The sequence below is a fragment of the Psittacula echo genome (genome assembly GCF_963264785.1).
Source record: "Psittacula echo genome assembly, chromosome: 3".
NCBI lineage: Eukaryota > Metazoa > Chordata > Aves > Psittaciformes > Psittacidae > Psittacula > Psittacula echo.
This window is the reverse complement of record NC_137736.1, coordinates 37,101,032-37,245,210: the sequence shown is the minus strand read 5'-3', so window position 1 is coordinate 37,245,210 and position 144,179 is coordinate 37,101,032.

The window sequence follows — 144,179 nt, the reverse complement described above, 5'->3', positions numbered from 1 at the left end:
TAATACAGGCAGGACAAATTGCATTTGCTACTGTTACAGACTGTGCCGAGGGAGATGGTCTTTTATTATGTTTCTTACCACTACATACCTGTGGAGCATCAAGCTCTCCAGGTGCTCTCTTGTTGATCATGCTAGAGTTTGAACCAGGGCTCTTAGGAGATGAAAGGTATGTGAGGACCAAGGGCAGCACTGCTCTCTGCCTTCTCAGAGAAAGTCACCTGTTTTACATGGACAGAGAAGACCATGTAAGGGGTACTCACAGCTGAGTTGTGTGCCTTCTCCTGAAATGAGGTTTGGAGAGAGCAGGTCCCACAAGGCCATGTCAGGGAACTTGAGAGTTGCATTCTCCGTGCAAGGAGATTTGATATTATCACACATCTCACAACATCCCTTCTCTGGGGGGCTTTGCTGTATTTTCTATTTGCATTCTACAGGTTTTTCTACTGTAGGGCTGCCTTTAGGCAGGTGATTACTGTGCACCTGGAACCACAAGTGGGGAAACTGGAGAGCCAAGCTTATCCTATACCAGAGAAAAAAAATGCGTCTTCTCTGGCAGCAGGGCCTTCAAGAAAAATTGGCATTGAAGAACTTTTCCCTTTTCTGCAATACTGAAATACTAGAAGGAAAGAGGGAGGGCAGGCAATCTCATTATAATCCATTCTTTCCTCAGAAATAAGGAGTCAGGGGACATCTGCAGGCAGTTCCTCTGGGAGCTGTATAAGATGGTCTGTGCACTGACTATAGAGGCCTAAAGAACTGATTAAAATGGAGATACAGATGTTCAGGATTACCAGATTTTCAGAGGTGCTGAGGACTCACAAATGCATTGGAACAGGCTGATCTGGTAAGGAAGGCATTGGAACAGGCTTTGCGAGGAAGTGATCAAATCACCATCCATAGAAGTGTTCAAAAACTGTGTAGATGAGGTCCTTGGTGACATGGTTTAGTGGTGGACTTCGCAGTGCTGGAGGAATGGTTGGACTTGACGATCTTAAAGGTCTTTTCCAACCTAGATGATTCTATGATTCTATACCTTTGAAGGCAGTGGTATATTTGAGAATGTGGTACCTTTGGAAGCTGAGCTTAACAAAACTGAGCTATGCCTTAATACAGATCCAAAAATATGTAAAAATGGCCACCACATAACATCGTGTACCAAGCAATTTCGAATGCAAGATTCTAAGAAAAGATAAGAATGAACACAGTGTAATAACTTAACAATATTTAGTGAAAATATTAATATTTCTTTCCTTAACACTGCATCTTTAATGAGAACACAAAACTGTGAGAAATTTACACTCAAATCAACACATTGACTAGACAACAAATCTTCAAGTTACTCAACAACTCAAAGTTAGTGTATTTCTCCATGTAACCTTTCATATAATTATCAGCAAACAGAGTCCTAGTTACTCATGTGAATGCAACAACCAACCAGTAAATAGCTAAATATACCTATAGGTCTCCCTGTGCTGTTACAATATGTCTGACTGATAATCCTGCTAAACTTCCTCAGTTTAAAAAGGCAATACTTGAAGAAACCCATGTCTGTTTAAGGCCTGTATGTCAGCTTTTCCCAGTGCCTGCACGCTGTGTCCCTGTGTCCTGTAAACGGGGCTGCTGTGAGCAGCAGCCGTTCTCTTTTCTGGTGACTCCCCTGGCTCTAACCTAACTTCTTATCACCGTAAGTTCCCAAAATGAACATGGGTCCTTCTCTCTGGGGGTGCTTCCCTCTCCACAGCTAGGATAGCAGGGGCCCAAACTGGAAGGGAGCGTGCTGTTTTCTACTGGGTGGATTTTCAGAGGGCCCCAAGGATATCTGCAGCAGGACATGCCTGTCATTCATTTCCCATGCATTACTGACAAGTCCTATTTTCACCTTCTGTGTGGCCACCACATACCTGTTTTGTCCTCGAATTATGCACCAAGAAGGAAGTCCTCAGTCAGTCAGTCAGCCAAGTGGCTAAATGGTGAACCACCAAGTGAAGCGACTGTATGTTTATGCATCCACTTCTTCCACAATTACTACTGAATGTGTCAGCCAGTGCCCTTTTGACAGATTTTGGTACAGGACAGGCACATTTCCAGTGTGAGTTGAGTTGACACAACTAGCAGTGAAACAGATGCTTTGTTTTTTCCTTCCTCTTCTTCAGGAACAGTTCCAAGCCACTGTTGTCATATGGTGCAGCATAGGCCTGACCACAGGGCTGAGTGAATAACTCATCTGGACACGACCCTAGCATGACTCACTTTATGTATGACATATATATGACATGGGAAGGAAAGGATCAGAAAGCTTACCCTCCTGACTCTAGGCATTGAAGGAAAGGGAACCATTTACTGGTTCCCAGAATTACCTTTTTAATACATGAATATTGAGTTTTCTCTGAAAAATTAACTTTTCCCATGCTGTGGACACTAAAGATGGCGAAAGTGCAGCCCTAACCATTTTATTTGAAAGAGATCACAGGAAGCATCAGGTGGCAGGGACTTTTGATGACTAGTGATCTGAGTTACACTTTTCAGTAATGTAACTTGTGGAAACAACTAACCTCAAATCATTCTGCAGAGAGTACAGGGGATTACACAGTGTTAACATGGGGAAAACAAAACAAACTCAATCTTTATCCAGCTAAAATCCTGCTGCAGTTCAGCTGCAGATTTCATCATTCTTACTAATAGGATAAGACATGCACCAAGGAGCTCCTGTGGTATCACTACCTTATCTATTTAAGTGCTGGCCAGTTTCAGAGCCAGGGAGATCCTGAAAGGGTGCAAGTACCAAGAGACAAATATTTTCCATTTTTGATTAATGACTCTGAAGAAGTGTGACTTGGACACTTGCGGTTAAAGAGGTGAAGTCATCTACTACGGACGTAAATTCTCTGGGAAGCTCGTAGATGATATCTATGTTTGGCAGCATTCCTCTTTTTAGTTTGAGTTTTTGGCTTTTTTTCACTCTCTAGTTAAAGTTTCTGCTAGACTTCATTCAACCCCAAAAGCAATTAATTCTGATTTCTTTACTAGCTAAGAAAATACTGGAGCTTTGTTTCTGAAAGTGATGATACTGGTGTGCAGCAAGGGCCAGCAGCTCCCTGGGAGCAGAAAGCCACAGAGGTCTCCACAGGAGCCTGCAGGGTCTCACCAGTCAGGGCCCATCCCACCTTCCCCTTCAAGGAAGCAAAGGAGGCTACTAGATCACAGACAGGCTTTAATGAGTTTTCAGATCACCATGCAAGTTCACGCTTGCAGGTGATGCCCAGGTCAAGCCAGGAAGTCAATCCACAGATCAGATCCAGTGAGTGCCAGGTAAGTTCACAAAGACAAGGGAGGTCCAAGGCCAACTTGGAAAGTCAGTCCTTTGAGGAGGTCCTTCCAGGCAAAGACATGGTTGTGGCTACATGTTAGAGTTTTTAAGAACTGTAGATTTCAAAATTGTAGAAACCAATAGCCAGTACTGTTTGAAAAGTTAATTCTTCCCCATTCGTCTGTCCAGCTTAAACCATGGCATTGCTTGAGAGTCCTGGGCCAATTTTACTGCTCCAGTCACAATGACAACATGGCTCAAAGAGATGATTCTTGCCCGAGAGACCTTAGATAGGAATGAATGTTTATAACTGTAGGCTTATGGAGCAGACACAAGGGTACCGGTGCTTTGATTTCCCCGAAACACTTCACAGTACATGGTACTACAAAGAAGAAAAATGAGAAAGGTAGAAAATTGTCCTATATAATTTGGCTGTGCAATCACTCCCAAGAAGAGATTTAGCCTACTAGACTCATTTGTAGTTTTGCCTCCGCCACTCAGTTGTAAGGGGGTTAAGCTGGAGGCAGTGATTCAATTTTGTGACGAGGCTGAAAATATGAATATATCTACTGCTCCTGTGTGCTAACTGTAATGCATGCCCAAGTGCAGGATGCTTTAATTGGGTATAATAGCTCCAGGTCTGGACTTATGTACATGCATATCAAATCACTCCTTTTAAGCTATAAAATGCTATTCAAATAATAATTTTATTAGCATCATCATCTTTCTATATGGAAATGTGGAGCATATGGTAAGCTCAACAGATGTGTATAGCCACCATCCAGATAATGTTATTAAAAACAAAAAAAGAAAAGCTATTGTATTTTTGGCATATTGGCTGAGAACACTCAGGAGGCTGAACTGGAGAATGCTGTCGTATTTGTCATCCTGCTGATTGCCTAATGTGAAACACAGAAGGCCAGTGAAGTGTGAGGAAAGCGAGACATTGTGGAGGACCAAAGCCTGAGCACTGGGACTAAGAAATTACAAGCAGTGACCTACAGTAAATATGTAACAAATGTGCAGAAACCCAGCTTCTTTCTGCCAGCGGACAGGCTGCTGACTGAGAACAAAGCTTCAGATTTCTCTGAGTGATTAGAAATTCGCAGTGTTCTGCGTGCCATGTCCTAAAAGTCCTGGAGGAAGAATATGGGCAATGCGGCTGCCAACTGATTCATGGGGAGCAGCTGCAGAGAAAATGCCTCTTCCTGCCCTCCCAGATGGATGAAAATCTCATGAGAGGCCCTTACAAAGGAGGGTTGGGCTTCGGCCTCCAAGCAGAATTGTGCAGGGATACTGTAAGTCCCCAGATAAAAAAAAAAAACTTTCTAAACTTCCTGAATATCCTGTTCAAAGGAAAAGCTGCTTCTCCCTGTAAGAAGTGTTCAGGGTAATATAGGGCACTGGGGAATGATGCTTTCTGCTCTCTTTGAGCAGAAGCTGCTGCCTGCATCTGCTGGTTTAGAATTCCTGTGAAGCTAGGCTTTTCTGAGTGGGCAAGTTTCCTTCTATTCCAAAGAAGGGGAGAGAGGAATGGAAAAGGAACTGCAAATAGAAGCTCAAGATAGGGAATCACGTGTGAATGAATGCGCTTGAAAGAGAAGAGCAGATGCTTGAGCTGGGTGCTTATTTATTTATTCATTTTTTTGTGAAGGCTCTAGAATGAGGACACTCTTGATTAGTTTTGCTTCTTTCTAATATCTCTAAGCAGCGCTTTCTCACAAGCAGAGTAACTATAAGGAAATACTTTTTTTTGCTATGGAAACACCGTGGTGATTTACATCAGCTTAAGGAGCCCTGCCTCTGCAAGTCCTTCTTTGATTTCTAAGCAGGAATAAGATATTTTTTCTTTTTTTCTTTTTTTTTAAATAGGCAATGCTCCTGGTACACAACTTGGTGCTTCTGACACTGCCCCATCCCAGAATTTTTGGGTAGCTTGCTGGGCATTCAGTGGCAATATACAGGTAGCTGGGACTGAGATGGGGCAGCTGGCTTCAGATTTGAAATGTGCATGGGTTTTGTGTATTTGAGTCAGCATTCGTTGCAAACAACCAAAATCAGGGCGAGTTATGAAGGAGGGTCTTAATTTCTCTTTCTTAGGAGAGCCACGTGAGTAAGAGAAAGGAGCATGTGTTCTGTGAGAGAAAACATATTCCTCTTCTAGTCCATCTATTTCTGCCCAAAATCTGTAGAGAGCTATTATGTTCTTTCTCCATGACTGCTTTTAGGAGACATACACAGGAGGTAAGGAAACAGAATGTTTCAGATAATTGACTTTACTGAGCAAACACTCACACACGGGGGTGGAGAGTTTATACAGCTTGTGTGGAACTGTAGGCAAGTGGGCCTGCTGGAGCATGAAGCAGGACTGACCAGGAGTGCCATCTTCATCACAGATCACATCGGGCACACCTGCACTTGCAGATACGCTCTGTAACTCATTGGGCCATGGTAAGTGACTGGTGAAAGAGATTGATTCATTGTTAATCTGCCTTTTCTCTGTCTAATAGCCTGTGTAACGTGTAGGTTAAAGATATACACAAGCTAATTAGAAGACATTTTCTGGATAGGAGTCAGAGCTGCTCAATGTGAAATGCCTGCAATCAGTGAAAAAAACTTAAGGATCTTGTTTACACACTTCAGATGTCCAGCTTCAGCTACACTGCCACGAATGGCTGAACTTGTAATATTCCTTTCTTCCTGCATAGTAAGTATTCTCTGAGAACTGGTAATGCTGCCTATAATACTAGTCATTAGGCTGCTCTTGAAGCATGGTTTGTGTGCACAAAAGCTTGACCATGTATTTCCAACAGGAGCTGTTGCTTGAATAAAACATGTTGTTACACATCCCCTGCAAAATTTGTTGCTTGTCCTTAATATTTTCTTCCAGTGATATTGCTAGTGTGATTTCTAGAGCTCCTTCAGGTTTCCATAGTTTTTTTTCACCCTTAGATAAGGAATGATTTATTCTCCACTACCTCAAATCTATCATTGTTTTTGATGCATGCTCCCCTCCTCCCTTACAATACTTCAATGATTTGAAGACTCTTTTAAGGAAATCTCTAGATGTTTACCTGTCTGGCATTCATTATTAGCAATTTATCATTTTACTGCACTTTTTCCTTAGTTAGATGTGTAAAATACACAAAGAACTCATTTTAAGTGTACAATAAATACATATTACAGTGACAAATATAAAATAGAATTACTCATACAGCATATATTCATTATTTCATGCTGTATAATGTTAGTGTATGCAATAATATGTATTATACACACTATGCAGTTGACTGTATTCTGTGCAGCATACAGGACTTTGAATGTAACAAAACCAGAAAATAGCTTAAATGGACTATAAGAAAGCCCTACTTTCAACTTAATTTTTCCTTTTTTGTGGTTGAATTTTTGAGGTTGAGATACTAGAAAGCCATGAAGAAATCTTCATCATGAAAGATGACCTTTTTCAATGTATCAGATCTTGCATGGTATATACTTCATCCATGGCTAAGTGGCTTATGTATCTACTAGGACCCTTAGATACAGAGCCTGCCCACTTGGTGTTAGCAGGGGTATATTCTGCCTTGCCTGCTGCCAATGAGTGCTATAGCACTTTCCAGAAAAATCTAGAAAACCTGTGGAGAAAATGTATCATAGGTTTAAGACTCATGAACCTTATATGGTTTGGAAAACCTTTAGATAAAGTTTGAGAAAGACACAGGCTTACTCATTGCAAATATTGACTAGCTAAAGGACAAGGCTCAGCAAATAAGACTTGATAAAGTCAATGGAACTCTTCCTATTACGTGTAGATTAAGTGCTGCCTTCCCACTTTAAAGGGTTTTATTTTGTACCCACTGACTTTTTAAAGAGGGTTCCTGTGATCCTCTAGGATACTGACAGAGTTAAATTTGCAGCAGGGAGATAATAATTTTCAGGCTGTCACAGAAAAGCAAACTCTGGTAGAAAGAGATTAGGCCCAAAGGATACAGTAAACCTCCACCAACAGATCAGAAGCTGTCCTGGAAATCTGAAGGGTCACACCAAACTTCCTTACTTGAATTATCAATTTTATCAGGAAGTAATTAGAGGTGTGATGATAGATACTCCACTAATGGTGATACAAAACTAAGCTCTGAAACAGAAATGTTGGAGAGCTATGTGAGTCTTTAGAGTGAGCTATTTAAGAAACAGAAGGTGGATCTTAATATCCATATTTAAAGATTAATCATCTGCAGTTTGTGCGAAATATTCACAAGTGAGAATAAAAGGAATCCTTCAGTCCTTCTGGTAAGGAGATAATCAGGTGGTTATAACATTGCACTGACAGCAACAGTTTCATGCTTTTCAGGGCCTTGATACATGGCATATCCTTCTCAGCAGGCCACTCCTATGCATGTTCTGTAGGTGGTTATGTGATTTTTATGTGATTTCCAGGCTATGCAGTGTAACTGCTTTTTCACAGGCATGTTTTTACTGAGACAGTTTCTAAGAAAATAGCTCATTTTTTACCTAACAACAGGAGTCAGAAGACAATTGCTGCTTAGTCAATAACAGAATATAGTTCGTCTAATTATAATAATGTCAATTAAAAAAAGAAAGAGCAAACAAGATTCTGTATACCAGTGATTCCACAAAATATGAAAGTGGGCAGAAAAGCATGTGCGGATACCACCGTGATCACTTTCTCAGGCCCTGGGCTGGTCAGTGAATCCACCCTGATTTACACCATGTGAGAACCTTGCCCTTGATAGGCAGTGGTTGCTGCTAGCTCTGTGAGTAAAGCTGAAGTTCAGCTCAAGTTGAGCAGGAAAAACTTGTTTATGTCAGTAAAACAAATGGTCATGGAAATCAACATAATTTTAGAAATAACTGAACAATTGTACAGATCTAACAATATTCTTCATCTCTTTCCATTGCCTTTGTGCTGTGAGGCAATCAGCTCTGGGAATTCTTTTAGTTCATCTTGACATTTTTTTTATTATATGGTGTATGTAGAGGAATGTAAACATATTTTGGCTCAGAAGAGTGTATTTTTGCTTGGTAAAAAAACTGGGCTTGATGGCTAAGCTCTGGTGAATACGGTTAAATCCAGTTGGTGGCCGTAAGTGGTGTTCCCCAAGGCTTACTATTCAGGCCATTTTGTTTAATGTCTTTATCAATGATCTGGACGAGAGGATTGAGTGCACCTTCATTAAGTTTGAAGATTACATCAAACTGGGCAGGAGTGTCAATCTGCTGGAGGGTAGGAAGGCTTCACAGAGGGATCTGGACAGGCTCATTGACAGGCCAAGGCCACTTGTATGAGGTTCAACAAGACTCAGTGCTGTCTCTTGTACTTGGGTCACAACTCCATGAAACATTAAAGGCTTGGGGAAGAGTGGATGGAAAGTTGCCTGGTAGAAAAGGAACTGGGGGTGTTGACCAGCAGTCAGCTGAATGTGAGCCAGCAGTGGCCAAGTAGTCAAGAAGGCCAACAGTATCATGGCTATATCAGAAATAGTGTGGCCAGCAGGGCCAGGGCAGTGATCGTCCCCTGTACTTGGGACTAGTGAAGCTGCACCTTGAAACTGAGTTCAGTTTTGGGCCTCCCACTACAAGAAAGACGTCGAAGTGCTGAAACAGGTCCAAGGAAGGGCAACAGAGCTGGCGAAGGGTCTGGAGTACAAGTCTTATCAGGATTGGCCGAGGGAACTGGGGTTATTTAGCCTGAAGAAAAAGAGGCTCCAGGGGGGACTTTGTCACTCTCTACAGCTACCTGAAAGGAAGTTTTAACAACGTGGGTGTCAGTCTCTTCTGCCAAGTAACAAGTGATAGGACAAGAGGAAATGGCCTCAAGCTGTGCCAGGAGAGGTTTAGATTGGATATTAGCACAAATTTCTTCATGGAAAGGGTTGTCAAGCATTGGAATAGGCTTCCCAGGGAAGTGGTGGAGTCACCATCTCTGGAGGTATTTAAAAGATGTGTAGAGGTGGGTATGGTTTAGTGGTGGACTTGGCAGTGCTATGTTAATGGTTGTCCTTGATGATCTTAAAGGTACTTTATGATTCTATATACAGTTATCAGCAAATAACACCACAGAATGGGAAGAAAATTGCAACTCTATGATAAAGACTAGAGCTGGCCCTATCTCAGATGCAAGGTCTCACTAGAGCCTCCAAGGCACCTCTTCCATCACTGTAAATGGCCTATTTTCTGGAGAGCAGCTGGAATGTGTATGTGTGTGGGATCGTTTGGCACAGGCAAGTCTTTTCCCACATGATTCTATGATTCTAGGATTCATACTTGTCAAATTGCAACATAATATTCATCAGAAAAAGAAGGTAACTATAATACTTCTAAAATCTGCCTGTCTTTGTGAACACATTTATGTGCATGTAAGTAAGGCCCAGACCTGAGCTCACTATAGGTTCTCCAGTGTCTAATAAAGGTTGACTTCATGCTGTCCCCTCCTTTGATAGAAGGAACAGCAAGCATGGTTACACAAGCTTAAAAATGAGACTGAAAATAATTTATTGCTACAATAGTATGTAACCCTTTAACATCACAGAGCCACATTCTACACACAGGAGAGGTCCTAGAGAAAGACAAGGATGAGATCCAAAAGGAATTACAAAACCTTTCAGAAGTACTAATGAGCTAAGGCAAATCGGGTGAAGCCTGGAGGGCTTATCTCTTTGTCCCCCTTCCCATCTTGTTTTGGTTTTGTTCTTTTATCTGAGCATCAGCTTTAAGAAAAATGATGTTTTAACAAATTGTGTTACTTTGAAAAAAAAAAAAAATTGCAGGAATACAGTACATATGGACAATAGGCTCTAAAACTCAAATTAGTAAGTTATCAAATCGTAAAAGTAGAGTTTTGTTAAAAAGAAAATACACAGGTACCTGGTATGTAGGTGGCTTATACTAGAATAATAGTTTGTTTGCTCTTCTTGCTCATAAACCATGTGTTCTAAGTAGAAAAATTTAATGCTTTATTCCTGGATGACTTTTGACATTTTTTCTGACTGAGTACTCAGATGACTTGTACCAAACACCTCTGATGAAAAAATACACTGAATACTCCAGGGAAATACAATTTTCTGTGTTACTTGCACACAGTGCTGGTAGGAAAAACCATGCAGAAATCTTACCCTCCAACCATACTTAGTGTCAGGGCCCCGAGGGCACTAATAGGTCTTAATTGCCAGACCAGCTTCACCTGTGGCATTCACACATACCACCTGCCCATAAGCCTAGGAGCATATTTAAGCCAGGTCCTGGGCCCTTGCGACCTGTTTGTGTAATGCTGTTAGAGGACTGGTCTTTGTGTTAGCTAATAGCTGTGCTTCTGCCTAATTATAGGTCCTCCTGATCCAAACCAGGACCTACAGGCTTATGTCTTAGCTGGGCAATTTTGAGACCTGACCTGTGGATTGACTTTCTCTGTTAATTTTCAACTTTTTGCATTGCCATGAACTTTCCTGATGTTTTGGACTCTTAGATAGGCCTGGCTACCTTCCTCAGGTATGCCTTGTGATGGGATGTGACTTGGCTGGTAAGGGCCTCTGGACATCCCGTGTGGCTACCTGCTTCCTGTCCTGGAATCTGTCTTGCTGTGTCATTCTAGTGTAGATTGTAGGTGGGCAGGGGACTGGCCCACTATTTGCTTGAGTAGCGAATTGTCACAGCTACAGAAAATATGGTCTCTTCTCCGGGAACACACCTAGACCTTGCTGTCCTTATGCAGGCTGCCAGCAGCTGCAGTTATGAGCTCTCTGCAGCCCCAAGGCACTTCTTCTGCAAGAAACAGTGAAAGAGGGTGCAATGTGTGCTACCTTCCTCTTATCTTTCTGGCAGTGGGCTCTTTAGGCTTGCTTTATGAAACGTTCATCTTTTCCTTTCATGGTACAGGGTTATACACTATGGGAAACCCTTTGACCTTAACTATGTGAGCTGATATCTTCGGTTGCTGCAGTTCTAAACTTTGAATGTAGCTTTTGCACCTTGGTTAAAAATATCTAGCTTGGATTGGATCCTAGATGCTTGATTGAAAAAGAGTAACTTTTTTATTTGTTGTCCTACAATTCCATTTAGGTTGACTCAAAATGGATATTCCATTTGGTAACAGCTATTTTTTTTTTTTTTTTTTTTTTTTTAGCATAACATGACCAGTACTTGGAATAATAAATATTTTGCTTTGGTCCTGGAGCTACGGCTAAGAGCTGTACAGTATAGGTCAAAAATATGCATTCTGGGGCTAATCAGCTGCTGATGTGCTTTCTAGAGGAAGTTGACAGCCACTGGACACTGTCTGCCTTCATCATTTATCTGACAGTGTTCTGCAGTTGTTGCTCATTTTCAACAGAAAATTTGGGGGAGGACTCATTTTCCTCTTTGAAATGTCCAGGGCTCTCGCATGCTCTGTATAAACAGAGAACCAGTCTTTCTTCCCAGATTTCAGTAGCCACAGAGCATTTCTGGGTAGGCGGTGATGTTTGCAGCTTCTTTTGACAAATAGAAATTATAGTGGGGGAGTTGTTAGAGGAATGTTATGGTTAGGTCTTGCTTTAACATCCTGCATGACAAAGCTGTTTCAAAGCTACTGCTCAGGCTGCCTCCAGATTCTGGAAGGCACCGTGACATCTACTACTTTTGCTGCCATTGTCATGCTCTACTTAAATATACAAAAGAACAGCCAAGCTTGGAATGACTCTTAATTCTTCATGCAGGGGTCTGTGATGGCTGGGTTTGCAATGGGTATGCTTACGTAGCCTGTCTAGGAGCTGGTTCCATTTCCCTTTTGGTTCACCCCAGGTTTTCAATTTTCAACTGACTTAAATGGGCTCACTACTTAGAATTTGTGAGAGATGGTCTTGAAATTGCTTAGGTTATTACTATAGTTCACTGACTTGAAAGTTGATGTGGTTGCTATGGTTTTACACAAAGGGCAGAGTGATCTCATTGCTATCTCTTTTCAAGCGATCAGCACTATTTGATCAGTACTATACTTACAATATGAATATTTGGGAATGGCAGGAAAGAGACACAATCATAATCATGCAGAGCAAAATGACAAAGCAGTCCCACCATGTTCTTCAATACAACTGAGCATCTGCTGAGAACTCAAGCCTTTACAGAGTGTCTTCTTCCTTGAATAAAGTAATTGCAAGGGGTCATGATGCACAGCAAAGATGAAAACAGCTGCAAGCCACAGTGGCACATCAAGTATCTCCATAATCTTAGGAATTTCTTCATCAGATCATCATGTAATGAGGCAGGAGAAGCAGTACCATCTGCAGCTTTCAAAGTGATGGAGAAAAATATTAATGTCACTGCTTTGCACTGGAAAGACAGATGGGCAATCGTTGTGACAGGCTAAGACAACATTACCAAAGCAAGTGAATGTACGGCCTCTAACATTGCTGACAAGTGTATGGGGTCCCTTCAAATCTGTGCAAGGGACTAACACACACTGAAGGCTCACTGCAATTATAAGTTATTGGTAGGTGAGCTGATGGGTGGGTTACACATTACAATTGTGAGAAATGGGGCTTCTTGTGAAATTTTGGGCTAAGAAAGGAATGTGCAAGGTATGTGATTAAACTTTTAGGAACTTTCAAACTTTAAATGAAGTTCCATGGCAGTGGTCACTGTTATGTGGAGACTGAATTACACAGTAAAATCTCTTCTTTTTGACCAGTTCTGAATACCATAGATTCTTGTATGTCCTGGATCCAGCTCTGAACAGTGGCTTGCAGAGTTGCAGGGGACTTCCTCTGCATGATGTGCTATGGCAGATGCTTTCCATTTCCTACCTCAAACATAGTAATTTCACTAAGATGTTATGTGGTCTATATATTGATGAAGGAGTTGTATTGCACACCCAGCACCCAAATTACTTTTTGGAAGGGTTAAGTACAGACCTGTATTTCCAGATAAACACAAGTGTTTCAGGACAGAAGACCGTATGGTCCACTAAAGCCCACTCCTGTAAGGCTTTAAAAATTGTTAGCCACTTTTCTATCCAAATCCGATTACTGACAGCACCTTTCCAACCTCTTCTCTTGGAAAAGTGTGTCCAGTCATCTTGTAGGCACTCTTTTTATATATTTAGTGCTGATTTAAAAAAAATTAAGTCGTTGTAGTCAGAACAAATGGTCAAACTGTTTGTCTACACAATGTAACGTGTTTGCTATCGGGGAAGGGAGTGTCAGGCTCTGACCCCTTGTTCACAAACTGGATATTATCTTAAACAGCTTACTGCATTAATCTGTTAACCTTTTTCTCTTACAGTCTCTTTATTCACTAAGCCAGAGGCCACCTTAGGCAAATGGTTCTCCTTGAGTCATGCTCTCTGAGCCCAGCCTTAGCAGGGGTTTCCACCCTACCAATCCTTCCCTAATGAATAAAGGTGAGGAGCTAAACACCACTTAGTTAATATGCTTTGTGATCTTGTAGAATCTTGTGATAGTTAGCTAACACTGTGTTATTTTGCACATCTATATTATATATTGCATGTCAAAAATAAAGTTTAAATAGCTTGAAAAGTCTAATCTGAATCTCCCAAAACTCTAATTTCAATCTTCATCTTCATCATGAAGACTAAATGCTATCCTTTAATGAGTATATTAAATTCTGATTCTGCATCCTTAGGTTTCAAAATGTGTGTAGAAACATCCAAAAGACCTTATCACATTGACAATGAAGACAGGTGAAATTGTGCCCCAATTGAAGGTGCTAAAGGCAGATTTGGTGGATATAAAATCATACAGTTTTGGCAAGACTGCCTGCTAATAATTCCTAGGAATCAGAGAATGAGAACTTATTAGTAAAGGGTTGGGGTTTTGTTTTTTCCTTTTGTTTTAACTCATTTAAATTCACCGTATTATAAAAAAGAGATTTGAGTTTCTTCATGACATTAATTAAAAATCTTAGTAACTTCACAGAGACTGAAGTTCAGAAAGCTCACTGCTTTGAAAGAATCTATCAGTGTAAAAATTAATTCTTTATACTTAAAATGGAGAGCATAATAAAATCCATAAGGATATTGCCTTGCCTAAGGCAATCGTGAGTAGTAATCTTCTGTTGATTCAGTTGGTGCCAGTATTTCTCTTGGGGCCTCAATGATAGGGAGTAAGAATGAAATTATTTATTTTATCCCAGAGGAGGTTTTGAGATTTTTTTTTTTCCCCTTGCTGAGTAGGGAAAGAAAACTGATATCCTGAAAGTTTTCAAGGCCTGGTAATCCAAAAATTATGGATAATCTAATTTTCAAGCACCTTTTTAGAGGAAATTATTAGGAATTATTGAACAGAAGTATTACAAACTGGAAAAACTTTCAAAGTTCACATTTTAAACTTTTGTGTTCTGAGTTCTGTGAAAGAGAAATTACCTATTGAAAAAGCTGATTTATGAAACATTCTCAATCAAAATCAAGGATCAAATAATTTTTCACAGAATCACAGAATGATTGAGGTTGGAGGGTACCTCTGGTGGTCATCTGGTCCAACTCACCTGCTCAAGCAGGGCCACATACAGTGTGTTGCCCAGGACCATCTCCAGGCAGCTTTTGATTACCTCCAAGGATGGAGACTCTGCAACTTCTTTGGGTGACCTGTACCAGGGCTTGGCCAACCTTGCAATAAAAAAAATCATTTTGTGGTGTTACACAAAGCTGCCTGTGTTTCAGTTCGTGTGTGTCCAGTGCCTCTGGTCCTGCCACAGAGCACCACTGAAAAGAGCCTGACTCCATGTTCTCTGCACATTCCCTTCAGATATCTGCACAGATCAGTGAGATCCCTCCTGAGCTTTCCCCACTCTGGCTGAGCAGTCCCAGTTGTCTCAGCCTTTGCTCGCAGAAGAGATGCCCCAGTTCCTTCATTATCTTAGTGGTGGCCTTTTGCTGAAATTTATCAAGTGTGTCCATGTCTCTTTTGCACTGGGGAACCCAGAATTGGTGCTGTGACCTCACCAGTACTAGAGGGGGAAGGATCACCTCCCTTCATCTGCTGGTAATGCTCCTCCTAATGCAGCCCAGGATACTGTTGGCCCTTTGTAGGAAAGGTACATTGCTGGCTCATGTTCCAATTTGAGCCCCCAACCAAGACCCCACAGGGCCTTTTTTGCAAAGGTGCTTTCCAGTTGAGATGTGTTTCAGAGAGAAGCTCTGTGTGTAAGGTATTTCTGAAATACAACAGTAGCCTTTAATATGCTTCTGTGTACATACGATATATTTTGTAAATATATATGTGAAGTTAATATGCTAACTTAGCAGTCTTGTCTGAGTACTGATCCTGATTAAATAAACAACACAAATGAAATAGGCTTCAGGCTGTTATTACCATTACCTGTTTTCTCCATTGGATTCCTATCCCCTATATAAGCCTTCATGCAGATCATTCAGTCCAGTTATGCAGCAGCTGGCCATCTGTAAAGCAGAGGTGATGCTTCTTTCTTTGCCTGTCCCTGCTATCCAGACTGTAAACTGTGTGTAGGCCTGCTACTTCAGGTATAATTCAGGTCCTCCTGGTTTTTCCTTCTGCAAGCTCAGTGTTAAATCTGAGTGCATCTCCATCAAATGCATGAAAGTTTCAGATTGATCTGAAGCCTGATAAAGCAGAGGAAAGACCTGTCAGAGCAGCTATGAAGGAGGAAGCCCATGTAAAAGCCTGCCTCAGGGCATGTAACTGTTGTCCATCATTGTCTTTCACAGAGGCAGTTACAGCTGTTGCTTGTTATGTAGGCTGAATTGTTTTTTCTCCATTTTTGGCCTTCAAAATGACATGAAAACTGCTTACGAAACACACCTCTTAGTTAACATTGCAAACAGGTAACTTTGTCGTTTTTCTTAGTAAATATGCTTTGTAGTTGTATTCGATAGCAGTAATTCCAAACTCCTCTATGTAATGATTCAACAGATTTAGTATATGTAGCACAAACCCACTTCCTTCACTGCCATGCTGCACAACCCCACTTTCAAGAACTTCTTATGTTTAAAGTTGAATGTGCTTTCTGCCACAGAGAAAACAAGACTATTTCTTGCCTACACTCTTCCTCCGTGGGTTGATGCACTTAAGTCTGCTGATTCCGAAGTTCACTGAGGAAACCCAAATGTTAACCTTAAGCCCTATAAAGATACAGTTGTTGTTGCTTTATAAGGACATATGGGTCTTTGTTGGTGTTATAGAGGGTTTTATAATAAACCCTGCCTACCACAGGAGCCCGTTTGTCTCTTCAAAAATAGGTATGTCCATTTTCATGAATCTGGTATGTATGTCCTTCTGTCTTTCTGTTTGGAAGCAGATCTTGATAGCTGATCAAACCTGAGAGAATGAAATCAACCAAAGTGCTTCCAGCCTGATATCACAGCTGCTGTGGTTGCAGGCACTATATAGAAAAAAATTAATTCCTTTTTGTATTCTGTCAATCGCAGCGTGATTTATTTGCCTAAATATAAACATGGAAGGTAGTTTCATATAACCCTCTTGTGTGGTTTCCAGGAGACGGAGAGACATGACACAGGGTTTCATCTAAGCCATACCTCCTGGAGCTGGTTGGGGTATCCGAACAGTAAATAAAATCTCAAACACATTTACACATCTGAATCCTCCCCTTAGAAGCAAAGAGAAACAAGAATAGGAAAAAAACCTCAACCCTGGTGTGCTAAGTAGCAGCAGCAAATCACTCCAAAGTATAGCAGAAGATGGCTGCATCTGACCTGCTGGCATGAGAAAAGGCTGCAGTCTTGTACCTTCTCTGACCTTCCCCATTTTCAGAAAGGCAATAAAGTCTAATGTTCACTCTGTCAGTCTGGCCAATAAGCCTCAGCGTTGTAGAATACTAGTAATGAAAAAAAAAGTGCTGGTTTAAGTATATCAGTCATTTTTATAGGATTTGTCACACAGGTACCCACCAGTGAGAACAGAGGCTGGATTATATGTTCCTACATTTGTTCTTGTGCCCAGGTACTGAAATGACTGTGCAAAAAAGATCACACTGGAAATAGCTTCTGGTTTGGGTTTCAGCAACATGAATTCAATTTTTTTCTCATCAAAGTGAGACCCAAGGAGATGGCAAAACTCCCAGAGACTCTAGTAAAGGCAGTTACAGACCCCTTGACTTTGCTAAGAGAAACAAATAAAGTGATAAGAGCAGTAAGGGGGATCAGTCACTGTCCAAGCAGGTGTCACTCTGGAAATCACCATACATACTGAAAAAATGTTAAAGTTACTGTGGGACTGCAAGAAAGATGAATAGGGTTTATAATTACAGGAGGGGTTGCATATTTTTTCTATGTATTTGCTTAAATTTCTGTTTATACAGTGTTCCTACTTCAACCCCTAGGTGAACAAGGGCAATTTTTTGAGTCCACAAGCTCATTAACTTCACAAAAAGTCAATCCAAAAGGGAAAAAGTAGACTTCCAAATCTTTTTTAATAAGCAATGTCAATTTTTGCTTGTATTTTTTTCTTTTTATGTTTCTGTTGAGTTAAAGATGGCTTCTGAGAATGTTGACAGTTCTTCCTGACAGAAGCTTTTATGTTTGGTTCTCTTATAATGTCATTTGATTCTCTGTTGTGTTTCTTACAATGCAAGAGGAACCACTAATTCATCCATTATTTATTTCCTTTTTTTGCTTTGCTATGTTTCGTTTTGTTCTTTTTAGTCACTATGTTTTAACACATTTTTGCCAGGAGTTTCAATTTTTTTTTCTCATGTCTTTGACACTGTCGTAAATGAGGTTCTTATTAATATTTAAATTTCCTTTTTTTTTAATGTAACACTTAAAAGTCTCAGTGTATGTAATAATATATCCCTGTAATAATTATGCAATTATGTGATAATGCTCCATCCCTGGCAGTGTTCCAAGGCCAGGTTGGACAGAGCCTTGGGCAGCATGGTCTAGTGTGAGGCATCCCTGCCCATGGCAGGGGGGTTGGAACTGGATGATCTTAAGGTCCTTTCCAACTCTAACCATTCTATGATTCTATGAATACCACATGTTCTCCATAATATACTGTCATGGTTTTGTCTGGAATAGAGTTAATTTTCTTCCTACTGGCTGGTACAATGCTTTGTTTTGGCTTTAGTCTGAAATGACCTATGAGCTTGGGATTGTACCTTACAAAAGTCTCATTTCAAGGAGCTCTGCTCATTGTAGTCTTATTGTCAGTTCCATTGCACGTGTGTTTGCTCTTTCTGGCACATATGGATCAAAATTCTCTACATTAGAAATGCCAGATCATGGATGTGAGGTTGCATAAAGAATCATTGTTATAAAATAAATGTCATTTCCATTTATCTAAAGTATTTGTTATGCCTTTCAGTCAGCACCTTTGTTATAATCTTTTTCTTTCATTTGAATCTTTGGGAGCAGTGGGTCAGGCTTGCAGTCCTTATCCCAGGAATCATAAATATTTCTTGTACTTCCTCCTGAATTTTCTGATACTTTTCCAAATCTCTAGCCAGATCCTAGAATTACCAACAAGACGAAACCAAAAAAGTATGCAAAGAAACAGGACAAAAATGTTTATGTGTATTCAAATCAGTCTTTGGTTTGAATAGATCTGACCTCTATCTTTTGACCCAATCCAGTTCTGACCCTGACTGTAACGTACCAAAGTATTTAATATTTAAGATCCATTTTCAGAGAGTATTCAGAGACTTCATCAAGGACTTAGGAGCAGAAGCTATGAATTTATGTGCAAGGAAGATAATTTTTATATATACTTTGATACGATATATCAGCTGATTTTAATGAACAAATACAATTTAGTACCTTAATAGTGAAAGATGAAATTACTGCTGTGATTATTCCCCAAATTAATATTCTAATATTCTGATTTGTTAATTAAGAGTTTAGAAAACTTTTATAGAAAATGAAACATATTCTGGTATGTCTGGTCAGTGTGTCAAATAACTTTAATTCTAAAATTAAAATAACTAATAAAATAACTAAAATAAAAACTGCAGCTCTGCTGTAAAAAAACTTTGCTTTTAAGTATATATTTACTCCAATGTTTACCTACAAACACTAGTTGTTTGTACATCACAGAACTGGAGCACTATATATTTAAAAGAAGGCTATCTTGAAGGCAGATAAGCCATCTGATTCAGTGCCCATGAACAGGAAAAGGACAAACAAGTTTTTGGAAAGAACTTTACTCCAGCAGTTACTGCAAGCTCAGTTCTAGTTCACAGCACATCTATTTCAAAGTTTTAAAAGGTTACACTTTCTGAAAGGTATTTTGAAAAGAATTGTCATAGAATCATAGAATAGTCTGGGTTCAAAGGGACCTTTAGGATCATACAGTTCTAATTCCTCCTGCCATGGGCAGGGACATCTTCCACTAGACAGTATTGCCCAAGGCTGTGTCGTACCTGGCTTTGAACACTACCAGGGTTGGGGCAGCCACAGCTTCTCTGGCAAACTGTTCCAGTGTCTCACCACTCTCACAGTATAGAATTTCTTCCTAACATCAAGTCTAAATCCACCCTCTTTCAGTTTAAAGCCATTACCCCTACATGCACTTGTAAAAAAGTCCCTCTCCAGATTTCTTGTAGGCCATGTTTAGGCACTGGAAAGCTCCAGGTTCTCCTTCTTGACAGCAGGAGTGACTCTTGCTTTCCTCTGGTCCTGGAGGAATTTCCCCTGGTTGCCCCAACCTTTCAAAAATAATTGACAGTGGCCTTGCAATGGCATGGGCCAACTTTTCCAGCAGGCTTTCTTCCAGCTGCCTGAGCAAAGCCTCATCTACTACTTCTTCCTGATCAGGCAGCTTAACAATAGTGATGATGTGAAGGTGTGGATGCCGGCTTTGAAGACGTGCTGAGAAACTACTTGGAGACCCTGTCCAATGGGGGACATCTCACCTTCTGCAATGTGCAGATGCAGTTCACAGCTGCAGCTGTTAAACATCCTATATTATTTTAATGAAGTCCCTCTCTTTACTTCTACTTTCAGTAGAAGATTTCTCTGTATTTTTCCCCTGCTCTCTCATGACGTATTACACCTCTCACACATGTAGAGCACTTAGAAAGACCTGCTGAGCCATAACAGTTCTATCCTTGTAGTAGAGATGTGGTGTCACTTCATCCCTTTTGTGTCTGCAGCTATTTGTATTTTGCATCTGGGTGCTGTACATGGAGGGTCTCCCTGAGGGAAGGACAGCACCACCTCACATCTCATAAAGCTCAGGTACAATGCTTCTATAGGAAATTAAAATCACAAACACAATTCCTTAACCTTTGAGCAAGTAATTGAAGGAGTAGAAGTAAACAGCTCCCAGCAAAACCGCATTTCCACAGCAGCCAAGGCAGTCATCAGTTGCTCTGTTTCAGCTTCCTTTGAGCTGGGACAATTAAAATATTTCTACAGCATCTGGAAAGACTGTTTTCCATAAAAATCAATACACACAATTTTTGGCTATTTAAAATTATCTTAACTTTAGCAACAATGTCATCAGCTAGCAGCCTTTATCTAGGGACAAAAAGAAGGCTTTAGCCCTATTAATTTTGTAGGTTGCAATTTTTTCCAGTCAGCTGACAAGCCCTTTGAATGTTGTTTGTTTGTTTGTTTGTTTGTTTGTGATACAGATGAACCCCTTAGATATGTGTATCACAGGTTACCACATGCTATACATTTTTCATACAGCAACCCACATCAATAAGATGCTGTTTGGCATTTAAAAATACATTTAGCATTGCCAATTAGTCAGTCACGCCTCTGGTAACCTTATTCAATGTTATGGTGCTAATCACTTCTGGTAGGCTTGACATATTTTATAATTGAACTGCCAGGTTTGCACTTTGCTGCAATTCGTTCATATCTAAATGTGACTTGTTAACCACGTTAAGTTGATTTCTTTTGAAGGCTTGTGGGAACCATGGATTCCCGATTCCCCTGTTTGTATGTGATTACAGCATTCCACTGGAGGAGGTGAAGGATTTTGCTATCATTCTGTGAGGTAAATGAAAGGTTGAGGATGGCTCACCTCACTGCTTACTGACTGACTGGTATTAGTTGTTTGTTTCATTTTACTTTCATAGAATGGCTTGAGCTGGAATCGTAGAACCATATAATCAGCAAGGTTGGAAAAGACCTTTAAGATCATTAAGTCCAACTGTTACCACAGGATTGCTAAGACCACCACTAAACCATATAACTGAGGACCTCATCTACATGGTTTTTGAACACTTTCAGGGATGGTGATTCTACCACTTCCCTGAGCAGCCTCTTCCAGTGCCTGACCACAGTCTCTGTGAAGAAATTTTTACTAATATCTAATCTAAACCTTCCCGGGTGAAGGAACTATTGAAAGTCATTTAGTCCAACCCTTCTGCCAAGAGCAGAGACATCTTCAACTGGATCAGGCTGCTCGGAGCCCCATCCAATCTGATCTTGAGTGTTTTCAGGGATGGGACATCTAACACCTTTCTAAGCAATCTGTTCCAGTGTTTCACCACCCTCAACACAAAAGATTTATTCCTGGCTGTCTACCACCATGTGTGTGTTCCTTCTTGTCTAAAACTTTCGTCATAACTTTTGGGATTAGGAATCCTATTCAATTTTATTTTCACAGGCCTTAATAGAGTGCCATGACTTTGAGTTCTAAGTCACACAGAAAATAAACCACTGCCCTAGTATCTTCCCTTTTTTCCCCCATATTTTCCCTACCTATTCATTAGGTTAAAGGACTTGGCAGCCACAAGAAAGGGACATAATTCCTAGTGTAGATTACTGAGTAGCATTAAGCCTACTTCAACAAACCTTTGCATCAGTAGCACTGTAGTACATATTCGCATGAAGCACAATCTTCATGTGAAATTGCATGTCATTGGATAAGCTTATATCAAAATGCAAAGACAAGTATCCACACGTCCAGCAACAAACTGCTATGCCTGCCTAGATTTACTTTCCAAAATAAGATTAAGTTGCTTGAACTGAAATCTCCATATCATGCATGGCACTGAATGAAGTTACAAAGAGGGTCTATATGTGGCTGAGACCTGAAACAAAACAGTTTAAGGAGACACTGTTTCCATGGGCCTTTATGTCCAGAACCCTTAGGTACCTAAAGCAGCAATGTCTGTAATCTTTGTAGGGAATTAGAAAAGGGGGAAAAATAACAATTCCATTGTGTGACTATTTAAACAATACCATCAGGCTGGGAGGTACCTGTTCTTCATGTATTGCTTAGTACAGCTCCAGCTCTCAGCAGAAACAATCTGTTGTATATTCTTGCTGGACACATTCAAAATCTGGCATGTTTAGAGTTTTTAATGCTTTGAATTTCAAGAAACCACGTAGCATTACTTCCATTTCTCTGTGTAGGTCTTGTGAGCTGTAAAGAAACTGTAACTTCTTCAACCGGTCCGCTGCTAATTCCCATCCCTTTCAATACATCAAACTGAATTCTTACTGATCCATGGGCTTCAGAAAAGTGGCATGTAGGTTGAATTTGACCTCTTGCACCTTTCTACCATATAGTATTGGACATACTACTTTCTCCTATAGGCCTATTTAAATTTAAATTCCTGATGCTTGGTAATTACTTTAAACGATGATGGTCAACAGTTCTCTGAAACAAAGAGAATAAGTCTGTTCTTATTTCAGTCCACTGGAATAAGTGTCCACTTTGTGAGGAGGAAATTGACTACTAATGTTGGAGCACTAGCATATAAAAATGTAATAAAATCTGAGATAGCTATTTCTTGAAAAAGGTGAGAAATTTATTGTCCAAAGTGAATTCTCAGATTTGATCTTTGGTAGACCGAAATTAATCCCTGAGTCTTGATAAACCCTTATTCTGCTGGAAAAGATCCTTGTTTATGGCTGGTCAGTGATACGCCTTTCAAAAGCACCACAACAACAGTAAAGCTGATAATACTCTAACCAGTTTAAACCGTATTCATCAAAAGCCACCTGGAAATAGATTTTTTTCCTACAGACAGGTAGCTGTTTGTTAAAACTATGGTGTTCTTTTTCAGCTTTCAGAACATCTGTCCTGTATTTCATTTGCCACTTTTGCAGGGTGCAAATAACAGCAGGCACACAGACAGAGCTATTAAAAATGTAAGAGCTATTCCAGTAAATCAGTTAGTTTGCAGTAAATCAGTTAGTTTACCATTATTGAAGTTCTGTATGAAGTGAGTCTCGCTGTTGGCAGAACAGGATTACGTAATAAATAATACAAAATATTCTCTGTTTTTAAAAGGGATTTTGTAGAGAGACTTGAACAATAAATGATTTAATGGGATACATGACGATCAATGGAGCTGCCTCATTGCATCTCAGAACATTGAAAATCCTGGTGTACACAGAATCCTTGGAGGACCTCTGCCTGCCTTTTAAAAGATTGTTCCTAGCAGCTGACACTTACTCTTTTCTGGTTTTGAAAAGGTAAAAATCTGAAATTTTAAGTCTCTTAAAGAGTTCAGAAGAATGAATTATCTCTCCCTACTGGAGGCTGCAGTAGCAAGTGAGATACTTTATGGTCAGCAGAGGCATCTACCTTGATGGGCAGAGATTCTTCAGAGGTTAGAGAGTGCAGAGGAAATGATTCTCTGCTGAAAAGGAAGACCACTACAGAGAATTAGATGGACACAGAGTAGAAAGTATCTCAGAAATAGATGGGTTCCATCAAGCAGATTTCCTGCTTTGCAGAGAAGGATAGAGGCAGAAGTACATTAAAATTTGGGGAAGCTGGACAAGATAGAAGGAAGACCAGCCCACCCTCTGTCATAGCCTGTTGTCATCACCAGATATACTGGTATGCCAAAATCTCACAGATGTGGCTCTGTTCTCCTCTCACATATTGAAGCTACATGTGTCCCATAGGTTGGCTCTACCCTAAACCATTCACAATCAAGAAAAATTTCTAGTCCCTCATCATTCTTGAAAATCTCAATTCTCACATCCATTATATTGTCTAACACAACTGGATTGAACAGCATTTTCATCATTAAATATAAATTTAATACAAAATCCCTATATTTATTCTGCTTATACATTTAAGGACCACACAAATTCTAGTAGGTTCTTCTTTGTTTGTTGCTCCTTTATTTTCCTGTTATCTGTATATTTTGAAGATAAAGATGTTCTTTCATTCCAAACTGAAAAAACTACTCAAAAACCTAAGGCCAGGTCCATGCAGATATTCATGAGGAACACCTCCACTCAACTGTTTACAGAAGCATTTACAACCCATGTTTACAGAAATGAAAAAAACAAAACCCAAATAAATGAACTTGCATGCTAAGCAAAGGCAAAAATCGAGTAGGTCTTGGAAGCTCATGGATGGGTAATCACAGCAGAAAGGTCTGTAGGGAAAAACCTGTAGAAATAGAGGAAAGGAGTGATCAACGAAGAAAAGTACATCTCAATGATCACGAAGTATCAGAATAGCCAAACAGCATCTGGGATTATGAAAACCAATCAAGGTAAAAATCAGTGGGGCCATTTTTCCAGGACAATGTCATGGTCTTATGTTTAAATTAATACTTCATCTTTCAGAAAAGGTCTCCATTCTAGTAAGGTAGAACACAGATGTTGGTTAGTGGAATGAGTGTAAGGAAATGCAAGTTACTGCTCACCAGGTGGAAGTGAAACTCGTGGAGGTTAATGCACCTGGATCAGATGACCTGGCCAGTGTTCATCCTATACACTGAATGAAGTAGCATGGAAATTTTGGAGCTTTTAAAATGAAACTAGCAAGGTGAGAACTTGTGCCCTATGATTAGCAAATAGGAAATGTACTGTCTACACTATCAGAAGGAGAAAAGCAACTTAAGCAACAACAGGCCCATTAGTCTGAATTCGTGGCATATAAAATTAGAGAACAAATCTTAAAAGATTTGCTCTTTAAAGAACAAATAAGAAAATAATAGAAATACTAGAATTGTAGAATCTTTTAGGTTGGAAAAACCTTTAAGGTCATCAAGTGCAACCATTAACCTAACACAGCCCAGTCCATTACTAAACCATGCCCCTAAGTGCTGCATCTACACATCTTTTAAATACCTCCAGGGATGGTGACTCCACCACTTCCCAGGGCAGCTTGTTCCAGTGCTTGACAAGCCTTTCCATGAAGAAATTTTTCCTAATATCCAATCTAATTCTCCCCTGGCACAAGTTGAGGCCATTCTTCTTGTCCTGACATTTGTTACTTGGGAGAAGAGACCAACACCTACCTTGCTACAACCTCCTTTCAGGTAGTTGTGGAGAGTGATAAGGTCCCCACCTTGAGCCTCCTCTTTTCCAGGCTAAACAACCTCAGTTCCCTCAGACATTCCTCATCATGCTTGTGCTCCAGACCGTTCAGCAGCTTCATTGCCCTTTTCTGGACCTGCTCCAGCACCTCAGGGTCTTTCTTGTAGTGAGGGGCCCAGAACTGGGCACAGGATTTGAGGTGCAGTGTAGTTTCTTGCTACTCGTGTGATGAGGGACAGAAGCACTAGTTCCCTCCGAACTAGGGCTGAGACATAGAGCATTCACGGAATGCGGGTCATCAACGATTTATTGTGCAGTTAGAATTCCTTATATCTGCTGCCTAAGCACCTCCCCAGGGTCAGCTGGTTCCTGTCCCTCCTGGCAACCTCCCGTCCATGCACCAATCCCTACAGTGCAGCATCGCCAGTGCCGAGTACACGGGGATGATCAATGCCCAAGCCCTGCTGGTCTGCAAGCCACGATGCTGTTGGCCTTTTTGGCCACCTGAGCAATACTTAAATATATGAAGATAAACTGATAAAACGCGACTTGGTTTCACCAAAAATAATTTCCATCTGGCTTGCCTCACATTTTTCTTTATAACTGAATTTTTAAGCAAGAAAAAGTAAATATAATTTATCTAGATTTCTTTTTTTGATATGGTACACACAAGAAGTTATTAGTTATACTGATGATGTATAATGCTTATAAAGGGATAAGGCACAGAGCAGAGAGCAGATAACAATCTTGTAATGAAAGGGGAATCATCCAAGTTGAATGGAATTATTAGTGCATTCTTCTAAGGCTGCTCTTGTGACTGATAATCAATTTATTCAGTATTGATAGCCAGAATAATCAGTCCCATATCCCTTGCATTTTGATGTTGTATGATTTTCCTTTAGCTAATCAAATAAATTATTGGAAAATTTTGGGCTGAGGGGAGGTCAGTCCTCAAGGATTGTTTTGGGAAACAATGTTCAATGTCTTTTATAGACTACCTTGACACCAAAAAAAAGGATATTAGGAAGCTTTACCAATGCAGAGACATATAAAGTTTTTTACAGAAGAACAAGGCAACCTTGAAGACTAGAGTGATGAAAATAAAACAAAACATAATAAGACACTAGGAAATGCCATGACTTCAGGGATTCATATGCAGTCTGCTTCCTGTACAAAGGGGTGTCCTCAGTAGGAAACAGGTGAGGAGCAGAAAAACCCAGATTATAACCTCAAAATAAATCTTATTGACTATATATGGCCTAAACTGATTTGAGAAAAAAACCTGTAAGTCTTTAACCTGAGTTAGCTGTTTTTCCAGATTATCCTCTTAGGTCAACTCCTCTGAATTACGGCCTACCCTTTCACGGAGACATTAATCTCTTACCTTACCAAGATCCTTCCACTCTGACTTGAGGTTCTGTCATGAAAATGTCAAGAAACCAGCTGCTCTGAGTTGGAAGGAAAACCCCACACCTGACAACCCTGTGGCAGAAGATTGCAATATATGCCACTATGGATTACTCAAAGGAGTGATAAACTGCCATCAAATTATAAAACACTGGAGATTGCAAAAGCAGCATCGCTGAGGAGTTTACTCAGACAGCAGGAAACTGTGCTGGAGGCAAAAAGGAAAATATGAGTATCCACGAAATATTAGTAAAAGTCCCAGGTGCACAGCATGCCTCTGAATGTTCAGAGTATTGGCAAATACTGACTCCGGCTCTAGCTGCTTATTATGATTGCTTTGCCAAGTCATAATGATGGAGGGTGATTGTTTGCCTTTATTTATTTTTTTTAACATCTTTCCTTGTTACAGATGGTTAATTTTACGTGGAAAAAAAAAAAAAGAAATAGCTCTAGAAATAAAGCTCAACTATTCAGTAGGCTACAGTGAGCAAAGAATAGTCTGGGGGTAAATTCTCTCTAGCAAGACTTCAAAAAAGGACCCATTGGTTAGAAATTAACATTATATCATACTTTCCAGACTATTCACAGGATTAAACCAACTGTGCTTTCTTTACAGATCTGAGAGCAGCAGCACAGGCACCAAGACTCATTTGTTTTGGATGGTTTTCAAGGCACAGCTATTGTTTATATTGCGCGGTGGCCCTGGGCTGCAGAAGAGGAAACTGTAAATTGTAACAGCAAGCCAGAGTGTGCACAGAGCAGTGCTCTAGGAAACATCAGCTCTCCAGCTGGAAATTGAGGCATTGGGAGCAACTGCAACTGTTGATGTTGGAAGTGAGCTTTTATGTTATAAGGAAAAGCACCAAAGAATAAAGAAAATGCTTCAAGGGGATATGGCCAGCTAAGCATGGCATTGACTTGGCTTCCAGGTGTGTTATTTGGCATAGTTATGTTGACAGTAGAAAAACTTGTGAAAGCAAGATAATCAGAAGCAGATTTTGACTGAAGTTTTTGGTAGTTTGTTGGGTTTTTTGGTGTGGGTTGTTTTTGGGTTTTTTCTCATTAAGGGTTGAATTTTTGTTCAGAAAGTTACCGTCCGGGGCCTTGGTAAAATTCAGTATATTGCAGGATCAATATGTAAGTATTAAGGAGGCCTGTTCAGAGTTTGCCTGCTGGCTGTGGGCATTTTGTTGCAGAGGGAACCATGAGTTTACAGAAGCTGTGACAAACGCTTGCTCTTGCACCCCACCAGATAAATGCAGGACAGATGTATTAGTTGCTTTCCACCTAAGCATCTTAACTATATTGTCCTGAGGTAGCCTAATTATCAAGTGAGGAGCAGGAGAGAGGAAAGGCCTGAAGGAAATAGTACTTCTGTGGAACACTTGAGAAAGGTCAGTAGTGAGGAGGAATGAGTGCTGGAGATAGTCTGGCATGTGTCTGGTGTTACTAGAAGGCATCTGTTTAGCCTCAGCTTAAAAGAAATCTATGATAAACTCAAAAGTGGAGTTACGAAGTGGAGATACATGGTATTTGTCTAGACGAGTAAAATCCTTAGTAAATATGTAGTGTGCTAACCAAAAGAAGACAGAGAATAAAACACATGTGCCACATGAGCTGTGGGTTGACTTGATGGTGAGGTTGGAGTCAGAAGGCAGAGGTGAAGGCAGGCAGACCAGGCTGAGCCCCAGCCCCAGCTGCAGCCCCCTCCCCAAGCGGACATCAAGGCTGGGTGCCAGGAGAAGGCTGATGCAAGCTCGGGTCTGAGCTTTGCTTGCTCCTCCTGCAACAGATAATATCCTTTTCTAAAATGTTTTTATTTTCCATTATTAAACAAAGTGGTCAGGTTTCTGTGTGTTTGCTGGTTGGGGGTGACTTTCGTAAGGCAATGGTGTGGTCAGCCTGGCTGGCTGGCTCAGTCCGTAGCTCTCTGTCCTGGCCTCCTGAAACCCCAGATCTCACCTTTGCAGCTGCTACCACGCTATCAAAATGCACCAAGCAGTAGGATGGTTTTGTATTAGGAACTATTTTAAACAGAAACTGATTGTAGGACACTACGATGAGATAGCTGAGCTCTATTTTAATCATATTTCTGTCCTTGCTGGCAGGCAGAGTTGTGCTAAACCTCCACTCCTCCCAGTCTCGGTTGAACAAGACTAATATCTGAACATTGCCATGCAATACTTCAAGAGGAAAAAATACAAAGACAGGAACCAGTGGGGAACTGAGCATTATGAACAGTTGTTTAGCTGAGGCTCTTGGGAATAGAGAAGGTTTAGAGACTGTCACCTGATGTAGCTCCTCCAGCAAAACCCAGAAGGCTCAGTGATTTCAGTTTAGAAGATTGAGAAAATGGATACTGAAAAATTAAAACAAAGCAATATGAAGAAGCAACGACGCGACTGGACCCAGACAGGCAGCTGGAGGGATGCCCAGTCTCTACAGAAGAATTTAAGTGGAGAGATTTCAGGTCTGCGTGAATATTGCTTTTATCCCCATGTAAAACATCACTTGTTTTAGTGAGCTTAAAAGATGGACTCTGCAGATACCATTTTTCACCTGGCTTTTTGGAAAGACATTTAATAGCACTTCTGACCAAGCTTAAATGAAGCTTAACAGGGGTGTTCTTACTGCCTGATGAACAAGGTGTATGTTTCCCTTCCCTCACCCTGCAGGGAAGAAGACTTTACGTATTCTCCTGAAAGCAATTAGTGTTCGGAAAATCAAGTCGTGTGAATCAGGGCACCTCTGTAGGCTGTAATGGAACAACTTCTGTTCATTCAACTGATTCGTCTGGCCTCTTACCCTCTGAAACTTAGAAGGCAGGGATTGTTTATACATAACTGCTGACCTTCACCTCTGCTTATGTTCTCAGTCACCTCTAAAGAAAACAAAAGTAAGTACTTGGGTGATTGGTTATTAGACAGGTGTGGCAAGTCTGAGATTTTGAGCATGAGAGCTGCCTTTTTGTGCTCCTATTTTGTGCTCTGCTGCCTTCTCCCTCATCTGAGATCCCACCAAGCCCTTTCCCTAGACCTTCTTCCATACAGAGATTACCCCTTGTATGCCCTCAACCCATGTAGACCATTGCCTCCACCACGCAGCTCAGTATGGGAATTGCACGTGCTGGGAGTTGAAGTAAGCCAAATGGCTTACTGAAGTGTTTTCTTGATAGCATTCCTGGAGCATGTCATTACCAAATTCACACACAGATTGCTAATAAACACCCACACTCATCTCCTCAAAGAGAAGATGTCATAACTTATTTTATCGTTTTCACTCTTGTCAGTGAATGTTACCTATTTATGGGGAGTAGCTCAGGTTGGCACAGTGTAGGCACCAGTCTGAAGGCTGATTATATTAAGAACACTGAAAACCATGTTATATCAAAACAGGACTGGGTGAACACCTTCATTTTATAAAACCTTCTGATTCCAAATTGTTTGTTTTGGTTTGTTTTTTTTTTTTTTTTTCAAAACTGCCAAGAATATTCCTTTGTGGAGAATTAAGAGGAAAATATGCGTGGATACTCCTATTTCAAAATGGGAATTTCTGTCTGAAAGCAGAAAACCAAAGTGCTGTAATGACTTTGTGAATTATAGGGTATTCGTCATACACTTGGAACTGTGCTGCCATGGTCAGTTTGTCTCTCATCATGTCATTCTAGAATTAGTAATTCTCAATACACTTTGTCTCATCTCCATAAAGTTGGGATCTGGTACATTAAAGGAAAGCCACCCTGGCCCAAAACCCTGTCCCACAAAATTGAACGAGGGTGAAGTCCTGGCTGTACAGCTCTTATGAGACATTGTGGCAACTATTCTCATCTCAGGTTCTGAGCGCTTGAAAAGAAATACATAGATTTTTATTTGATGGTTTCTGAAACTCCTCTAGAATTTCCATAAAAATTCAATAAGATTTTATAATCTTCAATTACTTCTGAGTTACTCATGAAAATCAATGATTTTTGTTAGAGTGGAAATCTCTTTTTTGTGCTAGATCCACAGTTCACATGTAATCAAATTCATGTTTCCTTTTAAGAAAAGGCAACTTCGAGTCTGTAGCTTTTGCTGTTTCCTGTACAGCAGAGACTGCACAGTTTCACTTTTCAGCAGTCAGCTGTGCCAGAAATAATGTATGCCTATTAAAATGGTTTTTTTTGCTAAACAATAACTTTCAGCTAAAAACACTTTAGAGAATAAGATTTAGGGTCAGGATTTAAAATTCTTGAATGCCTCTGGGAGAGCCTCCTGTGTAGCTCTGTGCTGGCAATCACTGAGACTTTTCATTAGATTGATTGGGAATTTTCCATTAAATGTTTGTCCTTTTGCTGTCAGAAAAAAAAGATTTTCCAGAAATGTGAAAGTATCCAAAGGGAATTTTCTACTTAGACCAAAATGTTTGCTTTTTCCTTAAGCCATCAAAGTGAAATATTGCACTGCTATTCAGACCAAATCATAGTGTTTCACTTTTTTTATATAAAAAGGGAGCCATTTTGTTTTGTGCTCAGCACCAAAGTGCAGATGCCTCAAAGGAGATGTAATTCATGTTTCCAGCTTTCCTCCTAGGTGTACTACAACTTCCCTGAGACCCCTGGCTCTCTCTTAATATTACACTGCCTGATATTTCCTAGAAATGGAATAATTCAGCTGAGCTCTCTGAAATTATGTTAGAATTTGGAGCATTTCTGTCCTGCAGAAAATTCTGTTAATTGCATCCCCCTTTGGTCTGGGATTAAAGAAAAGTAAAAATATTGGAATTTCTCAAAGAACAGAAATTAATGGTCCTTTGCTCAGCTCAGTGACCTCTCTGGCTATAGCTCAGTCACTCACTCTCATAAAGAGGAAAGAGAAATTACCCCAAACAAAGTGCTTTAGTATGGTTACTTCTTCAATTTGAATTCAACTGTACTTAGAATATGCCTGGGAGAGAGTTTGGCAAATGTGTAATGTGTTAAATGACACAAAAATGTACTTATTATGATATGGCATGCATTAACTGAGAATTTCTGATGTAGGTGAAAAATACTGCAGTCCTTAGAAATGGATATCTCTGAAGAATAAATGGTGGGCAAGTGGCAGGGAAATGAGACATATCTTTTAAATTTCTTTTAATGGTTAACTTTGGCTCTAAAAATAAAAATGCTGATTAATTACCTTTTTTAAGCACTTTAATAATGCAACTATTTAACCTTTACAGCAACCTGGTGGAGCAGCTGATTTTTAGTACTGCCAATTTAGAGATAATTGAAGAACAGATCTGTTAAAACATCTTCGTTTTGGATGCCTGCTATAGTTTTAATGCCCACCCTGAGACACGCAGCAGCTGAAGAGACTGTACCTTCTCCTGGTTTCAGGCTGAGTTGTGGTACCTCAAAACATTTTGCCCCTGTGGCCCCACTGTGAGAACCTGCATCCGTGGGCATTCTTAGTGATAAACTGCCCTTGAATACACACTCTTGTGACTGTGATGCTTGGCACAGTTAGGTGGACAGTTGTCAGATCACTAACAGATGCAGGGTACAGACATTTATCCTGGGTTTCCACCTCAAGTGTTGTCCAAGTGTTTCCAGTGGCATGTTAAAATTATTCCCATAGCAAGATTGAGAGGTAAGGTTTGAAGCTTGGAGCAAGAATCATTTTGATGTACACCTGCGGAAGAGCAGGGAAGGTCAAACACCTACCTCCAGCCTGAGCTGCCTTTGGCAACTGTCACAGAGGGGCTTGCATCCCGTCAAATCAGGTAGCACATAGCCTCAGGTAGCACTCCTGAAGTCCTAAGCTGTAATTGTTAGGGTACATTTTATCAGCTTGAGATGTCTGAAATAACATCAGGGCTGTCTTATGACACAGGATTGGAGAGAAGGTTTTTGCAGGCACCTAGAGGCATGTGTTTCATATACCAGAGTGGGGCATAAGGCTTTTTGAGATTGAAAACCTTTTGAGATAGTGCTGGACAACCATATGAGGTAGAGACAGATAGTCAGCTGCATCTGTATTTCCTTCTGGGAGCTGCTGGTGTTTTCACAGCCCAGATAGATAGACTTTGCTGAGGACAACGAAGTCCAAAGTGTTGTGTTAGGTCATTCCTCAGCTTGCTTTCAAGGGATGCAAACCTTATGACTATCATCAGTAGGAATCTGTGTTCTTCTCTCCTGCAGGTTTTGGGACAGTTGCTGGTACCAAAGCAGCAAAAAAGGAAGAGGAAGGAGGGGAGGTAGGGCCAAAGAGGATACTAGTGTTTAAAAATACTTTATCAGGGTTTCTGTTCTTACAGAAAAGCCAGCAGGGATGGAGAAAACTTGAAAGCACAGAGGCAAAGGAGCAAGTATGGGAAAACATGTGCACTTCCCTGCCACAGATTAATAAGAGAAGGAACGCATTTTAAGGCAATGTATAAAATGCTTGTCTGAATGGCAGAAGTTTAGTTCTGGAAGGAAACCAACCATTTGCCAAATCTGCATATTTTTTTCAGTTAATAACTAAAATTAACTGTTGGAACAGGAACACAGAAACTTTCCTGTTTAAGATCTATGCAATCTGGCCTCCTGCTTCTGATGATGACCAGCACCAAATGCCTCAAATAAAACTGCAAGAAGCAGGTCAGTACTGGGTTATGAAAGAAATCGCAAGGCCAGTTTCTTTCTAAATTTCACCATTTGGCTTATGCCTTAATGTAAAAAGTTTGTTCCCCATTTCTAGTGTTTCCAGATCTCACAATATATGGTGCCTTTGAAGCCCTGTTATCTCAAATTTCCTTAAAACAATTGAGCAAATGAACCAAACATAAAGAAGAAAAAGAAGAAAAAGAAAGAAACTGACAAAAATCCTTCCCATTTGTGAAGGATAACTTGACAAAAGATTTAAAAGGCTAACATAGGTTCAAGGCAAGACTGAACAAATAAATAAGAAACCAATGTGCTGTGTGTTACTAATTACACAGAAACCACTTCTACCACAGCAACTGTCTTTTCTTGAAGACAGTTAGAGGCTGGAAGAATATGAGAGGAGAATTATGACCTGTCCTTGTCCTGCTCTTAAGCTTCCCTTGGGAAAAGCAGCTATTGGAGACAGGACTAAACAGATTTTTAGTTTGAGGTCTTTCATACAGTAAACATAATTTACATTTTGAAAAGTCCTTACCAAATTCATAAGCCTAAACCAAAAATCTCAGATTATTTATGTTTCATTCACAAGCAATCTTTGGTATATTATCTGTAAAAATTGTGGATTTTTTTCCCCAATGTTTAGGATGAAACACGTCTTAGAATCTCCAGGTATTATAACAGTCAGTGTTGAAATACTGGATATGGTAGTTTTAGAACAGTAGCATGTTGTATTCTTTATATTTTTTTCTGTAAGAATATTAAGAATATATTGAACCTTCATAGAAACTCCCCCAGGAAACCACTTTCTCACATGGTTTCAGTGGAACAAGAACTTCTCGGAGTTGAGCGAGTGCTCAGTGCTTTGCCACAACAAGGTCCTGGCTAAGGGGAACCACAGTGTCTTAAATAAGCGGCATCAAGCCAGAGCCCCTGGGCTTCCACAGGGATGCAAATGCGGAGGGAGGAGAAAACTCTGAGAGAGGAAATGAGCCCGTTGGCTACTCATGATAGAAAAAGACAGGCGGAATTTGTGCATGCCAGCACAAATAGTGTTTTTAAGGGCGTAGAGAGCATCTTCAGGGATGTTTTATTTTTAGCTTGAAAACTTTAATACGGCTAATTAACTTCAAATGGGATGTAAGCACAAACAGGCAGAAGCCTTCTGGTGAAATTAATTATTCACCCTAGGAAGGGACAATGTGTATATGAGGATGCTCAAAATGGGAAAGAGGAATTTCCTGCCTGCAAATAGCTAAAAGTAAGGCATAACCTGAGTTCAGTGTGGAGTGCTAGAAGTTTATATTTGTGATGATTATATGGGACTAAAGTTAAGAAGGCAGCAAACTGCAGGTTGTGAGGGTTTCATTGAACAGCATTTCTGTGTGAGGGTAGAGAAATTACAGCACCTGAGAAGGTCTCAGTTTATGGAGTCTGCACTGGATGAAGAAGTCTGTGTGTGGTGTTATCTAGGGTAGCGCATTACAGCAGGGACAGAACCCTGTAGAAACAATGGTATAAAATGTTAACTAGAAAGGAAAAGGCAAACTCCTTAAAAACCTCTGTAGGATCATCTGACCAGCCTGAACTCTGTAATCTACTGACATGAGGGAGGCATCCAAAAACCCTGAGTCTGGCCCACTTTGGTTGGCACAGATGTAGCTCTCCTTGGCTGGAAGTTAAACAAAAAACCCAGCCCCTTCAGTGGTGAAGCCTATGGTTGCTTTCCACCCAAGCTTTGATTAAGTAATTTGCAGGTGAAGCAACAGGACATTACACAGGCAAGATGAAAATTTCACAGCTTGATACTCCCTCATTGTCACAAGTCTGTCTAATGCAGTCCTGTGGAAAACAGCCTTTCCAGTCCTGCTGGTACAGTCAGAAACACAAAATGGTTTGCACTGAAAGGGACCTTAAAGATCACCTGGTTCCAACCTGCCTGCCACGGGCAGGGACACCTTCCGCTAGACCAGGTTGCTCAAAGCCCCATCCAGCCTGGCCTTAAACACTGCCAGGGATGGGGCAGCCACAGCTTCTCTGGGCAACCTCTGCCAATGCTTCAGCACCTGCGTAGTGAATATTTTTTTCCTAATATCTATTGTAAATCTAACCTCTTTCAGTTTAAAGCCATTCCCCCTTGCCCTGTCTCTACATGCTCTTATAAAATATTCCTCTTCAGCTTTCCTGTAGGCCCTCCTTAGGTACTAGGAAGCTGCTATAATGTCTCTGCAGAACCTTCTCTTCTCCAGGCTGAACAGCCCCAGCTCTCTCAGTCACATGGCTCCAGGAACCCTACAGACACTGCAGCAGGGAAAAAGCTGGACATGGCCCAGATATATGACCTCCCTCTCTAGAGGTAGCTTCAAGTAAGGAGTGCTGCAACATTTATTTTGGGGCTGCCTGTGTGCACATGTGCATATGAAAGAGGGAGGGGGAGGCTGCTCTTTTTTTTGTGTCCCTTAATTAAAAGCATTGTTACCATGGCTCTTCAAAGAATTCTGCCATCATGGAGATGGCTGTCATCACTCCCCCATCATACAGCTTGCAGTCAACTTTCTGACTGAAGTAGAGGTCAGAGTGGAAAGCAGAGGACCTACATATCAGCTCTGCCCACTACAGAAGATGAAACAAAGTGCTTGTGAATCACTGCTCAGCATGTGGCTGTGAACATTTTTCTGGGCTCTCCATCCTGGACCCCCCAGACAGAATTCAAGGGCACTGTCACTGACTGTGTTGGACTCCCAGGGCTGCATCATTCCTCCAGGCAATTGGGCATGCAACCCTTCATTTCATGGCTGGGCTGTTTCTTGACTGAGGAAAAAGGAGAGGGAGAGAGTCTTCTCCCAGCTAGACCTGCCTTCTGCATCAGCATGATGTGGTGCTCACACCTCGATGAGCAGTGCAGGCACTATTGCTAATAAGTCACTTCCACAGCTTCCTGACATGACCAGAGAGCTCAAGCTTCACAGGTCTGTTTGTGCTGCCTATGTAGATATCCATCCCTGCACCCCATGACCCACTGGTACCCTCTGTCCAGTTTTCTTTGCTTACATCTCATTTACATTGTAAGAGATGCAGAGAGATGGGCAGAAAGCAAGGTAAGTTGCCATGAAGGTATAGTCTCTGTGAAACTTACACAGCTGTTATTCTTGAAGACACAAAGAGAGGGAGGGAGGGACAGCAGAAACTTACTGACTTTTCCATGAGCCAGCAATCTTCCTCAGTGAATGAGTGTATGTGAGCACCTGTGACTGCAGTTTATAAACGCCAATAATAAATTCTGAGCTAGACCACCCAGCAGCCTTCCCTTCCCTGTAGGTGACTCAGTTCAGCATGGACTGCTTGTACATTCTGGCTGTACATCTTAGCAAATACATGATGCACAGCCTGTTTGTGTACTGTCACTTTACTTACCATCTGTGAAGATGCTGTTGTCCATAGTCTGATCCCATCTCTTCCTCCTTGCAGACTGGATATGATCAGAGGACCCCATTGCCACTGACGTTAGGGAAGAAAAAGGCACATAACTGACATTGTTTTGCATAATTTTGTTAATAGACCAGCTGTACAGGGAAACGTCACTTAGGCCTCGATTTGAGACAAAAGATTTTTTCGTGTCTAATTTGAAGCATTAAAGTCTGCTAAATCTAGCTATTGAAAATTTACATGTAAATTGAAGCCATAAAGTTATCCAAACACTTACAGTTTAAGTAAATTTGCTGTAAGATGTACATAGATTTATTCCACATATGGCTCCCCTATGGGAATTTCACAGCTAAATCCCTGTGCATCTTACATCTTCTTATAAATATGTACAGCAGTGATGCACAGAAGTGGCTTTTGCAGTTGTGTCTCACAAGTAATTTTTGTTTGCATTACATTTTTTATAGTATGATAAAAAATTAGTGAAGATTTAGTATTAAGGAATTCCTACCACTTTGGTATAACCCTCTGTCAAGCAGGAACTAGCACAGAGGTCTTCAAACAGTGGTTTAAATTGCCCAGCCACTCTATTTCACCTACTTGCATATCAGTAATAGTCCATCTGCTGCTGACAGTCTGTTCCAAACATAGTAATATAACAAGTAATAGTACTATAGTAATGTAACACATTACAGCAAATCATCCCATAAAGAACACAAAGTGTTTGCCAGGGTAGGTTTGAAAATATTTTGTTTGTGTGTTATCTTTTTTTTTTTGCCAGTATCATTATGTTAGGAATGAGGCTTATGTGAATAATTGCTTGATGCTTGAGCAGAAAAGTTAATATTTATTCACAGAAATTGTCTGTATGGAGAAAGATGAATGCAGCTGGACACAAGTCTGTCATTAAAAGAGCTTTTTAATATTTTGATGGTGATAAATTTTTCCTGAGTGTTGTGACTTACAATTTTGCTCCTTTTTTTTTTTTTTTTTCTGAAACCAAGGGTAAAAACCAGTGCTATACAAGTGGACTTAGCAGTGGGGTACCTACTGGTGTGATGAGAAGGGGCATGACTGCGTCTTCCTAATCCACACTACTGAACATTTAATTCCAAGATGCACAGAGAAACCTTTTCTTCTCAGTCATGTTTGAAATGTCATTTCCTTTGATGGGGAGTGAGCCAGAAAGAGCAGTGATAACTGGCAGAGAGAAAAGTACCAGTGCCACCTAAGAGGGAAGGACTGCAGGAACCCTAAAGAAGATGAGGAGATCAGCTGAACCCTCTTCAGACCTGTATCAACTCTGCAGTTAAACAGTTCAACAGGAGCATGAAGTCTTTAGCACAGTTATGCTTCCATATTAGTGCTCAAGCTTTTCTTTTTAATTGTACAAAGGTTTGCATCTGAAGAAGTATGCATATCTTAAGATTTGTTTACAGTCTGGGTTTTCTTTTTCTTTTTATTAGTGCTAGTAGGTTTATTCCTTCAAGGAACTATACCAACGGCATTCTGGATATAAGGCAGTTTTGTTGCTAAAATGAAAGCACTGAACTATCTGCCTGACAGATACTCACATTTACATGTATCAGTCAAAACTTCTGTGTAAGTAAGTGATAAATCATTAAATATTTGTAAGTGCCCTCCAGTTACTATACCATTCCAGTGATCCCTCATGTCTGTGTTTTAGTCCAAGCAAAAATAATCAGAAGCATCTGATTTTTTTTTTTTTCTTCTTCCTTATGGATGTCCTTCAGGCAGTGTGAGAGGTGGTCAGATAAACAGCAGTCCCAAAACATCTCATTGGGAAACAGGGGCTTGTGTCAAATAAATACAGACAGGCAGAAACAAAATGGAAATTAAAATGAGAAGAAAAGAAGGGAAGGGTCTGGAGCACAAGCCTGATGAGGAACAGCTGAGGGAACTGGGGGTGTTTAGTCTGGAGAAGAGAAAGCTCAGGGGGGATCTTAACTCTTTATAGCTGCCTGCAAGGAGGTTGTAACGTGGTGGTGTCAGTCTCTTCTCCCAAGTAACAAGCAATAGGACAAGAGGTAATGGCCTCAGGCTGCTCCAGAGGAGGTTTAGATTGGATACTAGCGAAAATTTCTTTACAGAGTGGGTGGTGAGACGTTGGAACAGGTTGCCCAGGGAAGTGGAGGAATCCACTTCCAGTCCCTGGAAGTGTTCAAAAATTGTGTAGATGAGGCCCTCAGTAATATGCTTTAGTCATGATCTTGGCAGTCCTGGATTAATGGTTGGACTTGATGAACTTAAAGGTCTTTTCCAACCTAGCTGACTCTATGATTCTATGACTGATGATACCTGTTCACGAGCCCAGCATGGTGTGAATACATGGTATGGTATGAAGCCTGCCTGTACAAACATAACCTCTTGATGTTGTTTCAGCAGATTTGAGCTGGCAGATTGAATTTATACCGGATCAGTGCTTTGCATTATGTGGCCACAGCATTTCTGCTTCTTTGTTAATAGCCCTGGAGTCGAATTTGCTCTACAGTCAAACCATGGCTTGAATTGGCATTAAAAGAAAAGCTATTTAAGGTCATGGCTGTGACAGACTGCTGGGTCTGTCTTGTGCAGCTTGTGTAACTGCTCCACAAGCTCTATTGGCTGCAAGAATTGTGGTGTCTGAGTCTGTCACAATTTTTATTTCCGCAAGGGGGAAAATAGCTAGAGAAGTACAAAGGGAACATGCTTCCACAGGTTACCCTTGTTATACTGAAACTTGATCCAGCTGCAGCATGTGGTGAGGTTGTGGTTGAAGTGGGTTCTGCTCTCCAAGGCCACATTTTATAAAGCCAAGACCTCTATTGTAGACACACTTGTGTCTTTAAAGAGAAAGCATTATTCATTAAAATCAAACACTCTGCTGTTGAGATCAAGCTTTCCTGGGACTTAATTATATCAGGTTTGAAAGGACAGCAGCCAAGGATGGTAAGCTTTTTCTCCCATGACAAGTTCCATTTCCATAATTTTAAACTCCCTTTAAAAATAAGAGCTGTGAGAAAGACTTTAAAATAATTCTTTCTTTGGTTGGGACTTAGAAATGAATGTATCTGAATCCTTGCATGAATACTGGTGAAAAATGGGTCACAAATTTTAGAAGTCTGTCTAGTAAGAACAGAGGACAGCAGCTCCCTAGATTTCACCTAAATGCTTCAGGGCAGAGGTCATTCAGTCTAGACAGACATTAGCCATTCTTTGAAGGATGGAAAACTTCAGGGTGACTAGGAAAAATAATTACTGAAATATTTAAAGTTAGGCTAATATCTTGGACATGCCATCATAGATATGTTTCTGATAACATCTTTTTCACACAGAGATTTTTTTTTTTCACAGTATCACAGTAGGTTAGAGATTGGAAGGGACCTCAAAAGATCATCTAGTCCAATCCCCCTGCCAGAGCAGGAACACCTAGATAAGGTTACACAGGAATGTGTCCAGGCGGGTTTTGAATGTCTCCAGAGAAGGAGACTCCACAACCTCCCTGGGCAGCCTGTTCCAGTGTTCTGTCACCCTCACTGAGAAGAAGTTTCTTCTCAAGTTTAAGTGGAACCTCTTGTATTCCAGTTTATACCCATTACCCCTTGTCTTATCATTGTTTGCCATTGAGAAGAGCCTGGCTCCATCCTCATGACACTCCCCCTTTATATATTTATATACACTAATAAGGTCACCCCTCAGTCTCCTCTTCTCCAAACTATAGAGACCCAGCTCCCTCAGCCTTTCCTCATAAGGGAGATGCTCCACTCCCTTAATCATCTTAGTTGGCCTGCGCTGGACCCTCTCCAGCAGTTCCCTGTCCTTCTTGAACTGAGGGGCCCAGAACTGGACACAATATTCCAGATGCGGTCTCACCAGGGCAGAGTAGAGGGGAAGGAGGACCTCTCTCGACCTACTGACCACCCCCCTTCTAATACACCCCAGGATGCCCTTGGCCTTCTTGGCCACAAGGGCACAGTGTTGGCTCATGGTCATCCTGCCATCCACTAGGACCCCAGGTCCCTCTCCCCTACACTGCTCTCTAACAGGTCGTTCCCCAACCTATACTGGAACCTGGGGTTGTTCCTGCCCAGATGCAGGACTCTACACTTTCCCTTGTTATATTTCATCAAGTTTCTCCCTGCCCAACTCTCCAGCCTGTCCAGGTCTCGCTGGATGGCAGCACAGCCTTCTGGCGTGTCAGCCACTCCTCCCAGCTTAGTGTCATCAGCAAACTTGCTGACAGTACACTCAATTCCCTCATCTAAATCATTGATGAATATATTAAATAATACTGGTCCCAATACTGACCCTTGAGGCACTCCACTAGATACAGGCCTCCAACTGGACTCCGCCCCATAGACTACAACTCTCTGGCTTCTGTCCTTCAGCCAGTTTGCAGTCCACCTCACTACCTGATCATCCAGGCCACACTTCCTCAATTTAGCTATGAGGATGCTGTGGGAGACTGTGTCAAATGCTTTGCTGAAGTCAAGGTAGACCACATCCACTGCTCTGCCATCATCCATCCACCGTGTTATTTCCTCATAAAAGGCTATGAGGTTGGTCAAGCACGACTTCCCCTTGGTAAAGCCATGTTGACTGCCCCTCATAACCCTCTTATCCTTGACATGCCTTAAGATGGCATCAAGGATAAGGTGTTCCATCACTTTCCCAGGGATGGAGGTGAGGCTGACCGGTCTATAGTTACCCGGGTCCTCCTTCTTGCCCTTTTTGAAGACTGGAGTGACATTTGCTTTCCTCCAGTCCTCAGGCACCTCTCCCGTTTCCCAAGACTTGGTAAAGATGATGGAGAGTGGTCTAGCAATGACTTCCGCCAGTTCCCTCAGCACCCGCGGGTGCATCCCATCTGGACCCATGGATTTATGGATGTCCAGATTGCTCAGCTGGTCTCTAACCCATTCCTCATTGACTAAGGCAAACTGCTCCAGTGACCTGACTTCATCTGAGGTCTCAGGAGTACAGGGCTCTTCAGGACTGCCTCCGGCAGAGTAGACTGAGACAAAGAAGGCATTCAGCAACTCTGCCATCTCTGTATCTTCTGTCACCAGGGCACCCATCCCGTTCATCAGTGAGCCAACCTTGCCTCTGGTGTTAGTTTTATCAGCTATGTATTTGAAAAAGCTCTTTCTGCTGTCCTTGACCCCTCTCGCCAGATTTAATTCTAAGGAGGCCTTAGCCATCCTAGCTGCCTTCCTACATCCTCTAGCAGCAGCCTTATATTCCTCCCGAGTGGCCAGCCCCTCCTTCCATGACCTGTAAACTCTCCTCTTCCACTTGAGCATACCCAGCAGTTCCTTATGTAGCCACGCAGGTCGCCTGGCCCTCTTCCTTGACTTCTTACATGTCGGGATGCTCTGCTCTTGAGCTTGGAATAAGCAATTCTTGAATGTCAACCAACTATCTTGGGCCCCTTTACCTTCAAGCAGCCTTGCCCATGGGATTTCTCCTAGCAATTGCTTGAAAAGGCCAAACTTTGCCCTGCTAAAGTCCAGGGTTGCAATTCTACTTGCTATTGTACTGGTCCTACCACACAAGATCCTGAATTCCACCATCAAATTAGTATCAGTGGCTTGATTTTCCTCCCTCTGTCTGGACATAACATCTGCCAAAGATCCAAGGTTCAGATAGAGTTGCCTGACAGATAGAGTTGTTTTCCAGTACCTAAAGAGGGCCTACAATAAAACTGAAGAGGGAATTCTTTCAAGGGTATGTAGTGGCAGGACAAGGGGCTTTAAACTGAAAGAGGTTAGATTTAGATGAGATATTAGGAAAAAAATCTTCACTATGAGGATTGTGAGGCACTGCACAGATTGCTCAGGAAAGCTGTAGCTACCACATCCCTGGAATTGTTCAAGGCCAGGCTGAATGGGGCTTTGAGCAACCTGGTCTAGTGGAAGGTATCCCTGCCCATGACAGGGGGTTTGGAAATGGATAGTTTAAGATTCCTTTGAACTTGAAGCATTCTGTGATTCTATGATTTTCTTTCTCCCTCAAGCACAGCATGAAAGTAGGCTCCTATTTTTAGAAGTAGCTTGCATGTATACCACTGCAGAATAGTTGCATATTTAGTGTAAAAAACATCTGAAGGATCGGAAAAGTTCTCTATTATTATGGCAGAAAGCCACTAAAATGATTTTTTGGAAGTCTAGTGGGACCAGTCTAACAGATCTCTTCAAGTCATGCAACGGTGTCTAAGTTCAGGTGCTTGTACCACATGGAAGGAGTGGGTGGGAAGTGCTTGTGGCAGAAAGAAAAGGCTGGGACAAGATGGTAAGATAGATCTTCTCCGAATGTGTGCTGGAGCTGTAATTCAGGTTGGAGAGCCTCTGATCAGACTGGATATATTGCCTGCAGGAGAATCAAACACCTAGTCCTGCAAGGGGTCATGCTCTTACTTTGTTGAAAAGACTATATATCTTTGGGAATCCTTCCAGGATGCCATAAAACTCCTCATCTTTTACCTAGCTATCAGTCCTATACCTACACCAACAATCAATCCTATACCATTTTAAAATGTAGCAAGGTCTTAGGACTAAGGAATTCTAATATAAGACTCACGAATTAAACCAGCTTCCTTTAATGTAGGCTGGGCCACTTTTAGTAATTTTTAGTAATTTTTAAATCAACTGACTTAGGAACAAAAATCTGTATACAAAATTGCACAGCCGTCCTTTGTCACTTTATGGAATAAAATGACAGCAAAGGCTGAGACTGTTGGTTTAAAATGCAAATAAGAAATGTGCTCTGCAGGACTTATAATGACCTCTGCGTAGACACAGGTGGAACTTAGGGAGAGAGTTCTCCCTCTTTTAAAGTTGACATTTAAAGAAAATTACCTTAATTGGCCACTTTTTGTCTTGATGTTTATTTTTTTTTAAAGGGGCAGAGAAATAAAAAAAAAACCCAAACAAAAACCACAAACCCAAAACCCATCATCAAACATGTCTGAAACATTTGTAGTTCCATAATATCTGGCGTTACACATGTGTTTCACTCCAGCATTTAGCACAGTAATAGCATTATGGCGTGAGAAAAAAATGATTGTTTTTATGTAGTGGGATGTTATGCCTTGACAGGATCACATTTTAAAAAACCCAACTATTTCACTTGGCCTATAGACAGACACTGTCTTCCATGTTGAATTCCGCTAGTGGAAAAAGATGCTCACCTCAGTCTGTCCTCAGTTTCTTGACACTACCTTGCTGCTAGAGCCTATTGCTCTGTCTGTGTGAGCACAGGCACTCTTGTGAACACTCCCTAGCTTGCTTCAGGCCGAAAGGGACTGGCTAGTTAAAGAAATCAAGTGGCAGGTGTTTGCTCATAGAGGTCATTTTCACTAGATTGCTTAGGGATCAATCAGAGGAGCAGCTCTGCATTTGTGAGCTGGGGTGATAACCTTACCACCAGCACAAGTGCTGGAAAACAAATGTTTGTCTGTCTTGTGTGGGGGCAGATGGCAAGTTACGTTACCTGACTACAATGTCAATTGGATGTAAAATTGTGTGAATGGGAAAAGGAGAAAACCTTGTGGTTATGGATTAAGTAATATAAATTATCTGCAAGTAGTCACTCAAGTATTTGTTTTAAGAACCTTTACATATTTATCTTTTTTTACGGAAAACTTTTGATTAAGAATTTATCATGATGAAGCATGTTTTAGTGGTTTCAGGTAGGTACGGTTAAATACCTCTTCCGACATTTTAATGGCAAATGCATTCTTAATAAAGAGTATTCCTGATTAGATGTAGTGGGTAAACTTCTGATTCACCAAAATCCCCTTCAACGAAACTTAGCTGAAGTCAAAGATGAGGCAACAAAAAATATGCTGTGTTTTACAGCAGAAGTAAGCAAAGATAAAACCAGAATGTCAGTAGGTACATTTGACTGATTCAGACACTGGTGCAGGAGAAACAGAAATGTGTGTGGAGAATTTAAACAGTTGCTTCAACTTTTGGATCTCAGATTGCCCCTGTGCTGCATCTCTGTCTAGGAAGCTGAATGAAGCTGTTGGTGCTAAGACTAGCCAGTACAGGACAGCCCATGTCCATGATGTTGTATCTTCTAAATCTGCTTTTTTTGGAGTGGTCCCTGGCTCTTCCCTCAGGACTATTTGGGAAAGTGCTGGCTGGTCCAAGCTTGAACTGTACTGGGGATTGTTCTGCCCCAGCCTGGTAGAGGTGATTGAGTTTCAGTTTTGCACTGCTTAATAACCTAGCACAGATTTAGCCTGAGCATTTCACTGATCCAGCCATCACTTATGGCAGTGGTTCATTGCAGATTATTCAGTATCACATAGCGGATGATGTTTGTGATCTTGTCAGTTGAGTGATACAAGTCCATAAGCAAAACCTGGAAGCAAAACATTATAATGTTTCCTGGAAGTGAGGCAGGGCTGGTTTTCAGAGCTATAGCTACAACTGATATTTATGCATACCTGTATGGAATCTCAGCACTCCACGAACTCCTAAAGGGGAATATTTTGCATCCTTGTTCCTTTTCTCTAGAGGAAGAGTCAGAAACCCCCTAGGACTGTTCATAGAATCATAGAATAGTTAGGGTTGGAAAAGACCTTAAGATCATCTAGTTCCAACCCCCCTGCCATGGGCAGGGACACCTCACACTAAACCATGCCACCAAAGGCCTCATCCAACCTGACCTTGAACACCGCCAAGGATGGAGCATTCACAACCTCCCTGGGCAACCCATTCCACTGCCTCACCACCCTTATAGTAAAGAACTTCTTCCTTATATCCAATCTAAACTTCCCCTGTTCAAGTTTGAACCCGTTGCCCCTTGTCCTGTCACTACAGTCCCTGATGAATAGTCCCTCCCCAGCATTCTTGTAGGCCCCCTTCAGATACTGGAAGGCTGCTATGAGGTCTTCACGCAGCCTTCTCTTCTCCAGGCTGAACAGCCCAACTTTCTCAGCCTATCTTCATACAGGAGGTGCCCCAGTCCCCTGATCATCCTTGTAGCCTCCTCTGGACTTGTTCCAACAGTTCCATGTCCTTTTTATGTTGAGGACACCAGAACTGCCCACAATACTCCAAGTGAAGTCTCACGAGAGCAGAGGGGCAGGACCACCTCCTTCGATCTGCTGGTCACGCTCCTCTTGATGCAACCGTGGATGCGGTTGGCTTTCTGGGCTGCGAGAGCACACTGAAGCCGGCTCATGTTCATTTTCTCATTGACCAACACCCCCAAGTCCTTCTCTGCAGGGCTGCTCTGAATCTCTTCTCTGCCCAACCTGTAGCTGTGTTCCTGTGATACTGGCAGTACTTTCTATTGTCCTTTTGTTGTTGATAGTCGAAAGGAATTAGGAACTACAGCCCAAAATTAACATCTTTTTGAAGTAAATAGTAATGAGGCATTTTAGTTATTTCTACCCCTAAGAACCTCTCTGACCCCTGCTAAAGCCTGGTACCACCTCCCGTGACACTGCACTTCCCAATAATTTTGATTTACCAGAATAGATAGGCAACTACTAAATGACAGGAGTGAAAAAACCTTAGAGTGATAACTGCTGACAGGGGATCCACCCAGGAGGGTGGTCTATAGATTGCTGTCAGGGTTTCCCCTCCTGTTGATCCAGAAACACTGAAGGAAATGGCATGGATCAGTTCTGCCATCATTTGTCTTAATTTTTGAGGCTGTGATTTCTGTTATCTCAAACATGCTGAAGGAGATGATAGCAAGTGCTCAGTTCCATTTTATCCCTCAGCTTGGAAAATCAAAAGATAAAGAAGATGTAGCTCTGACGCTTAAATAGGATCCAGTACTTCAAAGACAAAACTATTTTTCTACTTCGGTGTTCAATAAATTTTCCCACCCCCTACTTTGTTCCTGTGATTTAGAATATAGAAAACATGAGGTAGTAAGGCTTGCCCCAACTTTTCTCACAATTTCGTTCTTGCTAGAAATCAAAGTACTTCAGAGGAGGTGGAAGTTTAAAACTATCTATTCTCCTACCATTAAAAGATGTATTTTGTATTCAGTTTCAACAGATTTGAATGTGTAAAACAAAAGAATCTATTTCTAAAAAATTACTCCCTATCAAATGTAATTATAAACCAATTAAACTCTCCAGAACCTTGATTTTTAACTGTAAGAACAACCCACAAAAATCTTCTCAAAGAAAAACTTTAGAAACCTTTATATATATTTATTTATATACACACACATACACTTCAAACTTTAAATGATACTGCCCACTTAACTAATCCACTAGATGCATTAAGTGTGATTTTGATTGCAGCCACAACTTTAGTGAGACAATAAAAGTAGAACAGCTCACTGAACTGAACAACAAAATCCTAAAACATGCCTGGGACAAAAGTAATTTATGTTACAACAGTTTCTGAGTGTAAGTGTTAGTGCCAAAATGATCCGTCTTCAATTTTTTATCAGTGTCTTCCTCCTCCTGGGTCCATTTTGAAAACTATTCATAAAGTAAAAATGAATGTATTTTTAATGAAAACAAACAAAGCATCAGTTCTGGTTATTAAAAAAAAAAAAAAAGCATTTTGGTCAGTAATATTTTGGTCTGTAATTCTGAAGGAAGTTTACGCAAAGCATAGAAAAGCATCCTGTGTATCATGTTGGTGAAGTATCAGGTAGTTTTTCTGAACAGCTTTAAGTACCAACAGGATCTAAGCTAAGGAAACGGAGCCGAGGAATATCTTAGGAATCATGAGCATGCACAGCACTTCATGCCCATTCTGATTTAGAAAGCTTCTCCAACTGCTTATCTTCACAGTTAAATTAAATACATTTTTCTGGGGGTGGTGTTGTCCTTTAACATACTCAGTTACCTGTTTATTTGTGTTTAGCCTCTGCAAAGAAGTTGGAGGGGAATTCCCAAGTTCTCTGGATGTTTACACTCTGCTAATATTAAGTAACTGCCACCACCAGCTATTCCCAGCCTTCAAACTACTGCTCAAAAAATGGAGCAGCAAAGCATTTCTCATGGGTACACATACAGGTTTGCAGCTGATTGTGATGGGACTTGCATGGGCACATACAGATGGCATTTGCATGGTACCTCAGGGATCCAAATCTTCAGTTTCTGTCTGAACTTGTAAAGGGGTAAGCACCTTTCTAGCTATCGCTCCGTGAAAGTGTGACCAGTTATAAAGGAAACACTGACAATGAGTAAAGGATTTCTATGCAGTGGTTAATGTAAATACCTCTCTGCGTTTGCATTACGTCAGATAGGCAATCCAATTAAAGGAGGGCTGAATTAAAGGTGTCAGACACCCCCAGATACTATGCGTATTATACAGTTCTGCTATACATGCATGTAAAAGCCAGTTTCATTGTGCTTGCTGCACATGCACCAGAAAGCTGACACTGAATTTATGGGACTTCTGCCTTAAGCAAGGTTCAAAGTGTCAGCATAAACCACATGCATAGCATCAAAGGCACTGACCCAAGAAAAGGATTGTACTGCAAGTCTGGACTTGATTCTAGATCCATGCTGTTGCTTGCATGTCAGGTATCCCACAAGCTTGGTGATGAATGAGGAGGGGAAGCTGAAAAATTTGCATACCAAGAGCTTTTTGTGTTATTCTGATCCTGACTTTTAAAAAGTGGAGAATGTTTCATGTTTGAGGATGATCCTGATTAAGCAAGATCCTCCTGAAACTGCTTTGCAGATCTGCAGCAGGAAATGTACATGCAGGTGAAACATTTTAAAAGGTTTTATCCCAGCTTGAAGGAATAATATGAACAATCACACAGCTGATTGTACATCAGAATGTCTGCCAGCCATCCCTTCACACTAGTGTACTGACTGCACTTTCCATTCAAGGAGATCTATTGAGAGAACTGCCAGTGGGACACTTCGCATCCTCTCCTCTCTTCTCCTTCTCCCTCTCTGATACTCTGTAATGCCAGCAGTCTGCTGCATTGCTCTAAGTTATTTTCTGCAGGGCTGTCTACAACAGATGTTATGAGCATTTTGTTTTCACTGACATTTTTCTCTAAAGGCCAAGCTGCACTGATGAGGGTTGCCTCTTCATCTAGCTAGGGGAGGAAAACCCCTCACACCAAAAACATCACCCAGTTGCCCCCAGACATGGTGTTTTAAGCACTAAGAGAGCTGATGGATTTATACTGTGCTCATTTTTACCCTTATACCCTCTATGTAGTAATGGCCAATAGCTATTGCCTGTTTGTTATTTTCGTTGTTTGCAAAAGTTGTCTTCCCCTGTACAGCTGCATTGAACCTTACCTCCACCTCAGTCAACATCAAATCCAGCTGATGATTCATTTTGTCAAGTAAGTTCGAGGTTTTCCACAGCTGCTGGCTTTCTCCAGGAGATAATACAGTAAAAAGACCTGTAGGATTTTTTTAACAGAATAAATCTTTGGGGAATTATTACCATTCATGCTTGTCCCTTTTCTTCCTCTGTGAATTATTTGCATTACTGGGAATATAGTTAGAGGGCAGTTCAAGACATAATAAAGTTTATAGTACCATACCTGTTTATCACCCATGGTTCTTCTTCAGTTATGGAACACTGTATGGGAAGTTGTTACTAACAGATTTCTTCCTTGTACCTTGAGTTATTGTTTTTCCCTTTCTCTTGGCTTGTTTTTTCTTTTTATTCCTCTGTGGGATATTTTTTTTTTTTGCTTTTTGTGCTAGCCTGCATGCATTTTTGGCCAACAGTCTTTCTTTTGTGAGAGCTCCAACTGATCCTGCTTCTCCACACCTTCCTCTCCCCTTGGAGAGAAACCAGGTGAGATTACACTTCCACAGATTCAGATTAGGTGCAAACATTTTCTCAAAGATTATGTACTAGATAAACCTCTCTATTTCAGCACATGGTTTATTACTGAATATATTGTCTGCCTACACATGTAGGAACAGATGACCAGTGATTTATATTTCCATAATGACTATTGCAGTGATTCATTTACTCTGTGGTATATTGGTGTCAGGGCAAATAATTTATATGAAAGGGGAGAGAGATCAAGAAATGAATGGCAATATAAAGTGAGTCAAAAAGGAACAGAGGATAAAAAAAAGCCTGGACAGACATGACAACTTTTGATGGCCTGAGGCATCGTTGTAGCAATTGAGTTTTGGCAGAAGTTGTGGCAGAAGAGTTTTGCTGTTCCTGCTGCATTTTTTCACCTTCCCCCTGTTTTGCTTTCTGGATTTGCTGCTCTACAAAAGTACGTTGTTCATGCCCAGAAGAACCAAACCTTTCTTCCTCAGGAGTTTAACTTGAGTGTCAGCATGGCATGGAGTTTGGAGTCATATAATGTGCTCACTAATGTTCCTGCTTCAAACCTCACACTGCTCAGGGCAACTCCTGACCCCTGAGCAGAAAGCTGGAGGGACTTAGGAAAGCACTTAACTGCAGGCATGTGGCTTGTCAAATTGGCTTAGCTCAGAGCTCTGCTACAGGTTGCTTCAGAACAGGTTGTTGGTAATGTTTCCACAGATGTGAAGAACATGCTCTAAAATTTAACTGTCCGTAAGAATTCTTCCTTGGTGTGGAAAATTTGCTATATATTTACAAGTGCATTTTGCATGGCATCAGGTGCTGCTTACTCTTGCACTAGATCATAGAATCATAGAATAGTTAGGGTTGGAAAGGACCTTAAGATCATCTAGTTCCAACCCCCCCCCGCCATGGGCAGGGACACCTCACACTAAACCATGCCACCCAAGGCCTCATCCAACCTGGCCTTGAACGCCGCCAAGGATGGAGCATTCACAACCTCCCTGGGCAACCCATTCCACTGCCTCACCACCCTCACAGTAAAGAATTTCTTCCTTATATCCAATCTAAACTTCCCCTGTTTAAGTTTTAACTCGTTTCTTTACAGCCTGGACATACGTTTATCATTACTTGGGATTTCTTTCTATTCCTGAAGAAACCATGATGAGTTTAATCTTTTCACATGCCTTGCTCGGGCATAGTCCTCTAGCTAGTTACTTTGAAAGACCTTTAAAAAATCTGCCCCAGAAAGGCACAGGGAAGGTGCTTAGGACATTCCAAAGAAGAGGAAGTTCACAATCTCCTGTACCAGGAAAACCTTAACTGAAGCTGTTAAGAACAGCTATAGCCAAAATTTTGTAAGTGCTGCTTACAAGAGTGCCTACTTTGGTGTTGATCAGCTGTTGGCTGATAACTACATCCCTGGGAATCTTTGTTTACATGTTTATTCACACAAAGAAATGATGCTGTAAACAGTTGTGCAAGGGTGTGCACAAGTGTGTGCATCTGGAATGGGAAGTCCTGCATGGGTTAGGGAGTCAGAAGATAGTGACTTACCCAAATAAAGAAAAATGCATAGCAAATGCTCAAATTATAATCCTATGGATACTTGCTATGCATACTGAATGATTAATTGAAAAACTCTTGGCAATAACCACATTTGTGAGCACTAAACGTATTCACCAGTACTTTGTAAATAAAAAGGAGGCTAAGGTTATGAATAAATTGTTCAGTGTTTCTGCTTTTAACTCTGGAATATTTGCTGACAGCATTGTTGAAATCAGAGAAGGAATTTATGTGATAATACTGAATAAATTAAAGAAGAGATGACATCGAGGCAGAGTACATTCTGAAAGAATCTCATATCATTAGGAAAAATAGTGATTTTCTCTCCATAAATTCTTTCACAACTACCTTTCAGCAGTGTCAAGAAAATCAGCTTTTTTTGTTGGCTACATGTGAGCTGAGACTTACTACATCTTCTGATTCAGAAATATTTAGTGGCAGAAAGCATGTCACAGCCAGACTTCAGCAATTTTTATTTCAAAGAAAAAAGCAGCTCTTATTTAACCCAAAGCTCTTCATGAATTAATGGAAAACCTTGGTGAGTAATTTCTGGTCAAAGTGAAATATTTCACTTAAACATTTTCGTTTTCTTGGGTTTTCTCATTTACTATGGCTATTTGAAATGGATTTTACTTACATCTTATTAAGCTTTTTTGAAAGTAAAATTAAAGAAACAGACTAGGGTTTGTGTGCACGTAAGAAAAAATTATAAAGCATAATTCCTCCTCAGCTGCCTAGTCTCCCAACACATTGACCAAAGCCAATGTTTTTTGGCTATCAAACCTCTTTTCTGTTATTCATCTGTCTTTAGTTACCTCAGTCATACAATGAGGAGACTGCTGTTTGCTTTCCAAATTACTGGTTTGTTTTACACCCACTGCCGAAGAGGTGGGGGCAGGTTTTACATTCTGCAACTTGCTGGGCAGCACAATGGCAGATGTATTCTGGATGGTAGGTTGGGGAAGGCTTTTCACAAGAAATCAGGAAGGTTTTGCATCGCTAACTCATCCTGGAGGAATTTCTTGAGGAAGAGATGTGTTTCACTCTGTCATCAAAGCTTCTGCTAATGAAGTCAGCATACTCCCCTGGCTTGCATCAGAAAGGCCTCCGGACAGGGCTGTTCCAGGTCTCTGGCAGGAAAGTTTGCTCTTGCCTGCATCCAGTTGTTTTCAGGCTTTCCATTGCTGAGCTCTGAATCTCGATACCTACTCAGAGGACATATTACATGAATTCAGGCAACTGTATAAAATGTAGGCAACTGTGAATTTTTCTGCTGCACCTGGACAACCACTCTTATTTCCTGTGCTAAAACCAGAAAACTTTCCTTGTCTTTATCCCATCTGATGTGCTACAGGACACAGGTAAGAGGAGGAGGGTATGTACTGTTAGTCAGTGAGCTGTGAGAACTGGAAGGCACTGGAAAGAAGAGCTGTGACATTCAGCCTTCCAGAAAACAAAGCAGCAATTGCTCATCCCGAACTAAACCACTGGAAATAGTATGGATATTTTTAAAACCTGCAGATTGTCTCCACAGATACCCAAGTATGTTTTCACTTGAGCAGTAAGAACTAAGCGTGGTGTTGTGTCTGTCAGACAGTGGGTTAAATGTGGTGTAAATGGCTTACAGGCAAGTGCAAATAAAGTAAAGGGCCTCCCGAGGAACCACCTATGCATGGAATTGGAATCATTTGAATCACCCTTTGCTCACACTTCTCACGATGTCAGCTCTTTCAGTAATTGGAGTACAGGGAGAGGAAGGCACAGAGGAATCTGATTCAGTACTGAAGGAGAAATGTATTGGTGGAACTGGATAATGCTGCAAGCAAACCCAAATCTCAAAGCACGAAATGGGACCCCTCTAATATACTTGTCTCTTGAACATTACCTCCTTCCTCCTCCAATCAGCAGCTGATGAGGACCAATAAATGGCAGCATAACAGCTCTTTGGAGAGATATATTGGCATCATTTTGCCTGTGGGAACTAGACAGAATTGCAGTATATCTGGATTGGGTTTTTTTTCCTACTTTTAAATATTCATATGAATACTTCTGAAGTTTTCTTTTGCCCATTGCCTTGAATGAAAGATAGCAACAGTAATTTGGTGTTAATATTTCTGCCAAGAAAAAGGAGTTTCATTTTAGCCAGGATGCTGCTGTTTATAAACTGTCTGATGGAGAAGCACAGTGGCTTATGAAATTCTACAGGGTATTTTCCCCTCCCTGAAATAAGCATTGTACCACATGCAGGAAAACAGCAGCTGCAGACAAAATGAGGCGGATCTAAGTCAAAACAGTACTATCCTCTTCATCTGCCCTGAAACAGAGAAGATGCTGTATGTAGGCACTGCGTATTTTTGTTTCTCCTTGTTTGTCAATGTTTTCCAACCCCAGCTTTCACTACTCACTCTCTACTTTGTTTCACTGAATCATTCTTCCTCCTGCTTCCTCTTCCTTTTCTCTCTCCAGTGTCTCTGGATTCTGGACTGGAAAGCAAATGCTTCCCCTTCATGTCCTTACAATTCATAGACCTGGAGAGTTTCACATGAGATCGCTGTTTCTTTATCCTCCCAATTACTTTCCTTCTTCCATCAGACAAGCCATGATCCATATCCACACCTACTTAGTTTGTGCCTGGTTTTGCATATTTCTCCCACCTTTGGCCTCCTTCCAGTACATCTTCTGCATGTCTCCTCTGCCTGTCCTTCTAGTGCTGCATGCCGTTGCACCCTCCTTTAACTTCCACTACTCACTCAGTCTTGTTTCTTCTTACCTCTGCTTTGTCATACATGTCATAGAATCATAGAATCATAGGATAGTTAGGGCTGGAAAGGACCTTGAGATCATCTAGTTCCAACCCCCCTGCCATGGGCAGGGACACCTCACACTAACCCATGCTACCCTAGGCTCTGTCCAGGCTGGCCTTGAACACTGCCAGGGATGGGGCATTCACAACTTTCTTGGCCAACACATTCCATGTCTCAAAAGAGTATAGAAAGCAAAAAAAGCTGAGTGGTTTGTTTGATATTTTGTGTTTAGAGACCTATTTCCCTTTTCCTAACACTTTTTCCAAGGAAGTCTTCTACTTCTCTCACATTCCCCACGTTGGTGGTAAGTGTGGCGGCCTATGCTCTCCTCTCTGTTCTTTTCATTTTTTAAAATAAAAAGCTCTTTTTCTCTCCTGCATATTGATGCTACATATCACTGTCCTTGGACCTATCTCCTCCAATTTAATCTTATTGCCAAAATATAACTTCTGGCTCTGTCCCTTCTCCTTATTATCTCCTTTCATGCTCACGTTAACATAACTTCAGTGGAGAGCTTGAGGACTCTTCTGACCCTTTACCTGTGCTTAGCTGGCTTCTATTTGGAGTTTAAATCTCTTTTCAAAGAAAGGATAAATCTCTTTTCGAATAAAGAACTTCACCCACTGTTACCTATTTCTGATCACACTGACCATAACTTGTCCTTTTCTCTAACCGTGTAAAATTCAAGCTAAATTCATTTTGTTGCCTCAGGATTACTGGAGTTGTCATGACTTTTACAGTCCTGCCTCAAACCAGTCAGCACACGTTTGGAATTGTATAGTAAGTTTGCATGCCAACCACATTGCTGTGCCAGGTTTTGTTGTCCTCCTGACACCTCTTCTCTGTTGTCCATTTTACCTCAGAGGAGTTCTAGGAATTTCAGAGACCTTGTTGGAAATCTCCTTGTCTGTGGTGCCCTTTAAACAGAACACCACTGAAGCTGCACTGCTTATTAGTGTTTCATTATCATTTTGTGTTCACCCATCTGTTTGCATCTAACCAGTGTCACTCCTATTGAGGCAGCCTCTCTTTTGTTCAGTCTGCACAGTACCTTAGTCCATAAGGTCTTGGTCTATGGCAGGTGATACTTGATGTATTGCCAGTGCAAACACTGAGGAGAGTAAAATATGACCAGAAATAATGGAATAATGGCAGCAATTATTTGAATTTTTCTCTTATATCACTCGGTTCTACATTTCTTGAAAGGAGTTTAAGATATTCGCAAACATGTCACGAACAGGATCTATCATGCAGCTTTTTTTGCTTGAAGGGTGTGCTAATTTCTGCTGTACTTTTTGTTGAGACTCAAACTTCATCTGAAGCTTTTAGGTCATTATTATTACTCAGCATCTTTATTGTCCAACTCCAACTGTTCTTGAGAAGAAGTTATAAATCCTAAAACAACAGTTATTTTAAAAACGTTTGAAACATCAGGAATTATCAACAGGGATTTCTGCTATCAATACTGCTAAAATCAGATTAAATTCAAGTATGGCTGGTCAGAAAAAAGTAATTTTAACTGGCTGCTTGCATTAAAAATATCCAAAAGAATTAAATATTAATCAGCACTGAGGAGAACTTTGATAAGTTTTCTTTTTTACAGACTATCAGGTACAATGCATAATTGTTCCCTTAGATTTAAAACAAACACCACCAACCCCACTGTAAAAGTGAAGCTTCATATTTTTTTCTGAAGCATTTATCTACCTCATGGTTTTATTTACTATTAATCAGAAGTGTTTCAGCGATTTCTAGTCTGATTTAAAAATAGCTGAAACGATGAAGAAGAAATTCTAACTTTGATCATTTTTTGACAGAAAAATCTTAAAATCTAGTTACTTTCACACTTCTATCACTTACTTCCTATGCAGTCAGATCATGGCTTCAAATGTGGTATTAGCAAAAGGAATGGAAGGACACCTAAAGGAAACGACTTGTCTAAATGGCTCCACAGTGAAGAACTTAATAGAGAAAAACAGGAAATATGGAAATGCTTCACTGTGTATCTCTAATGCTTCCTTTTAGCTATAAGGAACCCAGCAGGTTTGGTAGCCTTGGAAGCCTTTAACTGAGCCCCATCTGCCTGCCAATTGTGACTGCTACGTGCCTCACATGGAAAGCTGCTCTCAGACGATGGTTCTTGGCGCATGTGGAACAAACAGCCCTCAGATTTCACTTCTGTGCAAGAGCCTCAAGTGGCGAAAATTTTGCCACAGTGACAAATATTTCCTAAGTGCAATCACTGAACAGCACCAGGTCTGGTTTTCTGTTCCCTTTTTCACCTTGCAAAGACTTAATCCTGTCTTGTCTGAAGTTTCAGAGAGATTATGTAGTATAATTATCATTCAGGTAATATTGAAGTATTTATGGAAGGAATCTAAAGGAAGGCAGCAATATGCACTCTCTTTCTTTGTTAATCCATATGATTAACTATGCTTAGTTTCCAAATCTGTGTTACTATCCAAGGAAATGTCTAGATAATCCATTCAAAATTGAATATTGATGGATGTTTCCTCAGATTGCCAAGCACACTCACATACACTAGATAATGTCTCCCTTTCTCCTCTTCAGTGATGTCTTTCCTTATAGCAAAGAGAAAGCTCAGAAACGTGGCCACTCACTTTCAAGTACTGCTGCCATGTTGGGTTAAACAGTCATAGCCAGATGGTGTGAAAGTTTAAAGGATGCTCGGGGCTCAGACGCAGAACTCAGTCAGGGTTCCCTAGGCAGATCTCTACCTCTGCAGGGGAAGAAAACCTCATCTCATCTGACCATCACTGGGCATGGCAGTTTGAAGGGAGGGCCTCAAAGAGCTCAGTGGGCTTATAAAATGAGGTAGATGATGGGACTTGGTAATCATCATTCAAGCTGTGGGTCACATTATCAGTATCTGTAAGTAAAAGACAGGAGGGAGGCTTGGGGAGATCCATAAAGGCTTCCAGATGTCTCAGCTCAATGTTCTTTTATGCAGTAGTGTCACTTCAAAATTGAGGTTTTGGGCACCAATGGCTTAATTTGCCATTTTCTTGGGAAGTAGATGCTGTGATTTGACCAGACACTCCATAGTCATACATGTGAATAATTCAGTATAGCATACTTAAGAGAGCAAGTAAGATATTTTGGGGACAGCTGCAGAGAAAAAAGCAAAAAGAGAAAAACCATTTTTTATAGCTATCTATACTTTTTCTAGTTTGAGATAGTCTATATAAATACCATTCTACTGAAAAGCTATCTGACAGTTTCCGTATCATCAGATGGGAACTGATTCTCTGACAAGATCTGTCTACAGAATTTCTTTTTTCCTGAAAAGGATACTAAGCTGGAAAGAAGTACTTTCTCCCATACTCTTTTTCTCCCCCAGCTTCCATTCAGACTCAGATGAACCACTGAGGGTTTATTACAGTTCATAGAGTTGATACTTAATAAAGATCTCGTGTTTTAATACCTCCCACAAAGGATCACTGATTTCTAAAGATGCTCTGGAAATGCTCATGTCCCTTGGGCACAGTGACATGGAGTTACTACCTGGGTAGTAAACAAGCTATTTACCTGGATGAAAGCAACACTTAGTGAAAGACCTGAAACCTGAGTGCAATATGAACATATCCTTCATCCATTATGAATTAAGTTCTCCTTGAAGCCAAATAAGGAAGATTTTAGACTTCCGTAGTAATTTACGCACCTTTATAACATACACAATGGAAAACAGAGACATATAAGAGAACTAGAAATATTACGCCTTGATAAGTCATGGTGGAGACCAGACATGACATTAAATAAGTAAAATCTTGCTTGAAAGCCTGCCTGAGTCATATGACTTTTACAACATTTTTTCAGACAGAAGACAACCAAGGTGAGCTGCATTAACATATCCTGAAGGTTTTCACACAAAGGCAACAATTTCAAATGAGTAACATAGATCTGAAATAGCAGTATTAGGAACCTTTTAAAAATAATAGTCTCGTTTCAGTTGTTCAGTAGATCTTCAGAACTTACACAATTTTTTAATGGCTAGTAGTATTGTCCGTATTTTTTAGAAGTTGCTGAGATCATGAGATCAATCAACAAATCAGTTTGCAATCTTAGTGCTTATTGATTCAGTTGCTTTTCCCCAGCAAAACCAATTATCGCTGTGCTACAAAATCCTACTATTCACTGCTTACTATGTGCACAATTTTTTACTATTCACAAAATAATTGATTCAATCTAGAACTTAACACCTCCTTTCATCACTCTGGGTATCACTTTTTAAACAAATATGTGTAGCTATACTTTCTTGTCACTTTTGTGCAGATGGTTAGGGATGGAGTCCCAAAAGCAAAGATAGCTTTGAAACAAAGGTATGGGGAATGTTAAATGGATACTGATATTATATGCCTGTGGAAAAATCTGGAAAATTTAGAATACAGTGATGGTGTAATGTATTGTCAAGAGGTCAGAAAGCTCTCTCTGTTAATGGCTGAAATGAAATAAAAAAATACAATACTTACTTATATTGGTACAGATGTTTTTTTAACTCCTGAGAAACAGGAAAGAAGTAGCAAGGAGACGACTAGGACAACATATTCTCCATGAACAGAAAACAAGGAACAGCAGCAGCCCAAGACAGCAGCACTCAGGTGTGCTAAGTTCAGCCTTAGTTTTCTATTCCCCCACTGCTTCTTCAGAAATCAGTAAACAGCAACTAAACTGCCAAGAAAACATAAGATATGTTACTGAGACTCTGAATTAACCCAACACAGACTATGATTTGGACTCTTTTAGGACATAGCACTACATTGGTCCTCATGGTACTGACTCTGGCTACCAATTTTCTTCCCCTCTCCTCCTCTTCCTTCCCCTCCCTCACTGCAGCCTACTTTCAACAGCTTAGTCACTGATAAGCTGGCAAGAAGTGCAATACTCATGATGGAGCTAGGTGGTTGTGAAGCAAATAGTTTTTCTGAGCATATCCCAAATTTAGGAGTCCTGAGAAGGACTCAGGATGACAGTAAACTCATCAACTTCAGAACAAAATGCAAAGCTCATTTGATCTGATTCAGGTTTCCCATGAAAAAGTGTTCAAAGCAAAATTAGATGGAAAATAGAAGGGAAAATAGAGACCAAAAATGCAAGTGGAAAATAATTGCTTTTCAAGTTGGAAGGTATTAAGCATGAACTGCGAAATCTGGGTGTATGCATTCCTGCCAGGAGACAGACAGACAGAGCCCTAAAGCTTTAAGCGAAGTGGCTGGGAGATACTGTACATAAAATGCAGCCGTGCATGATTGCAGTACTTGGATAAATCAGCATGTTTTACACATCCTTCAGCTATGACATTGTTTAAGTCAAAAAATAAGAGGAAGCAAAAAATCTGCTGCTGTGGCATCCTTTTGCTGTCAGATGCAGGAGATGGCATACCTGGGGAGAGACAAATGACTCCAGTGCCTTCTTTCAGGTACAGTATCCCAGAAAATGGCAGTACAACCCTTCCTGAGCAACACCCAGGGATATTTGCATGTGTATTCCCCTCCTTCAGTGGAAGGTGGAGGTGGAGGAGAGTGGTCCATGACACAGCACTTGCTGTTCTCTTTCTCCCTGTGGAGCAGCAAGCTGAGCATTGGTCCTAACTGGAGGAATAAGGGGTAAGAGTGCTCATTGTGCCATTGCAACCTCACAGTCACATGCTGTAGAGCTGCCAGTCTATTGAAAGGAAAGCAATCAAACATGTGTTCATTAAATGCATGTTCTGCCCTCTCTTTTTTATTTCTTGCCATGCTAAAAGAAGTCTATGTTCTCAGCCTGAAGCCCAGAGCCTTTTGTTTTGAAGATTTCTGGTTTCAACAGTTCAACTGTACTTCCAGGTTCTAATTCGTATTCCTGGTACCAGCTTCTAAGAAGCAAGTTAAATGATTCGAATTCACACTGATTTAACATTACTATCTGCACTGTCAATTGCTTTCTAGCCTGGTATTTTTTAAGAGACTTCAAAACATGTGATAAATTTAAGATCCTCAATACTTAAGGGAAAGAAGGAAAGCAAATAAGCCAATAAACCAAAGTGGAACAAATTAGCGATTACAATCAGTTTACTGTGTTATCTAGCACAGTGCCTGCCACAAAGAAGAAAATCAGCCTTTTCATTCTCTGTAGGTGGCTATACATGTATTGCAGTAAAAGTATACGATGCTGTCTTACCAGATCAAAGAATGGCATGGAGTGGCCTTGCAGTGAACACAGTTAAAGGAATAACCCAGGGGAGAAAGGAAAGCCCTCGTTCCCATAGTAACCAGCGAGGCATTAAGAAGATGCACACCTCCAAATGCTGAATTTTTAAAGTGCTTTTAACTCAACTCAGTAAAACAATTTTATTTAATTTCAGCATTTGTTCCCTAACCAGTATAATGCTGGGTGGGTTGCATTGACTGCTGCTACAGCTGCCTCAGAGAAATCAAGAACACGCTTTTGAGTTAATATGCAGCTTATCAGTAGAACCAAGTCTCCAGATGCTCTACATCTAGTCTTTGTACTAGGCTGACTACATGTATGAGGGGTGCAAGTGTTTAAGCCAAAATAATAGTAAGAGTATCATGGATGCAAGGTGCATGCAGGTCTAGTAGCCGTCATAGCTTTTTCCTCTCTCATAAAATAAGCTATGCTCATATACACACTAATGTAGTTGTATTTATTTTGTGTATTGGCATGTGTGTGTGGGATTTGTCCTTCTGTAATTATAATAGTGCATGTAGCAGTCTGTGTAAAAATAAGTTCTTAAAATTATTTTCAGGAGACACATTTTCCCCTTGAAACCTCCCGCCTTTGTTTGCTGTTATATAACCACATTTTGCTTTGAAATATTTTCTCTTCTCTGTTGCTGTTGGAAATGCCCACGCAAACCAAGAGTGGAAATGGGCTATAAAGGGAACAAAACGAAACTGAGTATTGACTTAAATTGGTTTTGATCTAGTTCCAAATGTTGCCAAATACGCAAGATAAATACATAGAGAGTGGAGAAAAACCCTCCTCCTCTCTTGCTTGTTTATGGTGCTAGTAAGTGTAGGTGCCAGTTACAAATACTGTAAGTAAAAACAAAGGTTAGCACTGCTCCCCATAATGCTAACATATGCAGACTGCTTATAATTACAACTGGGATTTTCAAAAGTATTTAATATGAACATATTTGAGGACCTGGAGAGAGTCAAAAGTACCTGCAGGTAAAGAGAAGGCAACACTGTCTTCATTACATTTATCTCAAAGATACCCTCTATTTCTCTATTTTTATCATCTATTATTCAGTTTTTTACTGTTGACAGTCATTCAGGCCTACAATTTTCGTGTCGTTCAGCCCTACAATTTTACAATCATGCTTTATTGATAAACTGAAGCTTGTTTTACAGTATTTTCTAGAGGCTCAGCTGAAAAATGGACTCTGCTATAAAAACCTACACCCACACACGCATATACACCCATGTATAAAGGCTATCCTCCAAGCAAATTTACAGCTGGATACTTGAAACCAAGACAAGCATTAGAAATTAAATATGACTAATAATTCATAAATGGAGAACTGGGAGAGAGAATGGAACATCTAATATCACATAGAAGACCTGTTGGCAGAGCTTGGAAACAAACAATTCCCTTATCTTGGGCATGCCCCCTTCTTGGCACCACAGCTATGTGTTAGCTTTTCAATTTTCTCTTAGGGTGTTTTCTTTTAGGGTAATCTATTTTGTGGTATTTCAAGCATCTCATCTTTTAATTCCACCCCGAACTCTCATTTAAGCTTTTCTTGCCTCAGTCTTTGAGTAACACAAGTTTCCTTGGCTGTGCCTTTTTTTGCCCCAAGTTGTCCTTTGCAGAAAGCAGATGCCAGAAGCAGCTTTCCTGCTCCTCCTTTCACAGCATCATTCCCTTCTCACAGAGCCCCAAACCACTGCTTGTAACTTAAAGTCACCACCTTCATCACTAACACTCTTAAAACTAAGACGTCTTATTATTCCTTGCATCACTACATTGCGTCCTGCCACTTCTGCTTTGCTACCAACACCACAGCTGACTGCATGTGTGCTTCCTTTATCCTATGCTGCCTGCAGTGTATATGTAGGCAATAGGCTTGAGGCACATAAATCAGGTGTTGCTACTGTGAAGACATTTAAGTTTAAGAGAGAAAGGAGCAAATTACGGCACCAACATTGTTTCCAGGCTTCACGATCACTGGAGAGAAGGGGCTACGATGAGCAGATTTCACTTGATAGTAGGCAATCTGAATACAGCCTTTTATACTTTCTTCAACCTTGACTTTATGGATGGATTGGCTAACAAAAACTGAATCACAAGGTCATTTCCTCTCTCATGATCCTTCTCAAAAACCATTTTTAACTGAAGTATCTGGAGGAAATTAGCCATGGAAAGGGCAGAAGGGTCACTAGGTCAAGCTTGGTCCAAAGGGAGAATTTTTTTATGTAGACTTCCTATATTGTGTCTATAAATTGTGAGATTTCAAGGCAGGTATGTCCATAGTTCTGTTGGAGAACACTCCCCATGAGTGTTACTGGAATACTTACCAATAACTGACAGTGGTAATATTCAGGACTACTTTCTAAAAGAGCCATACGAATGACGTTTGCTAAATAGGCAATTGATGCCATCCTACACTATGTGGGTCAGACTCATAATGTACTTCAGAGCCTAAGAATGCCTGAATGCCTAAATGCATTGGTGATTTTGGAACCCAGTTTACAATTTTGCATTTGATGTGCATGCAAGAAATATTTCCCTACTATGTTAAATGGCTCTAGGAGCAAATTAATTCAGAAAAATAAATTCAAATAGATTTTTCTGAATCAATATTGCAGCATTTCACATTCTTGATAACTTGAGCGATAGTGCTGGGGCAATATTCAGCTGCTGTAAATTGCCGTATATTTCCATAGCTCCACTGAAGCCAATAACGTTACAGTAATTTATGTCATCTGGGCATGTGATTTTTACAGAATAGCCCTGACCTTATTTAATTGTGGGGGTTGTTTGTTTCTTTTAATAAATGGGGTAAAAAGGGCAGACTCTTGTATTTGTAGATAGAACAAAGGGAATATTTTTGCAAAATGGAGGTATCAGTAACAAAGCTAGGAATGTCAACAACCAGTATTTTATGAGTAAAAGAGATCAATCACAGAACTGAATCAGGGAAGCTGTGTATCTTCGTGTTTCTTTCCTTCTCTAAGAGACAATGTTGAGTTATGGAAACACATTGGAGACATTTAAAAAATGTGTATACTGTAACTTCATTAGAATATACTAAGCCTGCAAATGCATACATGTCCCAGTGAATTTTTCTTGTGGCCTCTAGAACCTGGCTTTAGTGCTGGTTAGAAACAGAATTTCAGCGGAGGGACAAATGCACAAGGATTTGGGAACTGCTCATTGAAGAATGGGCTGGATGCTTTTAGGTCAGTGGTGCCATCAGCCCTGCATTCAGGAACTTTCAATGACACCTGGGAGAAAATTTATGCTGTTGCTCTCACAGCTTCCTGTGAGAATTAATTCACTGGCCTTGTATGAAAAAATTTTTTTTCCTCTGCTTTGAAACTGCTGGTTGATAATTTCATTATCAGTATACCTGTTGTTGTATTGTGAGAAACAGTGAATAAATAATTTCCTATTTATCATATCTACCTCAGCCATACTTCATCTTCGTCATGTATTTTCTAGCCTATTATTATCTATTATCTGTCACCTAGTCTATCCACTCCCTTGTAACAAAACTGTTCCGTAAGTTTGCTCTTCCCTTCTCTATATTAGTTCCAGTACATCTTTCTGAGATGGGTTGAAGTGAATAATAAACGCATAATGTACAGTGACAATATACAGTAGCATAATGCTATTTGATTTTTTCTTTTCTCCTTTCCTAATAACTCATAATATCCTTTTTTGTTTCTTAAATAGTTCCTGAGCATTGATATATTGTGTATTCAAAGTATTTAAAAAATCTTGAAGGACTCCAACTATTCTTCTTAAATGACATAAGGAAATTTACCATCTACCTATATACAATAACCTATGCATACATGCGTACACGTACATACACATGTATATCTCCATTGCCTGTCTATATTTAAACAGAATGTTGCTCTTCAGCATCACTGTTGGATCAGCATTTACAGTTGGAGTGCGACCAGCAGGTCCAAGTTGGTGATCCTGCCCCTCTACTCTGCTCTCCTGAGACCTCGCTTGGAGTATTGTGTACAGTTCTGGTGTCCTCAACATAAAAAGGACATGGAACTGTTGGAACAAGTCCAGAGGAGGGCCACGAGGATGATCAGAGGACTGGAGCACCTCCCACATGAAGACAGGCTGATAAAGTTGGGGCTGTTCAGCCTGGAGAAGAGAAGGCTGCGTGAAGACCTCATAGCAGCCTTCCAGTACCTAAAGGGTGCCTATAAGGATGCTGGGGATGGACTCTTCATTAGGGACTGTAGTGATAAGGCAAGGGGCAACGGGTTCAAACTTGAACAGGGGAAGTTTAGCTTGGATATAAGGAAGAAGTTCTTTACTATAAGGGTGGTGAGGCAGTGGAATGGGTTGCCCAGCGAGGTTGTGAATGCTCCATCCCTGGTGGTGTTCAAGGCCAGGTTGGACAGAGCCTTGGGTGACATGGTTTAGTGTGGGGTGTCCCTGGCCATGGCAGGGGGGTTGGAACTAGATGATCTTAAGGTCCTTTCCAACCCTAACTATTCTATGATCTTTTCTTTTCTTTTCTACTAACATGGAATTAAATATGAAAACATATGATCTTTCATAATAACTTCATGGTACTTGGTTGCCAGCTGGGGTCAAACTAAAACATTCCCCTTGTGAAGGAGTTCTCTGGAAAAAACACCTTTTCCAAAATGATTATTTATTTCTTGCCCTCTCACTTGTCATTCCCTCTCTTGCGTTGTATATAGACTATTAATGTCCTCTGGTAACAACACAGCCATGCGCTGCTGCAGTTAGTCTACATTGAAGTCACATTACTTTTCTACCTTGCCCTAACTAAAGCAGCACATTTACCTTCAGATTTTTCTATTGTGTTTCTTGTTGTGAATGTTTGTCAACTAGTTCCAAATGATTTTCAATGTGAAAACAAATATTACAGATTTTGCCTCCTTTCACCCTCTCTCTCCCAAACAGAAGCATGCACATAGCCATAACTCCTTAACAGTAGATAAAATCAGTGTTTTCCTTTTGAAAACAAAGAAATAGTGAGATGTCTTTGGCTGGAAGAAATGAATTTCTTCAAAGACTGTCTTTGAAGAGATGTGGTTTATTTCACACAAAAAAGGAGAGTGTACTAGTCTGACTGGCTGATGACATACTCTAGGTGTAGACAGGGCTTTCAGAATATTTTAAAGATAGAATTTGAAGGCAGAGCATTAGAAACTTAGTTTCCCAGTACAAAGTGCAAAATCATATATGGACATATGAGTTATAAGAACACTTGCTGTCAGTAGATGCCTACTATTAAAGGCCCTTCTGCTGGGATGGGAGAGGAAGAGAAAAGATAAAGACACATAATGTTGTACAGAGGCTGTCAACATGACAGAAAAGGCAAAGACTCTGGAAATCCAGGATGGATTAGGAGGGTTATTTCCTGCAGAAAGAGGGGTGTACACATGCATTGCTAGCAGGTAGAGTATAATTTGGTTACCCAGGATCAAAAATGATTGCTTTAAAGTACAACACATGATTGACAAGGACTATTAAGATGGTTAGGAAAATAGAGGTCCTTACCTATGAAAGGATGCTAGAAGAGCCTGGCTTGATTAATTACTAGAATGGGGGTGATGGGAAGCATGGTTTCTGTTGACAGACAGGGTGAACGCTAAATAGGGATAAAGCTATTGTGGCCAGGGAGTAATGCTGACAGCAGAACAAACAAGGCACCTGTCATGTGAGAGAAAATGGAGCTTGAATCACAGAATCACAGAATCCCAAGGGTTGGAAGGGACCTCAAAAGATCATCTAGTCCAACCCCCCTGCAAGAGCAGGGTAACCTAGAGTACATCACACAGGAACTTGTCCAGCCGGGCCTTGAATATCTCCAACGTAGGAGACTCCACAACCCCCCTGGGTAACCTGTTCCAGTGCTCTGTCACTCTCACAGTAAAGAAGTTTTTCCTGATGGTCACATGGAACCTCTTATGCTCCAGTTTACACCCATTACCCCTTGTCCTATCACTGGACATCACTAAGAAAAGCCTAGCTCCATCATCCTGACACTCACCCTTTACATATTTGTAAACATTGATGAGGTCACCCCGCAGTCTCCTCTTCTCCAAGCTAAAGAGACCCAGCTCCCTCAGCTTCTCCTCATAAGGGAGATGTTCCACTCCCTTAATCATCTTTGTGGTTCTGCGCTGGACTCTTTCAAGCAATTCCCTGTCCTTGAACTGAGGGGCCCAGAACTGGACACAATATTCCAGATGCAGCCTCACCAAGGCAGAGTAGAGGGGGAGGAGAACCTCTCTTGACCTACTAATCACACCCTTTCTAAGTCCCCAGATGATGGGCTGGTGAGCTTTTGGGAGCTTTCTCCTGGAGTACCATGGCAAAGAAATGAACCCTTTCTGAGAGGATGCACAATACTGTCATCACCTGCAGGTTCGAGTTCCTCTTGTGTTTCCTGCCTGCTTGCTAAGTCTTTAGCCACAGCTTGATGTTCACTGGGCTCTTGTCTCCACACTGGCAAAGTCTAGGTAATTATGCCTATGGCTTCTGTAAAGAAGGTTGAGACCCACCAGCAAACAGGGCTAAGCAGCAGAAGATGGTGTTATGCTCATTTCTGCTACTTCAAAGGAAAGCAGAATCTGCTTTTTCAGCCATCAGGTAAAACAATGGTGTGTGAGTGGGTGAGAAAACCAGCTGAGAGAATAATGGCAGTGTCACCTGCACAGCTGCAGGCAAGTCTCCAAGTATTATTCATGTTTTTGATAGAAAGAGCATAAGTTAAAGAATCTTTATTTATTTTCTAATAATTCACCTCTCACTGTACTGATACTGATGCTTTTAAATTAGTAAATTTCCTGGCAGCAGTGACTGTAACTCTTTTTATCTTTTGCTGACATTTTCATTTGATCATTGCCTTTTCCACAATAAGCGTCTGTCCTGAAAGTAGCTGCCTCTTGCTGGTAAATGAATAGCTCTCTTCACGGTCTGTGCCACAGTTATTTTAACTTGATCATGCTGGCTAAAATTAGATGAGTACTCCTGAAATCTAAAACTCATCTAAAGGACATTAACCAGATCAGTGTGTTATCAGCTCGTTTCAAAATCTTAGAAGATAAAAGAAAATCCTAAAGCATTGGTATATTTCCCACCAACTGGGGAATATTAATTACAAATCAGAGGGGAGAAAATGCAACTGATCCCACAAATATTTCCAGAACAGAATTTATGGAACTGTTGGACACCCACAAATACATTCCTTCATCTATGCTGTCAACAGTACCTTTTTGATAGGGATCCGTCAGGTGTCTGTCCTCTTTGGCCGTACCTCCATCCCTCATAGGCTTTCCAAAACTGGGAAACACCAGCAGACTGTCACTGAATTTGTCAGCTGGGATTTCAGCTGGGGCACAAGGCTGTCAGGCTGGGGTCAACGTCAATGTTGTTTGTTCAAAGCATTTTCAGCTCCAGTTTTACTGACGTGGGAAATTCTTGACTATGTACCACTACTTCAATAGCACTGGTAGTGTCAGGAGATATGTTCTTTTTTTTTTTTTTCTTGTGAAAAATGTTTTATCCTCACTCTGTCAGAGGATTTTTAAATAAACAAATAATATTAACATCATTTTGTAGCAATATTTCTTCTAGATAGACACAGAGAATACACACAAGTACAGTGTTCAGTTAGTTTTTTCAGTGCAAAAGTGGGGAGTGTCAGTTGTCTAATACGAATTTTTGCAGGTGGCAGAAGAAACTCTGTATTTAAGGGCAGATGCCTCCAGATACAACATTGATACAACAGATACGACATGATTCTCCATTACTTAAATAATATTTCTCAGGTTATTCGGATGCATGTTTGACTACCTTGACAAAGTCTGGTAAAAACTGGATGCTAAACAGAAAAAGGAAAAAAGTTACACAAGCTAAAGGGGATATGAGCTCAAAAAGCTCATTGAGATATAAAGCATGGTCAGGTTTACACTTTAAAGTACTAAAAGGTTGTAAGTGTTTGACAGTGCTAAGTGTGGTATTTAGCTCTTTTTGCTAGAGGTAACCCCTCTTGGTGGGTACAAGCATCTGTCTCTATCAGGAGGCTCACTGAACCAAAGCAACACAAAACTTCTGCCTTCAGCATGACTTTTCATGGTTTTCCTCTCAGTTTGCTTCATCTTAAAGTGCTTTCTTCCTAGTATCTTCAGACAAATCAAGCGTGAAGTGTGTCATGGACTCTGGTAATGCTACCACCTCAGCTGAACATGGCGAGCTTCACTCTGGGGAAGTGTCAGTTTAGAAGAGTTCCACTTAACATACATTAATACATAACACAGATAGCACAGTAGCCTTTCACTGTGCCAATGGTACTTCACTACTGCTTGTTTTCTCTGAACAGCTATGAAAACAATAAAACACTAGTATTTTGAGCTTAAAATTGAAGGCAACACAGTGCATCCACTGACCTAAAATTCTAAATGTGTGCTCCCTGTTACATAGACATCTGTCTGCTAGATATCTTCTATTCTTTTGCGTACACTGAAACTGGAGTCCATCTTACACAGCTTTGTGGAAGTTAAGCATTTAGGTCAAATCATGGATGTCCCCTCTGTACCCAAACGAGAGCAAAGGGCAGTTCTGGAGGACAAGTCCTTCGAGTTTGTGTCCCCAGCAAGTTAAGATAAAAAGTTTGTATTTGTGACTGACTCTTTAGACAATCTCATCTTCACTGTCACAATTGTATTTTAACTGAGCAATAGCTTCCCTGTTTTGTATTTGGTTGATGGTTCACCAAAAAAAGGTCTGTTGGAAATAAAACAGATTTTTTTCTTTTTTGGGCAGGCCTCCTTACATATATTGTCTCTTTCCTGAACCACATACCATCGCTTGCCAGTTACTCCTGGTTTCATGCAACAAGATAGAACTTTCTAAGACACTTCACAGCATAGCAAAGGAATGTTACCCATGGAGTGTTGAATTCCCATCACTGGAGGATGTTAGGCAAGAGCTGGTCATTAAGGAAGGTTTCAGTATAGCTGAACTTGGAGTACTGACAATATGGGTGACTTAATGAGGTTCCTTCCAAACTGTTTTCCTATATGTCTCTGGAATAACTAAAACACTGAAGGTATAATTAATCCAAAATGACAGGGAGATAGGGAAAAGGGTTATTGCTCTAAAACAGGGTTTAGTGAAAAAAAAAAGAAAACCATGCATTTTTTATATCCCAATCATGTGCTGCTGGTTCCCCAGTCCTTCTGAAAAGCTTATTTCAAGATGTTAATACTGTATTACTTGACAGCCTGCTGCTTCCAAAACTCAGAATTCCTGGTGAGCTGCAGTCTGCAGTTAAGATTCATGCATTCAGAAAGGACTGTATCTGAATTTAGATGCATGTAATTCTTAAATTACACAGTGCTGTCAAGTATTGATGTTTATACTTGATAGCTTTAATATTACTATTTATGTCTCAATAAATTATACTTGCAAATCTAAAAATGGAAAACCAGACTATCTATACTAAACATAAGTCTCAAAACATAATTGATATGGATATAAGCAGTGTAATTTCAATAATATTAAACATGCCTATGTCTTGTGATGGGATCTTCTAAATTCCATGTACAAGTGAAAAGTAATTCAGGTAACAAGTAGTTTTTGCAGAACACCTGGTTTGAATGAAAGATTGAAACTTAGATATTGGATACCAGACACTGATTTGAAGTGAGAAATATAAGACCTTTGATAAATCAAAGCAAGTGAAATCACATTGTTTTTAATATCACACTAAAATGTGCTTTGAATTTGAGTTTTGCAAATTATTCACATCATCATTGTGGGTTTTGCAGTGGAGCACACTTGTGTTATTTTCTTTGGAGAGAAGGTAACTTCTTAGTTACCAGTCATGCTCTACAACAATTGAAGATCAGAAACATCCCTAGAGTAAAACTGTATCTCTTAAATACCTAAAAATTAGCACACTATAGCAGAAGATATCTGACAAGTCAACTGCAAGCTTGCTGATGCTTTGGGTTGTTTTTGAAACAGCAGGGCACCACATATCACCCTGAAAAGGGCTGTTTTTACAATAATAAATCTGTCTTCAGCTCTTCTTGGTCATCTAACTCACAAGACTGTTGTTTGCATTATATATTTGTGCTTAATATAGGCTAGAGGAAACTGAGAAGCTCGTAAAATGAGCTTATCTTTTGTGTTAGGGTGAGAAGTGCTTTAAATTGTTTCAACCATGAACTCCATAGATAGTGTAGCTACCCATATGTGAAATTACATTCTATAAAACAGCAATTTCACTCAAATCCGTTAACGAATTTTCTAGCCTCCATGGGTTCCAGCATGGTTTTAATCTGAGTAGAACATCTGCAGAGGAGGGGATGATTGTTATTTGGAAAACAACAATGTATAGGGACAGACCATCCTACTCTGTGGAGATGCCTGATGCTCTTAGAAAAGTTGGCAGGGTTGCCCCTTCTGTCTCCTTGGTGTACTTTCACATATGAGGGAACTGGGTGATGGAATGTACTGAGCAGCCATGGTACTCTTGCTTCACTCGGTAAAGGAAAAATAAGGCCATGGAGTGCATGTAAATTAATTTTTTATATATTCAGCCTATATTCCTTTTAAAATTTCATTTCTTTACCCCAGCAATCTTTTAGTGTCTTCTTCGGGTTATTTAAAGATGTTTCAAGGTTTGAATGGTCTTTGTGGCTTTCTGTGAATGCCACGCAGCAAAATCCAATGGCTTTGAAAAAAAAAAATAAAAATTAAAGTTCTGAAATAGATTATTGTATAAATAAAGAGAATAAAGCTTCTCTTCTAACTCTTTTTGCTTAGCCCTTGACATATTTCAGGAGCTGGTGAACAGAAGTCACCTGCACTATCACAACATCTTCAGCGTGTAAAAAGTACTCAAATAGCTTCCGAAATGAACAACATATCCTTCTAAAATAGCATCATGGTAAATTCCCACTAGTCAAGACAGCTTTTACTTTATATGAGGACTATATGGCTTAATAAAAATCAATTACATATACTTCCATAAATCATATTGAGAGACTGAAGAAAGCCGTATTGGTGTGGTTTGATGCTAGCTAGACAAAATTAATAACTTGGTTCATGAAATAGAAGTCCTGAACCTGTCCATAAATGGAAAAGAATATTTTGGGCTTCATAAGGTAAATACACCTTTTTGCTTATCTGTGGTATGCTTATCCATTCCTTGTAGATTAGACCACTCATATTTTCTATGTGGATTTATATCCCAAGAAACTTGTTCAGGAGGATTCAGCTAGTGGAGTTTTATAGTAGCATCCCATAATACCAGAGTGCTACAGGCTACATAAACTAGCAGCTGACTTCTGAGTAGAGTTTAATTTGGGTTTCACGTGCATGGAGCCATTCTAGAGCCAGCCAAAATAAACAGGAAGCCACGTCTCAGAATTAGATTTAAATCCCTAACTGATTTGGGTCTACATTGCCTGAAGGTGGTTCATCTTTTCATATGAAATACAAGGGCTGTTACCAGTACAACAAAGCTAGATAGACACCAATAAGGTATTTTCTGAGACCTGTTTCTTATTCTGGATTTTCTCCTTCTCCCATGAATGTCAGAGCTCAGGTCAGGTAACCTCTCCATAAATACTTCCAACACTTTTTTTCAGAATTCAGAGTTTGAGGAGAGTGGAACAAGGCTGAGATGGGTTATTGTTTGCAAGCTATAATGAAGTCATGGGAGCAGTCCAAGTTGTGACTCTACAGGCTGGCAGTGGCCTCACAAAGGATTCAACTCCTTTAACTACAGATGTATTGAAGTATAACATTTCATCCAGACTAGCTTCTTCTGAGTGAGTATGTGTCTAAGGTAGTTGGGAAGAAATTCCTTATGCAGCTGCTTCTCTTTCAACTGAGTGTGCAGAATGAGAATGCCTAGCTCACACTTGATATCTTGGATAATTTTGCCCACCTTTAAATTCATATATTGTAAATGTTCACAACCCACTGAATTCTTGCTCTTCTATTTGATAATTGAAATACATTAGTTCACAATCTGCTGTGTATACGGGGGAAAAAAAGTCCTTCATAAAAATCCCTTTATGGACTTTACCTCTAGCTCCGCTTTTCATCTTGTTTTGGGATATTTTAAAGGGGAGAAGTAAAATATGACAGACAGTACTAATCTGGAGCTCAGACCACCATCTGCATCCTCAGTTCACCAGTGGTTTTTTCCTCTTCCCCTCTCCCTTTCTTGCCTTCTCTTACCATTACTTGCCAAATCTGAGATCTTATCATCCCTATCCTCTACTGGTCAGAATGAGCAAGAACACAGTGCATGGATCAGTGTCTGAGTATTTCCTTACAGATCAGCAGCCTTATTGGCTCCCATGCACGGAGAAATTTAAATTTCCCAGTAGTTTAGTGCTGTGATGTTTCATATTTGTCTTTCAGACAGTTACTCATCTCAGGCCTAATGGGCCCAGTCAGGCTTGAAGCTAAGGACAAGCACACCATTAGATGAGTAGATGCCTTTGAGAGAAAGCATTCAAAGCTTTATTCTCCAGGGCTCTGCGTGTTGGTGAGATACTCTAAAAATCCATCTCAAACAAGTCTGAGGGTGCTGCCATGTCCCAAAACCCAGCTCCCTGGCAGAGAAGTTGGAGGGCAGTGTTGTGACTTTTGAATACAGGAAAACAAAACAACACAGCAATTGCTTTATAACAAGCAGAAAGTCATAGGCATTAACTGAGAAAGGAAAAGGTCAAGAGAACAGATTTTGCCACATGCATCTAGCTTGCTTCCTAATTCCTGGCACTCTTTTTTTTCCTTCCACAAAGTTATAATTTCTGACAGACGCTGCTGTCTGATCATGTTGCAATGACTTTTTTTTTATTAAGGACATCTCCCTTTGGAACATCTTTTTGTGTGGTTTCTTTGTTCGGTGAGCAGAATATGCCTGCCAGCAAGCAAAATCTCATTTACTTACAAAGTGCACTGATTCTCTTAATGAAGTTGTGGATTTGTTCTGCAGAGAAAGCACAGATGAGGGTCTCCTCAGCTTCCCTCCGTAGGGTGACTATGGTTCATATTAAAAGTACAAAAATTTTCTGAGACACCAACTCCTCCTATTTTTTAGCAGGTTTTGTTGAATTATATGTAAGAAAGGCTTTACAAATTCGCACTGCATTCCACCCTGAGAGAACGGCTTTAGTTTTCTGGGGAGATTTTTTAGTCTTCATTTATCACGTTGCTACTCTGCAAGGGTTTCCTTGAGCAATAAGAATTAAGTTGTGTCACTTGAGCATGTGTTTTAAATTAAGTTGGGGTCACTCTCTTTTGTGTTTGATAATCATCAGTTGCTTGAAGCATACAAGATTTTCTCAGATAGGTAGGCTTGTGCTTTCTGGCACTGGAAACTGGGCAAAGCTTCAAACTTCTTAGGTCACACAGTTAAACATTTGTTCTCTGGGTTTTTTTATGCCCTGTAAGTGTATTCTTTATGCAGTATGCCTCTCCCTATAAAGACAAATCTGGCAATCATTCACAGAGGCATTTAGCCTTGATTTCTCATATTAATTCAGTTCTTCTCCTTGATAGTTTCAGCTTAAAAAATATTTAAAGTACTTAACTGCTTCTGCTACTCATTCTAGCCACACTGATGACTTCATAGCATTGTACATACACTCCATCAGGCATTTTTAACAGCTAAAGGTGCTGTGTAGTGTCAAAACTTCTTGTAACATTCATGTTATTTTTCTATTTGAAAATGTGCCACTTTTTAGGCCTTTCAATGTATTCTCTTTCTTATAAAAAAAACAGCTGCTGTTGGTTTTGTTCTGTTGCAGGAGTGCTTATAGGACCCAGATGAGACTAGCAGAGTGCTGAGCTAAGCACAGAGGTTACCTAATATGTCAGTCTCTGCCCTCAAAAGCTTGTGAGCCATATAAGCAGCACCAAGAGCAGAAGGAGAGAAGAGAGGTGAAGTGACAGGTCATGGTCATGCAGCAGCCATTGGTGACAGCAGTGGGACCAGATCAGAGTTTTTCTGAGCCTTAGGATAGCATGCTCTTGCACCAAGCGTGGGGTATTTTACAAAGAGGATCCCTGGACTCTATCTTTTTATTGCCTTCCCTCTGCTCCCCTTACATGTGACCGGCGGCAGCTGTGGTTCTGGCTATTGCCAAAGTAGTAAATAGTCTTTTATCTCCACTGAAAGGAAAGTGAATGATGTAATTTGGCTCCTCTTCAGTCTTGCTGGCTGCCAAGACATTATTTCTGTATCAGTGCACATGGCCATTTGGCATCAAACGAGACCCCTCTCTTTGTGGAAGTGGAGGCAGGATGTTAATTCTTTTTGATGTACCAGTAACGTATCTGGAGCGGTACAGCAACATTTCTTTCCCAGAGGCAACTGATTCTCAGTGTTCCCTAACAAAACAGGAGTGTGAGCTCCTTTCATTGCACGTAGAGGAACCAAAGAGGTAACCACATACCTCCTTTGGTGCAGCCCTGCTAACCACAAGTCAATTTTGTTGTGTACTTTTAAATTCAATGGGATAGCAAGGCTGTTTGTTTTGCTTATTGTGGTAGTTCTGCTTCAGAGCACCTCTGCATTGATGCACTAAATTTCTTTGTTCTACATTCTTTACATTTGGGCAGCATCCCTCCTAAAGGCTGGAAGAACTCAAATTCTGTATAACATATGAAGTCATATGCACTTTCAAGGCCATATTTCTGCCTACTCTCCCTCCATCTTCTGAGCATATGAAGATATTCTTACTCCAGTGGCTTTACATCAGATCATTAACTTTGGTTTATTGCCTGTGAAGACAGTTCTATGAATTTTCCTTCTGGATTTTTCTGAACAGGCACAATTTAGAGGAAAGGGAGGGGGAGAAAAGCAATTGCCTTCTAATGCCAGTCCAGATTTATGTGTTTGCCTGGCTTGTCTAAGATCTGGAATTGCTGTGTTTCTTCCTTGAGACCCCCTGCACCTCACATTAAATGGGGTTATGGTATCAGAAAATCTTTTTTTTTTCTCTGTTAGGAAAATAAATGTGTCCTGGGCAAATGATGAATGTCAGCAGAGGTCCTAGAACCAGTAGGCAGGTGATTGTGAGTGCCTTTTGCACCCCATGGCTGCCTCTATAACGAAAGAAAGAGGTTGCTTTCATTCAGGTGGGACAGATTACCAAAGCAGCTCGGTCTGCAGTCTCAGGTTAATAAAAAATACGCACTATTCCATTTCAATTTGAACAGGCTAGAGCGTGCTTGCATAGTGTCTACCACAACAGACGTGGAAATTCACAGTAAGAGTACAAGCTGGTTCAGAGCATCTCCCCAGGGCTGTTCTTCTAACCAGGACAGCATCAACAAGGCATTATTTTTGAACTGCACATTAATTACAAGCTTGACAGTTCTTTTTCATTTTTACTGTATTTTCAAGTTAGCTTACCTAAGTTGCCAGAGGCAGGTTCACATGTCTGTTCACAGGAGTGTTGCTAATGAATGGTTGAAGGTTTTCATTGCCTTTCTAAGTTGACACACGGGCTTGCTCCTTCCTTTGCTGTTTGGCAAAGCAAAGGAAGCAGACTGGAGCATCCAGACTCTCTAGTAGTTATGTTTATTGCTCCACACTCAAGGGTAAATCCAGTGGACACTTGAGCACTGGTAAGTAGCTCTGACACTGGCGAGCAAGAATAACTGAAGGCCCCAGTTTCAGGCTTTGAGTGCAGATGAGGCTGGTCCAAAAGTTCTGGGACTGGTGTCCAGGGGCAGCCTAGTCACCAGAACAGACTCTATGAGGCACGACTGCCCTGTATCCCATCCTGCTAAGGTATAGGTTTGCTCCTTGTCCCACCACTCCATCCTCACCACACCAGTGGCATAGGACAGATATGCAGAGGTGCAGCTCAGCAGCACAGAAAGCAACGCAGCAGGATGAAACCAATTCAGGCAGAAGGCTGGATTTGTCCCTTCATGCACGTGGAGATATTGTTTCCTACTTCTCTCCCCAGTTAAACATATCCTCCCCCCCAGAAAAAAAACCCCAACCTTGGTTGCACCATTTGCATGTATTTCTCACTCTAGATTTTTATCTGAGTGACTTCTCTTTCCTTTTCCCCTTTCACTGTGAAAATGCTTCATTAAAGAATTTTTCCCAAGAGGGGAGGTGTGTGGCTAAGAGACAAGCATGTGTGTATGGTTTTCCAGTAACAGGATCACTGCAGCAAGTCAGGGACAATCTGATACAAGAAGGCTCAGACTCAGATTCCCTGATTTCACTGTGGAAAAAACACTTGGCCCAAGGGTTTTTCCGTGTAGAGATGAAGCTCTTCCCTCTTCAGTAAAGGATCAAACTTCAGGGGATAGCCACAGAGAATCAGTCTTTTGCTTCTGCTGTTTATGGAGGAAGGAGGAGGCGTGCTGCTGATGTGAGGAGTTGTCCTATTGTGTTTTGTAGCCACCCTGGTCATTGACATCTTCTTTGGAAGTAGTCTGGCCATAAGTGAAGGAAACTGGCTGTAGTCACTAATGCCCTCAGCCACTGCCTGCTTTGTGGGTGCCTAGACCTTAGCATGTGTGGGCAAGCAAAAAAGTGGCAGAATGTGTTTCCCCAAAGCTTGCTTGCTGCTTCCATCAGAATTGCTCTTGGCAAGTATGGCACTACCAGCTTGTCAAGTGCCCATCTCTGGCTGTATGTGAGCAAAGCCCAGTATTTCAGCTTGTCGTTGGCCTCTCATTCCTGACTGTCAGCCACCTCAGCTTTGTGTCTCTGGCTGTACCTCTTTCTCACAGGGTCGCTGAGAGGTAATCACTCAGACAAGCTGTCCTGGTTTAGAAGTAGCAGTCATTTTTTCTACTGGTGCAGTGCTGTGTTTTGACTTTCGACCTGGGAATAATACTGATAAAGCCGATGTTTTCAGTTGTGGGTCAGAATGTTTACCCTGACCAAGGACTTTGTGAGTCTCATGCTCTGCCAGGGAGGAGGAGAAGCCAGGAGGAAGCAGGGACAGGACACCTGACCCAAACTAGCCAAAGAGGTATTCCATACCACAGCACGTCATGCCCAGGATGTAGAACGGAGAGTTCCCGGAAGGGCTGGATCATGGCAGGGTGGGGGCGAGATACCAGTCGGTGAGCGGTTGTATTCTCTTCCCTTGTTATTTCCTTTATCATTATTATTATTGGTGGCAGCAGTAGTGATTTGTGTTATACCTTAGTTATTAAACTGTTCTTATCTCAACCCATGGGAGTTGCATTCTTTTGATTCTCCTCCCCGTCCCTCCAGAAGCAGAGGGAAGAAAGGTGTGTGGGGGAAGTAGACTGTGTGGCTCTAATTTACAGCCGGGGCTTAAACCACGACACAAGCTTTCTGATGATTTGTCCAAATAAGTTTTTACCCTGTCCAAAATGTGTGGATACTTTTTTCATACAATTTGCTCAAGCTGAATCTAATGCAATAATGCTCGCAGCAGCCATCTTCCTTAACTTCCTCCACAGTGAGCTGTGGATCTAAATGCTGCCTTCCTTAGAAATGAAGGTGAAACTCAACTGACACTTGTGTTATATTCAGCAATGACAATAATGGCAAGAGCCAGAGGCTATGGAAAAAGGTCCTTATAACCAACTCAAACTTTCACTGAGGAGAAAACTGGACTTTGGATCAGTAGCAAATGCAAGTTTTGGAAGAGAAACTATCAGGTGGTCCAAACATCATAACTATGGAACTGTCCTCAGCTTCTGCTTAAAATGGAAGTTAAGCCAGCGACAGGTCTGGAAACTCCCAAGCTGTGAAGCCAAAGAGGAAGGTTCACATCTTCAATGCAGAACAGGAGCCAGATGTAATCTGTGAAGTGAAGCCTTTTCCTGTACAAGAAGGTTTGGATGCACTTCTCTCTGAGCTACTTCTGGTGATGAGACAGTGAGAAATAGGTGGCGTTTCTTTTCAGGAGTTAGGTGGCTATCCCCTAATGCTTGTGTGGGAGAGACAGACAGGAACCTGTCCTCAGCCCTGCCTGTTTCTGTGTTTGTGCTGAGTAGAAGATGCACAGTGTCTGCTCTGTCCTTTGTGCCAAAGGCATTATGTCCTCAGCCACTTGGTAATGGAGAAGACTTTCCTCTCAGGTCCCTGCGCGTGTGCGTGTTTGCATGCACATGCATGCGTGTGGCCAATATCTTAGCTCTAAACCCCTCCATAGTTTCTGGGAAGGATTCAAATCCCCTATCTTAAGAGCTGGCCACTTGGGTATATCTTGAGTAACAACCTAAAAGCAAAGTCCTTGTGGATGCCTTGCGGATGCTCTAGTTGGAGCTTTGCTTCCCATCTCTCTGCCAGAGGTGGTCCTGGGTACTTCAGTACAGTACTGTAACAAATGGTACATTTATTCTTGCATAAGACACTGTTTCAAAGACACTTACTTTATCAGCCAGTGCATTTCAATGGGATTTATTTCCCTCTCCTGCTATTCATTTACTTCTATTCATTGCAATAAAACTCTGAACAGAGGGGTGGAAATCTGGATGTCAGTTCGAGATGTTGTAGTAAATAATTCACAGTAGTATAAGGAGAAATTGGGTTTTGTTGACTCTAGCTTATGCAGAGCATTGCATGCAGCTCAGCCCTAATAAGCATGGTTAGCTTTGGATACACAAATTTGAAGTCTGTCTGTTTTCTGTTTCAACCCTGGCTGGTGTCATGTAATGTATATTAAGACTAGAGCCAGGTAGCAATAAAGCGTGGGGTAATGTATGCTACAGCTAGCTGAGACACAGGACAGTTATTTATTTCATCTCAACCCCTTTTCTCCTTCACTGCTTTTGTCACTGAGAAAAAGAAAACAGAGAAGTGAAATGTAAAGCCTTCCAGTTGCCAACATTTGTTAACCAATTTATTTCTTTTTTAAGGTAGAGAAAATGAGAGGGTAAAAAAGGTGAAGGTAGGAGTATGTGTTAAACTACAGATGATCTAGGTCAGAAAATCAATGTAATCACTCTTGGAGTTAGTGTGATCTATGTCAGTCACATTAACCTGTTGAATCAATGACCCACGTCTCCCACCTTGAGTGTGACTGGAAATAGTTTTAACAATGCCTCGGACTGCAGATAGAGCAGAGCCTTCCTTATGCTGCAAACAGTGATTGAAAACTATCTGGATTATAGAAAATAAACCAAACAAAAAAAGAGGAAAACAGCAATCCCTGTCTCTGCAGCTGGTTGACATAACATTGATTCAGATGTCATTTATAACATAAATCCTTGCTTAGTTTCCAAACCTGAGCCGAAGCAGACAAACTAGAGTTACTGGACTTAATATCACAACATGTGCTTTTTAAAGATGCTTTTAATCTTTTTCATCCATGACAGGGTAAAATATTGGGGTCTGACAGAGCTGGCAACCCTGCAGTGGATAATCTGGTTTGTAAACACATTGTCTTGGATTACCAAATGGATCGAGGAGAAAAAGATATTGGTAAAGAGGTGTTTAGGCTATTAATTACATTTAATATATTAGTCTGTTGAATACAGTAGTTGCACAACAGTGAGAAGAAGAGCAGTGGGGAGAAATCTTTCTGTTTCTATTCCATACTTCTTAAATAATAGGGCACTAATTTTCATGCAGCACCACATGCGCTCTGTGTTTACTATTATTTTGATAGCCAGCCTTGCAAAGTAGGGCTCATGAGTGTAGATGATTTGAAAGTAATGACTCTGACATTATATGACCTTTAGGTATGTTGACAGCCACTCTAGGCTACATGCTATTTTATGAATAAAAGAATATTTTTTTGGCTAGGAAGTCTGTTGATGGAAGAATTTTGAATGTAATGAAGCCAGAATTATAGTCAAATGAAGTGACAGTCCTTGTTGTGGAACTCACTGTAGGAGACATGAGATGATTTCTGTGCATGATAATGCATTTGCTCTTAAATGCCATCACTAGATTGATAATTATAGAATTCTGCATATTGCGCCTGGCAGGGAGTCAAGGCTGAATCTTACCATTCTGTAAGAGTGTGAGATAGAAAAGTATGCTGTAAAAGAGAAGAGTTTAGTCAGAGTTTATGCACGCAGCTGCTAAATGTATTTAACATATTACAGAAGAGAGATTTTTGTCTTTTCTTTTCAGAGTCAGCATAAAGCCTGATGATGCTTTATTAGCACTCAGCATATTGGCAGGAAGGCTCTTAAGACCTCTTTGCTGCAAGCAATCCATAAGCGACCACCACACAAAGCCTGTCTTTCAGCAGTTGGGTTAGGTATGTGGTAATTGGTTGAATTTCTTGTATCCAGCTTTTACTGCTGCAATTTTTAGATGCAGAGGAATGTTTGAAAATCCTTTCAGTTCACTTTCAAAATACAGTGAGGAGGAGACAGCATCTGGAGCAGCATGAAGATATTCAGTATCTGTAGCCAGCAAAGGAGAGAAGAATGACTCTGCTCGTCGTGTTCTACCACCAACTTCCTCAATCAACTAATTTTGAATAAAATAATAGGTGGAAATTTTAAGAGCATCATGACCTAGGGAGTGACAAAGAAAATAAATGAAAAGACATAAAGTCAAAATCGTATTTTATGTATTGGGTACACTGAAAATCATGGTTGCAATTGCCCAGACACAATCAGTGTCATCAGAACTGCTCTCTTAGCTGATTGCAAATACACTGTTTCACGCTCCTCTTGTAACGTGGTTGAAGCCTTGTGAATTCTGCTAGTGAAAAGTGGGGATTTTTAAGTGCTTTAGTAATTTAAATATGCCAGTGTTGACTCACAGCAGGATATTGCTTTAAAGCAAGTAGAAAGTAAATTAATCAAAAATGAAAGCCCTTTTTGAGTGGACAAGCTATCTGTGCACCCTTAGATAAATATGATGAATGGTTTCAGTAAAAAAAAAAAAAACAAGACTAGTACTCTTTTAAGAATGCAAATATGTTTTATCTGGCCTTTTAACATGGCATTTTGATATTCTTTCCTTTAAAGACTTTTTTTTTTTTTTTTAAATATTGTCCTGATTATTTAAAGGGGCTCTAAACAGTAACCACAACACAGCATTTTGTTTTTTATCAAATCAAATCACTGTCCCTGGAATTGTTCAAAAATGTATAGATGAGGCCCTTAGTGACATGGTTTATGGTGGACAGGGCAGTCCTGGGGTAAAGGCTGGACTTGATAATCTTAAAACCGAAAATACATTATTCTTCCAGCACTTGGAACTAGATGATCTCAAGGTCCTTTCCAACCCTAACTATTCTATTCTATGATCACCCAAGGACCCTTAAAAGGACAGAGTACATTGAGGGTACACTTCCCGCTTTGATGAGGAGACCACACTCACAATGTGAAAACCCAAACACCTATGTCTAGGTCATTGGCTGCAGGAACAGCAAATGCCAGAAAGAGAAGATGGTAAGTTCCCCAAATCTTCTATAGAGTTGTTGAGAATCAGCAATGAAAAGAAAATGTGCGCTCCTAATTTCTCAGTAGCAAAAGCAACATCTCAAGAGAAATCAAGGCAAAAGAACAAAATATTCAACAGGAAAAAAACATGAGAAGGATAAGAAATGGACAGAACAAAAAACCCCATCCTCACACAGAAAGCAGAAGGGGAATATGCACACTAAAAACAAGACAACAGCAGGAGTGTCTGTTGACACTGTGTGCCAGTGCAGAAAGAGGGCAATTTGGCAGTTGTATCTGCAGCATGAGATGTCACATATGGGCAAAGCTAGACAGCCATGATGGAAAATCTGACTGACTGATAAAAATTAACTCCTTGAAAGAATATTTTATTTGTGGGACAAGAGATCTTTTACACTTCCTGGACAGGGTTGCAGTCTCACTAGAAGCCATGTTGCAAAAAATGTTTTGGAGCATTATGAAAACAGAATACAACACACATACAGAAACACTGTAGTATTTCTCAGCTCAGAAGCACATTCATTTATTTACTACATTAATGGGCAGCGTGCTGATAAAGGAAACATACTGTGTATTGCATCCATTTCTAGCTGTAAGTTACAAATTCTTCTCTTAGGAAGATCCCCCTGTGCTGCGCAGGTGTGTGGGGAATTCTGAGCATTTTAATGACTCTATGTCTTCTTATTTTAGCTAGAGAGGTCTGAAGCAAAATTTCTAAATTCAGATGAAGAACTTCAAAAGTGACATGATTTTCAAGAGCTCTGAATTCCAGAGGTATGCAAATAACTTTTTTTTCAATTCCTTGGCAAGTGTAAGATATTCCATCTCCAAATGATGATATTTTTAGTGAGTACATTTTTTTAATTCTTTTTTTTTTTTTTTTTGCCAGGCTGAAAGTGAAACCAGCAGTTTTGAAGTTAAAACCTGTTTAAAAGCTCCAATAAGAATGTGTCTTTCTTTTCAAATGGGAAGCTGTTTATAGCATGAAAAGTAAAATTATTTGTTTTGAAAAAATATTAAAATGGAACATTTGGATCTTGTTATGGAGTGAAATATTTTATTGAAACTGTGATGAATGAGTAAACATTTCAGTGTCACAGACCCTCCATTTTTTCACTGAAATAAAATTTCATCAAGAAGTATTAGCTTTGCCAAGCTCCTTTCAGTTTTCAGCAGATGTGACTGACAGACGTTTGTTAAAGCGAGCTAATTATGTGTATATGTAAATCTGGAATTTGCAATATAGCAGCAATTTATGGGTTTGTAGCTTGTTTGGTTTTTTTATTTTCAATGAAAGACAAAAGGCCAGTGGTGCACTGTAGTTTCTTTTATAAGCAGCAAGAGTGAAGTAATATGTATACCAGACAAGGGAACACAGCAGAATGAAGACACTAGAAGGTTTTAGTTACTGTAAGTTTGCTTACTGTCATCTTCACAGTTACATCAATAACTAGCTCACCCTATGTGGCTCAGCTTTCCTTAAATGAAACAGCTGTTGATCTGACCAGGTGCTGAACTACTCAGTTTCTTTTGTTTCTTTTTTTCTTATTATCCACATTGCTATAATACTTATTTGGCTTTGCAGGCAGTTTTATTTTCACACATCAGCTCCTTTCTCAAAGCAAAATTTAAAATTGCTCGTACATTTTCCCTGGCACTTCTCCCACTTTTTTTTTTTTTTTTTTTTTTTTTTTATGTAGAGAGGTCTACTAAATGGCTAAATCAGGAGTATAGACTGTCAACTGCTTCTGCTAGTAGGATAAGTGGTGCTGAGCTGTTTACACTAAGGACTTTAAACAGTTATCACCATCAGACAAAATTGTCTGTAAGTGACCGAAGCCTTTTTTCAGTCTTTTGTGACTGCTGGTTGAATTTTCTGGTGTCTAATTTGTCATAAGATCTGACTGAACATTATCCCTACAGCTGAAACTTTCATACCATCTGCTCCTTCTATCATTCTTCCTCTGTTTCTGTCAGTCTCTGACAAGGTGCTTTAATGTGCTCATGTTAAACTTATACTTCCATGACAGCACTATGAGATCTCAAACCCTTACCAGCCCTCCTTTCTCCCTAGTTCTAGAAGGACTGGCTTGTTTGTTTTTTTCAAACCTTTATACCTCTGTTAAATTTGGTTGCAATCATCCAAGATTTTCAAAGCTTGTTTGGCGTAGGATATAATCCGAGCACCAGAAACACATTCTTGTAGACAATCACATCCAAACATACCTAACATGAAACAAGGCTAATGCATCTCAAAGGCACAATATTCCATATAAATCAAGACTTCCGGAGACATTGAACATCTGTGTGAACATTAACAAGTTTTTGACTTCTTGTGTCTTAGAAGTTTCCTTATTATAAACTTATTGTGATGCAGGCAAGCATTAAAAGGAATGAAAGTCGATGATTCTGTGATGAACCCATTCATAAAGCACACTTGGATGTTCCCTTCCTAAAAATATGTGAAGAAATTAAACAGTGAGGTAGAAGGGTCAAGGTATTCTCATGGACTGATGTGGGATTAAAAGACAGGGAATAAATCTGAGTATAAATGCTAAATTATCACAGTACAGAAAACGCTGCAAGGGGCTACCACTCAGATAAGTGCTGGAACTTGAGCTCTCCATTGTAGTAGTGAATGATCTGGAAAGGAGAACAAAGAGGAAAAGTGAAACCTTTGCTGAGGAGTAATAAAAACTAAAATTGACTGTGAAGGCTTGCACAACATTAGCTTGACGCTGAGTGATAGGCAATAAAACAGCAGGTGAAATTATCTTTCAACAAGATAAAAACCTGATGCACATGTAGAATAATAATCCCACCTATACATAAAGACTGAAAAGTCCCACATCAAATGCTACCATTCAAGAAATTAGATGTTCAGATCAGTGCAGGTTGCTCTGTGAAAATAGCTTATTGTTCAGGGGCAGTCATACAGAGTACTAGAAGCTGTCAGCAAAGAAAGAGAAAAGAAGATAAAAAACAGCGAAAAAAACCCCGAACACAACCAAACATGAAAAGAAAACAATGCATGTCTGTAAGTCAGCAAATAAAGCAGTGGTGCACATAAATTTTACAGTTCCGGTCTTTTCTTCTCTAGAATCAGAAGACAACCAACAAAAGTCTAAGAAGGGCAACACAGATGACTGTTGCTGTAGAATAATTTCTGTACGATGAGAAACTGAATAGAATAGTTATCTTTTGTGAAGAAAAAGGATGAGATGCATGTGATTTTGGAAATGATAGCTGATGCTGAAAAGAGAAATTATTTTATATACCACAAAAGGACTGGTTTTCAAATAACTGTCAAACTAAGGTTTCAAAAGAAACAACAGGCAGGGTTTTCCACACAGTGCATAGTCAAACAGCAGAACTTATTGCCACAAGGTGCTGCGGAATCCAAGAGTACAAATTTGTTAACAAAACAATTAGACAAACTCACAAATGAAAACTCCATTCATGGTTACTAAACATCAAGATGCCAATAATACACTTCAGGCCTAAAAAGTCCCTGTTTCGTATTTGCCCTGTTCTGTTTTTCATTCTTAAGTTACTATTATTGTTTAACACCAAACATGGAATACAGTGATAGATGGGCTTCTGGTTTGGCCTAATATAACCTCTCTTATGATCTTAACATAAGTTAAACTTAAACAGGAGGTGACATAATCAAGGTTACTTATGGGATGTCCATCAGAAGTGGAATTAAAATGCAGAACCTTTTTCTGTTCTTGACCCACTGACATGTGCTGGGGGAAACCTCTTCTTTATATCTATATTTTACTATTCTGCAAGACCTCCTTTCATTCTTTATAGGTTGCAGATTGCATTTAAGCACCTCCAGGAGAGTTTGTGTATTTGGATTGTGGCCTGGCCTTTGGGAAATATGTATGAACACAAACAGATCAAATAGAATTTACTACAAACTTGTGCATCACTTCTGAATTTTGGTTGAAATCTCAGGAGTCAATCATCTGGTACAACAGGGAAGGAACTGCTAGCAGTGCTTCAAGGCCACTGTAAAATTTAAGTTCCTCTAGGGAATTAATTGGAAAACATGCAGTTATGGGAATGTTTTCGGGACCCTGAAACAATTTTGCCTATACTAACTTGCCTAAGAACTAAAATGAATTTGAATGTTTCAAGAATTTCAAAGACAGAAACAATAACTGACATTTTTCCAGAAAATGATCATATCATTAGCGCTGGAGAGGTGGCAGAGGGGGGAGAAGGGTGGGAGCTTCAAATGAGAAATTATCTGCAATAGCTGTAGCAAAGAAACTTACTGAAAATTAGCTGCTTACTTATAAAGAAACTGAAAGGCACCAGAAGCTCAGACCAGAGCTGCAAATCAATGAATCTGTTATCCAAATTCAGATTTTGGTCAATAGGAGTGGACCTATGTATACGAAAGTGAATGTGGCCTCTGGAGTTCAGTGTGGGCACTTTTAAATTTAATCATAGCCTAAGTACCTTTTTTCATTGGGGAGTAAAAAGGTTTTTAGAATGTCAAGCCTCCTTGCTGGTACTCTCACTAGTGCTAGGGGATATTGAGGCAATAGGAAAATGTTAATTATTTTATATTCAATTATAAACAAATCGGTGCATACTGTGCAAATCAGGAAAGAATTTTAAAGAGAAAAAAATAGACTAACAAAGATATTTGGAGAGGGATTATTCTATTAAGGGGCCAAAGAACAGCTAATGCAACACACTACTGAGCTTCATCTGCTTTTCATTTTTTAAAGTGCTACAATTGCCCTTCTCAGAAGTAGGAAAATTAGTCAGAGACAAAACAACCATTTCAGCACAGTGTAGAGGAGCTGAGAGGCAGAAAGTAAGGAAGCGGCAGACAGGCTTTGTGGGAAAGAAACTGGAGACTCCATGGCCACAGATTTCCTTTGAGTCACTTAGGCATGATCAGCGATTGATTTTTAGATGCAATAATAAGCAGCAAAAATGGGTACTGAGTAATTTGAGAAATCAAGCATTGGAAATGCCCTTGTGCTTAACCCTTACATGAAGTATGTCAGTTAGGCTTTTCACTGTCGCTTATGTTGACTGTGATGTATGCAACATACTCAGGCAAAGGAATCTGAGACAAAGCCATATAAAGGAGCAAAGGAGTCACAGACAACCGTAGCTTTGTGGGACTGAATTAGAGAAAATAATATGCGACTGCATGAGTATGGAGCATGCCTTATAATGTGCATACACAGAAGCAGGAGAATGAATTTAAGCATTTATTACCTTTTCAGGGTTAAATTTGTGATGTTATCAGTCTTCTTTTTAAGGACGTGTTTATGCATAGGTTGCTTAGGTTGGTTATGCAGAGAAAGACTTAGACAGTTGCCAATAAGTTATGCATACATTGAGTTTTGTGGAGGGTTCTGGATCAATCTCACAAACACAGTTTTAAGATAAGGGTGTCAACTTGTATGGTTTCTCTTTAGTATAACAATAAGCATCAAGAAAAAGATAGTAGAAACAGAAGAACGGCACGGTTAGTAGAAATAGTATGGATAGTAGAAAAGAAGAAGGGTACTTCATGCACAGCTGCAGGAAAGCTCTGACATCTTATTTTGCAAGGGTCCTGTCTATGCAAGACATCATAGGGGACATGAGCAAAGTGGACACATCCCAGGAGCTCGGAGCTGATTTATTACTTTCTCCAATTCCCTTTTCCTTGCTGACTACTTTTGTAGCATGACTGAATGGAGGGGTCACGCTTGAGGCATTTGTGGCCTCTGGGGATCTCACTTTCAGTTGACAACGGGCACAGGTTGCTTTAACTTCTGCTGTGGACTGGACTAGCACACAGAGAGCTGAGGTCAGGCCTTGGCCTTTTGGGGCTCATCTGTGCTGCTGCTCAGCCACAGCTGGGAATCTGGGTCATGGCGTCTTGCTCAGGACGCAGTCCAGGATTGCGCTTATTGAAGAGAGGTTAATCTCTGTGTATGATTGTGTCTGCTAATCGTGTCAGAAGTTCATGTCTAATAACAGCCCGGCTCCACCAGATGTTTGCAGGACTTAGTCAGCCCCTAAGGTGTCTGGTTGTGACTTGATTTCTTTAAGTGTAAATTAAATGGCATGCAAAGGTAGCTGATTTAGACCAGGAAGTGAGTAACTATGGAATCTATGGGCAGGTGGGTATATGGATAGGTGGTATATGGGTAGGTGGTAGCCTATACTTACACCACACAAATCAGACATGGAAAACCAGGCATCAAAATCAGCCATTCCCTTGTATGTATCATTGAAAGGATGTCTACTAAAAAACATTACCTAGAGTTTTGATCAGTCTGTGCTTTAATTTGCATTTACTGTGATGCATTTTTTAAATCTACATTAATTCCAATCATCCACCTTGGCCATCAGTATCCTTGACAATGGATTGCAAGCACCATTAACCCTAAAAAAAAAAAAACAAACCAGCAGTCAATGAGATCATTTAAGGAAAACTAAGTGAATTTAGGTTTCTTACTGTCCTAAAAGTTGCCCCTCAGCAATATCTCTGTTCTCCAAAACTTCCCAGCAGTAATTGATTTTGCAATACACCTCAGAGCACAGCAATTTTGTGCTATTTGTTGTAAATGCCAAAGTCGATGCATTACCCACATTGGCAAACTCCCTCCTTTTAAACCAGCCTCAGGAGTTTCCATTGAACTTGGCTCTGGCAACACAGCTCTTCTCACCCACACCAGGGAAAACATCCAGTGACCCAGTGGTCTGCAGCTGCTTCACCTCAGAAGACCTTAATCAGACTTACGCTCTGCTGTTGAGCAGGGCCAACAGCTCAGGCAGCCAGAGGCTTGAATAAGCTGAATGAACTTTATGGCAGCCCTGACTGGCCCATCCATGTCAGCCTCCAGGGCTTCCCTCACCTGCCCATGGCCCAGGATCCCGTGTCACCCCCCTGGAACCATCAGTCCCAGCCCCATTGATGCCACAGCAAGGCCAGTTCCAAGCTCCCCTCAGCCCTGCCCTGCTGGTCCCACCCATGAGTCCACATCCTGGCCTTAGCCTGGCCCCATCCCTGAGGATGTGTGTGCCTGATGCCTGGGGCAGTGGCTGCCCCAGTTCCCCCATCTGGTCCTGACTGGGAGTAGAATGGCTGGAGCTGCCAGGCCCTGTCCTATCATAGAGATCCTTCAGTGCTCTCAGTTCCAGAAGCTGACACCCTGATTGCACGATTATGATGGCTGGAAAGAGCAGAGCTGTAAGGAAATGAAGAGAGCCAAGTGAGGCCCTCAAACGAATGACAGTCTTGTGGTCTACTGACAAGGCAACCATGCCAGCCTCTGCAATAAGATTTAGGCTTTCCGCATGCCAAGGACACCAGGAGAGACTCACTGGCCTCCAAATGTGTCTGTAATTCCATTCTCAACACTATTATTTTCATGTTAGTCCTTGGCAGGTGATTAAGAGCATTGCCTCAAGCCTCTTTTGCACACTGGGGGCCTGATGTGTCCCTCAGCTGGGCAAGGCCACCCTCCTGCCCCATGCCCACCCAAGTGCCACTCTGAGTCCTGCTACCCTTGCCACAGTGTCTTGTTGTGGAGTGGGATGGGGCAGTGCTCGAGTCGAGGCATGACACTGGAGAGATGCTGCATTTCAGCAGGATGGATGGTCAGTCTGTTTCTTCTGAGTCTGACCTCAGATAAATCCTCATTGAGGATGCAAGGCCAGGCTCCTCCTCTGCCAGGGCATAATACATTACATTCTTAACGGAGGAAAAAAAGTTAATTACTTTCCAGATGCATTAGGGGACTAGCTGTGAGTGCTTTCCTGTTCATCTTTTATTTATTATATATTACCTAACTGTTTAAAAATTTATTGTTGTGATGCCTATAATTGTCTGGGTTACAACAGACCATGCTTACTATATGTTTTTTTTTTTCAGAGCTTCTACCATATACCTTGCAAGACAGGAAACTGGGAGCTTGAACGTCATTTCATGAGCAAGGAAAATGCTTCTCTCTGCCCAGTGAACACTTAGAGCCAGATTCACTTTTTGGGAACTTCGTTTTCGTGTTGCCATGTTATGAATTTCTGCCCGAAGCACTTAAGGGCACCGATTTGCAAAGCCAGTGAATCAATATTTTCCTGTTAATAGGCAAATTAACACATAAACAAACCTACTTTGTATCTGTATGTGCTGGTCCAGCTAGCTACTCACTCCACAAGCATGCTGGCATTTTTCTCAGTTGATAAAAATGTACCTTCTGCCCTGTTCTAATATTGTAACTCTTTCTTATAACTCGCTTAAAATTGAATCATCTGGACCTCTATTCCATATGATAATTTATGTCCCAGTGCAAAGAAGAGGAGAATCTTTAGTTATATTTTGGATAGATCATTAAAAAAAAAGAAACACAAACCAAAACAAAAATCAAAAATTAAAAAGCAAAACAAAAACAGCAAATGAAAAGTGACCCACTAACATAAACCTCATTTGTACTGTTTGTGAATTTTTTTCAGATATCAGTTTAAACCCATTTGTAGAACTGATACACTCTTTTTTTACTTCATTAATTTTCTCCCTTCTTCATTTTCATACCTTTCAGTAGCACAGTTCTTCCCTAAAGCCTCACAATATCCCCAAATAGAAAAAAAAAAGGTTCCTTAAAATAAAATCTGCTTCATCACCATCTTATCATCCAGCCTACGACACAGTGTTTCCACTGACTTCTCTAAGCTGTGGATAAGGCCCCATATGTCTTAATTACACAGCTTAGCATAAGCTCTTTGTACAGACCACAGCTTTGTCACTTCATTGTGCTGTACTGCGCACCGTTATTTGAGGGAGGCTGGTGCCTAGAAAACAGTTTTGATAAGGGCATCATTGATTATGTAGCATCAGACAACCATAGTCCAAAATCTTCCAAGTTATACAGGGAACACGTACAAAATGTGGTGGTGGGAGGACACTCCGAAAGAAAGAAAGGATCTTGCTCTATGTTGCATCAGGGGTTTGGAATAGAATAATTATGCTTTATAAAACTAGTTCACAAGCTGATATTATGAGACCATGCCACTTTGAAAGCAAACTGACTCTTCATGGAAAAGCTGTGACCATGTGGACTCCTTTCCCAGTATCTTCTCCAAATACTTTTTTTGTTTGCAAATCATCTGCCGACTTTGACAGAGGTTGCTGAACCTTTAACTTTCTATTGGACTTGCATTCTTCTGCAATCATTTGCTGCCTGGCCAGGACCAAAGATTGCTACTGCATCGTATTTAATCTTTGGGATGATGTCATGTTTACTCTCTGTGTAGCTCATGTACATTGTCTCTTTCAGACTCAGTGCTGAAGACAGCAGTCTTTTTGAACCTGGAAGTCCCAGCTGCTTCAGGTCAGCCTGCCAACATTCCCAGAAAAACTTTAGTTATTTCAATGCCAGTGTGCACTTGCTGGGTATTAACAGGAATTTGAATTCTTCCTATCACTCCTAATAAGGCTTTATTACCTTCATGTGTCAAAGTGTCTGTGGAGCAACCATTTTTTTTCAAAGCTAACATTTTATGATTGAAGGTTGCTGGTTTGTCACTATACTCACAGCCGCCTGAACTCTTTTGTGTCTTATTCCCATTTTTGAACAGTGTTCATGACTCTGCTATGACTTAATGTTCTCAGAGTCATTAGACACATCTATTCCACCACAGCTTCAGAAAGCAGTAACTACAGCAAGGGAATCAACCACAGCTAACTTCTCTTGATCCTTTCCTCAGGAGACCCTGGTATGCAGAAACATTTCTCATGGCTAAGTCACCTTTTCTTAGTCATCTATCCAGAAAGCCTGAGCCAGATATTTCACAATAATAATGTTGATGTATTCAGTAAGCAAGACTTTAAAAGCTCATGTAACCAAAGGCTGCCTTAGACATCATCTCATACTGTAGTCCTTCATGGCCTACTGTCTGGGGGCAGTTACAAAATCTAAACAGGATCTATTTGCTGCATGCTGGGCAACAGTTTGAAATCCCTCTGGGTTTATAAAACTAAAATGGCTCTTTTGTAAGTAAGATACATACAAAGATGCTGCAACTACAGACTGTCCAATGAAAGCCTTTTCCACACCTCTCCTGTCTTGCACCTTTCAGCTACATGGCTTTCAAAGACAGAAGTCCCAAGTATTTGTATAGAGCTCTGAGATGTTATGCTCTCCAGCAGATCTCAGTTCAAGAGCAGAGCTCATCTACTGAGACTATTTCTTTTCTTTATTATTCTTTTTCTCCTCCTAATTCTTAAAAGATAGCTATTAAAAAAATGTTTACAAGGGTTTATTGCTTGTGGTGTTTCTTTCCTGGAATGCAAAGCAGTTAAAAAAGTAGTTTAGGATGCCTTCTGGAAATATCATATATGTTTTCTAGGAAGTGTTACGATAGCTAATGGTGCCATAGTGCTTGGTTTCCATTAACTAATACTAATGGCTTGATGATGTGATAACTCATGCTAAGAGAAAACGCAGTATTTAACTAATGCTACAATAACATCTCACTGTGGTGTTATAAAGAACTGCTTCCTGAGCTAGATGCCAGCACAGTTTATGTAAATGTAGTCTGTTCTGGATATGTGCACCCTGTGTCTCAGCTACCTCTTCCCTCAGAAAATCTGATTCATCTCACACAGGAACTGACCCTGGCACTACAACCTCTCAGCTATGTAATTCTCCTGTTGTATTAAGGTCAGTAATGACAGCACTACATCATTCTCTGGCAAAATAGTGACTTTGGAAATCATGAGCTGATATATCTTCCTGGAACTCTGTAGCATCTCTCAGGGATATTTTATTAGCTTGAACCAATGTGATGAAGGTAGTATAAAAATTTTCCTCCCACTTCCACAGATACAGGGAAGATATACGGCATCCATGCTGAAAAGATCTTCCATAAACTCAGTCCAAGTCACAGCACTGAAAACTGTGCTCACCCATATTTTTACCAGAGAGGGTTGCTGGCTGTGAAACACCATCACCCTAGTTTCATCAATGCAAATAGTTATAGCTCTGACAAGATTGGTTTTGCTGAAGAAAGAAGCAGAAATTTTCTGCAGCAGCTATTGTTTCTTTTCTTATAAGTGATATTTTCTGATTTTATGGATCATGATACTCATCTTTACAATTCACGCTTTTCAAGAAGCTAGCCAGTAATTACTGGGAGTCAACATACATTCTCCTTCCATTTAGAATAGAAAAGAGCTGTGTCAACTATTGACCACTGCAGAGTACATAATTCAGTTGTTTGCTACTTCTGCACGTGCAGAAAGATCAGTCTAGAAGAGTAAGAGTGAGATTTTTTAGAGTATAAGAAATATTTTTAAAGGAAAATATTTTCTTGAATTACTTTTCATTTGGTTTGGGTAAAATAGTTCTAAAGTATGTGAGAACTGTAACCCATAGAAACAATACTTAAAAGTAAGTGTGATGCCTATGATTTGCATCCTATAGGAGTATTCCTCTCCTTTCCTGCACACACATACACTTGAACAAGTTTGTTAGTAAACTTATGACTCCAGCACTGACTTAAAAGCAAAGAGCTATGTGTAACAACCATTCTATCAAGCTAAGCCATAATCGATGATATACTGTTCGCTGGTCTTCTAAGCTGCATCCTCTAGCCTAAAGCTGCAGGTTTATAATAGAAGGTGATGCTTCCAATTGAAAAGATGGTGGTTGCAACAGGTTGTAATTGGTGTGTTGAGAACTTTTGGATTAGTTATCATCTATGGGGTTTTTTTCACCTTTTGTACCATTCAAGAGATACATTAAAATGTGTAAGTGTTCATACAGAAGCAGCCTGTCAGATGCACATAAAGGGTGCACCTCTGATTCAAGGAGATTTTAAAAACTTCGTGTTTTCTCATATCCAGCTGAGATTCCTGTCTGGAGGAGGAGGAAATGGAGCCAGATCTGTATATCACTTCACACCAAGACACAGCAACATTGGCTGATAGATTTATTTTGCTGTGGGGACACTTATTCCCCTGGGGGTTTTGACTAAAAATGATGAAGAGAGAAACTGGGTAAGAATTCAATTGAACTTCCATGTCAGCTTGTGAATCAGGGAGGGCTTTTCAGATGGTGATAAAGTAAAGCAAGGAGCTGTTTTTCAAGCAGTTCCTCTACAGGCAAAAGCTGCAGTCACTTGTTGCATTTAGAAAGCTTGAAGCAGCAGAAGGATAAGTCTGGGATGTGATGGCAGGTTTCTGCTGGGCCTTGGGGTGAATGTAATGGGCCTGCCTAGCCCTGTGTGTTTGGGAGAGAAGGAACAATGCCATGCTGAAAGAAAGAAATAAGTGGATTAAACAAATAGCTGTAATTCTTGGATTAACACAGTGTACTGTGTCTGCCCTGAGATGTGAATACAATGGCTTTCAGCTAAATACATTTTCCTGCTGAGCTGGTTTTTGGGATAGCTCATTGTAATGACTTCCTAAAACACTGAACTTGAATAAATAGAAAGGCTCTCAGGGAGTTGCTCCAACAAGCAATTTCTTCCACTCTAACACTCACCATGTTCTTTCCCTCCAGTAATAATTGCTACAGGAGCCAACAGAGAGCAATTCCTACCACATAACAAGGTACAACATTTGCAAGACAAACCATTGTCACGTGGCAGGAAACAAAGGCATGCACCACAGTAGTGTTTAGTTATCTTATATTTTTCTTGTGTCATGTCAGAACTGAACCAATCTTGCATGAGAACAAAGGAAACTGAGCTACCTGGGTAACTCACTCTTGAAAGGTTTGTGGGCTAGATATTTGCAGGGACAGTACTGGCAAGCAATGAAAGAACTGTATAGACATAACAAAAAAAATAATGGAATATAGAATATAGAAGTAAATAAATCCCACTTCTCAGCTTAGATTGTTGCAAAGGAAAGGTATTCAAACCAGATTTTGTGAAGGATATAATGTTTGTAGTAAAAGCAGCTATTCTGTAAAACTGGATTGCTCCCAAGAAAACTTGCAAAGGAATATGATAGCAACATGCATCCACAGGCATAAAGGGCAGCAGTCTGAGGTTAGTAAAGAAACAGCATTCTTCCTTGGGTCGCCCAATACATTCTCAAGTCTAGGTATTACAGCTGACCAGCTAAGAACATGTAAATTGCTTTAATTGAACATTTTACTGTGTGTTTCCTGGAGCTACAGAACAGTAATGTCTTCACAGGAAAGATAATAGCTGTTTCTGTACTCTCAAGGGCAGCCCTGAGGCCTTGCTCAACACCAGGCTTGTCTTTCTCACATACTGGAAACCTATTATTGTCATTAGGCATCAAAGGCAAAGTGCAACACAATAGGTTTCAACTGCTCCTGGAAAATGCAGGTTTAGTAACAAAAAAGAGCGCTCTAACAGCAAGGAAATCCAGGCAGCTGAAAACAGTACAGCTGGATGATTAAACAGAGTAATCACAGGAGGTATTTAAAGTTCTATCCTACTAATACAAGTAATTTTTAGCCAGCAGCACTTGGGGATGTTTGTATGCGTGTCAGTGTTTAATGTATTCTCTGGCACAGAATGAAAATTTGCTTGGTTTACTTAATCTGGGGGAGGGGTGGGGAAGGAGAAGGTATTCAATTTGCAAAATCAGCTCTGGGTTCTACAAGCCCAGGTGTTCCCAGCTTTTACTGGCAAAACAGAAAAGTTGTCCAATGAAAACATTCCAAAAATCTTCCATAAATACCTTCTTTTCTCCTTGGAAAGAGCACTCTAAGTCTGCTACCTGCATAAAATGTACCAGCCGCTCTTCTCTGGAAGACCACTGCAGCCTGTTGAAATTTTGTGCTTTTCACCTCAGTGAACTTAACATGAAAATAATCATTAGCAAAAAGAGGTTTTTTGAACTGTTTGAATGGTTTGTGTGCAGTATTATATAGTGGTAGGAAAAACCAGGCCTATCTGCAATTTTGTTTTGTCTTTAACCCATTCCACTCATTCTCTGCAAAGTTTTAAATTTTATTTTTTAGATTACCAAGTAGAAATAGGGGAAAGGAGAAGAATGGCAGCAGGAAAGAAGAGTGATAAAGAAAAGGGATTGAAAATGAGAGCAAATGTGAAGAGTGTTCTTTCTATTTTCCTCTCCTTTACAGGAACTTTTTGCCATATCAAGAGTGATTCAGATTCAGTGGTTCTAAATCTGAAATCAACAGTATAAAAGCAATTAAAATGCTCAGCCCACTGATAATACCTTTCACAAGGGGATCTCAGAGCACTCTATCTTTGTCGTGCCCTGTTCTACAGTGTAGCTATTTGAGGAACTGAAATCATCTTTGCCCGCCTGTGCATTTTAGCAATCACACAGCGTATTTTTGGGTTTTTTTTCTTAAACTCTGCCTTAAGGCAGTATTGAATGACTGAAGTTTCTGCCTCTCATCTTAACCAAAACGGAATCTTGGATCCATTTCCAAAAAGTGTTGGCATGCCTTCACATTTCTGCATATATTATGTACTTTTATTACACGCCTGTTTGCTATCCTAATAAGATCATAGAGAGTAAGATATATATGCTATCAAGCCTGCGAAGAAGTTATCTGGACTGGGGTTGGACAATTCAATAACTGGCTCTAGGGCTTCTGATGCAAAATAAAAAATGATGCAGCCATATATTACAAAGCACTGGTCCAGCTAAAACTCTCTGTTCTTGTTCAGATTTTCTCAGAGAGTTAGTTTTATGGCACTAACAGTCTTTATAAGAAACCAGATATCACCTTTATTCTCATAGCTAGTACAGAACAAGCATATATGTATCAGCTCTTTCCATATAGTTGATGTGGCAGAGATACCCAAGATTGAGCTGGGTCTAATTTGTAGTCCTGGAAAACCCAGAAGTTCATAGTTCTGGAATAAAAATGATCAACAATTGCTTAGTGTTGCTTGAAGACAGACAGGAAAAGAAAAACTGACTGGTTTAGGTTGGATAAAACATGAATTGGATTCTATTGTTTGCAGTACAAACAGATTTTCCTACCACATTTAACCACAAAACTCTGAAATGAAAGTAATTGAATAATAAAATGCATGAAATAAACATGTTTCTTTAGTCTGGTAGTGAAGATGATCTGTCCATTTACAGAAATCTCCATTAGAAGAGGAGAAAATTGTATTTAGAAACATGGAATATTTCAGTATGCTTCAGTGGTATATATTTCAAGATATTTGAGATTTATGGAAACTTGTCTGACAGTAGAAACTCTTCCCTCACTGAAACAATCTGAACATTTATTTCCAGATGCCTTAAACAAAAGGAGAGCTAATATACAGTGGCATATTAATGCTTTCATTTACTTTAAAACACTATCTGACATAATAAGTTACTTCCTGGGGTCTGAAAAGATGCATGAAAGTAATGGACCTAAGAAAAAAGGGCAATATAACCCCCATTTTCAAGAAGGGGAAAATGGATGACCCAGGGAATTACAGACCAGTCAGTCTCACCTCTGTGCCTGGCAAAATCTTGGAGCAGATTCTCCTGGAAGGCATGCTAAGGTGCTTGGTGACAGCCAGCATGGCTTCCCTAAGGGGAAAACCTGCCTGACCAATTTTGTGGTCTTCTATGATGGGGCTACGGAACTGATGGATAGGGGCAGAGCAGTTGATATCATCTACCTGGACTTGTGCAAAGCGTTCGACACTGTCCCACATGGCATCCTTGTCTCTAAATTAAAGAGACATCAATTTGATGGGTGGACCACTCGGTGGATAAAGAACTAGATGGATGGCCGCACGCAGAGTTGTGGTCAATGACTCAATGTCCAGCTGGAGATCGGTAACAAGTGGTGTCCCTCAGGGATCGGTGTTGGGACCGCTCTTGTTCAACATCTTTGTCGGTGACACGGACAGTGGGATTGAGTGCGCCCTCAGCAAGTTTGCCAATGACACCAAGCTGTGTGGTTTGGTTGATACTCTGGAGGGAAGGGATGCCATCCAGAGGGACCTCGACACGCTTGTAAGGTGGCCAGATGCCAACCTCATGAAATTTAACCATGCCAAGTGCAAGGTCCTACACCTGGGTCAGAGCAATCCCAGGCGCAGCTACAGGTTGGGCAGAGAAGAGATTCAGAGCAGCCCTGCGGAGAAGGACTTGGGGGTGTTGGTTGATGAGAAAATGAACATGAGCCGGCTTCAGTGTGCGCTCGCAGCCCAGAAAGCCAACCGTATCCTGGGCTGCATCAAAAGGAGCGTGACCAGCAGATCGAAGGAGGTGATCCTGCCCCTCTACTCTGCTCTCCTGAGACCTCACTTGGAGTATTGTGTGCAGTTCTGGTGTCCTCAACATAAAAAGGACATGGAACTGTTGGAACAAGTCCAGAGGAGGGCCACGAGGATGATCAGGGGACTGAAGCACCTCCCGTATGAAGATAGGTTGAGAAAGTTGGGGCTGTTCAGCCTGGAGAAGAGAAGGCTGCGTGGAGACCTCATAGCAGCCTTCCAGTATCTGAACGGGGCCTACAAGGATGCTGGGGATGGACTCTTCATCAGGGACTGTAGTGACAGGACAAGGGGTAACGGGTTCAAACTTAAACAGGGGAAGTTTAGATTGGATCTAAGGAAGAAATTCTTTACTGAGAGGGTGGTGAGGCACTGGAATGGGTTGCCCAGGGAGGTTGTGAATGCTCCATCCTTGGCGGTGTTCAAGGCCAGGTTGGATGAGGCCTTGGGTGACATGGTTTAGTGTGGGGTGTCCCTGGCCATGGCAGGGGGGTTGGAACTAGATGATCTCAAGGTCCTTTCCAACCCTAACTATTCTCTGATTCTACGATTCTATAAGAAACAACAGGAAAGCAAAGTCACCTAAATAGAAAGGGAAATTGAGCATAAGGTATACTAATGACACTAGAGTCAGAACCAGCACTCAGCTTCCCTCTGATAAAAATCCTCTTCTTTATTCAGGTATGCAAGGGAAAGGAAGTCTAAATCCCATGGAAGTAGGAGGTATCAGCTTCATGCAATAATTTATTACCAGTGTTGCATCACTATGCTATCTAGGAGACTCCGAACTGAAAAATCACTTGGTTGTGCTAAATGCCATGCATACATGTCATTGCAGACAGCTCTTGATCAAAGTTGCTGACAAGCCAAGGACAGGGAACACACATCAAGGGGGGAAAAAGAAATGCCATCCTTATTTTATGAACAGGCAAGGGTGTGCAGAGACAAGGTAATAGGGAATTGAAGTGCATTGAGACTGAAGTGCCCTGGGGCAGAATTGCATCGCCTTTTCTCCAGAACCACAGTTGCTCCTGGAGATGGTATCAACTGCTCTGCAGGGTTTTGGTAGGAGGTAAGCATTAGCATGCAGATAGCCACAGGTACCTTTTCTTTCAGTGACACAGGGCAAGGTAGCACTAGATGCCAATGACTGGTAGGAAATTCCCTCACAGTGATGAATCTGAATCTGAAGTTAAGCAATAGGAAAAATGCTAACTTTCACCCCTCTGTGTTTTGTCATTGTCTCCTCTGTTTCCAGAGATATCTTAAAAAGGATGGGTATGTCCCAAATTTGAAATGAAATGAAGCAAGAATATGTCAGTAATGTTTTTTTAGAAGAACTGACACTCAAGTAATGAAAAAAACATTCACCCAGCTGAGGGATGCCAAAAGAACAGTATTCTTGATTCCTAACATGTGATCTTGAGTTCTCTGTGCCCAGTTTTCTGATTTCTCCATCCTTCAGTTTCCTAACTTGCAAGTGCAGACTGCAGCAGCTGAATACACAGGCAGCCTACAAAACTGCAGGTAAAATTTTTGTTCTAAATGTATTATGCATCTTTGACAGTTGTATTATTAACATATAGGAATACGGCGTATCAGAAACAGACCTTGCTTGGATCTAGATCTTGTTCAACTGAGTTCAAGGTTTTGAGACCGGGTTACCAGATGACTTCATCTATCACTAATGTGGACTAGTTTGTGGGCTTTTTAAATAGGGTTGCACGCACATTATAACCTAGAAATTCTGGGTTATCAACTGATGCTTGCAGCTGCCATGGCAACAGAGTTGGTAGGCATCTCTCAAAGAGCTTTTTTTTTTTTTAAGGCCTCCTTGAAAGCATGAGGTATCATCCAGCATGCACAAGCAAGTGTAGCTATGAAAGCAGTCTGCCTACAAAATGATAGACAGTGTTTCCCCTCAGTTTCTCTATTTTTCAGTTCTATGTTCATGCTACTGCATTTAACAAGATTTTCATTAATGCCGTTATTTTTTATGGCATATAACTAAGCTGGATTTTCAGGACTTTCTAGTGTTCAGGTTTTAGTTTTGCAATTCTCCTTGATGTTACTGGGAGTTGTCCAGAGCAATCTTCCTTGAAGACTTTTGAAAATGTAAACCTTTTTGTCTTTGTATAGGAACAGTGGGAAAAAAGTAAAATTAATTACTGGAAAATGAAAGTTTTCCATTTTCAAATGAGCATAAAACTGCCAAGGATCCATCCACAGATCATTATTTTGATTCTGTCTAGCTCTAATATTTTAGTTTGATGAGCATTTGCTACATTCCCTCCTATATCCCTGGAATAACCACTGTTTTCTGTATCATTGACAGGTGACATCTCTGTAGATGTGTTCACCAAAAGGACTATTTAAACTTTACATAAACCACAATAAGGTCTGTACAAGGCTGTGCAATATACTGTTTCCATCTGTCAGTCCCAAAGCGCTTCAAAAATGTGAAAGCTTTAAGACAGACAATACCAAAGAGATGCAAATTCTTGTTTGCCCTTCACTGGTGGAGAATGAAGGCACTGACAAGTTAAGCCATATTAACTAACAGTTACTGAGTAAGCCAATCTCCAACTCTGCCACTGGCCTGAGATTCCCTTTGAGCCCATTTCTTGGGTTTAATCAATGGATTATCTTTCTTCCCTTCTTAAATACACATTTAAAGGGCTGGATAGAGATAGTGTGGAGTGTTCCAGTCAACAATCTGGTCCAAATTTTTAGAAGACTAAATTATCTCTTCATGCTTTTGGAAGAGTTAAGAAGTCTGATATTTATTGTCCTTTATTTGTATGGTAATGCACTTTCAAGATCAGGGCTCCATTCTGCTAAATAGTCACTTGTAAATCGATTGCAGACGTCTTTGTGGGAAAAGATGACACACATTCTCTAGGAAGGCATGATTCATGGCACAGCAGAGATGGAGAGTCTTACTTTCTGCATAGTTCTGAAACTTCCATCAGTATTAAACCCTTAGTGGTAAGTCAGCTCCAGGTAGCATGCTTTTAAAACGGGGTTGTCCTTAGAGACATTTAATGTTTTTTATTAAAATAGCCTTTCCTCAAAAAGCAGAGTTGAGTTACCGAGTTACAGAGTCTGAAGCAGTCAGGCCACACAGTAAACTGATGTAACACCATGTCTGGGCCTCTTCCTTTGCTCCTGCATCCTTCTGTTCCCTTGCACCTCACATGCTTGACCTCTAACGGCTGGGGGGATTGCAGTCAAGCTGGTCTGGCCATTCTTTACAGTGAATTCAAACAGATTGGTGAAGAATTAAGCTGTTTAAAGCCTTGTTTATGTGTGAAACAATAAAGTTACACTCTGGACTGCCTACACAGTATTATCAGGATAGCCAGATCATCAGTACCTCTCTGATGTGGGATTAGTGCCTAAAACACACTGCTAAGGTTGGCATTAACTTGTGACTGTACTGGTTTGCATTGAAATTTTTGAGTCAGACTCTCCACAGATCTGATTTGGTGTTACCTCTTGAATTCAATGGTTCACATGCTGTCTGTAACAGCTGAGGATCTGTCCCTTTGTTTGTAGGTTAGAGCATTTACAAAGCAACTTGCTTTTCTGTTCTGTTGAAATTCATAACAGTAAATGAAGTACATGGAGGAAGAGTTCCTAAATGTTTTTCTAATTACAAAAGCCCATCCAAGGGAGCAGAATGTGACACTGACTTCCACAAAGCAATCTTCTGCTGCTCAGAGAAGGACGAAAAAGGCAAAACAGAACAACGAAAAGTGAATTCCTTCAATTGGGCAAAATGCAAATTCTTTCTGTCATCTGTCCTCCATTATTAGTTCTGTGATACCCGGTTTGGATCCAGGTCTGATTTCTGAAGGTCTGACACCACTGCCAGGGAAAGAGACTGGGAGATTTCAGTGATTATTTGGCAGTAAGGTCTGCCCAACAGTGAGAGTGGCAGCCCATTAGCTAGGCAGCAATTGCTGACAAATCCAACACTGTGTGTGTGCCAAAGCTAGCTGCCCTGGCTCTTGGCAAAATTAGGTGAAAAATGTGACAAAAAGTCTGCTGTGAGGGTACTCCAATAAGAAATAATATAAAAATTATGATAGAAACTGGGAGCCAAAACTTGGGATAGTTTAAAACCACTGTAGTCTCCACATACACTCTCTGCACACCTTGCTGACATACAGCAAGGAATAAAACACCCACGGAGGATAGCTCAGCGTTTGTGCTTCGGTGCATTCTCAAAGAACTTCTGTTGCCTAGGTCTTTTCTCCTGCCTTATATGGATTGATAAGACAGAGCCTAAGATACCTGAAACTCAATGTTATCTCAATGAGTTTCCTCCTAAAGGAGGCAAGTGATTTAGTGAAACCTTCTGTAGTGCTGTGTAGCATTCAGAATATTCTGGAAAACAATGAGAGAGAGGCAGAACTTGCCCATGAGTGTGGTTCTCTCTTTTGACGCACAGTGTAGGAACTATCTGACCTACAGTCAGCACTGCTTCCCAGAAACAACAGTGTGAGCTACGAAGCAGCAAAGATAGAACTTTTTTACAAGACCAAGGCTACTTTTAGTATTAGAAGTCAAATAAGACTTGGCTGTGTTGGTGAAGGTATCAGAAGTCCCAGCAGAGTTATTTTAAAACTCATTTAATGGAGTCACCTGATCAGTCCCATCCTACCCTTTACACCACATCTGCTCACATGAAGCTCCTTATGGACCAAACCTCAAAATCTGGGATTTACCCTGTGTACCTTTAGAGATGTACATAAGGCTTATAATTCCTTTAAAACTGGCAGAAAGAAAAAGTATGCCCAAAAGGTTATTCAGGTTGTAGATGAAGTAAATTACTCCCTGGAAATGCCACTGTCTTCTGATCTATGATTTTACAAGGCTACAGCCCAAACACCATCCTACCCTCACTTTCTCTGGGAAGAAATTCATCTCCAAGGTTCTACAGCAAAAACCCCTTCTCGCTTTCCTTTGTCTATGAGTGTTGGTGAGATTGGGGTGTTTAGTGCTCCTTATACCTCCACACATTACAACATCTACATAAGCAGCTAATTCTATTGGGTTTGTGTGGCAAGGTTTTGGTAGCAGGGGGGCAACAGGGGTGGTTTCTGTGAAAAGCTGCCAAAAGCTTCCCCCATGTCCGACAGAGCCACGCCAGATGGCTCCAAGAGGGACCTGCCACTGGCCAAGGTTGAGACCATCAGTGATGGTTGTAGTGCCCCTGGGATAACATGTATAAGAAGAGGAAAAAGCTGCTGAAAAATTGCAGCTAGAGAGAGTTCTGAGACTATATGAGAGCCACAGCTCTGCAGACACCAAGGTCAGTGAAGGAAGGGAGAAGGTGCTCCAGGCAGAGATGCCCCTGCAGCCTGTGATGCAGACAATGGTGAAGCAGGCTGTCCCCCTGCAGCCCATGGCGGTCCACAGCGGAGCAGGAGGATGCCTGAAGGAGGCTGTGACCCCATGGTCTTATTTTTGGGTTATATTTGTATTTCACTTCTAGATATCAATGACATCATATAAGTACCAGGGAACGTGCTTTCCATGCCCTGGGAGCAACTCAGAAAACCTGAGCAAGAGCAAGCTTCTACTTTTCTGGTCATCCTCAGTGGATACACCTGGCCAGTGTTATGAAAGCGAATGAGAAGCTTTAGTGTAAATACCAGATTTTGGATGTACACATCCTTTGCAGTCAATGGGAGAAAACAGCTGTCAATACCTATATAGCTGTGAAAACATACTAATCTTCAGATCTCTCATAATCTCCAGAAGTAAAGCTGGAAGAGGGGGGTGCTTGTCACAGCCAAGAGAAGATATATGGAAATGAGAAGGCAAATTTGAGGCAGAGAGGGCTCACATTTTCTACTTGTGGTTTCGAACACGTGTGCAGGGAGTTAAGGCAAAAAGAATTATTATTTCTCCCTGTATTTATCCTACAGCAGTCTTTGTCCTGGATTGTGGTGTCTGCCTGCTAAGGGGAAAAAACAATGGAGCTGCAGTTTCATTGTAAAGTGTATCAAGAGAAAAGACACAGCACAAAGTAACAGAGTTAAATGGCTGTCAAATATGTGGTAAATTATGAAATTACACCGGCCAACAGCTAGATACATCTGGCCTAAAGGGCCCATAGCTTGGATAGGGAAAGAACGCAGGTACTGATATGCTAAATTACAATCTCATCATCAGAATGATGGTGAAGCAGAGTTAAACTGCTTTTTCAGAGGGGCTGCCTTGTATGATGCATTCATGAGATGATGTGATCTGACAAGTCAGTGAGTGCTTCACCCCTCCTCTATCAGTGGAGACTGTCTTCCTGCTTCTTAGCAGAGATAGCATTGATTTGCTGAGCTCAGAATAACTCTGTGGGCGAGAGCTATTGTGCTGTCATACATAGCATCTGTCTGAGACATGTCTATCCCAGACATCATTTTGAGAAAGAAACCCCTTCTCTCTTAGTCTGGAATCATCTCTAACATATAGTTAGAGATGTCCTGGACTGGAAAAGGAGTGGAAGAGGAGCAAAGCAGGTCAATGTGAAGACCTGTACAGCTAAACCATCAGCACACAAGAACTGTCATGGTACGTGAAGCTCACTCACAGTGTTGCAGGGCATCGCATTTTACCTTTAAGAATCAGCATTAGGTAGCCCTGACTAGTATGTATCATGGGCAGTCGCCTAGATCATAGCTAGGAGAGGTGGTAAGCTGGCACATTAAATGAATAATACACAATTCCCTTTGCACCCTGAAGGGCTTTTCCGTAGCAGGAGGCTGGTGGGGCACAATTAAAAGGAGACACCCTCTTCTTAGCTGGACAGACGCCTTGGATATGTGTGCCTCAAAAAATCTGTCAGGTTAACTGTGTAACACTTCTGCAGTTCTTTCTGTAGAAAGAAGTAGTAAGAAGAAGAAAGGGAAGGGAAGGGAAGGGAAGGGAAGGGAAGGGAAGGGAAGGGAAGGGAAGGGAAGGGAAGGGAAGGGAAGGGAAGGGAAGGGAAGGGAAGGGAAGGGAAGGGAAGGGAGGGGAAGGGAAGGGAAGGGAAGGGAAGGGAAGGGAAGGGAAGGGAAGGGAAGGGAAGGGAAGGGAAGGGAAGGGAAGGGAAGGGAAGGGAAGGGAAGGGAAGGGAGGAAGGGAGGAAGGGAGGAAGGGAGGAAGGAAGGAAGGAAGGAAGGAAGGAAGGAAGGAAGGAAGGAGGGAAGGAAGGAAGGAAATTTACTCTTCTTTCTACAGTTCTTTCTACTTTCTTCTTTCTACCTCTTCTTTCTTTTTTCTTTCTTCTTTCTACTCTTCTTTCATGCTCAGCATGTTACCAAGGGTTTGATGATACTGGACAAAAATTTGAGTTGAAGGAAAATAATTTGGGTGCAGGATACCAATAAATAGATTTGTCCTAAGACACTGAGATTTGCCCAGAAAGCAAAGTCTGCAGTTTCTTTTTCACCACCATATCACCCTACCCTCACAGAGCACTGATCTATGTCAAATCAAGAGGAGCACATTACTATGATGTAAAATGAACAACTGTCTGTCTAAAAAACCTCTCCAACTCTAATAGACAATTCCAGCTAAGCATCAAGTATCATCCGGCAGACATGACAGGGGAAACTACCATGGTGAGGATCCACTTAGATAAAACACTCTGCTGCAAGTTCTGCTCTGGCCTCTGAAAAAAACTTCCTGTCTGAGGGCAGGCAGCACACTCCTATATGAAAAGAAGCATGGACCATAATATGCATTATGATTTCACAGCTGTGGAATTATGAACAAGTAAATTCACAATTCAAATTTACTTCATTCTAGCCAATCCTTGTTTCGTCTCTAAAGATTTCTTAAAATGCTTTTTGATAACATGGATCTCGTGTGGAGAAAAGCAGCTGGAGTATGAGTGTGTGTACATAAGCATACGTGCATGGTTCTCATAGGTTGGGGGTTTGACAGCAACGGGGTCTATTTATATGAGGACAAGGAAAACATGTTTTCTTTGCTCCCTTCAGGAGCAAATGAGCAGTGAGTGGGTGGGAGATGTAGTGAGTGCATCTGTCTCTAATCATGTATGTGCTGGGTGGCTGAGGGAGTATGCTAAGAAAGACGCTGCTGCTTCCACAGCCCTGCATATATGTGATGTGCTGCACTTCTAAGGCAAAATGGCTCTGGTGCATCTCCTGCCATGGCCTGTCCATTTTTCCTGGGATTGGGCTAGGCAAAGTGCATGGTCCAGACACCTACACAATCACAAACATTTCAACAATGCAGACGCAAAAGCAGAAGTATGTAAGAAGCCAACAGCCTGAAATACTTCTTGGTTTGTTGCTAAACTCACTTTATCATTGCACCCTAACAGACACTACTGATCCCATACCTCACACTCCAAAACCCACAGCACTTTTTCATTCCCAAATGAATAAATTATTTTGAAAATTAGTATGGACTTCAGCAGCACTAATGGGTTACTGATATCTACCTTGGTGGGGAAACAGTCCTATACAGCTTTGTAATCCATGAGGTAGCTGGAGTGAGGGGTTGGGGAGTGCTTCAGAGACCCGTCACTTGCAGCAAAATGAATACGTGAGACAGCAAAATACCAGCTGGAAAGAAGAGCATAGGCAAAGAGAAGGAGCAACAAACAGGGATAGGTAGGCAAAAATACAGCACGGGGAAATTCCCAGATGTCTGAATATACAGAGAAAGAAGAGGGGTTATGCTTAGGCAAATACAAACTCTTCAGCTAGAGTAATTCACATTGAAGGAAAAAGATCAAAGTAAACCAGTAAAATTTTAATATGACACCAAGTAAAGGCTAAGGAAACTCTTACAGATCACAGTAGAAACACTTTTTAGAGATCAAAGTTTAGTTAGAGATAAAAGACAGAACAACAAACTAACATTTTGTAATTGCCTCCCCACCCTGATGACATTTTCCATGCTTTATTTACGAAGAGACTGGTAGGCCTCTCTTTTTGGGGAGAGAACATCTTTGATGGGGCTCCTTAAATTTCAGAAAGCATTTCAGTTGCAGTGGTACCTGGCAAGTTAGCTATCAATTTCAATGACATCTGAATTGGGTACATGATAAATTTAACAATGAAAATAAACCAGACACTTTCAGTTCCTTATGGTGTGTCCCAAATAGCTTATAAAGCACAAATGCTTCCTCAGTCATTAGAGATGAACAGGTCCCCTGTCATCTCAAATAGAATGCAAAGTGTGGATCAAAATGGGTAATAAATAGAATTAATGTGGCAAAGACATAGGCTGATGTCAAACTTATGTTAGGGGACTGACTTATATTGAACTTTACCTTGGAGACAGCAACATAGAGAAATGGTTAGTGCTTCATTTCTAGTACAGCTACCAGGCAGTCTGTTGCCATGCTACTGTATCTAGGTGGCATCTAACTGGGCCACGTAAAGGAAAATCCTGGCTCTTTCAGTGTCAGTCCTTGGTTGGGATGTTGGCAGGAGGCTCACGTACAGCTAGTGACTTGGATGAGAGGAAGGTGAGGAAATGCCCACACAGTGGTATCTTTCTTTCACCATGACACACTCCTGTGATGACTACTTCACTCTCTGCATTTGCACTGTGGGAGAGAGTGTGGAGCTGAGCCATGTGCTAGATGTCTTTCATATCCCTCTGTGTCTGAACTCTCATTTTCTGCAGAACAGAACCTATTTAACATATAAATGTGTCTCTGAGGAAACAAAATGGAGGGTGGGATTTGTCAGATGAAATTTCACAGCAGCAAATTTACAGAATGCTGGGAGATCTTTGAAAGGGAGCATGGAAGGTAGTGAACAGTTGAAGAGGGAACAAAACATAACATGGAAACAAGCCAGAGAAAACAAAAATAAAGAAATGATAGGATGAGTGAAGGTTAAGAAAATGTTCCTATTGAGTTAGATGGAAGGAATGGAAGTAGCCAATAGACTCTCCTTCATCTGGCATTCATTCTTATTCTGTGTAATTCTCTAAATCAAACATGTTGTAGAAGTCCCAGTGCTGGAAACAGAAGGCTGGGGGCTTGTCTCCTGGCACAGTGAGAATGAGACCTGTATTGACAGTGAACTTTCAAATCTAGAAATTCCAAACTCTGCACTCTCCATTTTTGACGCAACTAAACAAGCATTTTTACGGCTCTAGCAGTTACTCTTCATGCTGAAGCAATTGTAGAAAATGCTGCAGCTATTGAGCAACTCACAGGCTGTACTTTCAGATGCCCACATACTTTCCAGCCCCCAGTGTTTTGGGGGTAGCATCATGGCTAGAGGTAATGCTACAATAAATTGCAACACAAGCACTTGACTAAAAACGACAATGGTGGCTTTCTATGGGCTTTGTGAACAGTAATTGGAAACACCCTTCACCATCAGGCCCTTTCCAGTGTTTTGTGGGTCAGCTTGGGCTGAGCCTGAGAGATGTCAATGCCAAACTTCACCCGAAGTTCCTTCAAAGTTAACTGTGTAGCATATACAGCCCAACATGGAGAGAAGAAATACCACAGAAAGGTAATTCATGAGAGAAACATTAAGCTTGGCTTATCTCCTTATGCTACAAAACACAGTTCTCTCCCCCTGCTACGGCTTGGTCACTATTTGCAGTCACACAGAGAGGTGCTTTTTGGGAGGCAGGAAAAGAGCAGCAAGCCTGGCATGGCAAAAGCACTAACAGAGCTGCTGCCTTTACCCTGCCTGAGGAGAGTGAGCTGGAGGAGAAGCCTAAATTCAGTCACTCTAGGTTCTTTTGAAGGAGCTACAAACCACTGACCCCATAAAACACCATCAACTGCAAGTGACAGCTATTGCTGCCTCTTCTCACCTTCTCTGTAACGTAACGCCCTGGAGTGACAAGCTGACTAGACAGAAGATCCGGAAAGCAGCAATGAAAAAAGTTCGACACCTCCCCATTATCATCTCAATAAAATGTAGCAGAAAAAACAACCAAAACCCCCCAGAGCCTCTGTGACTACTTTATCAAGCAACCAGAGAAGCTGCTGCCCTGGACAGCGTGTCCTCATGCCCCAGAGGGTGCTAGGACTGAGGAGCAAGCGTGGATGCACAGCTGCCGTTCAACGCAGCTCCCCTCCTTATCTGTGGGGAAACATTGGTGCTGTTACAGCCTGTTTTACACAACCTGCACAAAGTCCAGCGAGCCAGGCAGTAGCAGGGCCCAAGGCCTGCATGAGGGTCCCACTGGCAGGGGCAGGAGTGACCCCCAGGGTGAGGCAGAGAAAGCCTCCTGAAGATCTCAGCACACCAGTGCTTTCCTGCTGCCAGACCCTAGCCAAAGGGATGACCCAGTGGCAGATTACTTACAAGCACACACCTTCTAATAAGTTATCTAACTTAACAGGAAATACATTGCAGCTTTGGTAGCATTAAAAACCCCTTTATGTTTACCTGTCCACCTCTTAAAAATGTGTTGAAAATAATAAATACCAGTGAAGGTCACAGTCTCGCTAAGAGGGGATGAGCCTACATTTTAGTTGGGAGTCTGGAAGTCCTGGAGAAGAAAGTCACCCTGTTCTTGACCATCTGCAGTAACCAAATACAGTGCACATCCAGCCAGGAAGCCTGCAAAAAAGACCTTCACCCCACAGTGGGCTGAGAACAGCTGACATGGATTGATATAAGTAATATGCTATTAAAAGCCCTTCTGAATGATTGCTAGCTATTATGTGTCTTCAGACTGAAGCACTTTTAAAATTCATATTGCTTAATTGACACAGCATTATGACTCTTTTATAGCCATTACTGTTGCTCATATTGTGACAATCTGAACAATAGTTGCCATTACGCTAGTATCTATACAGATACACATACAAGAAAAGGATTGGAGAGGCTATCATTTGTTGCATAGAAATGGCATGTCAGCCTTAATGATACCTGTACAATTTGTGCTGCTGCAATGCATGTCACCTTAAGACATAGCTGAGTGACTACAGGGATGCATATTCCCAGCATGACATCAATAACATTTCTTACCAGTTCCAGAAATGCACTGGTCCTATGCCACTGCATATATCAAGGCAATAGCTGTAGTCTGCTGCTATACTTCCCACCCATTTTCTCTAATCTTTCTAGCTGGGTCCCTGTATCAACTGTGAAAGTAGAGGTCATCAGAGGACATACTACTACTACGTTATGACCCACTGAAGAGAGGAAGGCAAGGCTATATTTAAATCAATGTTCCAGAAAGAGTGTTCTGCATTGGCAAATAAGTCCTTATACATTTATCTGTCATAAGATTGCCATATACTAATGTAGTAATGGTGATACATTTCAACAGGGTTTTTCTTCTTCCTTTGCTGATCACGTGTTCTTAATTCCTTTTTAGCTTGACTCTCATTAATTTGCAAATTTTAATTTGCAAGCTTAAAATACAAATTCTGTTTGTGAAGATAAGATTTTTGTAAATATTATATCTCCCCTGGAAAAAGAGGAAATTATTTTATGCTCTCTGAAACAAATTATTTAGATAATGTCAAGCCTGCTCCAGGTTAAAATTTCTGAGATGTAAATATGTTTTAATATGCCATCCTTATTCCAAGTATATTAAAAATATTTGTGCTACTTTAGGTGTTTTAGAAGCCAGTATATTTAAATAATACAGTAAAAGACATACTGCATCTAAAAGAAGTAATTTTACATCATAGAAAGGGAAAAGTTTAAAAACAATAAAAATCTTAAACCTCTGGCCAGCTCAGAGGAAGAGCTCCAACTCACCCTGCCCGTTCAGTGGGTTTCCCTCCAGTGGAAGCCAAACAGGGCATAGCATAGTCCACACCTCATACGCACACCTCAGCCCAGCTTGCTGTCAGAATGTGGTGAAAACATGAACACAGGCAGAGCAGACGGTGCGATGGGAAGTGGTCTCAGGTTGAACTGTTCTGAATGTTTAACTTGCATCTTCCATGCTAGGCAGCTCAATAGTGTATACTAAGAACACCAAGCACTGAAATACGGAGCATGTTTCAGCTGCTTATCAGAGAATAAGAGGAGGAACAGAGCAAGGGAATGCCCTTGAAGGAGAGGAGAATGGGCGCAAGTATTGTTCTGGTATAGTAATGACAAGGCTCAACAGGAAGTGGGAGCCAAGGGCAGGCTGATTCTCATGGAGACAAACACCCACCAGAGCAAGTCATATGGGATGCTGACTGCTCCAATCTGGGACCACAACAGCAGGGGAAGTTAGCAGCATCTCCTACAAAAGCATTATCCTTCCATGACGAGAAGCAGCAGCTCTGTTGAGTTCCTGGCTCAGCTGGAGCAAGAAAGCCAGGGCTGTCTGGCTCTCACAGTGCTGTTACATCATCAGTCAGCTGGTTGGCAGCTTCTTGCTTCACTGAGAGCCAAAAGGTTTTTGGATCACAGCCTCCAGTGAGTTCCAAGCAAGATATTGGCCCTCTGAGCATCACCATCTCACAGTTGCTGCTGAGCCCTAGTTCAGGAGGAACTTCCATCTAGAAGTCCTTGTTTTGCTGGAAAGATATTGCTGTGTTCCAAGCTGACTTACAAATGTGAGAGTCTGCTGGATAAGCTGGCTTTTCAGACTGTCTACTATGGCCATGGGGGAGACTACTGCATTAACCAGTGCAGTTGTCAGTGGCCACAGGCCTGACCCTTCTCTAGACCTGGCTTCAAAGTGATGCTGGAGTGAGTGCAAAGGAGGCAGAAATACACATTTGGGGAGTGGGAGAGGCATGTGTCAGAGACACTGCAGAGCCAGCAGTGAGATCCTTGTAGGCTGTAGTGCAGTTGAAGCCTGAAGGTGTGCATGTGGGAGTCCTTTCCTCAGATGGTGAGATGCCTCCTTTTTTAAAGCTAAGATAACATTGTGCATAAGCACTGCCTGAAGATTTTGCTAGAGCACTGGTGCCTAACTGCTGTTGGAGAACGAAGGAGGAAACCTGCAAAAGTGAATATTTCTGGAGAGAAGATACAACAGCAAGTAGCTTGATCAAAAAACATGGGGTGACCTAAATTAAAGCGGCATTGATTTCAGTGGCTCTTAGATTATTTCCATTCTGTGCAATGGGGAATTTTTTTACACTGAAGTGGCAGTCAACAGTGCTTGCAGAAGTGTCCATGAGCAATTCTTCATCCAATCAGAAAAACGATTTCTTACGAATATGGCTGCTTAGCACTGCCTTGAGTGGAAATGCACATCTTTAAGAAATTTTATTGGAAACTCACTTCATGCTTGCGGCAGCCAGTGCTTCTAAAATAATAAAAGTAATTAGCACACGTTATGAACTTATCATCTGTAAAAGAACCTTGAATGTGAACTTTAATGCAAACTGAACTTTCATGTTTATGTTATATAAACCTTGAAAACAGAAGCTTATATACTGGAAATGCTGAAAAGCCCTGAACTACAGTGCTACGACCAGCTAATTGAATCCATATTCCCCTGCAGTCAGGGAATCAATAACTATTAGAAGCAAAGGGCACTGCTTTAAAAACTCAGTGTGCGTTTCATGCAATTGGGAGTTCTTGTGGTGAAACCGCAGCTGTGAAACATTGTAGGAACATGCGCCAGGCATCTGTAAAAGAATCATGTCCAAAACACTTTGTACACTAAAGACACACACAGCCAAGCCTTAAGCAAACGCCATCATTTGTGGTTTTTTTCCTGATTTAGGATGATTAGCAGCCTCATGTGCCAGTCTTAAAATTGCTGGGTTCGAGAACTTAAGCTAGGCCAGGCAATACTGTTGGACACCAGTGTCTTAACCAGGGTGTGAATATGCCAGGGAGCAACTGGGAGAGGAGAACTTATTTGTAGAAGTATCAGGCTGTTACGCCCTGGTGTAGTGACTAGTGACTTGTTACTTACTCATGCACAAAACCAACATCTTATGGTATGCATGCTGCTGCTCAGTCATAGCCCCAGAGGCAATCAGACGGAGGAGAAACAACCCAAGCACCTTCTCATGGGAGCAATATCCACCATGACATGGTGGCTGCTCTCACTCCTGAACTGGGATCCAGGTGCCCTGCAGCTAGGCTGCCTGTAGGGACATGGACTTAGGTGCGCAATTGGAGAAGCTGGTGGCAGACCTGTGTTAAACACAGTTACTTGCTCTTCTGAGAGAAAGCTATGTTAATTCTTAACTAAAAGCCCACTGAAATTGCTTTCACATCTCTTTGTGGGTTGTTTTTTTTTTATAGCTAAACACTGTCCCATATTGTTTCTAGTCGTGGGGTCAGATCGGGACACAGTGAGATTCTCTGTGTGTGAGTTTTTCATGCTGGCAGAGGAACAGGGAGGGAGAGAGGGAGAATAGGATTGAGAAAATATAACCATCAATTAAATACCATACATGCTCCAGGAATCCCAGGGTAAAGGATTTGTGCCTCCCATTCATTCTACTCTTTGCAGCTACCTTCTGTAAAACACTAAATCTTGCTTACATTTACATAGTGGATCCAGTACTCCAGCACATATGTAACTGCAAGCATATGAAATTTTCCATTACAGCTACTCACATTCACATACAAGTATGTTCTCAAAAGATTTATTGGTGGGAGAGGAAGGAGCTTTAAAAGCTCTTACAGGTCAGACTTCCTGCAGGATTACCTGGTGTGTGCCACTGGGCCATTTTTAAGTGTTTAGTGCTTTGGCTGTGATTGCTATCCTTGCTTGTGACAGTTCATCTGAGCTGCTCTATTGAATTGTTTTCTGCCTCTGGGTTGCTTGTAATCACTTTGCTTTGATTGTTCATTATTTGTTTGATGTTTCTGTCAGGAAAAGTTACTTTTTTATTATTATTATTTTTTTATGCTTTCTGCTAGGTGCCTGAGTTGTGTAAAAATAAAAAATACAAATCCAGCAGGGTTCCGGGATTTTTAAAAAACATTCACAGATTTTTAAAAAACTCAGTCTTATCCCCTCTTCTGCCCTGTCAGGCCAAAACAACCCAGACAACAAATAATCTTGTGATAGAATAAGTGATAACTTTAGGGTTAGCAGTTTTACCCACTAGCATGCAGTAGTCAGATGACTATATGAGAATAAAACCCAAAGGGAATCCTTAAGTATTCATACTGGAGGAACTCATTTAGACAGCTAGCTGGCTACATGGACAGAGCAAGCATCTGCATCCCGCAGCAGATTTTGGGAACATCAAACTGGCCGTGGTTTTTCTCTGCCTGTAGCACAGCCATGCAAACTCAGACTGTTGCTGCTGCTGTTGAGAGAGCACCAGGGGCCAGGATACTTGAGGATATCAGCAGCATTGGGACACAAAGGGCAAAAGTGTTGACCCCCATCACTCCCTTGGCAGTAGAAGACTGACCCTACAGGGCTTCCTCACTTCCTGGGCTCAGCTCCATCTGATCTCTTCTCCCTCTGGCCTTGTGGCCCATGTTTCCTCCTACAGTAACTTTTTTTTTCTTTCCCGGGAATCCCTGCAGCTAAAAGATGACATAATCTTTCTCTTTGGGAGTCATTCTGCTTCCATTACAGGCCAGATCCGTTGAATTTTGCAACCCATGTGGTCCTTGCCGGGCAGAGTGGGAAGACGACAAGGTTCATCTCCCTCCAGGATAATCAGAAGTAAAGCAAAAGAAGCAGCAATCCTGTATTGGACCTTTTTTTCTCCCCAGTGTTTCTGAAGAAAGAGGAGAACTAGATGGGAAAGAAGGATAAGGGCCTAGGGGGGAGGAGGGAGATAGAGCAAAGGAGAAATTTTGGCATGTTGTCTTGCCAAAACGTGCAGTGCAGATGGGAAGACACAGATGGAGCATTTCTACTGATAGTTCAAGAAATCAAACATGTAGGGAGTTGCAGCAATTCTCCTGTATCACTGTGTTGTAACCTTCTGTAGCAGCAGTTCTTAAAGAAGCAGGCTGTCACTTCAGCAGCGCTTTGGGAGCCTTCACATGAATACACAGTCACCTTAAAAATCTGCTGCAGCAACTCTTGCCTGGCACAATTGGTTGAGATATTTTGTATCAGCTCGCATTATGTTTGCTGGCCCATCTGTGAGCGCACCCGGAACTAAAACGTACTCCTTAACAAGTTAAACTTGCTGATAACACAGTTGCAAAACAATAACTGTATAGGAGTAGATCTGTCTTCCTTTGAGTTCAGGTGCCGCAGAAGTCTGGAAACAAGAATAAATGTTATGTGCAATAGATATGTGAGCAGGGAGGAAAGAAAGGGATCCAGAGCAATGCCATAAAGATTTCTGCAGGTACTATATGTCAAGTCCCGGTATTAGGAGCCCTGAAATGACTGATCAGTCCCTGCAGCACAGTTCCTGTAAAGACCTGCCAGCAGTTTCCAGTCTAATTAGCCTTTACGTCAGCAGGGGAGGCCTTCATAGCCTCTCTGTTGTGAAGAGATCTGTGGCTGGATACTCTTTTCTTTCTGCGGGAAGTCAATGCTTCCACTCCCAGCCTCCTGGCTTCCACGGGGTCACAGCCCTATGCGACTTCTGCAGGTAATGGCAGCACAGAGAAGGCTGGAACTGTGTTCTTGCTCTGGCCCATGGCTCTGTTTCTTCATGTCACCAAGGATACCTGGACAGATGCTTTAGAAGAGGTCAAGATGGCTAGGAGCCTCCTCTAAGAGCAACTAAGCAGGTAGATGTAGAAATCCCTTCAGTATTTCCCTCCCTGTCCCTCAAGAGGGTAATCTTGGGGAAATTTATTTCATTACTTGTCCTGTTCCATTTCTGTTCTTTTACAAGGGGAGACCTAAGACTATTAAGATATATGTTTGGTTCAGTTCATAGCAAAGGTATTCCCTATCCATCTGTCTGTCTGTGTTTTTCTGAGGGCAGCTGTCTCCATCACATCAAAGAAGAAAAACAGTTTTTGAAAATAACTAATTTTTCAGATTTTGAGAGTCCCACCACAGGCATCTTCTTGACTCTCACACTCTGATTTTTATCCTGCTGCAGTAAACAAATGGGAGTTGGAGAAGTCATTAATAGCTGATTTAGACTGGCAATTAGGCAAAATCTAATTGGCTGCTTTCTGGTTTAGAAACTAGTGCTACTAGTTGTAGGCTTTAATTCTGACATTGACTTTTTTGGTGGCCAGAATTAATTTTGTTCCTTTGTGTAAGATGAAGAATTATTACTCTTTGTGAAACTACATGTTGTTGGGGTTTGTTATTTAGGATTTATAAAATATTTTGGAAAGGAAAGCTAGGAAATATTTTTTGGCATTTTAATGTGTGTCTGAATACCTTCCAACCCTCTGCTCTGGTCACTTCAAATTCTTTGTCTTGGGTGAGAGAATTCCTGATCTTTGCAGACTCACACTATAAATTCAGTAATAGCATTGGTCCAAAAGACACCTCGCTCAATGGAACTGGTTAACGTGCTAGCATTATGCAGTTACAGTTTTGGCCAACTAGAGAGATTGCTGAGGTAGAAAAGGTGGCAGTGGTCACCACCCCTGTCAAACATAATTTTCCACTGATTCTGTATTTGGAATCCAACACCGTCATGGGATATGGTGTATTTTGATATGCAATGTCAGTGGATTTTTTTTTTTTTTTTTTTTTTTTGTACCATGATCATCTGCAAGAGTGAGGTTAAACCACCACTATCTTCCGTGAAAAAAAGCTCTTGAAAAATATGCTGTTTAAGAGGTTGTAAGCACAAACCAAACATCTCTCAAGTAAATGAAAGCCTCATAACATAAATTTTTACTTCAAAGCTGCAACTGAAGCTTCAGCACCTTGGCTGGATCTCCATAAGAAATTAATCTTTAAGGAAATAAAATAGGAGTGATCCGTGCTTTCCTCTCCCTTTGGGCTGAGCAGGGCTCTGTTCTCTACTTTGAGATGGAGAGAAGATAAAAACTTCAAAGTTACCATCTTCATTTAATACCTGTGACACCAGCCCCAGCGAGACAACTCTCCCTGGGCTCAACCTCAGAAATCAGTTCGGGGAAACACTAAATGACAGTGATGCCAATACATGCACTATATGCCACTCTGCAGTACTACTTGAACTAACATTTTTTGGTTGCTGAGTCATCTCTACAGCTTAATTGGCTTTGATCCTTGGTGTTTTTGTTATCAGGAAGAGATATAGCCTGAATTAAAAAAGGGACTAGGCAGAGAACAGGAACAGAAGAACGAGGTATCAGACAGGAAGGTAAAGGTTCTTTTGTCCTGTCTGGTGATCCAGGGGGAATATGAAGATGCTGTGTCAGACACAAAGATGGTAGATGACAAATGCTGTGGCTTTGCTAAAGTCTGTTCTAACAGAGGCAGATATGAGCATTCAAGCCTGCCTGCCAAGGACTGTTAAACATCTCACTGCAAACTAACATGTCAGGAAATTGAAGAGAAATCACAGATTTTGAAATGAATGTCCCTCTTCCAAATTATACTTTACTGCCTGAATCACTAAGACTTGCTGTCCACAAAGACCCTCAGAGGTGAGGAGCAGCTAGGCTATATAGGTTGGTTCTCTGTGGTATGGAGATTGGGAAATGGGACAAGTGCAGAACTTCAGAGGTCTTAATGCCACAGGAGTCACTAAGGATAATGGCAAATGAATAGTACAACACCAACCAGCAGCCCTACCAAAAGATTCATATGAGAGTGGCACTGGTAAGAGACAATGCCAGAGATAATATGAGTTTCCATTTCACATCCCAGTCCAAGCAGTGGCAGTATGGGCAATCTTTCTGGCAAGATTTAATTCTTGATGCTTGTTCTGAACAAGAGGGCACAGAGAAATGAAAACGGACAGAATATGGAGATATTGGGGCCTTGTTTTCATTTGCTAGTATTCTTTTTTTTTTTTTTTTTCTACCATTGGGGAATTATATTATATGTAATGCCATAGAAGACAATTATTTGCTTTGGCTAATTACATAGTCCTGTGATCACTGGCCTGTTCAACATTTTAAATTCTCTGTTTCAAAGTCTTCCTTCTTCAGTAGCTTAATGCAGCTAAGCAGATATGTGACAGATGTTCATAAGAAGCATGAAAGTGAATAAAATAGGAGAAGTCAGATAAATTAGGAGTCTGGGGATGTTTGCATGGACTCTTCAAGAAGGTTCTGTTATGTGAGCAGTTTACTGCCTGGCAGTTTATTTCTAGTTTGTTTTCACCACAATATTCACTGTTAACTGTGATTATCTATTACTGTGGATAGGTTTATAAGCATGCTAGGTAAAGATTTACTTCAGACAGAGCATCTGCCACATATATTGAATATATCACTCATACACTGTTGATAAGAGAGGGTATTTTGGACAACACTTGAATATTCAAGCCCTCTTTAAAACTGAATTCCTCTGTATACCAGTTGTTTATTTCCACTCTTTCAAGGATGGGACTACAAATTCAAAAGCATTTGTATTGTTGTCTTTCTAAAATAATCAAATGTGTATGTCAGTGGTTTCAGGAATAGACTATTAATTGTTTTGTTTTAGGCTCTTCTAGGAGACAAGGATGGTGAGATAAGAAGCTAAATGTAAGAGAATCTGGTTTCCAGGACAATCATACCAAATCCAATTTATAAGCTGTTAAAGCTCATGAAAAGCAAGCTGGAAAAACTCTCAGGAAAATTCAGTGGTCTAGGCCCCAAAGCTATTGGCTTTTGTTCATTGTTGGAGCTCTGAAAGGAAGATATTTTCACAGTTGATACTCATAGATTATTGTTTACAACCCAGCAAAACATACACGACATTATGATGGAGATAAACACTTCTCATAGATTTTATAAACATTACAGGTGTCACTTTTGCTCCTCAGAATCATACCCTATGGACCATCGTGGGACAAAATTCTCTAGCAGTTGATGCTATCTGGATCTTGGTTTCTAATAGCAGTCACAGCTATTTATAAAATACAATAGAATTTTGCCCTACATCCCTGGTATTAATGTCAAGTGCCCTGCAGTACCGCGTACTGTTCCCAGAGAAATGATCCATTAAATCCATTCTTATGAGAGAGCAAGTATTCACAACACTCCAGAAAGAAATTATATTCTCATAGAATAATAGAGAAAATTAGCTGGCTTGCATAGACTGTATTGACATGCAGCAAAGCTAGCCTCTTCATTAATTGCCTCCCCCTGCTAGAACTAAGGACATCCTGTCTACAACAGGGACATACAGGCTTCATTTAGTTTTCTGCCTTAGACCCTTCATTACGACTAAGCAAGGCTGTGCAGCTGGACTAAAAGAAAATGCATAGAGTGCGTCAGTGATGAGGCATCAAGGCCAACAGAAAGGTATAAGAATGAAAAAAAAAGGGGGAAACAGATGCACATCCTCTAGCTGATCCTGAGGTTGCATGGGGGCAGATAGGAGAAGTCCTATTTAATTCCTTGAGATACATTGAACAAATATCCATGTGAATTCACTGTGGTTTCACAAAAATGGGCAGTTATCTTACTGACCTGTATCTCCCACTGACATCCCATGTCGTCTTAATCTTGTTCATCTTGTTCCATTATTCCTGTCTCATATTTCGTGGTCATTAGTCAGTTATGTTTTTGTCTTATATTTAAAGTGCGCATTTTTCTGGGCACAGACTATGCTTTTTGTCCAACATGTAGCACACTGAAATCCTAGTTTTAGGTGGCTCTAAGTGCTAAAGCAACACTCACTAGTGTAGTAAACTATGATTTATTTACCCCCATAGCTCACCATGATGTCTAGTTATAATAAAATTAATTCATCCAAAACACATTCAGTACCCACTATCACTTCCTTTCATACAGAAACCAACTTAAACCAAAACACTTTGCAACCATGCTATTTTTTATTGCACTAGAGAAACTGTATGAATATCCAGATAGATTAAAACATGCTTAAAATTCACATCCTTTTCATAATGTTACATTGCAGATTTATAATCTTCCCTAAGGAAACTACATTAATTTTCAGGGATATATATTTATTTTTTTTTTTTTTTTAAGCCAAGTGAGACAGAGATAATAAATAATCCTTTCTAGTATCTCCAGAGATAATTGGCTGGAAAACTATAGGGTGATAATTGTTAACCAGCTTGAGGTCACTCAGCTGAACATTAACAGCAGTGAGGCATGCTTCTGAGTAAAAAGAATATGCCCTTCAGACAAAGATTAATTAAATGCCAAAGTTGAAAGAGAAGAAGCTGAATTCACAACATATGTACCTTTCAGAGGATTAGAAGTGCCAGTGTTTTAATGGTAGAGATTAATTTCTACCTTGTCAGTCTAAGTGTTCCATCGTTTGCATGCATATTCGATAAAGAAAAGATATGTTTGAGTGGAGAAGGAAGGAAGGAAAGGAAGGCTATTTAAGTTGCTCAACTTATAAGAGAAAAAAAATATGGAAATAGTTGGTTTTGCATAATGAAAATATCTCACCAGACTGCACTTTCAGTTCTACCAGGCTGCAGTTCCAGCTGGAGAAGACTCCCTCTTCTTTCTCAGCCTGGCCTGGAGGATGCTAGCATCCACTGCTGCAATTCCTGCCAAATTCAACAGATTTTTGCCACTGGCTGTAATGAGAATTTGGTTGTGCTTTCTGTCATTGTGCTCCTAAAGCAGAGGTAATTTCTGCATGGTGAGGAGCCTGTCAAGCAAGATATGGTTGTTCCTTATAATGGGCTTAAAAGCAGTTGCAAGCCAAATACAGCCTTATGAATTACACCCAGTGGATGCTTCTTCTTACACATACTGCTTAGTCTGCTCAGAGGCTGACTGAGGTTATGTAGAGACACTTTCAGCTGCTTTGCACGCTCTGTGCAAAGGGACTATGCTCAAAGGAAACCACCAGTGACTCTTGCCTCAGGAACAAAAGAAATGGTCTCTCGTTTTAAGTTCACCCTGTATTCAACAATTTAAAACCACAGCACTCTCACTCATCCTAGGAGGACATGATTTCTGAAGCTCTTTTCCATGTTGTTTTCTGACTTTAAAAGGATTCTAACTCACAGCCCTCAGTCACAGTAATGAAAATTACCAATCTTGCTAGAAATGGTGCTAAGCAAGTTTCAAATCTAAGAATATTTGCTTTATAAATCTGTTCCACTGTGATGGATTAGCATGGTCCAAGACTCAAAGAAGAGGACACTCTTGTCCACCTGGAGGTAACCTCCAGGTGCTCACATGGACCTTCCCTCATTTTCCTACCCTTGTGCCCTCCATACTCTCAGTTGTGACCCTCTCTCTGCGTTATTTTCCTTTGAATTAAAGGAGGGCGGAAACCAGGTTTTTCTAGGCTCAGACTTCTAGTGAAGCTGAAAAGGCCTAAGATCACCTATAGGCTGTAGAGTAGATACACTTTGTGGCACTCCCTACAAACTTGGTCCCTCAATTATCCAGATTTGGTATATGCCCAAAGTACATATAAGCTCTTTATTCGGTTGTATGGCTTCTTGTGAGTACAGGGGCTTGGGAGAGAAATGAGGGCTGGTTCACCCTACTAAGTCAGGAAGCAGTCAGAAATCCCCACACAGCATCTGCAGAAGTACCCTGGATTTGTCCTGATGATAGAGCAGGGTCTTGTTCCTCTTCGAAGGAGGGAAATTCTTGCCTTTCTTCCTTAGGTGCCTAAGTTTCAGATGTTTGTAGTGAACAGCCTGTGTCCAGTGCCTACTCTAAAGGCCAGCACAATGTGGGACTAAAGGCAAACAGAAATTAATTACAGCCTTTCCTCTCTCTACTGGGAAAGACCCACTTTGATTGAGAGGTCTCTTCATGCCCTGTCCATGCCAAAGCAATCGGTCAGGAGAAGAGACAGAAAACAGAATCCCTCAAGCTTCACACACAGAGATCTGCTGGCCATAGAGTTCTCCCCCATAGGGTATCATAGAATCATAGAACAATTAGGGTTGGAAAGGACCAAAGGATTGCTCTGACCCAGGTGTAGGACCTTGCACTTGGCATGGTTAAACTTCATAAGGTTGGCATCTGGCCACCTCACAAGCATGTCGAGGTCCCTCTGGATGGCATCCCTTCCCTCCAGAGTATCAACCAAACCACACAGCTTGGTGTCATCGGTAAACTTGCTGAGGGCGCACTCAATCCCACTGTCTGTGTCACCGACAAAGATGTTGAACAAGAGCGGTCCCAACACCGATCCCTGAGGGACACCACTCTTTACTGGTGTCCAGCAGGACATCGAACCATCGACCACAATGGCAGCCATCCAGCCAGTTCTTTATCCACTGAATGGTCCACCCATCAAATTGATGTCTCTCCAATTTAGAGACAAGGATGTCGTGTGGGACAGTGTCGAAGGCTTTGCGCAAGTCCAGGTAGATGATATCAACTGCTCTGCCCCTGTCCATCAGTTTCGTAGCCCCATCATAGAAGGCCACCAAATTGGTCAGGCAGGATTTCCCCTTAGGAAAGCCATGCAGCCTGTCACCAAGCACCTTGTTGTTTTTCATGTGCCTTAGCATGCCTTCCAGGAGCATCTGCTCCAAGATTTTACCAGGCACAGAGGTGAGGCTGACTGGTCTGTAGTTCCCCGGGTCTTCCATTTTCCCCTTCTTGAAAATGGGGGTTATATTTCCCTTTTTCCAGTCATTGGGAACTTCACCCGACTGCCATGATTTTTCAAATATGATGGCCAGTGGCTTAGCAACTTCATTCGCCAGCTCCTTCAGGACCCACGGATGGATTTCATGAGGTTCCATGGACTTGTGTATGCTCAGGTTTTCAAGACGGTCTCGAACCAGATAAATATGAAATGTATATCCCTGTTATCCTGGGCATGCTGTTTAAAATGTGCATAGTCCTTCTCATAGTAGGCAATCCAGGGGTCAGATACATGTGGAAGTCACATCTCCTTGGAATAATGATCTGTCAGAAGTTGCTTCAGATGCTTTTCCTCCTCAAGTTGGTCTCATCCTCAAATCCTCAAGATATGTGTTCATGAGGATATTAGAAGACCAAAGGGCAGTTTCTAAGATCTGTCCTACCTTCTAAAATACCCAGGCTTCCTCATCCCCTTAGAAGCTTATAAATCACCACACTTCAGAGAAAGGTACAGATCCCTTTTATTTTTTAAATTTACAACCACTTTTTGTCTTGCATTAGAATCTCTTTCATTATCAAAAACTTTCCACTTGAATTATGAAGCAGATCACAGGCCAGCAGGAAATCATTCCCAAAAGAAAAAGGCAAAATAATAGAACACAAATTAAAATACACATTGAAGTACAAAGCACTGGGAGTGGTCTGGAACAAAGCATGCACATCAATTTTAAAAATAAAAAAAGAAACAAGTAAGTCCTAAGACTCACACTTTAAAAATTGCAGTGCATCCTAATATTTTCCAGATGCAGATTTGATTAGGGTTAAACTAACATGAGTTACAGCCTGCACTTAAAAAGCTTTTCTCTGCCACAGACTGAAAAGAGTAAAGATTTGCTGAAGTATAGGGAAAGGAAGGAGCCACATCTTCCTCTTCCAAGCATTCCACTAATGAATATTGCCAGTGTTACTGGCAATCAAGAAAAGTGAGAAGAGGTTCCCATTATGGCTGATTTCTTTATTTCTTACTGAGGTTGAACATCTCACAGGAAGGATGTAGCAGAGCAGGTGGCCAACTACAGTCTTCTATTTCTATATAGAGCCAACTGCTTTTTACAAGCAAGTTCACCTTGGAGGCACTGAGGCATAAATTCCTATCTAACAGCCAGCCAGTGGCAGGTTTTCACTGAGCTCTGGCTTGTGTGCATCTAGCTGATGATCCCTAAGAAAACCCTGAAATTTTCCATCAGGGCTAAATAACCTGAGTTTACACAGCGTCTTTATGTCAATAGCTGTATGTCACCTGGGGAGGAACAGGCAGAGATATCACAGAGCACTCTAACATATCCTGGAGCCACAAAAGTAGCTCTTGCCTATCCAAGCAAGGATTCCTAGAGGATGTAGTTGGCCTTCTATTGGAAAGCCTCTAAGCTCCCTACCAAGATGAACCCTTCTGCAGTCAATGAAGTGTGTTTCCTTGCAAGCCTTTTGGGGTTCTCACTATCTGGGCAGGTGATAGTGACTCATGCAATCTGAGCACTCTCAAAAGTTAAAATATTGACTCTGATGCAGTTCTGTAAGGCTGCCTAACTTCCCATGCTGCTTAAGCTCCCAAAGGCTTGAAGCTTTTTGAGCAATGCTGGGCTCATTGTAAAATCAGGGTTCACTTCTTTGAGAGCAGAGCCTTCCTTGGTTATTCCAGAGGCTGGGCTAACTACCAAGGTTGGTCATCCTCAGGTCTTTCCATAGATGCAGGAAGTTCCTCCTGCTGTCTGTCAAGAAGTAAGACATAAGCACATTTTCTTCCCTTAGGATAGATGATGAGAGGAATCAGACACCACATTTTCTCTGTACTAAGCATGTGTCACCTTTTAAAGGTAAGTTTGAATATAAATGGGTCAGAAGTCATTAGAGATGAACACAGAAAAGAAACCCCACATATTTTCGCCAAAGCCTCAGTGCACAGCAACTTCACTGAATTTGGTTTGGTTGAAGAACTTTTCTGAATAATTATTGGCAGCTCCAGGAAAGTACCCTGTGTTCAGCATTCTCAGTATAGTATGCCAAAAAAATGTCCCTGAAAAATGATTGTATTACTATTAGTGCTGGCCATATTCTGAATGAAATAATTACCTCTTTAGTAAAGATTAAAATGCCAACATTTTAAAGGTGGCACAGCACTTTCCTGAAACAGGAGGTGCCTTTAATATAAATGGAATTTATAAAATATATTTGTCAGCATGAAAAACCTGATGACATTGCAAGCAAGTAAACAGTAAGGGGCATCTGGCTTTCTTCTCCATGCATTACCAAAGGATCAGCTTGCACATATCAAATAAACTGCGGAATTTTTCAACAATCTTCCAGTTTCATAAGGAATTTCCGACTCTTGTACATGGCAGTTCATTGACTACTTCAAGTAGGGACATCAGCTTCTTAAGAACTGTACTCACATCAGCTGAGAATGGCTGGCTATGAGCAGACAAAATGCTGCTAGCTCTTCTGTCTCAGTTAAGAGTTTAAGATATGGGTGACTAAACAAGCTGGCACCACTTGTAAAACATCTGGCAGAGGGGATTGGTCAAAGGCTGGTGAAATAAAAATGCTATACCTTGACTCTTGGGCACCTGTGGGGATTGTAATTCTTTGAATAATAATTCTTGGGATAATTCAAACTAACATCAACCAGCTGCTTCTGGCATCACAGGGTGAAAAATTAAAATGCAGAAAGAGCAGAATGGCTTGGAGTCAGAAAAGCAAATTTACAGTGAGATACCTACTCTGCTTCTGTCTAGAGCTGATGAGACCTTGGAAGCCACTTAAATTCCAGTGTCTCTTGTAAGACTGGTGGTGTAAAGAATAGCAATGAAAAGACAGAAAAGTTTGCAATCAGTGGAAGGAGGAAAGGCAAGAGGGGCAGCTATTCTGTAGTTCCCCACAGTTAACTCACATGATTTAAGTTTAACTTGGAAAATCAGTGGACAGGCAAGGAAACTGTTTTCCTGAGTGCCAAAAGTCTTAATCTTGTAACCTTTTTGATAACTACTCATACAATTGCGTATTTCCAGTCATAACTACATGTCCTTGCCAGAAAAAGCTGTTCATGCTGAAATGGGATATGAATAACTTATAAAGAGCCATCAAACTTATAAAAGGCAAAGACGGCTGGGAGCAGCAGAGGGGAGAATAAAGCAAACTGATTTGCAGAATGTAATGAGGAATGGAAGGAAGTAAAGATGTCTTTGGCACCTCCCCTGGCAAAATATAGAGATCAACAAGGAAATAATTGAAAATCATCAGCCTGGAGAAAGATGTAGATAACAGAGGAAGTTCAAGGAGAAGCATACACCGGTATGCAACAGTCCCAGCAGAATGTCTGTGCAAAACTGCATGGCAGCAGAATGACTTCATTTATTACAGTTTAATTTATTGGCTGCTGACAAAGTGTTCTGTTCAGAACAAATACAGTGCAGTCTCTGTCTCCACAAGTATTCAGTTTAGCTAGAAAAGAAATTAATTAAGATCTCTCAGAGTGCCTTCAGAGCATTTTAAAGCAGAGATGTTGCAGTGTCTAACCCTTACATTCTCTGTTTTTACTGGCTGTTGCATACAAGAAGGAAGTTGCTTATTAACAAATTTAACCCCCTGATTTGCCCATTTTTCTTGCAATTCCTTTCTTTTCTTCCTTCCCAGAGGGACATTCTTAGGCACAGACCAGAGATAGGGATGGATCTGCTCCGTCCATGTCCTACACTAAGCTCTTTCCGTTTCACAAAGGTAGGCCACTGCTGGAACATGTTGTGGAGAAGAAAGGACAGAAATCAGTGGAGGCCATGAGCCCATTGTAAAGACATTCCCCCTGCTCTGCTCATTGTACTGCAATCCTGCAGGCAAAAAGTTCATGACTATAGTTTTTGCATTGAATATGTGCCTCTTTGCATATAAAATATTATAAAGCATTCTACGTTGACCAAACTGTAGCAGCACAGCATGGGAGGAAAATTAAATGCCTTTCAAAAACCACACTTACTCACAAAGTTCTGATGCTATGGGGAGGAACTGTTTCAGACCTTTATCACGTGAAGCTGAAGGATGACCCATAAAAATCTTTCTGTTCATTTAAAGGAAAAAAAAAAATAGCACCCATCACAGTTTATCTTACTGCCCATTGCTAAAGCTCCTCTTCACAAGATCAGGTTTCATGTGATGTGGGACACTTATTGCAATCACTGCAGTTGTGAATGGAGCACATTAATTGCGCTTATTGCTCTGAAGTCTATATGATGGGGTGCCATGGCAAGAAGACAGGTTTGGCTAGAGGTGGTACCCTTTTCTACTCGTTACATAGTGGCTGACTTTCTGAAAGAGGATACTACATATTCATTCAAATGGCAGTAATTCAGGCTGTAAGAAAGAACTTGAGAAATACTAATAAAAGCCCCATTTCTATTTTATAAGTCACATAATGGGTGTCACATTCAGTGCTTCTTAAGGCGAACAGGCTATTAAGCATAGTCTATGACTTTACTTAATTTTTAAATTGCCATCTTTTCCAATTATTCTAACTTTTTAGAATTTTCTCCCTCTTAAATCAGGGTATTTTTAGCATGAACTGCAAGTTACAAACAACAGAAGTTGCTATAGAAACAGAAAAGACACTTTGTAGAATGAAAATGCAGGAAGAAATATTGTTCACTATTTATCTGCTGCAGACAGTAAGATAGAATCAGTACATACAGGTGTGTGTATATGTATCCATGAATATGTACGGATACATATAACTTCCTTACTGTATCTATGAACTCTTCAGTGCTCATCTTTGTATCCTAACATCTAGCTAATTTTTGTCACTTCTGCAGTAGCAGGCTATTATCCCAAGCTACATAAAACTATCCTGTAGCAAGGTATCCTGCAAGTATCTCTGTGTTCAGTCAGCCGAACCACTGAAAGTAAAACCGATGCAATATTGCAGCACAGCTAGAGGCAGATGCCTTGCATGGGATGTTGGGGAAAAAAGATACTCAGCAGTTTGACTAATCTCCTATTATTTGACCCTTATCACACACTACATCATTGAACATTGCTAATAGAGGGGACTCATCAGGCTCTTTGCCTCCCAGTCTGAATCAGCTCATACCTTATGGCCATTCTGATTTTATTTTAAAGCTTGTTGTCTCGGTTGTGAAAATAAACTTCATGCTCCAGCAACTTCAAACTAAATAGAAGTAATTACCATTCACAGGATTTGTGTTACTTCTGAAGTCCGTACCTTAAGTGCTGTGCAATCTCTAAGCCTTATTCTATAGAGGGGCTAACACGGATGAAGTATTACATAATTTTAAGCCACTGGGAATGAGACTCAAAGCCTAGTGTAACAGCATGGATTACTGAATCAGATTCATAAGAAAGACTACTGTATAGATCACAATTCATGTACTCATTAGATTGTAACAAACAACATTAGGTATTTCATAGTCAAAGTGCCTGCAAGATTGGGCCTGAAACATATTTCTCACTGCTGTTTTTAAATATTTTATTTAACTTCATTGTTCTTTGTAATGATTATACAGCTCAGCTTTACAGTCATTCTGTGTTAAAAATAGGTTAAAAAAGTACCTATCAGAGATAATTTAGACATAGTTGATCCTGCACTGAGGAAGGAGAGGCTGGAGGCAAGGAAATGAACTGCTTTAAAATCAAGGACACTTCCAGAGCTAATTTTTTGTGTGTTCTGTTATTATTAGAGTAGTTTGACACTGTCTTAAGGAACAAGACTTTTCTTCTGCTTTGGAATTCATATATGATGCTGGCAAATGACTTAGGACCAGATTTCTGAGTACTTGGGTGCCCCAAATAGGAGATGGCTTCTTATGGTGATTGCCAAGAGGATCTTGGAAATCATGCTACATGTTTTTCTGCGTGCTAGTTACCCAAATTCCTCTGCGAAGCTGTTTTTTTTTCACCGACTATTATTGAATGTGAGCTCCTGGTTTCCCAGATGCCTGCCTGTCTGTGGCCTTGGTGTCTGTTTTGCAGGAGTTCCAAAACAAGCTAGTGGAGCCATCCTGGGATATCTGGTGCTGTAGTTACATACAGTCACTAAAAGAAAAAACCCAAACCCCTCTGCCAGGCTTGACAGAGGATGCATCATTAGGCAAGAAGTCTCCTCTGGAAAGCAATGTGGATGGATCTTCTGTGGCATCCAGGGAGTTGCCTAGTCTGGATGAAACCCTGTGTCAGACTTCAGGGAGAAACATGCCCACCCCACCATTCAGACATAACCAGCTGGGCACCAAAGGCAGGGGTTTTACTTTCAACTATTTTTGCCTCAGTTCATGGCTTATAAAAAGAGGATATTGTGAGGAACTTTTTGGAGCACTATGGTGTAATGAGGAGTACAATAAAAATCCTTATGAGAAAATTAAGGTTTTTAACTTCCAAGCAGGACTGGAAAAGTGTTCATGTTACACAGCCTAGACGTATGCATAGAATGGCAACATAAGAGTGAAATATTAAAGAGGTGCTTGTTAAATAAGTAACATCTATCTGAGATACTGAAGAAGGCAAGGATCCTAGAGAAAAAATAAATGACCCTGCAATTAGAGACTGTATCCTAAAGCACGCTCTTGTAAGGATAGATGTAGCACTCACAGGCAATTTGAAGTCTGCCATTTCCAAATTTTAGATCTCTATTTCTACTTCTTTAGATCTTCTCTGCTGGCCAGAGTACTGGGGAAAAGTTAGTCTACACTTGCCTATTTATACACACCCTTAGGTTTGCAAGTGGTTCAAGTCTGATTTCAGAATTCAGATCCATATCACTACCTTTACGTTACCTACCAGAAGGGCATGATTTACATGTGCGTTGCTCAGCATATATTCTTCAGTAAGGCTATTTTCAATTCTGTTAATATTCAAGCAGTACATTGCTTTTTAATATGCGTGTCACTCTCTGACTCAAGCTACCTCAATTCTTGAATACATCCTAGTTAAAGAGAACAGATGGTTTCAGTTTCAGTAGATGAACTCTCAAGGGTAACTTCAAATCTGGGAGATACCACTGTCTATTTTGTTTAATTGTAATGCAGGCCTCAGTGTCTTTATGATGTTGTTCCAGCCCTGCCTGGTTCTCTTACTCTTTCTATCTTTCTTTAATGCTGGGTTGCCTTTGCAACAACAATAAAACACCAGCAACCTTCTCCAGACCAGTCTTTTGTCTCTAACACCCGCTTACAATAGGAAGCCACCTAATTCCAATTTGGTGTTAATAGTCAGGTCATGACAGTGAAGGATAGACAGGAAATTAAAGCCAAATGTGGTGAGCTCAGAATTTTTTAACAGCATCAAGTATCTGGAAATGCCTGTTCTATTTACAGCCTGCCCATGTGGTGCTCCCTCCTCTACTGAATTACACCTTTCAATCAGCAACCACACTAAGTGAAACTGAAGATGGGTCCTGCATTTGGAAGCCATGTTGCTAATTAACATGGGACTATTTTGAGAAAAAATGCCCAGGAAAAAGAAAATAAGACAGAAGATTAAATTATGTTTTGATTTTCCAAAGAAATATCATTTCAAATCCCTCCACAATACCTATATGTAAGGTCAAAAATAAGTGGACTTTTAAGACTATGTAACTATTCAATCACAATCTTACAGAAACCCTATTGTTTGGGACATGGGTGCTCAGATCTTTCCTCTAACCTCTGCACTAGGTCACTGACAATGGAAGCAGAAACATTAACATCGTATTCTGCCTGAAAACACCTCTGACTTTTTCTCTAATAATGTCCCAGCTGGATTGTTATTTCCTATCAAAACTTTACTGACTTACAGCAGGCCATTTGCAAATGATAGATTAACCTCATTAATATACAAAGCATTATTAAAAGGGAGAGCTTGAAAGAATTACAATGTATTAGATCTATTTCTCAAACAGAAATACACACTGTGGGTGAAATCAACGATCAGTGTGCAGCCCAGCAGCCTGGGTAACTGCATCTGTGTCTTTTGTATGACACGAGCAAAATACTGGCTACTGTATCTGTTTGCTGAATAAATTTTCCTGTGGTGGAGAAAGACTCAGAGATCAAAGGAAGTGCTTAATATGACCAACCAGTTCAAAGAATTCTGGCTGTCATGCTTTGCCTGAGATGGATGAAAGACTTCCTTGGGATAAGAGAGAGATTGATGGCTGTTTTGAGAAATTAACCCTATCTACATCAGATGTGACATCTGTCCACGTTTCACTGAGCTGTGCATTAGATCATGGTTTAGTACATTTTTACAAGGGAGCGAGCTCTTTGTGACACTGTGTCAGATTTCACTTTCTTGCATAGGTTGGGAAGGAGAGCAGTAGGCAACCAAGAATAGGTCTAGAAAGCGTGAGGGGAGAAGAGAAACTGTAGCAGGCTCTAAGGATGGGCCATGCGAGGGCCTGTGTGCTATCAAGGGCAACCTAGAAAAACTGCAGCCTGCAACAGGGTCTTGCAAGTGCAGCCTGGGGTGATAGGAGGAAAGGTTACACTTGTTTAGGATTTCTGTTACGGGAAATAACAAAATAATAGGCTATAGGAGGCTTCTTCTATAACCTGTGTCCTGATGTCTGGCTTAGCTGTCTTTTTGACCCCAGTGAGGTCTTTATGAATTCTTCATGATGAGAAACAGATTCTACATAAATCACTCCCTCTGTAGAGCCAGTTGCCATTTTCTCAGTCTTTCAGTGGGACTTGCTGTAAAGCAGTTAGCCTACCAAGTGGGACTGCCACTTGCAAATCATCCTTGGAAAAGATGTGGATGCGAGCCAGCCTAGTAATCAGGTGTCTGCTGATTTAACAATAGAAACCACAAAGAATATGAGAAAGCAGAATTTTAACATAAAATTGTTGCTCTAAAATGTGATAATAAGTCTGATCCTGAGCACAAGAGCAAAATACACTGGCCAGACCCTTTGAAGTATTTTCTGTGCCACACTGTAGTATCAGCCATCTCATTCAGACATTCATTTAGTTCTGTCAAACAAGAGTACCTCCCTCCTTCTGCTCCTTCTGCTGCCCTTTAAACCCCTTTATGAAAGCAAATACCAGATCAGCTCTTTCAACAGAGCATTGCTAATGTGCTCTTAATTTGGACCCATGCATCTTTTTCAGGACAGTCTTCTCTCTGAAGATGTCATTTTCTGGTTCTCAGCTGCTGTACCATGCATTCACCTGCATTAACATTAAATATTCTCTGGTGGTTCCTGGCTATTTAACCAAAGAAATTGAACTAAACTCTGTCAATAGTCTGTTTTCATTATTAAATATTACACCAATTCTGGTGCTGTTCACAGGTGCTACAAGGACAGATTTAATGTTGTCTCAGTCATAGGTCTTAAACCTGTGGGTCTGTGTACTCCTTCCCAGGGGCCAAAGAAAGATAACTGAGAAAAGCAGTCCTACTGCCAGTCAGCTTTAGTTTGCTATATCGGGGGGGAGGGGGAGTCACGGTCTGAAAAAATTTTAAAAAATTATTGATCTGTCACTGATGATAATATTAAGCAAGGTTAGAACAAAAATTGTTTTCCTGGGACACTGCAGGAAACAATCTCACTTGCTGATATCTCAGCTTTAGCAACTACCTTCTGAGATGTCTCACAAACTAATTCTTAAGCCGTATAATATGTGTTCTGTTAATTCCACATAATGCAAGCTTTTTAACCAAAATGACATGTGTTGCTATGTCAAAAGTCTTGGAGAAGTCTGAATGTATTATATAGACACAACCATCTTTATCAGCAAAACCTATCATATGCTTCAAGAAGAAATGATGCCTTTATTTCATAGACTCATAGAACCATTTAGGTTGGCAAATAACTCTTAGATCATAGAGTCCATCCATTAACCTAGCACTGCCAAGTCCCTAAGACATCTACACGTCTTTTAAATACCTTCAGGGATGGTGGCTCCACCTCTTCCTTGGGAAGCCTGTTCCAATGCTTGACAACCCTTTTAGTGAAGAAATTTTTCCTAATGTCCAGTTCCCTGGCACAACTTGAGGCTGTTTCCTCTTGTCCTATTGCCTGTTACTTGGGAGAAGAGACCAACACTGTGGTCATTTGATTGTGATATGATTGCTTTCTATATGGCATTTTTATAATGGTATCATCTAATCTAAACTCAGCTTTTTACCCAAATGGCTGTTTGTCTTGTTTCTTATATTTGGAGTCTTATTACACACAGTTCCATTAATTGTTAAATATTAATACTTAATTGATATTTTGGTCTTCCCTGATCATTCTACATTGTCAAAGTTGCAAAATGTATTAATGACCATTTGCTTCTATTTTCCTTCCTGTTTCTTATTTCCTAGTCAGATGTCTCATTGCTGTTTTCCTGTCTTCTTGTAGCTGGAATGAATTCTAGACCAATTTTATGTCCATATTATGGTGGCTTCTTGGCAGGATATTGACTTGAGTGTTCAGAAAAGATTTTTAGTATTCATTAATGTTTTATATGTTTAATGTACATTCTTTGTTTGGAGAGCAAGGTCCTTAAACTTGGGAAAATGGTCTTTTTTCATGTTTCAGTTAGACAAGGTAGAAATGTAACATTAATTTTCATGAAGAAATCATAAGTCCTGCTTGGCTAGTTCATCCTAACAGCCATTTTTTAGGTTTACAACTAAATGCTGTATTGTAACCTCATTCAATTTATTTCACAGATTCAGCCTGTGATGTTCAGATCACCAGGTGTTGAGATGCTGTCTATTAGAGGGAACTCTCGAGGAGGTTTGATAACAGTCATTTGAGTTGGGCAGCAAGTATCTTCTAGTTATTTTAGTGACAGCTTGTTCTTTTATTGCTATTGCCCAGCTATTAACTAAGTGTGATAGGTCTAAATAAACATTTCTTGTTATCTCGCCTCATACAATATTCATAAATTTATACAGATTAATTCCAGTCTTCCGGAAGCATGAGGTTTTTTGTTCTGTGTTGTTCAGTTCAGGGAGAGGAGGTGCAGAAACCTCTGTTAAGGGAATGAGGACATCCAGAATGACTGCGTGTTTTGGATGTAAATTAAAGGCAAGCTCATTGCAAGAGCCAGACATAGCTGGGAGCAAGTGAGCAACTTTAGCTGAGGGAATCTCAAACAGACAGATCTTATTCTTCACATGTCATGGCATAGTTTGTAACATATTTGTATACATAATACATCTTCAGGAATTTTCACATTAAAATAATGCTGAAGGAAAATGTATTCATTTGACAGCTGAAAAAAAATCTGATGCACCACAGCTATGCCATTCCTAGGAACTCAGCTATCCTGGGGACAGGAAAATAAGAAACCAACTGATTTTAAGAAAAACTGATAATAAATAAATTAAGCTTGCAAGCTTACATACTGTGTGACCTGAGGAAAATGACAGCTAAGTGAGCAGGAACTGAGAGTTTCTGTAGAGGATCTACAAAGACTTTGGAAGCACTGTGTATCAAACCAAAATAATTTCCGTTAAAAACATTTTAAAAATGTTAGCATAATTAAAATAGCATTGTTATAACAGCATTTTATTTTGGATTTTTATGCTTTGAAAGTAACAACATATTTGTCTCACTTCTGATAGTGTGAGGTCCCTAAAGACCCAAATTCTGTGAGGCAAAACTAAAACCCTACAAAAATTAGTAGGATGTAGTTCTCTATACAAACATGCAAGCAAGCCAATTCTCATCACCTTTGATGACAGACGATTTTTCATTTTACAGTGGTAGGAGAAGGTCCTAAGAGCTTTCAAAATCACCGTGTTGCACTGAATTTAGTTGTGTAAGCATTTTTCCTGAATTCCACGTCTTTTTTAAACTCTTCTTTCATTCCCTCAACTAATTTCATCCTAAATGCAAAGAATTTCTTGCTGGCACTGAAATATTCCTCAAAAGCCTCACTTTCTTGTATTTGATTCTGCAAATCTGTATTTCTCTTCATTTATTTTGTTCATAGGATATTTATCTGTTAGAAAACAAATTATCATCTATTAAAAAAAAAGAGAGATAGAAACAAAAAAGAAAAAATATTTAAGACTTTTCAGTCAATGGGAAACTGATGTAGAAAAAGCATCAGGGGATTCCATTTGGTCAGTAAACCTTGACAGACAATAAGAGGGAGAAAGAACATATTGTTTGCTACAGACGGAGGAATAACACATACTGTTTCCTATACCACACGGGATTTGTGTGGAAGTAAAACTGGAGAGATTAAGCACAGTGATATTTTACTGATGCTCTTATTTTCTGGAAATACAGCAAAACATGGCAGGAAGGTTTAACTGTACAGAACAAGAAATCTATTCCAGAGAGTGTTTGCAACACTGAATATAGAATAGAAAAAAAATCATAGAATAGTTAGGGTTGGAAAGGACCTTGAGATCATCTAGTTCCAAACCCCCTGCCATGGGCAGGGACACTCCACACTAAACCATGTCACCCAAGGCCTCATCCAACCTGGCCTTGAACACCACCAGGGATGGAGCATTCACAACCTCCCTGGGCAACCCATTCCAGTGCCTCACCACCCTAACAGTAAAGAATTTCTTCCTTATATCCAGTCTAAACTTCCCCTGTTTAAGTTTGAACCCGTTACCCCTTGTCCTGTCACTACAGTCCCTGATGAAGAGTCCCTCCCCAGCATCCTTGTAGGCCCTGTTCAGATACTGGAAGGCTGCTATGAGGTCTCCACGCAGCCTTCTCTTCTCCAGGCTGAACAGCCCCAACTTTCTCAGCCTGTCTTCATACGGGAGGTGCTCCATTCCCCTGATCATCCTCGTGGCCCTCCTCTGGACTTGTTCCAACAGTTCCATGTCCTTTTTATGTTGAGGACACCAAAACTGTGCACAATACTCCAAGTGAGGTCTCAGGAGAGCAGAGTAGAGGGGCAGGATCACCTCCTTTGACCTGCTGGTCACGCTCCTTTTGATGCAGCCCAGGATACGGTTGGCTTTCTGGGCTGCGAGCACACACAGAAGCCGGCTCATGTTCATTTTTTCATCGACCAACACCCCCAAGTCCTTCTCCGCAGGGCTGCTCTGAATCTTTTCTTTGCCCAACCTGTAGCTGTGCCTGGGATTGCTCTGACCCAGGTGTAGGACCTTACACTTGTCATGGTTAAACTTCATAAGGTTGGCATCAGCCCACCTCACAAGCGTGTCGAGGTCCCTCTGGATGGCATCCCTTCCCTCCGGTGTATCAACCAAACCACACAGCTTGGTGTCATCGGCAAACTTGCTGAGGGCGCACTCAATCCCACTGTCCATGTCACCGACAAAGATGTTGAACAAGACTGGTCCCAACACGATCCCTGAGGGACACCACTCGTTACTGGTGTCCAGCCGGACATCGAGCCATTGACCACAACTCTTTGCATGCAGCCATCCAGCCAGTTCTTTATCCACCGAGTGGTTCATCCATCAAATTGATGTCTCTCCAATTTAGAGACAATGATGTCATGTGGGACAGTGTTGAACGCTTTGCACAAATCCAGGTAGATGACATCAACTGCTCTGCCCCTGTCCATCAGTTTCGTAGCCCCATCATAGAAGGCCACCAAATTGGTCAGGCAGGATTTCCCCTTAGTGAAGCCATGCAGCCTGTCACCAAGCACCTTGCTGTTTTTCATGTGCCTTAGCATGCCTTCCAGGAGCATCTGCTCCAAGATTTTTCCAGGCACAGAGGTGAGACTGACTGGTCTGTAATTCCTTGGGTCTTCCATTTTCCCCTTCTTGAAAATGGGGGTTATATTTCCCTTTTTCCAGTCATTGGGAACTTCACCTGACTGCCATGATTGTTCAAATATGATGGCCAGTGGCTTAGCAACTTCTTTCGCCAGCTCCTTCAGGACCCACGGATGGATTTCATCAGGTTCCATGGACTTGTGTATGTTCAGGTTCTGAAGATGGTCTTGAACCAGATCCTCTCCTACAGTGGGCCCAAGGTCTTTTTTCTCACAGTCCCTACGTCTGTCTTCCAAGACTTGGGTGGTGTGGTCAGAGCATTTGCCAGTGAAGACCGAGGCAAAGAAGTCATTAAGAACCTCCGCCTTCTCCAAATCCAGGGTAGCCAGTTCTCCTGATAGCTTCCGAAGAGGGCCCTCATTGTCTCTAATCTGTCTTTTATTTGCAATGTACCTATAGAATCCCTTCCTGTTATCTTTCACATAATCTCTGCCTCCATTCCCCTACCCATCAGATTCTCCAATAAGTACAGTCAGTCCTGCTCCCATGTCCCTGTGGCATGAGGGTGGTGAACTCTGCACCCCCTCAGAGGCCCCTGCTGTCTTGTCTCTGTTCACAGATATACAGATAAAATACAATGTTATATTGTATTTCAGTGACAAAAGCTGACATATACTTCACACTACAGATGCCTGAAAATTTTATCCTAGTGATTCTGCATGTTGTAGTAAGAAGCAACAGTAACATTCCCAGCTGTGCTGCCTGCAGAAGTCAGCATTTCCTCCCGCCATGCATTGTCCTGCTCCATGTAAGAAACAGTGAAAGTAGCAGAAAGGAGAGATATAAATTGTCTGACTGTCAAGCTTATGGTGCCTTGGCACTATTTAGCAGACCACAGCAAGATGAGATCTCCTAGTAAAGCAAGAAATAAATGTTATTTCAATAATCCTGAAATGATAATGAAATATGCTTGGTAAGCTTTTCCCACATCAATACTTGGCAGTTTACAAACATCATTAACATTATTTCCCCTTAAAACTGAACAAGCTGCCCATTTTTTAATGGATATATTGTCAGTCTAAATTCAAAAAAGGGATTGATTTGTAATTATTTATTTCAGATCTTGGGTAGTTTGTTACATAGTTTGATATTTTTCCAGTGTTTGAATTGCTTGTCTGTATATGTTACAGATAAATTCAAAATTATGCCGGATCCAGAAATAACTGCTTTTAACCAGACCAGTGTTGGATGAACCCACATATACCCAGAGAGCTCCAGAAATGACTATTCCCTTTGGGCATATCTTGAAACACAGATTAAAAGCAGTATACATCTGAACTTGCTGAGTACATGACAGTAGAGACTTGGTATGGATGAGGAAACTGCACACATACCAAAGAGTTCTTCTCCAATTGAATATTGCTCCCCTGTTAGTATTTGTCCCAATAATTATTTGGGACAAGTAGCTTCTCTTAAACTTTCAGTACTTTGTATGCACACATAAAACCACATGCACATGCCTACTGCAAAACCTTTCATTCAGGTACTCTTTTACTAAAAAGTTTTAGATTTGCCACTGCCCAGGAGATGTGAAAATTTTAGCACAGGTGAGTTCAAGACTTCAGCAATTAAGGGCATTAAAAAATAAAATATATTAACTGGAATGAGCTTTTTCATCTTTGCACAGACATGAAAGCCTCATTGTGAAGGAGAATGGTTTAAAACCCAAAGTATGAGCACAGGTCAAGAGATATAATCATAGCATATGTCAGTGTATGTGGAGCTTATCAATAAAAGTGGTCTCAGGTCCCATAAAAAAAGTGAGAGAGAAGACAGGTACAGCCTCTGGCTTTTAATGTACTAATTGCAGACATTCAAATTAATCTCTTCAGCATGGAAACAAGCAGAGATGGGCACTTCAATTACCTAATAGTAACTATCTTAACTGGTTGCTGTGTCTGTATGCCTTCAGAAGTGAAATCTTGGCTGAAGTTCCTTTGGCTTTAGTAGCATGCATGAACTTCAGGCATCTTGCATCTAAAAACAGATGTGAATTTATTAGCCCCACTGAGCTAAGCTATACTTGTAGAGGATTGAAGATTGTAAACAGATAGTTTCTGAGAGTTGGGAAATGTTAGAGAAAGAAAATCCAGTCATACAAAGCCTGCTAATGTTTAAAATGAAGAGACAGTGCAAAGACCTGACATGAAAAAAGCCAACTGTATTCTGGCCTGTATCAAAAGGATTGTGACCAGCAGGTCAAAAGGGGTGATCCTGCCCCTCTACTCTGCTCTCCTGAGACCTCACTTGGAGTATTGTGCACAGTTTTGGTGTCCTCAACATAAAAAGGACATGGAACTGTTGGAACAAGTCCAGAGGAGGGCCACAAGGATGATCAGGGGACTGGAGCACCTCCTGTATGGAGACAGGCTGAGAAAGTTGGGGCTGTTCAGCCTGGAGAAGAGAAGGCTGCGGGGAGACCTCATAGCAGCCTTCCAGTATCTGAACAGGGCCTACAAGGATGCTGGGGAGGGGCTATTCATTAGGGACTGTAGTGACAGGACAAGGGGTAACGGGTTCAAACTTAAACAGGGGAAGTTTAGATTGGATATAAGGAAGAAATTCTTTACTGTTAGGGTGGTGAGGCACTGGAATGGGTTGCCCAGGGAGGTTGTGAATGCTCCATCCCTGGTGGTGTTCAAGGCCAGGTTGGATGAGGCCTTGGGTGACATGGTTTAGTGTGGAGTGTCCCTGTCCATGGCAAGGGGGTTGGAACTAGATGATCTTAAGGTCCTTTCCAACCCTAACTATTCTATGCTTCTAAGACCTGAAGTTCTGCCACTTTTGTAAAAGTGATGTGTCCGACCAGCATCTGACAGGCGTTTTCTAAAGCAACTTCGCTCGAAGTTCACGTTACTGTATATAGAAACACACTTCCTTGTCCTGTAGTTGCTGTGTTAATTCTAAGGAGCACTAATAAGGCTTCAATCTATCAAGATAATCCAAATAATAAGCCTAATGTATATCAAGAAACAACTAGTTCTACCATGGCAAAGCCTTGAGCATGAGATTAAAAACTTGAAATTCATAACTGGGTAATTCTAGATATATTTTCCAAGCAAAATCTTGATTGGATTTTATCTTTAACTTCTTGATTCTCCCCAACACAATTTAATTTCATTCTCTATAAAATTTTTAAAAGTGAAATGGAGAGAAAATTCCAAGCTTCCCAAGATACACATATTAAATACGTGTACATGTGAAAGTGTGAAGTTGTAGACATACCTGAGTAATCAAATGCAGTGGTAACCTTGACTTAACAGTCACTTTCATTTCAGTCTTTGTCAGGACATGTCAAGATCTGGCCTTTCTGTCTATAATTTATTCATCTATTCATCTATTTATTATAAATATTATAGTTTGTTTATATATTATGCTTGATATTCCCTTTTTTTTTTTTGATACCTGGTATCAGGCAATTATTAATTATTTAGACATCTCTGAAAAAAAGGTATTTTTGAACATATTCAGAGGTCTCCATTTACATATTTTTTGCTGTTTATTATAAAAAAAATCTTTGTTATCCTTCCCTCCCCCCCCCCCATAGTTTCTTTCTCCTCTTTTCCTCTGTCTCTCTGACCTGTTGTACACTCATGATCAATATATAAGACTATCTCATTTATGCTCAGGTGGTGTGGATTTCAGTCAAGTGAAGGGGGAGAGGTATGAAGATGCAGGGGGGATGTTTTGCTACCCCAGCTCTCACTTTCTTAATGTCACAGTATTGAATAATATAGTTTCAAACTCTATTGCATACAGACATGTAATATTTGTAAGTACACATAAAGAAGATCTGAAGGAGGTTTTGGTTTTCACAAATCTTTTCTAAGAAAAAATCTTTAGCTGTTTCACAGACTGAAGCGCAGAAGATGGAAATGTTTTGTTTCCTCAGAAGAAGACCTGAGGTAGCAGGATACACAATTTCTCCCCAGCATTTGTCTGGCAGTCTGACCTGGAAGGAAAAAACAGAAAGAGGAAAGAGTTTCACTTCCTCTGCCTGTGTTCTGGCTTCTTCGTCAGTTCTGTGAATAAGGTTCACAATTGCTCTAATTTGACAGGCTTCCGGTAGGGTGTTTTTTTGATTTTTGTATTCCTTAATTTTTGTTAATGAGAATCTGTCTCTAAGGGAGTAGACAGCAGATCCAGAACAGAGAGCAAATAACAGAAATATGAGGGCATGGCAGGTGAGTACTCACCCAACATAGACTCTGCAGGCTAGCAACAGAAAATTAATTTTAAATTTTGAATTGTAAAATGCAAAACAATTTTAGTGGAATCTGGGAGCAGAAAATGATTAAAAGTTACATTTAGTCCCATCATTTTTGCTGTCATATTTTCCTTATTCTTTCCAGTCATAATATAGTACTAAATATCACATCTACACCAGGAAACAAAGAGATTGAGAAGGCAAAATTTAATTGTATAAAACACAATTAAAGGCAAAGATGACCCATCCACGTGAGTCTAGAGAATTCTAACTGATCTGCCATTGGTGAATCAGTTATGACGTATTATAAAAGACCCAAGACCCAAAAATGTACTGTGATTAACACACTAAACAAGCTTGTCCTTTCTTGAAGAAACTTGGTTGCTAAAATCCCTCATCTGTTATGCAGTCCACAGGAAAGGAAGCCTGTCACACAGTTCTTCATCACTTGCTGTCACTTCATTCTATTTACATTTGCATTTCAAATCTGACTTGATGTTTTAAAGTCTGCAAGAAGAATGGGCAGAGGTCAAACAGTTATACTGTTCAGATTGTTGCAAGGTTATCACTTGATGAAGTGAGAGGACTTTTCAGTTTCCTAATGATTTTTTAAGTTGACCTTTGAATAAAGTTTTGCAAACTCTGGGAGTGAAAGTTAAGCTAAAGCTTGTGGTCCAAATAAGAAGCAGGTGAATTTAAACTTATATGAATGTATATGTAACTTGTTGTCTGCATCTAACAAATCTCAAAGGGCTAACTTTCTCTATGATTTGAACATCATTGCTAAGTTTAGGTTATTTTAAAAAGAATACGTTTATGTTTAGGAACAGTTCAAAATGCCCGCAGTAAAGCTTTAATAATAGTTTATAACATTTAATAGTAGTAATCCATGCCTCTATGCCATTTTGTTTAATCTTCTTGTCAGGATTTAATTTCCATTTCAGCCAAATGAGAGACCAGCCTGTTTTCTGTTATAGCAATGTGAGTGCATAGGTGAAGTGCAAAGGAATGAATGAATAAATACACATATAGACAACCTGCAAGAATAAAGGCAGAAATACAATACAGGGCAAAGGTTCCTGAAGCATGCTGCTGAAGGCTTGAGCACCCAAATGCCTCCTTCTAGATCCAAATATACGTAGGAACTGCCAGTGCAGGCTCTGATAGTGATACACAGTCACAGGAAAGTTGGAGCTCCTGGTGTAGCTGGCTGGTTTCTGTAATTATGAAAGTGAAACCTTAGATAGATCTAAATCTACCCTACATTTAATATTTATTCAAAGAACAGAAATACCAAGTTTCACAACGTAGGCTTTTTCAGATAAGTGGCCAAAGTCACACACCAGCAATCCACTAAACCACTCTCATTAGGTAAATTGGCAAGGTCTGAATCATGTATGTTACTGTGTAAATTCATATAGGATTTCTAGGGCCAAGTGAATACCTGGCATCAGTGCAGGGGAATATGGTTGTTAAGTGATTAGAAGAGGAACAGTAACTTCACTTAGCTGATTGCAAGTGTGGACATATTGCTGTATATCACAAAATAGCCCACTTCTGTCCTTGTTCATCACAAGTAGGATGGTCTTCAAGAGCTGTTAAGTGTAAAGATAGGGTATGGCCTATCTGGTAAGTGTAAAGCGACCTGTTAAGGTGTGTGCCAGCTGTCAATTCCCAAGCCAATTCAATAGGAAAACCTGTTTCTTGGAATGGCTTGTATCAATCCATAGCAGAAGTGCAACTTTGTGATATAAAGTCAGCTAAGATAGACATGAAAGAGGGGATGTGCATAGAAAGGGAGTCTTCTCTGTGTCCAAGATCTGTGATTATTGAAGCGGCATTTATGTGCTAACAGTCTACTTAGATATTCCTGTGCTTTCTGACACCTGTCATTGCACACAGCGCAACTGCACAACCACATGTAGCATGCCAGATCATCCCTTAACCACCTCTCATAGTCATCACAGTCAGTGAGGGAAGAACAGGCTCATATTCCAGGCTTGAATTTGTTGGGTGAACAGGAGCAGCACATGAACAGCAGAGCACAAGCTGGATGCTGACCTTAATCTGCAGGTCACTTTTATGGCTACCTGATCTATTCAGAATTTGAATTGCAATTATTTCACCCCAAAAATCACTCTTGCATTCATAGCACTAGAAAACCCCAATACAACTCTCTACTGAGAATGACAGCCACCTTAATGCCAACAGTCAGAACGCACCAAACTCAAAGTCAGCTTGAAAAACCTGGGGAGGAATAAGTATATTTATTAACTAGAACCATTCCATACACCTTCATAGTGCAAGGATATCCTAAAATCAGATTATTTTAGCCCTTGGAAGGAGGTGCTAGACAAATAGAAGTCAAAACTACTTGTGTCTTTGGGGAAGTCATCTTTCTGAATAGATCTCCTGTCTACTCAGGAGACTGGAGTAGGTGGTGCTGAGCAGGGAGCACTCAATGCCCGTCTTTGTGCTATAGGTGAGAGAACAGTGTCTGGGAGACACAGAAATGTTTGTGTTTCACTCTCCTTGTGAGTGGACTTGGATGATGGCAGAATGCTTGGTCTCTGCCTTGCCCTGCAATCTCCTTGTCCATGCGTCTCCTCCCACTGGCCAGATGCTGGACAGCTTCCCTTTCTGATACCTATGCTTCCTTTCCTGTCTTCCCTAACGCTGATATATGAGTGGGTTGCTTATGCTTTTTGTTGGCCTTGCTAGACAAAGAAATTAATTTTGTATCACTTTAAAAATACCCTCGAGACAGGCCCCAGATGCTACAGCATTCAGTTGTTGAGCTGAGCAGAGAGAATGGAGATGGGCAATTGTCACTGGCAGGAGGGTGAGGTTTCTCTAACAACACACAATTTTTGTGTGTGCCTTGACAGGAATCCAGAAATTTCACATGCATAATATAATTCACCTTCCTTGAAAACCTACATCATATTATTTTCCTTGAAATAAAGCATGAAGACAAACAGGCCAAATTTTGGTGTGGCATCATTCACAAAGCTAAACCTGGAAAGTTTATCTACCTTTGCTCCAAAACATCAAGTTTACACTGACATAGTGCCACTGATTTCCATCTACTTGAAGTTACAGAAAAATCAGGCACTTCACCATGTCACATCAAAGCCTGGTTTCAGCCCTTGACTAAATCTGTTACGAGTCTGTTGATAGTGCTCTTCTCACTCTAAATATGTGTTTTCACCCTATTCTAGAGCTGTCTCCTGCTAAGTAAGCATTCTGTTTTGCTGAGTATAGGCTATTAGGTATTATAGAAAGTTACAGCATTTATAGTTTCACTCTCATTATAAAACACTGTTTACTTCCCAATTTTCCTGTTTCCTTCCCTCTCCTCTCCAGAATATACATAGCAATGAGCTGAATGGACTGTGTTTTTCTTGCTGTATGGCATCAATCAGCACTTGCAAAGGGTAGTGTATCCTTGGCTCTACTTGATTGAGATCTGCAGTTTCACATTTACATAATTAATATACGCATCCATATTTAATCTGAGCAGATGAAGACAAAGTTATGACTGCTTAAATACCACAGAGCTTGGCAAGCTTCCAACGTTGGCAAAAAGCTGTACTCTCATGCTTTCCTCTGGGTGGAATTGCAACTATTTAGCCAGCACTGTAACGTATATACCAAGCCTCTCAACTTTCTGGAGGGAAGGAGACAGAGTAGTAAAGCTACCCTCAGATGCTCCCTTTCATACTCCCATGCTGTCCTAATTACTTGGACAAGCATTTGTTTCATTTTCTTCCTCCTCTTATCTCCACTTTCACTTAGATGCAGAGACTGTTGGCTTTGGTTGTGCCTATTTGAGCTGGCATTATGAAGGCCTTTTTAGGAATCTGTATATCCTTTGTAGTAGAAG